Genomic DNA, 144,179 nt, shown 5'->3' with positions numbered 1-144,179 from the left:
TGATCTTGACCTCCCCTACAACATCCTTCTTGGTCGCCCATGGATCCACTCCATTCAAGACGTTCCCTCCACTTACCATCAATGCCTGAAATTTCCCTACAATGGAAGAGAGATTACCATCAAGGGTGATCCCCAACCTTTCCAATATTGCAAACTACTAGAAGGGAAATATTCATATCATTTCCCACTCAATAGACCCACCCCACCTCCTCCATCTGACCCATCCAATTTCGCCTCCACCTCATCCCAATCCAAACCCAAGGTCAAGATTATAGACAATGGATATGGAGAATATAAGTTAGAGGATGTCCTATATGTGGGCAAACTCCCACTATCTCCCAAGTCATTCAGAAAACCAAAGAAAATTAAGAAGGATAAAAAACCCACTATCAAATGTAAGGATACCACCTTCAAACAGTTTGGCCCACTCGATGAAGAGAACCTTGAGACCAATGTTACTTCCTAGTTGTATCAGGAAGAGGATGAAGAACCAACAGATATCCCCAAATAGATGTACCCTAAGGCATCTACTATGGTGGATAAGATGGGATATAAAGGGCATGGCCTTGGACCAAAAGAAAAAGGAAGAAAAACACCTATCTCTCCCATCACATATAAATACAATAGGGGCTTGGGTTACTCTCCAGTGCCTAAGATCACTATAGCTAGTGCCCCTTCAGGCCCTCTTATGGATGTTGAAGACTCTGGCGAAGAGGAGCTCCACGAAATGCCTTTTGAATACCTCGACAACATCTTTGACACCCACATCAATACTATCACACTCATCACTCCCCCCACATCATCTGAGATCCAACTTGTCTACCCTAAACTTATTGATTGGGACCAATGAGGAACACCCCCTTTGGACAACTGTGCCAATGACGATGCTCTAATGGACCTACTCACTATGCAAGACCTTGAAGATCACACCAAGGTTCATGGGATTCAGCTACATGGGGATGCATACTTTGGTAGTCAAGTCAACTCCCTTAGTCGCAAAAAAGAAGATAAAAAGAAAAATCAGGAGTCCCTAGGTGAAAATATTTCTAAGGCACCTTTAGACATGGAAAAAGTGAAAAAAAAAATGGCATATCCTCAAGTGAAAACCTAGATCAGGTGCTTGAGGATGAGGGATTTGACCTCCCTACCATGCTTCCCCTGCAAGAAGGCAAATTATCTCTTCTTATTGATAAAATAGATACACTCAACATGGGCACCAAAGAGGCACCAAGGAATGTGCTTATTGCTAAGTCTCTGACAGATGAGGAAAAACAAAATTTCACAAACTTTCTCAAGGAAACACAAATTAATTTTGTCTGGTCATATGGTGACATGCCAAGCCTTGATCCAAATTTAGTAGTACACAATCTTGCGGTCCACCCGAATACTAAACTAGTGAAGTAAAAACTAGGCAAGATGCATCCGCACATTGCCCTTTTAGTGAAAGTAGAATTATAGAAAATTTTGGGCGTTGGCTTTATAAGACCTATTGACTATCCCGAATGGGTGTGTAACATTGTACCTATTGGAAAGCCCACAGGGGGCATCCAAATTTGTATGGACTTTAGGGACTTCAAAAAAGCATGCCCTAAAGATGAATTCTTGTACCTAATATAGATATGATCATGGACCTAACAACAAAGCATGAGTAGCTCTCCCTCATGGATGGATTTTTCGGCTACAACCAGATCAGGATTATAGAGGAAGACCAACACAAGACTGTATTCACAACACCATGGGGTACATTCTGTTACCAAGTCATGCCCTTTAGACTGAAGAATGCAAAAGCAACCTACCAAAGAGCAATGAGTATAATATTTCATGATCTGCTACATAAAATAATAGAAGATTATGTTGATGACCTCCTTGGAAAATATAAGACAAGAGATCGACATATCCCAATCCTAAAGAAAATCTGTGAAAGACTAGAAAAGTACAAGCGATGCTTAAACCCTAAGAAATACGTCTTCGATGTCACATCTGGAAAACTCCTTGGCTTCATAGTTTCCCGTATAGGCATAGAAGAAGATCTTGCCAAGGTGAAAGCTATTATGGAAATGCCTCCCCTGAAGAGTCTCAAACAATTACGCAATCTCCAAGGCAAGCTTTAGTATATTAGAAGGTTTATTGCATAACTTGCTGACAAGTGCCACCAATTTGTGCACCTCCTCAGAAAGGATACAAAATTCAAATGGGATTCTTTGTGTCAAAGGCTTTTGAAAAATTAAAATAATACCTAGCTTCACCACCTATTCTCATGCCTCCCATTTTGGGACAACCACTTCTCATGTACATATCAGCAACCACAATGGCATTGGGGGAATTATTGGCACAAACAGATGATCAGGGTAAAGAACACGCAATCTACTACATCAACCAAAATTTAGTGGGGTACAAACTTAACTACACCCCCATAGAAAGGGAATGCCTCACACTTGTCTTCAACACACAAAAGTTGCGCCACTACATACTCAACAATAAGACAAAATTGATTGCAAATATTGAACCCTTGAGGTATCTTCTATCAAAAGCTTCTCTCACAGGAAGAACGACAAAATGGGTCTTGCTTTTAAGTGAGTTTGACATCGAGTATGTAGATAGAAAAGCAATCAAGGGACAAGTAATCACACATCATTTGGTCGATGCTCCACTACAAGGGGATCATCCCCTCATCATTGAATTCCCTGATGATTCCATAATGACTGTCACCACATCATCCAAATGGTAGTTATACTTTGATGGATCTTGCACGCAGAATGGATTAGGGGCAGGCATTATACTAGTCACACCTCAAGGAGATTGTATTTTGAAGTCATACAAAATAGCCTTTTCATGCACCAACAATATAACAAAATATGAAGCACTAATCACTGGACTCCGCTTGGTTATTCAATGGAATATACTAGAAATGCATGTTTATGGTGATTCCCAACTTGTCATAAAGCAATTCAATGATGACTACTAGGCAAAAGATGACAAACTTCTTCCTTATCATAGTGTGGTTTAGGATCTCAAGTAGCACTTCATGGTCATCCAATTTGAGCAGATCTCGTGTACAAACAACAAAGCTACAGATGTTATGGCTACAATTGGATCCCTCCTGCAAATGCTAACAAATAGTCAGAGATGTAATTTTTTGGTTGAGTAGCTCCTTATCCTAGCATATGATCTCCCTGAGTTTGAAATGGTATGAGTACTCGTTGGTCCCGAATTCCCTTGGTATCAGGAGACCTTCACCTACCTAAAGGACAACATCATCCCTCCCCACCTAACCAAAACCCAACAACAGACCTTTATCCGTCGTTGCACCCATTACACCATCCTTGGAGACACCCTATTCTGAAGGTATTTTGAAGGATCCCTCCTAAGGTGTCTAGACAAATAGGAGGTTGAATGGGCATTGCATGAAGTGCACGAGGGTATCTATGGGACACACTCAAGCAATCTCACATTGGCTAAAAATATCTTGCGCACATGATACTATTAGCCAACCATGAAAGAAGACATATATCATTATGTGAAGAAATGTATCCCTTGATAGAAACATGACGATAAGATTCATACACCATCTCAAGATCTGCAGCCATTCATTACACCTTGGCCCTTCTCTCAGTGGGGGCTTGATAGCATTGGGAAAATCCACCCCGCTTCATCCATTAATGATCACACATTCATAATAACTGCCAGCGAATACTTCACCAAGTGGGTGGAGGTCATACCCCTCACCTTCACCACTGGGAAGAAAATTTCCAAGTTTATCCTAAATTACCTCATTTGTCGATATGAGAATCCTAAAGAAATCATCATAGATAATGATAGACCTTTCAAAAATCAGGATGTTAAGGAATTATGCCAGAGATTCTCCATCCAATACTACTTTTCCACTCCATATTACCCACAAGGTAACGATTAAGCTAAGGCTTTGAATAAAAACCTCATTAAAATCCTCAAAAAGATAGTCAATGAAGTTGGTTGTGATTGGCACTTGCAAGTCCATCCCGCCCTCTGGGCCTACTGTACAAGTATCTGCACACCCATAGGAGACACCTCATACTCCCTAGTCTTCGGTTCTGAAGTCGTCCTTCCCCTTGAGATCAAGATCCCATCACTTAGGGTATCACTGCAAAATATTCTCCCTGAGGAAGAATACAAGGTCGCCATGCTACAAGAGCTTGAACTACTGAGTGAAAGGCATCTCAAGGCCTTAAATCACCTCTGAGTATATCAAAACTGCCTATGGTTGAGCGATAATAAGAAGGTTCAAACCTGGGAATTTGATGTTGGTGATCTTGTGCTTATGGAGAACTAGGAAAACCTACAGGACCATGAAAAGAAAGGCAAGTTTGAGCCTAATTGGCTTGGACCATATGTGATCATAAAAAAATATGGATTAGGTGCCTATCAGTTGGCCATTCCTGAAGGTGAACCCTTGGATGATCCTATGAATATTACGCACCTAAAAAGATTCTATGCCTAGTCCTCGGAGATTGTTAGTCTCTCAAAAATAAAAAAAATCAAGAAAAATACAAAAAAATGAAAAAATGGAAAAAGAAAAGAAAAATCAATTCGTCCATCAATGAAACCACTTTGTGGTGCTATGGGAAAGTACCTCGGTGAAAACTTGGTTTTAGGTGTCAAGGTAAATAAGCTAGATCCATCATCTACTCGGATAAACACACTGGCCACTTTTATAGTATTCACGAGAAAATTCCATTCTATACCATACCCTTCCCCCCCCACCCACCCACTTGATATCCATATTCCATAAATCAAGTAATCTAGCATGCAGTTCCCCAATCTTCTCAAATGATAAGGATTGTACAACTTTACTTACCAAATAAGGGCATTTGTGCATGATGACTCCTCGTCTTGATCACCCACATCACAAATCCCTGTTGAACATAAAGTACCACTGAGAGGGGGTGAATCAGTGGTTTCTAAAAAAAAATCTCTTTTAAAGAAACCTTAGAACACTAGTTGTTATCCTAATCACTAAAGAATCAAACTAGTAAATCAAATGAGAAAATCAAAGAAGACAAACAAACAGATGCAACCCACAACACCAAATGTACGAGGAAAACCCAATATGGGAAAAACCTTGGTGGGAAATGCTACTGGAGACTACTGCTCCAATCCAGCCTCACAAGTGAAATACTGAATTACAAAGATTTAGGGCACCAACCCCTTTCAGATTTAGGGCACCAACCCAAGGAGCACCAATCCCTGTACCAAGCTCCAACTTGGTGATGTATATTGAAATACAATTTTGATACAATTATAGCTTCTTGTTACAAATGGGTTTTGCAACTCTTGATCAAATATCTTACTATTGGTTGACAATCTTCTCTTCTTTACTGAATCTCATACTACCAATTATGAGATTACTCTCTCTAATTCTTGGCCTCTCTTCTCTCTCTCTCTCTCACAGGCTCACAACCAAATGTGTCACACTGGGATGCCTTCTTGATCAATTACACCTCACCAGTTTGCTCAACTGTTAGACCTGCTATAGTTATACCGGTACTCTATCATTGTGTTAGGATTCCCAAAGATACTAAGAGGGGGGTGAATCAGTATCTAATCGGTTAATGGATTTTCTAAACTTATTAAATGAATTGCATGCCAAAACAGTGTACCGGTAAACCAGAAATAATGCAGTAAAAAAGACCAGTAAACACAACATAGAAAGCACATCATAACATAATATTTTTAACGAGGAAACCCGGTGTGGGAAAAACCTCGGTGGGATTTGTGACCCACAATATTCGCTCATTGGCCAATAAGTGAATATTACTTACAAATGTGGTGCCTGCACATGCAAGAAGGCTCACTACTCAAATACAAAAAGGGAAGTCTCACTGACTTACAAAAATAGATTATGTAAATCCAATATCATGTACTACTTCAGTTCAGCATCTGCTATGCCAGGTTCAGTACCAGTTTAAGCTCATACAACTTCTATAAACCTTATTCCAAAATCTGCCTTAATATTCGCATCTATCTATTACATTCCATCTATGCTTTTTCAAATGATTTACAAGATCTCATACTTATATGAGTCCTATTACAATTCGCCTTGTCGTCTTTACAAAAATATTTTATAATTAAATACAAAATATAGTAAACAAAATCCTGTCGGTTGGGGTGTCGGTAAACATCTTTGTCGGTGCTTGTGTCTGTGTCGTTGCCAGTGCCATAGGATTGTAAGGTTTCCATCAATGACAATACCTTCAATCACCTACAATTTCTCATTGGAGTGTGCATTTTCCAACACACTGTCGATTAAACCCTCTCACCAGTCTGTCGGCTCACTCACTCTAAAAATTTCTTAGACTAAATTCAAAGGAAGATGATCTTTTTCTGCACTCAAACTCACTTGTCTCTTCTTCTTCACATTAAGCATCCCTCTTTTCTATTTCAAGCTCATCTATTTATCATCGTGGATTCCCGCCAAGAACACATTCAATCATTGTCGTGTTAGGTTTTACCTTCTCCAACTCGATTTGAATCTGATTTTTTTGATCTACTTTTCAAGGACATGATCTTCGTGACAACGATCAATACCATCAAAGCTTCGCATTCCAATGTACCATGCTTTTTTTTCTTTTCTTTGTCATTCACCATTAATGGCTTTGTTGTTTCCTTCACCAAATAGGTACAAAGATCAAATCTTCTTGCAAGATCAGTTCATTTGCTTTGCCAGCTTGCCTTCCTTGAGCCGCAATCCTTTGTCATTCTTTTGTGACTTGTGGGTTCCTCATTAAAGCTGGCCTACTTGCAGGTTTGTTACGTTGATGCACACTCCACCGACCTATGCAATCCCTCCACCTGGCATCCAGCTATCATGCTTGTCAACATGCACCTCTACTTGGATTCCTATGTCGGTTTGACATTATTTGTCGACCAAGGTAGACTACTGGTTTAGTTCACCTTACCGATATGACCATCAAACATCCTCACTGTTCTGTCCACCGGTTGTTGTTCCTTCATAACAAACAAACAACCTTCCTCCCATTTTGTGCCTTATTGGTAAGCCTTCTTTACCAATAGATGACACAAGTCATATGTACCGCTAACCTTCCTTCTGTCTTCTCACTCTCATGTATTTCAATCATACCGGTCACCACTTCTTACTTACCGATGACCTTGCCAAACCGGTTGACATCAATGACAACTTAATGCCAATAATGCCAACAATCCCCCCATTCCCCCCAACTTTCTTGCTTGCAATCAGTTGTCTCCTTCATTCTTCAACCCACACCACCGCATAAACCTTCGAACCCCACCAGTGGATTGTATCTTCATTAGGAAAATTGATCCATTGACCTTGCTTCCAACCTTGCAAATCCCCCGGTGTCCGGAGATGATGAGTCTTTGTTTAAAATATGAATATAGACCACCCCATCCCACTGATCTTTTATCCCATTATAGTGATCTTTCTCCTAATACATTGAGCTTTCCTATCAATCTGAGCTTACCTAGAATTACACATAATCCAAACACCCATACATAATGTCTTAACCAAATCCAAGCAGAGATCGTCTTGACTAGTGTCTCTCTCAGTTAGCATAATCTATTGCCTCCCATTGATCTATTCCATCATTTTTCCCATCAGGATACATCCCTCCCATGACTGAAAATCCTATCCAGATCCATGTTCTACTCTTGGCAAGAGATTTTTGTTAGCCAAATGAGTCGTTTGCTTGAATGATATTTTCTCTTTGATTTTATTTTTTGTTTTAGGACTATACCTATTCATGGCTGCCTTGATCTTTCTATATATTGGTATGTCTAAGTTGGTATACATTGGGGCATAGTTTTTGTTGTATGATGTGTTTTATGGTTTCTCATTTTTTATCCAACAAGTATTGCATTCACTTTGACTATGTTGATATAGTTGTTTGGCCCATAAAGGATTTGAATGCACAAGGATACCATTCAACTCATATACCTCATATATTCAGTCATAGTGACATGTACACTTTCTTACATTGAGGTAACTTATTGTTTGCAAGTCTAGTCTATGCATCAGATATTCATTACATTCTGGTTCTTATAATTAGTGATGTCGATAATCCTTTGCAAAATCAAACCTAGGATTACTCTCTACATATTGCATGGCAAATATCTCATCATCTTAATTCATAATCAATCCATTAAACCTATCATGTCCTCTTTCATTCCATCTCCCTGTTTCCCCCTAAAGGATTCAATTTATTTACCTTCCCCATTCCTCTCCTCTTCCCTTTCATCATATTGTCCCGTCCATTTCTACTGTACACCCATGTTCTTGGAACCCGCATGTCCTTTCGAGGGGGCATACCACTGCTTCCTCATCATCCTTCCTCAACCCACCAATGACTGGGGCATCATCCTACTAGTCCTTATCCTTTTCTATCCACTATGTTTTATTCTTCTTTGACATAACATCACTTCATGATGCTATATCAAAGAGGGGCAAAATGTAGACACATAAAATTAATTAAATTAATATTTAATTAATTATACCTTTATCCCTTGATTAATTTAATTAATCATGTCAGCCTATTATTCCCCTAAATTAATTTAATTACATTTAATTAATTTTCCCTTCCACATATATAATTAATTTATTAATTAATTATACATGTCTCTTCTATCCTAAAGTTGATTTATTTAAAAAAAAATCAAGCTCACCTTTAAGGAATATTCCAAATTTATTCTTAATCTCAATTAGCTAAATTAATTTGTAATTAATTAAGCTAATTCTATGATTCCTACAAACCTATCTTTTAATCCCCCATTAAACTAATTGAACCAAGGCCTAACCCCTGTTAGTATTTATTCAAATTAAAAATACTACACATCTACCCAAAACCCACACGTGATGCCCTCTTGAAAGACTTGCATGCACAAGTCACTTCAACATCTCCACATCACCTTTGACAAAGGGGTTCTCACACGTGTCAGGATGCTCTTCCCCATAGAGCCACCCTACACTTTCCTTTTTTAGCCCATAATTTATAAGCTCTCTTCCACTAGCCCTTACACCCTTCCACAAGTGTTTCTACTTGTCAACCTCTTGGACTTACCAAGATTTCCTCACACATGTGCGAGCACATCTTCCCCTTTTCCCTATGACAGTTGTTCTTCCCAAGATGTACTCACACATATGTGAGCACACAATGCTCTCTCTTTCAATCTAAGCCCTTGATCAACTTTCGATCTTGATCATCGGTTTCCAAGCCTCAAACTCTATAAATTGAGCCCTTATCTCTTATCAAATCATCCACTCTTTATGCATCCTCATGCTAGCCTTTTATCCACTTATCATATCACAATCATAATGCCCATTTTGGTCCATCATATCGACATCCATTAATCCATATTATTATGCTAGTTGAGAGCATTCCACATTCACTTCATCTCTCTCCCACTCTCCATTAGTCAACTTTGGAGCTAGAAAAGTCCATGGAGACGAGGAGGACAAGAAATATCTACGAGAAATGGGAGCTTCATGAGTATATTTCATTTATGTTTTTTTGTTTTCATGATGCTCTTGTTTAATCTTTCTTGATATCTCATTTTAAATGGTTTGATTTTATTGAATATTAATCATGCACTAACTATTTTATTATGAGACATTATATATGTTCATTTTATTATGCATTTCATGGGGATGAGTATATGAATGTATGAATTAAAGTTTTATTTAATTATTTATTTATTTTATCTTTTTAATTTCAAAAGACCAATGGAGTTTATATAGAAAAAGTGTTGTTTTTTAGGTAGTCTATTTTTCATGATTTTTTCTCTAAAAAAAACCCTACATGTGAAAGTTGAATTATTGATTGTGGGGGAGTGGATGGATGGATTTTTGTGGGTAGAGGCTCAAAATATTTATGTTGGTGAACTCTAGAAGTTGTCTAATTTTCATGGTCTATTTTGATGTGTTTGCTTTCCTTTTTAATTTTGAAGATTTCTTTCATTTGAAGGTATGTTTCTTAATTTTCTCCATTATTTCTCAATTTGAGAGTTTTATTCTTGTTGGAAATGACTTGTAGATAAATTTAAAACATTTCTATCATTCAAATTCATTCTATTGGTTGTGCATTTAAATTTATTGTTTAAATTTTGAAAGCTATGGTTGATGTGGGGAAAGTCTGCCCAGTTTTTTATGGATGGATGAAATTTGAATTTTATTGCATTTTGGAGTGTTGTGTAATTATAGATCATTGGGTTTCTTTTTGTTTTTTTGATTGGTTGAAATTGAATTTTGAAGATTTTTGGAGGTCCATCAATGGTGGATGGTCTTCATGTATGGTTTTCATCCAAAATATGATTTGAGTAAAATCTGGAATTTGTGGTTTTCAATATGATTTTATTTTGTGGAGTTATGATATTATATGACTAAATTTTATTATTGGATCGATTCAGATCCATTCTCTTGCTATTATGGCCAATTGAGTATATTATGAATTGTATGTGAATATGGCAATGCAAATATGATAATTCGATGTGCGTTGAGAATTATTGAGCTCAATTGATGGAAGTAATTGTCTTGCAAATTGGTATATATATTTTTTGGTATAATGTTTTAGATTTCTTTGAGCCTTGGTTTGGTAGTAGAGTCAATGATGGGTGTTGATCCCAACATGCATCCAACCCAAAGTGGTATGTAGGCAATCATATTGGGGGTTTTCTTAATTAAGTGATAACATAATTAAAACTTGACATGGGTTAAATATTAATTAAGATAATTGGTGTTGGCAATTTGGAGAAATTGATTATGTGTTGCATTGATGTCAACACTAGCTTTTTTGGTTGTCTACCGGGTTCTGGTAGAGTGGTTGGTTTGTGATGTTGATCTAGAGACTATCTCCAGTATTCTCTGATATATTCAGATTGGTGGAATTGGTTTGGTTAGTTATTCATGTCATTCAGATGCATGTCACATTCAGTTGGTTCAGGATTTGGTGATCCAGAATCTATCATATGTTCTAGTAAGCCTTTTGGTTACTGTTGATCGGTGGTGTTGCATTTAGCACCAAACCTAATGCTATTTTGTTAGGTTATGGACTAGTTTCTATAAAATGTTGGTGGATGCTCCCGATACATTACTGATTGGATTTATTGTTTGGTTAATGTTGTTTCAGTCTTAGGCCGACATGGATTATCATTGGTTTGCGGGTTTATGTAATGGATTTATTGTATTATCTTTTAGGTGGCCGACCTAATTGTTTAGGTCCCGGGTTGGTATAAATATGATGTAAGATCTCTTTGTAGATTGTGGCATGTGATCGTGGGTTATGGAATTATTTGTGTGCGAATAAAGTTGTAATCATATGCAGAGGTTTTGGTCGATCATAGGTGATCGAATTGGGTTTGTGTAAGAGGTTTAAGACCTCTGACATTGAGCTTAACTGGAACTATACTCAGGCATAGGAGATGCTATTCTTTCAATTCATTGTTATTTTTGGATTGTAGTCCGAAGATTTCTGTAGTCAGTGAGGCTCCTTTGTAATGAGCAGTGCACTCTAGGCTGTTGGCCTACTTGCATGTGCATGCCCCTTATTGTAATCACATACTTACTACAAAAGTACCATCTGACTATGGGTAGGCTTCCCACCATGGTTTTTCCCTTTATCGGGTTTTCCACGTACAAATCTTGGTGTTATGTGTTGTGGATGCATGGTATTTGGTTTATTAGTTATGTTTGTGCTTAATTGATATATCTTCTATTTTAGTATTTGTTTTATGCATTCCAGTAAAAGGTTGTGTGCTTAAAGTTTCATAATCTATTAACAACTGATTCACCCCCCCTCTCAGTTGTTCACTGGTTATCCTAAAAATTGGTATCAGTGCTTGGTTCTCTCTGCAAAAGATTAACCACTTGAGGAAGATCCTATGGCGAGTAATCATTCAACTTCAATTTCTTACCAAAAGGACAACCCTAGGCTTGAAGGAACAAACTACAGAGTATGGAAGCTTCATATGGAGACTCATCTGAGATATCTTAGCAATGAGATTTGGGAGATCACTGAGAAAGGCTATACCCCTTATGTGTTGGCAATTGACACCATTGGATTAATTTTGTTGTCATTGATGGCAACAAGATCAGATAGAAGGCAACAAGACTTGATGGAAGTCACAAACCGGCACTAGGAGGCATATACTGGTAGATACCGACATTGGAAGCATTCGGGGCTACACCGGCACCGGCACCGACATCGACACCCGGCATCAGTACTTCAAGGAAGTCAACATCAAGAAAGATTTATTTTTGTAAATCATTTTGTAATTATTGTCGAGGATGACATTGAATATTCTTCATAAATGCATTGTAAGCCAACATAAAGCATATCATATGTAATAGGTATATAAGTCAGTCTGCTAGGTCAATTTTAATAATAAAGAAAAATATAGGATGCGAATGAGAGAATGATGTAATAAGTGAATAAGTATAGAAGAACTGTGATGCAAATTATATGTATGGAGATCATTTTTGTATGTGAACATTGTATCATGAAATGATCTATAGATAGCTAGGAAAGCATTCTTGGAGGAGAAGTAATATAGGTAATAGTTCAAGGTTGTGAACCGGTATAGAGCAGAACCAAAACCGAAACTCTATCTGGCATAGCAGATGCACTCTTGAGTTCATTTTCAATAATTTACTTTGGCAGAAAGCTTATAGTTAGTGAGACTCTTTAGCCTGCAAGTGTAGGCCCCTATATTATGTAATATCCTTTCATATGGCCAATGAACTGATATTGTGGGTCACAAATCCCACCGTGGTTTTTCATCATTGAGGTTTTCCACGTAAAAATTCTATGTGTTATGGTGTTCATTTATGTGGATGGTTCATTTTCTTCTTGTTATATGCTTATTTATTTACCGGTACATACATGCATGGTTTAGAAAATTAAATATTGTTGATTCCAACAGAACACTTATTCACCCCCCCCCCCCCCCCCCCTCTTAGTGTTCTTAGATCCCAACAATTGGTATCAGAGCTTGGTACCTCAAAAGAAGTTTAACAACTTGAGGAAGATCCTGAAACCAGAATCTTTGAACATGACCATGGAAAAGCAACTTGAGATGGCTCTTGAGGACTATTATGCTGAAAGAATGAAGAACTTGAAATTGCAAGAAGAGCTAAATTCTGCAAATGAATTCATTTCTATTCTACGAGAAAGGTTGTCATCTACTAAAGCCAAAATAAAAGAATGTATGCAACAACCGGATGATGAGGAGAAGAATGCTCTTAAGGAACAATGTCAGAAACTAAGTCAAGCAAATATGCTCATGAAAAATGAAATGCAAGATCTAACCATGAGGTTATAAAAAGATATTGAGGACAGAAAGAAGAAGGAAGATAGTCTTACTTTATCTTTGAAGAACAATTTTGATGAATGTGGAAGATTGACTCATGAGAATAATCTGTTGAGAACTGATTTGGCACACTCCCAGAATAATGAAGAAGAACTTGAAAGGCAAATAACTACTCTGAGAGATGATCTGACTACTGCAAGCGAATATAAAGAAAAGTTTAGGATCAGTGCTGCACAATTGGACGACTTACTAAAAACACAAAGATAGATTGATGATTCTAGAGGACTTGGATTTGTACAAGGTGAAAAATCCGGTACTGCTAATGGAGACCGTCAACTGGTATGTAGAACTCATCAGAATAGAGGAAACTGGTAAGGCAATCTAATGCTTATAAATTCAATGGTAGATATTTTGTTTGCAATAAATTTGGGCATATGGCTAAACAATGTAGAAATAAGGCAAATCAAAACTACAATTTTGTTCCCGGTCAATGCACAAACTGCAAGAAATATGGTCATAAATCAGAAGACTATAGAATGAATGTTAAATGTCATGCATGTGGAAAGTTTGGATATTTTGCTAATCATTGTAGGTCAAGAAATAATAATAATACTGGATATGTCAAAGCAATTCAGAAGAACAATGTTACATGTTATGCATGCAACAAAATAGGTAATATTGCTAAGTATTGCAAAAGCAAGACTCATCCAGCTAATAATGATAAAGACAATGAGAAAGGGAAGTAGAAGGTAGATGAAATACAACAAGATCATACCAAGAGATGGGTTAGAAAGTCTGAAGAACAAAATAGAGATGGATCTATACCAGTATATCCACTGGTAGAATAGGGTAATCCTCCACCGATAGGAAATTCCACTAGTAACTAAGGCATAAGCCTTAGGGGTTGGCAAAGTCACTACTAAATTTAGCATACTACCTCGGAAGAGATCTAAGGAGATCTGGAAAGAAATCTGGAGAACTGTGTTCATCATCGATGAAGGCTACCCCGACACTTAACTGTGAAAGCGACATTCGTAGGGTTGTTGGTGAAGCATTAATGACAAAAAAATAGGATTTTATTTTCTTATAAAAGAAGCTAAGTGAATTCATTTTCACTCACTGAGCATTCAAGCAATCAGAGCAAAGTAAAGGCGAACTAAGAGCGAGCAAAACATTGAGAAAGGATTTCGCGTAGTTATCTGAAGCACTCAAAAATTTCGTCAGCATTCACTCAGGTATTTTCTGAAATGGAATCTGGATCATCTGCTCCTACTTTTATTGCAAATCCGACAATCGTCGAAGTTAAGGATAGGTTAAGGCCAGTCTTTAAGGAGGTTCCAGAAATTGCCAAAAAGGAAGACTCTGTGGGAGCATTTTCTAGGGTTCTTGAAGGAGTAATGTATGTTGAAGATGTGAGGGCATACATTCACTGCACTCTTAAGGATTTGGGTACCGAAGACATTAAAAGAATGTATCAATCAGTGATACTGGGAGACACGGGAAATATTAAACTAGAATTCAAGGCAATTGAGGATTTAGGATTAACCGGTATTCTGTACATACCAAAATTCAAGGATGAGATGATCAGATACGTTCTGAGCAGGGTTCACAACAAATTCATTTGGTTAGACAACCCTTGCATGATCACAAAGGAAGCTATTCAAGTTGTCACCGTGTTACCCAGGGTTGGACAAGAACCTGGTAAGAAAATTTTCAACACAAAGGTTGAAAAAATCACTGGTGCTACATCCGATAGTAGATCAATGAGGGTAAGCACAATAACTGACTCAGACATAAAATTTGCAAGCCTTTTTTTAGGATATAAGGTAACTCAATCAAATCGCTTAAATTCTGTTGCAATTTCATGCATTCATGCCGCATATCAAATATTAAAAAATAATGTGAAGTATGACTTATGTGAATGGATGAGGAGTGAGTTAATGTTAAACCTCAAGAAGATCAAAGGAACCAAGAAAGGCACATTCAGATATGGAAACTTAATTGTATGTTTAATAATTTATTTCTTGAATGAGCTACTCGATTTAGGAAAGAAGTAATAAGCTCATGACATACCGATAGGTATGCAAATCAAAATGGCTATCACCAGTCTTGGTACCAACAGGGATGAGAAGCTCTAGGGTTACTTCAAGAAATTTGAGGAGAACATGAGGAAAAGGGAAATAATCTCTAAAGAACATTGTGGAGAAGTATTCCACTGACATATTTTTCATGGTGAAAACTGATGAAACACTCATAGAAGCAGTTGAACCTAGGCAAATCTGGATAACTGAGCTTGGATATGAGGTAGATGATAGTATTTTTGAGCTTTATGTAAAAATGTTGTTAGATTCCCCATTAGATGATAAGATAGGACACTTTGGTACTGTATACACATAAAAATGGCAATGAGCAATTTTATTTAATAATTAGTCTTCTATTAAATAGTTAATTTGAAAAGATTAATTTATTTAATTCATTTTCGTGTCTTTCTATTAATTAATATTTTATTACTTAATTCATTTATTCTATTCCTCTCAAATTATTAAATATCTAATATTTAATTATTCCTTTTAACCAAGTTAATTAAATATCTAATATTTAATTATCTCCTTCAATCAATTAAATATCTAATATTTAATAGTTATTCTCCTATCCTATAGTCTCAAATATTAAATAATTTCTTAAATTATTTAATATTTCTTATCCAACTCACCCTCCATCTCCACTTCATCTTCCCTTTGCCAACTCATCCATCATGTGGCTAAGGAAATTAATATTCCTTAAAATATTAATTCATCATTTATCTTCAACTTCCAAATTTAATGAAAATTGTGTACGTACACACATTTCATAACCATTTCCTATATTCTCTCCAACACCCCCTACATGTTAGGAAGGACTTGAGTCCACTTGTCCTATCATGCCTAAATCTTCTCCAACCATCCCTAGATTCCCTCAGTTAGCAACCCAGTCAAGGTGAGATGAGTGACACTTGTCTTCTCCTTCCCCCTTTCTCTCAACCTTCACCTTTTCTCACAACCATTTGAATCAGCTTGAATCTGCAAATCTGATCAAGACCATGGATTTGAGCCACATCATCTAATCCTCTCAAGGTCTATAAAATCAAGAGCTTCATTTGAGAGAGAGTTGGTCTTCAAATCAATCATATGCATCCATGAGTTTTTTAAGCAAATAGCAAATAGCAAATAACAAATAATATCATATAGCATAATCATGTAGTATTGCATATCATAGTATCAGTTAACTACAAGTTATCAATCCATTCTTCATATGCCATCTTGGAATCTATCAGTGCATTGTCTGAGAGCGCACCATCTGCAACCAGGAACAGTGGAGTTAGGACACAATGAGACATAAGCCATGAAGGTAATATTAGTATTTTTATTTTATATGTACTTCATGTAGTTTCATTGGTTGAGTTTGGATTTCCTGTAGTATTTCCATTTGTATTTTGTGAAACTAATTTATTGCAGGTAACATTCTGAGGATGAAATTCAAGTCGACACATTTTGGCGCCCACCGTGGGGCTCATAGACCTCGCATATACCTTTAAAAATCTCGCAAAAAGTTAAATTAATGCATTTGTAATGCAGATTCACGCATGTGTGGATTCTGGTAGCACTTTTGTTCCATAGGTTAGCGCATTTTCCTTCTAGGTTAGCGCCTTTGCACTATAGGTTAACGCATGAGCATTTTAGGTTAGCGCTTTTGTTTTAAAGTTTGCACATTTGTGTCCTAGGTTAGCATATTTGTCAAAAAAATCACACTTTTGTATCCACAGAGCAAGGCTTTTGTAGTCTAGGTTAGCGCTTTTGAGCAAACAAATAGCGCATGTGTTAGATTAGCGCTTCTATTTACAAACTGACAAAAATTTCTTGCAGGTGCGAATGTCCAAGAAATCAGATTTTTCAAACTACTAACATGCATGTGCGGGATGGTGTTTAAGGCAAATTTTATGCATTTCCTCATCTAATTAATTAAAAGTCTTTATTTGGGAAGTAATATATCATATCTTGTTCATCTAGTTTAACTAAGAGGATGAATTGATAGCATGCAACTTGCATTTTTAGTATACACATCTAAATAGTTGCACATAGACTTTTAAAAGGGCTAAAATGAACACCATGCTTGTTGGAGCAACATCTCTAAATAGGACTTAGCCAACAATTGCTTTGAAAAGGTTAAAAAGAACACTTGTATTCCATGTCTTGAAAGTGGTAGGTATATGCTCTCCCCTTAATTGGGTGATCAAAAAGCCAAACCCACTCTTTTAAGTTTTCTTTACTTTCAAGCAATTAAATCCTTTAGAGGGCCTGCCTTCCCGAGCTGCCTTTGAGGGGGCCAGTGAGAGGGGAATGACCTAAAGTGGAAATGGGCTAATACCGAGTCCTTCCCATCCACTATAAGTAAATCGTGTTTGTGACGAAAGTCCCAAACAACATGTGTTGATAAGTTCATACCGACACTATGTTTCCCCATAAACCCTATGGACCGTAACCTCTATAGGCTGGGAACCTTTTGTATTTACAGAGCTGAAAGTGCCGCATGTATGACCACATGACTGGAAGCCTTTACTAAAAACCACTTGTACTAGTTGCCAAAATCCTTCTAGTTGTTGGTGCAGGAGGTCGGACCTTTGAAGCGACTCACATACATACGATTCCTAGTAGAGATATAAAGTTTGCCATGGGGAGTTTTCATGGAAACTGGTTCTTGGCTGCCCCGAAGAAGTGAGTGTTGAGGGTGGAGCCAGTGGGGTCAAGCATCTAAATATCCGCTTTGAATAGCGTAGCCTCGGGGGAAACCCCACGTGAGATTCAACAACTATTGTCTCAGCCTACCATAGGGATTGTACTTGCTTGTGCATTTTGTTTATTAAACATTGTGTCTTCTATGTCTGTAACATATTCCAAATGGTCAAAATTTGAAGAAAATTATCATCTACAAGAGAGAAAAAATCCAACAAATTACTGAAAAAGTGTGATCAAAAGGGTAATACAAAAAGCTGGCAAAAACTTGAAACACCAGATCAAAATCAAACTGTCAAAACATCAATATCAAAATAATTCTTGAAGTAAGTTTGTCTCTATACCATCACATATTGTCAAAACTAGCTCAAACAACTAGGTCACTAATCCTACAGGTTATTCCCAAAAAGTTCTATAAACATCAACATTCAACAAGGTATTGATTCAAACATCTTAAGTGCAAAAATCAACATCCTTATCAAGTTTCTCATCAGGATAATCAAATCCTCTATCACGAAGCTTGATCAATCTATACTAGGATCCTAATCTTGGATATATCTTTCCTATTTTGAACCTAGAATATATCAAAACCAGAATCATACCAACATTGGAATCAAACAAACTTGTGAATTGCCAAATGCTTATATGACTTTTAAGTATCACCTTAAGAAAAGAAAACACAGTTATAAAGCTACTCAGAAAAGGATAAGATTCTTGTATATCAATCGCAAGATCTTATTAAAACATAGGATATTCCTACACCATTTTCATCACTACCTACGTGGTTGCGGTACAGAATTTGACGGTGAAATTTTGCAAAGACGTGCTTTTCAACAAAGAGACGCTTTATCCCAATGAACAAACAATAGTGGTAAAATCAACAAGGCATATCTTCCTAAACCAATAATCACCTATTGATTTTGTCCTTTGGAACTTTCAACAACTTTGAAATAATCACATGCCAGTTTGGACTAGAGCCCAACACGAACAACTTAGAAAACAACAACAAATGGAGGAAGAAGATACTCCTATATTCCACACTTTTGGACTTACCATTGTTGACGAAGAAGCAGTCAATAGAACCATTAGAGACCTTGAGCAAGATTTTAAATTTGATAGGCTAATGGAAAAATTGTTAGCGAAACAAAAAGAAAAATATCTCTTGATGTTGGCAAAATCTGGAGCTAAACTACCACAAGACTTTAACATAGAAATCTTGAAACAAGATGTGGAGGCAAGTAACACCCAAAACACAGATGATCCAAATAGCGAGGACATGAACAAATAAAGTCATGAAGAAACAAGGAAAGAAAAGGATGACACAAGAAAAGAGCGTAGTGATAAAAGAACTCACGAAGAAACAAGGAGAAACTATGTGGATAATCCATTGTCAAATCTTACTCAACAAATACAAACTCTACAACAACAGATGCAAGACATGCAAAATGGGACAAGCTCCAAGAAGTAGTCACTAGAAGATATAGGCCCATATCCATTCAATAAAAATCTGAATATGATACCATTTTCGCAACATTGCGAGATTCCTAAATATGACAAATACGATGGAAAATCTGATCCTCAAGATAACATTAGGGAGTTTTGTACTATGAGCATGGAATTTGCTCATGATGAAACTTACCTTATGCGTCTTTTTCCTAGGAGTTTAAAATGGACAATCAATGGAGTGGTTTTCAAGATTACCATCCAAAATCAAATCCTTTGAAGAACTTGTGAATAGGTTTATTTCACAATACTCCTACAATATAAGGAATGAAATAACAATGTTGGATCTCAGCAATGTTAAACAAAAAGATGGTGAATTCTTTATGATTTTCTTACAACGATGGAAACACATGTTTAATAGGTATCCCCGAGATGTACCTGATCAAGAAAAAATGGACATATTCATTGATAATCTTATCAGTTAAATGAGTTATCGACTAAGGATGCAATGTCCTCCCTCTTTTGCCAAAATGATAGAGAATGGTCTGAAAATAGAGAACGCAATGGTAAAGAAAGGAGAACTAAAACTTTACAATAATTCATACAACAACAAAAACAACAATGACAAACCCAAGTTCTGGTCAAAGAATAGGAATGTCAGCAATGAAGGGAATGACGACAATAGTACTACAAAACAATAAAACAACAACCAATTTTTAATCTATCAAGTCAAATCCCAAGCAATAACAATCTAGAAAACAATAAAGCCAAGTCCTTTTTCTCCAATCCTCGGAGGAAATTCACAAACATTGGAGAATGTTTGGAATCAGCCCTAAAAAATTTGCTTGCCAACAAATTGATTGTTTTACCAGAAGCAAGAAGTTATGAACCACCAGTCAAGCCCAATTGGTGGAATGACAATCATTTTTACAATTATCATCAGAATAAAGGACACCTAATAAATGATTGTCAGAGATTGAAACACCTTATCCAAGATCTAATCGATAATGGAACCATCATAGTGGATAGCCATAAGACAAATAAATCACACTTGGCTTTCAAAACTCTACTTTTGAATTATGACAAAGGTGAATCATCCCAATTAAAAGATGACAAAGGAAAAGCCAAAGTGAATTACTCTTATACATACAATGATGTGGTAAATGTAATCATTGTTAATGAAAATCCATCTTCATAACCAATCAATGTTATCATGAGAAGCAAAGCAAAGGTGACCTTTCCAGGTATAGCAAAAGATTCAACATCCACATCACAATAATACACTTTAGTAGAGAAATTACAAAGAATACCCGCTCAAATATCAATTCTGGAACTTCTCAAGGTTTCACCTATGCATAAGGAAATTTTGGAGAAAGCCTTAGTGGAAACAACGGTTTCAAAAGATTTGGATGTAGATTAGTTCCAAAACATGGTAGGACACCTTATAGCTCCTCATTGCTTATCATTTTCTGAAAATGATGACGCATCCTTACAACATCCTCACAATGCTCCCTTACATGTTGAACTCTCTGTTAATAAAACTTGTGTCAAACGTGCGTTCATAGATGGAGGAGCTGGCTTAAACATTTGTGCATTAAGTTTGATAAAAGCTTTGGGATATTCAGATAATGCAGTAGACCCAAAAAAGAAAATTACCATCAAGGCTTATGATGAAGCAGAACTCAAGGAATTGTTGTGCTACCAATAAGGATAGGACATATGGAAAGGGATACATTGTGTCAAGTTTTAGATTTGAACCTCTCTTACAACATTCTTCTAAGAAGACCATGGATTCACAAGATGCAAGCAATTCCTTCTACATATCATCAATGTGTGAAATTTCCTCATGAAGGAAAAGAGATCACTATAATTGCATATTCCAGCCAATATTGTAATAATTTGAAGCCAACACAAGATACAAGAGTTCCACATAACAAAGAATCAGTATATCCTGCCAAAGAAATTCAAGAAAAGTTATGGGAAACATTTGAAGAAAAACTCAAGTTAAATGATGAAGGAAAGGGAAAATACTCTTTGCATAATTTTCCACTTTCCCCTAAGTCATATGGTAAGCCTACAGATATTCAATCAAACTCAGCAGAAAGATCAAAACATATGTTTAAAGGAACATTTGTTAGTACTGGAACTCTTGAAGAAGAAAATAAAGTCAAAGACATTCTTGGTTGGTTGTACAAGGATGAAGACAAAACTATAGCAACAGCAGCAAAAGTCAATATTCCCATAAAACAATATGACAAAGGATATGAAATCATACAAAAGATGGGATATGAAGGAAAAGGACCAATTGGTAAGCAACATCAAGGTATTTCAGAACCTATTTGTCTGCACTCAAAATCCACAGAAGATAATATCTAAAGTCTAATCAAAAGCAACATAATCATCAACAACAAAAGTGGAGAAAGAAACCAGTTTCTAGAGAAGAAAATTGGCAAGAAAAACTACATCAAGCGGTCGAAACAGTAACCAATAAACAAAAAGAGAAAGAAGAACATGAAAAGAAAGAAGAGGAGATTACCATTGAAGGTGAAGAAAAATCTTGTCAAACAAAGGCAAAAGCTGAACAAGATATTCCACAAGCAGTAAAAATAGAGATGACAGAAATCAGAGAACTTTTTGCACCATACGACATTCCAGTATGGTATAGTGGAATAATCTTAGGTCAGGATTCAAAGATAGATTCCAATGAATATGAATGGGGTCTAGATGCCTTATCCACTACATCAAGTAAGGAACACAATGAATATCAAACAGCTATCATGAAAGAAGACTTTTCTATTGCAGAACAAAAGATGAAGTTAGAAAGAAGACAAGAAAAACTCAGAATTCAGAGAAAAGAGGTGTATGCAAAAAGGAAAGGAAATGAAAAAGACAAAGAAGTAATGCCACAAGAAGTACAAACAAGGATAGATCAAGCATCTGAAAATACAATATTTTCATCAAAAGAAGAACAAGATGTATCCAGATGTGATAGAACCCTAGAAGAACTAAGAGATAGTCAAGTTGGATTGACTATTAGTCCAGAATAAGTTGAGTTTGAAAGGAGACAAAATCTATTAAAAGAATCCTCTTTATCATGTGCACAAATATGTTGTAAGGCCTTCCCCAAACCAAGCTTTGATTAACTTAGTTGACCATGTTTGACCCTATTAATAAATGCCTTATAATTTAACAGAATGGATTGTGTTAGATAGATAGATTGGTGAGAAAAGTAATTGAACCAAGTTATAGAGTTATTGCACCTTGTGGTGTACATTTTGATGTGTTATGAATTTGAAATCCTAAAAGATCCATTGATTGGATAATCTTGATTTAACGTATGTCAGCTATGTCTAGATGTAGAACTTATATGATTCTGTGATTGGATAACATTGATGAATGTTGATGCTTCATTTATATGCTTTATGATATAGAACACTACCTGATTTTTGAATAGGATGAATTTGCAGGACTTTACTATGATGATAGAAATATGATGTATGTTTTATGTGTGGATCAAAATTATGAGAATTAGGATGAATTGCTTATGTGAAATAGCTTGGATATAAGATGTATTAAATTGTTCAGATGTAAATTGTATGCAAGTGATGATGTGTATTATTATTCTTTTGATTTATATTATATGAGGTTACTTGAAGCTACTAATGTGTAAATTGAGATGCACAGGAAGTTATCCATGTGACCATGGAAATATTATAGAGAACCAAACCTAGACCTATGTATGTTCGTAAAGCCAGGGTTTGTCTATTTGGAGAGACAACACCCCGTTTGTGTTGTATTTTATTCGTAATAGTAAATGATGCATGTGTGCTAAGTGTTATTTAATACAAGAGACAATATTTCATGTGCAATTTTGTAAAAGTGTTTTCTTTGTGTCACTTGACACGTGTTGATTCATGTTTGAATTTTTAAATTTGTCTCTTGGTGGGAATTGTTTAGCTATAGCTTTTTTAATTAATGTAATGAGGTTCCATAAATGCCTTGGCTAAAGGACCTTTGGGATAGTCAACATAGGTTTGACCCGAAAATAAACTTCAGAGGGGTTAAAAAAGGGTTAAATGGACATCTAGGGGTAGTTTAATAGGGTTTCCTAAAGCCCATAAGGTATACCTAAGGGTTAGGGGTAATTTTAGGCAAGTTTCTACTCCCATGTGACCTTTTAGACACCCTAAAAATTGACTTTTCTAAGTTGTGCGAAAATTGAAATTAGAAGATTTGAACCCAGTTGTAAACCTTCCTTTTCAAACGAGAGTTCCCTTTCCCATTTTACCTTACCTTCCTTTTTAGTTTTTAGAAACTTGTGAGAACTCTCACAATGGGCTTCTTAAGCAAGAATTAGAAAATTTGTGGGTAATCACCCACTCTCCATTTTTGGAGACAAAAGAATTTTGAAAAGAATAAGCTAGATTGTTGAATAGAGAATTTTGCTAAGGGTAGAAAGAGAAGAACCGTGGAATTGGGCTGCTCATCCTCAACAAAACTAACCTACCTTTGGGCAGATTAAGGTTGGTTGTATTCTTCTTATAATGGATTTCTTATTGCATGTGTTGAAAGTAATGTTTGTGTAAAAGATTTGTTTCTGTGCATGTTCTCTTGGAAATTTATTTGATATTTGTTTTTTTACATTGTGTGTTTGGGAGTAATCAAGATCTCCTACTCTTGGGACAGAGGAGGATCTTGTGGGTGGTAGAAGTGACATCCCTCGAGTGAGAGACTCTCGTTATGAGAGCGATCACAAGGGAATTTATGTGACCCTTGTTGCATGGCTTGTTTATGCATTGGGGGTCATAAGGAGGGAAATAAGGCATGAATGCCTTGGGGGGCATAAGGAATAAGGGGTTGATTATGTTATACTTGATGTATTTGGTTTGCCATGAGGTGGCTATATGTTTTGGTTTGCCATGAGGTGGCTATTTGTTTTACCATACTTGCAGTTTCCTCAGGGTACTTGGTCCACTACCACCCTTGAAAAGACATCACCAATGTGTGGTGCAGTGTAGCCCAGGTTTGGGAGTGTGTTTTGAGTTTGTGTGTATTCTGTCTTCTGTGTTTGCATGTTTGTTACCTGTCTAGGGCTTGGTTCTCTAAGCTCGGGGGTGGCTACCAGTTAGCCTAGGCTGAGAGGTGAGCACTCCATGGTCATAGCTTTGATTTAAAATGCAGGTTGTTGAAAGAAAAGAATAGGACAAGTGGAAGGTTGTAGAAGATATTTGTTGTAGTAAACTATTTGTGAATGTAATTATTATTTGAAAAAGTCCTCATTTATTAGAAATGAGAGACCCATTGTAAAGAGATAATAGTGTCTTTGAGATAAGTTTTTTTAAAAGAAAAAAAAATTGTAATATTTTAGTATGCTATTTATTGCAGAAAAGAAATGAGTATTCCTAAATTAGTTTTCTCCAAAGTTCAAAAGAAAATTTTATATTTGATATGTGTATGAAAATTTGAATAGCAAGAAATTTATTTCATTATTATGCATTTAAAATAAAATGAAACAGGAAAGGAATAAATTAGAATTGCATGCATATTGTAGGCTGAAAATAAAACATATAGTTCGGTTCTCTGTTAATGCAAATTAGAACAATATAGTTCTGGAAATGGTCTTTCCTTTTGTTACAAAAAACAATATCTAAGATAGATGGTTTATCTAGTCTATGTAAATTTAACTTTTTACAGTTGCTGTATGAAATTAACTAAAATCAGTTAGTTAACTTATGCATAAGATAAATCTAAGGTTAACTTAGTACATCTATGTCTTATCTATAAAGTATACAAATCTGTCGATTAAATAGATGTTGTAGATTTTTGCAAAGTCTGTCAATTTATTTATTTCAGAAAATGAAAATCACAATCTATTATAGTTTTTATTTAAACAAAATCTAGATTTATTTAGTCGCTGGTAAAACTATTAAATCTAGTCATTTATATAGTTGAAGAATGAAATAAAACACCTACAGTTGACAGTTTATAAGAATTAATAAAATTACTATTCTCTTGTTGTAAATGAATCAGAAATTTATTTATCCATCTATTTTATCTTTGCATCTAGAACATTTACGAAAGGAAATAAATCAACAAGAAAAGAAATTAATATTTCAGTATTCTGTTCGAATACTTACCTAGGAAAATACTAGGATTTATTCATTTCATAATTTCTGTCATAAAAATAATATATATATATATATATATATATATATATATATATATATATATATTTATATAAAATACATTTATTTAAATAATCACGAAAATAAATGTATGTATACCTGCATGCATATAAAAATGCACACACACACACACACACACACACACACACACACACACACACACACACATATATAAACATATAAAAAAAAAACAACAAAAAAAAAGGGGTTTCGGCATGCAAGGGCCGAACCCACTGTGTGTATGCATAATGGGTCGGCGGCGGCTCGACCGCCACTGTGACTCCACACAGTGGTGGCATGGAGGCCGCCACTGTGGGAAGCCACAGTGGAGGTCGAGGCCTCCCACTGCGGGTAACCGCGGTGGAAAGGGCTCGGACCGCCACTGTGGGGGTACACAGTGGCATCCGGGCATGAGCCCCCCGAAAACCCCCGCCTCTGCCACTTGCTGCTCACCGCCGCCCCCTTGAAGCACTGCCTCCCTCCGCCATTAGCCATGGCCGCCACCCATTTGGCCCTACACAGTTCCGAAAACATTCAAAGAGAAAAGAAGAAACCCTAGCCCAGTTAGGGCTAGGGTAAAATGTGGTTATAAATGAAAATAGATAAAAATAAAATAAAATAAGGTGAGCTTTATTTTAAAATTAAAAAAAAGGGGGGTTAGGGTTTGCATGGGCAATACCCTAGGGAATGTAATATATATATATATATATATATATATATATATATATATATATATATATATATATATATATATATATATATATATATATATATATATATATATATATATATATATATATATATATATATATATGTATATATTTATATAGGTGGAGATGTGTAGAAGTTTAATATTAACGAGGTTAATATTTATTTTTATTTTTTTTTGTTTCAAATTTTAAAAATATTGAGGTGTCATAAATTAAATATTAACGAGGTTAATATTTATTTTTAAACTTAATAATATTGAGATAATATGAATTAAATTTTATTGCAGTTAATATTCAATGGGGAATCTAAATAGGTTGAGATATTTATGATTTGAACTCTATGGATTATTATTGAACTTTAATTAAATAAAGGGAAAATATTCATTTCAAATATAATCGACCCCTTAGTTGCTTTAGCTCAATCTTATATTTAATTATCGTTAAGAAAAATAAAGACACTTATAAATCTAGGTGTCGACACTAATTTAAATGCTTCAAAAAAAAATAAAGACTTTTGGGAGTTAAAGGTATCCTTGTCTATCAAGTTAGATTTTTGGATCCAGAATTATCTATTGGGCTAATTTTGAGGAGTAAAATAGTATTTAATTATTTTAGTATTCCGCATTTTTATTTAACTAATAATTTGCTTACTTGAGTTAGGAGTTAAGATTAACTCTAAACATAGTAAGACAAAACATGTAATAATATTTTATATTTGTCAAGTTAATGTTTTAAGATGTGATTAAAAAAAAAAAAATTACCCCGTTCTTGTCCTAAATTTTGGGCATGACATATGTCAACTTCTAAATGCAAATGAGGTCAATCAAGAAGGAATTTGTAGTGTTAAATATGTGTGTGTGGACACAATCCATTCATTTAAGGGACAAACGTTAGTTGAAGAACCACTTGAGTGTGAACTACACAATGCTAATATTAATTTTGTTAAGACTAATTCAGAGACGCTTGGGAAATACAATTCTCAAAAACATTTAATCTATGATAGTACCTATTCTATGCCAAGCTATGATCATTATGTCATGAACATTAAAACACCTAATGATGACAGTGATTATGATTTACCCCTTCTTCATCTTGAATTAATTAATTGGGATAATTTAGACAACCCCGAACTGAATGTCTTTTCCAATGATCATGACTTAGCCGTGTACCTTAATGCTGTTGAACCCATCCCAACTAAGATATCTTCCATTGCAGAATCAAGTGATGTTTCTCATAGTCAGGAGAATGCCAAACTTTCGAGTCGCAAAAGTGAAATAAAACAAGGAAAGAGACCTGTTGTTGAAAACCATTTCATGGCAACATTAGATCAATCAAAAGAGAAAACAAAGGACGTATCTGATGGTGAAAACCTCCTTGAGGCGCCACAAGATGGAAATTTTGAGATTCTTCCTGCATATTTTCAAGAGAGATCTGCTATTCTAATAGAACCAACAAAAGTAGTAAACATTGATACATCAAAGGATCCTAAAATACTTCATTTTGCTGCCTCATTATCAGAAAAAGAGAGGAAAGAATACATGGAATTCTTTAAGCAAAGACAAATAAATTTTGCTTGGTCTTATGCCGATATGCCAGGACTTAATCCTGATCTTATCATGCATCATCTTAATGTGGATTTAAAAGCAAAACCTGTTAAGCAGAAGCTAAGAAAGATGCATCCGCACATTGCTCTTCTTGTAAAAACCGAGCTGAAGAAACTATTAGAAGTGGGTTTCATAAGACTAGTTGCTTATCCAGAATGGGTTTCAAGTATTGTCCTAGTATCAAAGCCAGATAAGAGCATAAGGGTTTGTACAGATTTCAGAGATCTAAATAAAGCATGTCCAAAAGATGATTTCCTACTACCAAACATTGATATCATAGAGGACTTATCAGCAGGGCATGAGATGTTTTCATTAATGGATGACTTCTCAGGATATAATCAAATAAGAAGTGCACCTGAAGATCAAGAGAAGACAGCTTTCACCTGTGCATGGGGAACATATTGCTAGAATGTCATGTCATTTGGGTTTAAGAATGTAGGAGCGACTTATCAAAGCGCTATGATGACCATTTTCCATGATATCATGCATACATTTATGGAAGATTATGTTGATGACATACTTGCAAAATCTCACACAAGAAAAGAACATTTGAACATTTTAAGCAAGATTTTTGACAGGCTGGAAAGGTATCAATTGAGATTAAATCCAAAGAAATGTGCATTTGGGGTAACCTTTGGAAAGCTCCTTGGGTACATTATATCAGCTTGTGGCATTGAAGTAGATCCTAAAAAAGTCAAAGCTATCATGGAGATGGAGTCACCCAAGAACATAAGTCAATTGCGATCTTTACAAGGAAGGTTGCAATCAATCAGGAGATTTGTTTCTTAGTTGGCCGATAGATGTCTTCCATTAACTTATCTTCTACATAAAAATGTTCCATTCAAATGGGATCTAAAATGTGAAGAAGCTTTCTTGCAAATAAAAGAATATCTTATGAGTCCTCCAGTATTGATATCACCAACCAAAGGGAAACCATTGTTACTCTATATCTCCGCAACAAGTGTATCATTAGGCGCTCTCCTAGCTCAACATGATGATGAAGGAAAAGAAAGAGCAATTTACTATATCAATAGAACGCTTGTTGGCTATGAAATAAATTATTCCTCAATTGAAAAGATATGTCTAGCAGTTGTATTTGCAACTCAGAAGCTGCGACATTATATGTTGATTCATTCTGTGAAACTAATAGCAAAGATAGATCCCCTCAAATATTTGTTGAGCAAGTCAACATTGACAGGGAGACTCGCCAAATGGGTTATGATACTGAGTGAATTTGACATAGAATGTGTTGACCGGAAAGCTATCAAGGGACAAGTCATCGCTGATCAATTGGTTGATGCACCTTTACAAAATGACATGCCTTTGAACATTGAATTTCCTAATGCAGATATCCTTACAGTAAGTACAAACTTTTGGGAATTGTACTTTGATGGTTCTTATACCCAATATGGATCAGGCATAGGAATCTTTTTCATCACACCTCAAGGACACACAATTTTGAAATCATATAGACTGTGATTCCCATGCACCAATAACACTGCAGAGTATGAAGAATTATCTATAGGGCTTAAAATGGCCATTGAGTGGAACATCAAAGAACTCCATGTCTATGGTGATTCACAACTTATCATTAATCAATTAAATGATGAATATCAAACAAAGGATGATAATCTTATGCCATACAAACAGCTAGTGGAGGAATTTAAAGGACACTTTAAAGAAATCACATTCACCCAGATTCCCAGAAATGAGAATAAAGCAACATATGCAATGGCTACAATAGCATCTCTCTTACAAAATAAGGAGAATCAACAATGTTACTAATTTCTCATGGAAGATATCTTAACCCCTACCATCCAATCGTAGCATACCTATCGAATTTGCCATATATCAAGAACCAGTCAATCCTTATACGGTCAAACCTACCAATATTTGAAATATCATATCCTTCCTCTTAAATTATCTTGTAATCAGTGATGAAATTTTATTCGTCAATCCTCTCGCTATACTTTAATTTTTGATATCCTATATAGGCATGGTCTAGATGGTACTTTGTTGAGATGTCTTGAAAAAGATGAATCTGAGAGAGTTCTTAACGAGATTCATGTGGGTATTTGTGGTACACACTCAAGTGGTTTAACATTGGCTAAGAAACTTCTTTGTATGGGTTACTTTTGGCCTACTATGGAAAGAGATTCATTCACCTATGCTAGAAAATGTAAACAATGTCATATCCATGGAAATCTCATTCATGCGCCAACACAAGAGTTATATCCTATGACAGGATCATGGCCATTTTCACAGTGGAGCCTTGATTTGGTAGGAAAGATCAATCCCTCATCTTCTAGTGGACATAAGTTCATTATGATTGCTACTAAATATTTTACTAAGTGGATTGAAGTAGTGCCTCTAACAACAGTGACAGGAAAATAAATATCATCATTCATTTTGAATTACATAATCTATCACTATGGAGTTCTTATGACCATTATCATTGATAATGGAAGACCATTCAAAAATCAAGATGTGAAAGAGCTATGTGAACAGTTTCATATCCAACATAATTTCTCTACTCCATATTATCCACAAGGTAATGGTCAAGCTGAGGCATCAAACAAAACTATCTTGAAAATCTTGAAGAAAACAGTCGATGAAGCTGGAAAAGACTGGCACATTCAGCTAAATCCTGCTCTTTGGGCATACCGAACTAGCGTCTGCACTCCAACAGGGGCAACTCCATATTGTTTGGTCTATGGATCAGAAGCTATACTACCTATAGAAGTAGAGATACCTTCTCTATGAGTATCCTTGCATGGTCTTATACCAGAAGAAGAACAACGAGTCTCTCGACTCCAGGAACTAGAACTAATTCAGGAACGTCACCAAAATGCAATAGAACATTTGAAAGTATACCAACTGTTAGTGAACAAATTTTTCCTCCTGAAATACCTTCACAAATGACTCCTAGATGACCAAAAGTTGGAAAACAAACTGAAACTAATAGTTGAGTCACTTGCAATGGAGATGTGCAAGTGCTCTTTGAATTTTGATGAGAAGGTACAACTCCCTTCGTTTGGTTTGCAAGGAATTAAATATGAGTTATGTCTTTCACTAGAAGACACAAAGGCACTTTAACATCCACCCATCACCATGGTGTGAACGCAATTTTTTGGATTTAAAACTAAAAGAAAAGATTAAATAGACAATGCAAAGCCCATCTATTCGATCTTCTAACTAAAAGATAACAAAGGGAAGATTTTAAATATAATTTTCAAGTAGGTGCATGAATGAAATTCAAAGCTTTCATCATCACCATTCACACAAACAAATTGCACAGGATTGTATAAAAAGAGGACTGAAACAACACAAAGATTGGCTCAATCAGAAGGAAAAATATCTTAAATTCAACGCTTCACATATATTCCCTCCTTTTCTTTCAACACAAAATAAACAGATCAAAGTCCATGTTACCCCTCTACACCCAAAATAATGTCTGAAAATATTAATACTCTCTTCCTTTGCGCTGTTACAATTCAGAAAACAAAAAATTATTGCCCTCTCCTGTAGCACATAGACTAGAGGAAAAAGAACCCCTCTTTTCCTCTTTCTTTGCATATTTATCTTTTCTTTTTCTCTCAATGAGACACTTTCGGTTCCAAAAACTGAATCCTGGTATATCATATGATGACAGCAAGATATAATAATTGTCTTCATTCTTTCATCTCTTTCATATTCGATATGTATTTTTTAAACACTTTCTTGGCTTCAATGTAATCTTTATCATAATTTTTTGATCTGAAAACATTATAACTTAAAATATATAAGTTTTATGAATTAATTATGGGCTCCATCATTGCAAATATAAGTCATGCCTTGCTAATATTTAAAGACAAGAAAATCCATTGTTGTTGGTCACCTTGGACAAACTCGCACTTAGTCAACCATATCTTTTGAAGGAGATGTAATTCAGTTAAGCACTCTGGTGGAACCATGCACAACTTGCCTTTGCACAACATATCCAAAAATGGGAAAAATCCAACAGTGGAACAAAAAGATATGCCCCTCGAGACATGACGGTTTTTCTGTCACAAAAATCAAAAAATGTTCTTTGTTCTAGACTTGTATTTTGTTAAGTGTAACTTGCAGACCAGATTGAATTTCCACAATTCCTTTGGTGAGAACTTATAAAAATAGGCTTCATAAAACATATCTGAAATCCAGCATGATCCAATGATTGAAGTGAGAGATATACCCCCTGCATAGAGACTGATTTTGCTATCTCAGAAAATTTGTATTTACAGGCTGCATTGAAAATTATAAACATTCTTCATGCTAACTCTTTAACAATCCTCTAGGAAAAATAATCAATTGTTGCCTGAGTAAATGGTGAATCAATATTCCTCTTCCAAAATTTTGTTGGTTGACCAAATTTGTCCACTGATTGCTTTGCCTTTCCATTTTGTTGCGCATTGAACCTTTGAACTTCATTGAACATGTTGAACATCCCTGAACTATTTGAACTAAGTTCAAACAGTTCACAGTCTGGAGAAAGAGTATATGAAATATCACTTGTGACCATGAAATAGAGCTACTGCAAAACACATAAGTGAACGTTAGCCCGAAAATGTCTTAGACATAACTTAGAACCTGCGGTACCTAAATGAACACTACGAACTCTGTTCAAGATGGTTTAAGGGGTTCATGAGGTTCAACAAACTATTGAAACTTAATGCTAAGGATCTAGAAATGATTTACAAGCAGATTAGGGATTGAACCAACAAATTTTAAACAAGACAAGGACTCAACTAAAAATTTTGCAATGCAACTCACTCTTGTTATGAGGGATGAATGACAAGGTAACACCAATAAAGAATGGAAAGAAGCTATAACCATAGAGTCAAGCCACGTATTTTCCAGATTGGGGATATAGTTCTAAGGGAGAATCCAAGAAATCAACAAGACCGAGAAAAGAAGGGAAATTTTGAACTGAATTGCCTAGGACCTTTTGTCATAGTAGCAACATATGGATCAGGAGCATACAAGTTATCTACCCCTGAAGGTGATTGGTTTGATGAACCTATCAATTCTATCCATCTCAAGAAATTCTATGCTTGAGATATAAAGTCCTGAAAAAATCAATAAAAAGCATATAAAGTCCTGAAAAAATCAATAAAAAGCATATAAAATCCAAAACAAAAATGCAATAAATTTAGATGGTGAAAACCTGGTAAACAGGTGCTATCTAAGAAGTAGGTTCCTCCATCTATAAGATCGCTTTGCGCACCTATCTACTCCATCCTATCGCATCTATCACTTTCATCTATCTTAGTTTATTCATTCCATCTTTCGCATCCATTGCTCTGAACCATTTAGCAAGTAATATGCAGCTTACCAACAGTTATCAATCTTTGACATACTTGTCGTAGTCACTATCTTAGATTTTATCAAAATCAATCAATCTGCATTTGTATCCATCCATGGTTTGGATCTTGATCAATTCATACATACATATTAAATTTTTGTTTCCACTAGGGGAAAAATCCTAATTCATTTTTGCAAAGGTGATCTTTTGAATCTTTGAAAATCCAAAACATTCAAAATATTTAGAAAAACCAAAAACACCTAGGATTTTGAAACAGATAACGAGCAAAAAAAGCAATGACAATCAAGGCATTTTATCAATAACTGAATCGTGAAAATTAGGAAAACGAAGAATCGATCAGCAAGTAATATAGGATTATTAAAAGATCATTCATCAAGATGATTATATCAGTTAATGACCATAAGAACATGTGAATGACATGCAAGATTCAGTGTTTATATCTTGATTTTATTGCCAATCATGTACTCTATGCAACTCAAGGATGTCCATGACTAGAGAAGCTATGATGAGGCATGATTATTTTCTTTTATTGTTGTCTGTGGTTTATCTCTTACTATAGTATGAACTTGTCTCAGGATATGATCGACAAAAGATCAAGGAGGACGTTCCAAGTCATGCATGAAAGGAGATAATCCTTGTCTATTTTGCAAGCAATACTCAAGTCAACTTGATCCATTATATCAAGTTGCTTGTATTAACTTGTTATATCAAAACCCATGTAAGAAATACTCAAGTCATCTTGAATCATTATGTCAAGTTGCTTGTATTTTCTTACAACATTTTAAAGCTCAATGATGAAATCAAAGCACTATTACAAGATAGCATATGAAGAATGACAGTACAATTTTTAGTTAGATCATTTCATTAGCTCATTATTCATTTGCATTATAAGAATTCATTCTCTGATGCATTATAAGCATTTCATTTCATTAACAGATCAACGGTCATAAATAAAGATTGAGTATACTTGGACAAACAAAAATAATTTGCATTTAATCATTATAGGTGCATTCATTTTAGAATCATTTTAAAACATTATCCATTTCATTTAGTTGCATTTCAAAAATTGCATTAGTTTGCATTCAAATAAGTGCATTGCATTAATCATGTAGTGTATCATCATTATAGTTTGCATTATCATTCCATTAACGATCATTTAGTTGTATTTTTGCACTTAGATTCATAATCATTATAAACATTACATATATAAAAATACAAAAACATTTCATATAGATCATTTGCATCATCATCAAAAACAAATCAATCATTCATTTGCATTCCATATAGATCATTGCATTTGCATCATTTAAGATAGTGATCATAATCATTGCATCCATATCACCATCAAATAGAACAACATGCATAAAGAAACATCATCCATAAAATCAAAGCATATAAAGCATCATCATCAAATAGAGTAACATGCATATAAATCATCATCATCATCATCATAAAACCATAAAAGTCCAAGAATACAATGATATCAGATAAACAATACAAATGCCTCATCAAATAAAAATCAAGTCACGATTGTCCTATACCACTACCACCTGACTCTATCTGTCTCTGTGGTTGTGGGTGAGAAGATCATCTAGATGCCTGTCTCCCATGATCACCACTCCTTTGAGGAGGTCCCATGACCCCACCACTGCTAGTATCCATCAACACGGTGGTATGATAACTACCTGCTCTCTGGCTCTCTGTAACTTCCTCCTCATATCATTGTAGCTAGTAGGAAGTCTCCTTCCCAGCCTGAAATAATGCTCTAATAGTGTCAGTTGAGAGAGTACCTGATCCAACCTGCAGAATGTGATCAAGAAGGCCCTAAGTATCTTGTTGTCTCCTAACAGCTCTATCCCCTTCAGTCATAAGAGTCTGCACCTATGCTCAAAGCTAATCAATCTGTGCTCTCAGACTGTCAATGGTATACTGCCCTGGCACATCATGCTCTGGTGCCTCCTATTTTGGCATATCATGCACTAGTGCATCCTGCTCTGCTAAATCCTGTTGTGGTGCATGAACCCCAATCCCCTCACCACCAACTTGTCCAACTACTAGAATCTTGGTCTGAGTAACTCTCTAAACCCATCATCTAATCAAGGAAACATGATCCTCAGGATCCTCATCATCTCCACCATGCGCTACAATAACCCTAGGATCTGGCTGAATCTGACCAAAATCAATACCTCTACCGCAACCCCCATCCAGTCCACTCACCCTACCTCTTGTCAATGGAAACCCTCTCGGTGATCTCATACCCGCCCTTCCATGATCCCTCCCAATCCATCCAACATCTCTCCCACCCATAGGACGTGCTCTCTCAATCCTGCCAGCTAGTCCAAATGGTCCTCCACGAACTCTTATTCAACCTCCCCTCCGTCCAGGTCTCCTACCACCACCACTTCCATCCCCACCCTCATCTCCACCTCCCCCAGCCTCATGAGCAGCTCTGAGCTCTCGTCTCTGTCTCCATTTCCTAAAAACTAGATCATCTGAATCATCATCCTCATCTCCTGAGCTAGGAGGAGGATCTGTTGGATCAATAATGCAAGGAAATGGATGAGCTAATATGTACTGAGCATGATTTGCAGTAACCCTAGGATTAAGAATGTGCAATCTCATATCATAAGCCACTCTTGGAGTAGCAACAAACTCTGCATGAGCAATCTCAAATGACAAAGAAGGTCCCCAATCTCGCCTATCTGTATACCGTCGAGCATATATCGTCACACCAGTAGGCATAGGCTGGATGATACCAAACTGTCTCAAAATGCAACCAATCAACTCTCGCTCAACAATGTAAGGAGTCCGACCAATGAGATATCTACTCTACATGACCAATGGTAAGGTTTGTGCATCATCCATCCATGGATCATAATCAACATATGGTCTCCAAGTAATGCTATCCAATGAATCAAGCACCCAACGCCAATACTCCATCTTACCTAGCTTATGCTGAGTAAGAATACTTGCATAAAAATATACATATGGTTGCCTCTCTCCATGAACTCTATGATGGATAGGCCGCGTAATAGAAATGTGCTCCCAATACTAGATCTGCAATAAAGTGCATCCTGTAGACAAACTTGCACTCTCATCATACACTACATGATGAAGATCATGATATAAATGTGCCAGCATACAAACACCCCAAGCATATCGAGTATGATGTTGCATCATACTCAGGAGAATCTCACCCCATCCAATGGAAAAACTTTGTGATCTCCTATCAGGACATATAAATCCTCCAATCAGACCAACAAGAATAACGAGAAGAGCCTTGTAATACATCACCATATCTACCCATCGGATCTCTCCTCTACCAATGCTCTCATCAGCAAAAATGACTCTACAAGCCTCTGTCCCAACCCGATCCTGAAAATCATACTGCACTAGCTTGCCAATCACTAGGATGTGCAGAATCCTATAGACATCCTCAAGAGTCACAATAATCTCACCCGTAGGCAGATGGAAAGTGTTATGCTCGTTGTGCCATCTCTCGGCTAACACTGTCAATAATCCTCTATTATGCGTAATCTCAGGCATAAACAACAAATGGCATAAACCACATGCATCTATGTGTCTAATCTCTACCTGGGTCAACTCTGGAACTAAATGACGCACTACCGGTAATTTCTCCTGACACTGGAGAACATCAAGTTTCTCCTATTTTATCAAGAGAAATCAATCAATCATTAAATCATTATCTATCTATCAAATCAAACTGAAGCAATCTATGCTATCTATCTATCAAATCAAATTGAAGCAACTTACGCTATCAAATCATTTTAAAACTTATCAATCATGGTTTTCTATCAATCACTGAGTTCATTCAAAACTCTGCTAAGCTCTTACATCAGAAACTAAATCGGTTTCTTAGAGCTACTCAATCAATCTGTCAATCAATCAAGCCAATCAATCAATCAACCCAATCAAGTTAATCAAAGCAATCCTATCAATCAATCTATCAATCACGCAATCACTCAAACAAGTCCCTATTTCATCATCAATGCATATTAAACATGTTAAATCTAATCATCAAAGTGATTTTTAGCCTTTGCACTTATCAAAAACATCAAATTTGAGCAAAAACGCTATCCTATTGAGCATTTGCGCTAAACTACAACAAATGCACTAAATCTAAAGGCATTTGCACTAAACTAGTGCATATGCGCTATCCTTTTGAACAAATGCGCTAACAAATGAAGCATATGTGCAAACCCATGCAAAAGTGCTATATTAATAAGCATTGGCACTAACTAACGAAACATTTGCGTTATCTTATTCATAAGCGTTAACATCCTTAACATATGCGCTAACAAAAAGAGCATATGCGCTAACAAAAAGAGCATATGCGCTAATCTATGCATTTGTGCTAATCCTAACTGCATATGCGCTAAAACAAATTACAAAAGCGCTAACCTAACATCGAAAAAATCGCAAAAAAATTGAATATTCAAAAATGCGCCTAAAAACATGAAAAGTTGCACGAAAACTTGAAAACAAAGCTTGGGATAAGATACATATCGGATACCCATACTCGGCAGGTTGCTGATATCGTTGCACACGCTCCAAACGATGGTTCTCCATGGGAATCACCATTTCGCCACCTCAGCAAGAATATTTTTTCCACAAACTGACAAGGATAACAATAAAGTTAAAATTAGCCTTGGTTAATTTTATATTTACTATTTGAAGAGTAATTAATTCAATGGGGCAATTTAATTTGTTTTTTCCAAATGAATTTAATTGACTAAATTTTTTATCAATTATCATGAGATTAATCGTTCAAACAAGAATTTTGGACAATTTCACGATCAATCTCCTGAAGGGGCACACAATCAGGATTTTCAATCTCTATCAGGTGCATTATCAAGACTTGATTTAATCTTTGAAACAATGTTGTCTTGACATCATTTCAAAGAGGGGCAAAATGTATACACATAAAAATGGCTATGAGCAATTAAATAAATATTTTATATTTATTTAATAATTATTCTTCTATTAAATAGTTAATTTGAAAAGATTAATTTATTTAATTCATTTTCGTGTTTTTCTATTAATTAATATTTTATTAATTAATTCATTTATTCTATTCCTCTAAAATAATTAAATATCTAATATTTAATTATCTCCTTCAATCAATTAAATATCTAATATTTAATAGTTATTCTCCTATCCTATAGTCTCAAATATTAAATAATTTCCTAAATTATTTAATCTTTCTTATCCAACTCACCCTCCATCTCCACTTCATCTTCCCTTTGCCAACTCATCCATCATGTGGCTAAGGAAATTAATATTTCTTAAATATTAATTCATCATTTATCTTCAACTTCCAAATTTAATGAAAATTGTGTACGTACACACATTTCATAACCATTTCCTATATTCTCTCCAACAACCCCTACATCTTAGAAAGGACTTGAGTCCACTTGTCCTATCATGCCTAAATCTGCTCCAACCATCCTATTATGCCTAGCATATCTATTTCTCCATTTGGTTTCCTTGAGTCAAAATATCGACCCCCTTTTTTCATTTCTTTCTTCCCTTTTTGGTGTCGACCTCGGAACTCCGGAATCCCGGAGTCCCGAGGTCCCTTTTGGGTTTTACCTCGGAACTCCGAAATCCCGGAGTCCCGAGGTTCTTTGTTTTTCCGACCTCAAAACTCCGGAATCCCGGAGTCCCGAGGTGGTTTTTTTTGTTTTCCTCTCTGTCGACCTTGGAACCCCGGAACCCGGAGTCCCGGGGTCGTGTTTATGGTTTTCGTACAGAAGGGTTTTGGGAGGCTATATATAGGAGATAATGAACTTTTTGAGTTCATTTGTACATTCAGAGTTTCTCCTCCCTAGCTCCAAGTCGTGAACCTCCAGACTCCCGAGCTCTCTTTCTTAGGGTCCATTCGATTTTTGATTAACCAGGTTGGTGAATTAGTTTTCTCTCCTTGTATTTTTGTAGATTGAGTGTCTTTTCGCGTTTTTGTTCCTTTTTGTTCTTTTATGTTTGTTGTTTTTGGGTGTGCCCTAGCTTTCCACCCCAGATCCCCGGAGTTCTGGGTTCCGCTTTTCTTTCCACCCCAGAACTCCAAATCCTTGGAGTTCCAGGTTTCATTTTGCTTTCCACCCCGGAACCCCGGATCCCCGAAGTTTCGGGTCTCATTTAGCTTTCCACCTCGGAACCCCGGATCCCCAGAGTTTCGAGTTCCGCTTTGCTTTCCACATCCCTGGAGTTCCGAGTTCCACTTTGCTTTCCACCTCGGAACCCTGGATCCCTGGAGTTTTGAGTTCTACTTTTCATTCCACCCCGGATCCCCGAAGTTCCGGGTTTTGCCTTTCATCCCACCCCGGATCCCTAGAGTTCCAGATCGTACTAAATCTAGGGCCCGAAACCCCAGAGTTCCGAGCGCTTTTTCTTTGTGCTTACCTCGGGACCCTGAAATCCTAAAGTGGATCAAGATTTATGTTTAATATTGAGGAATAAAATTTGTGTTTTTCCTGCAGGTTAGAGTGGTTAGATGGACTCATCTGCCAATAAGAGAGGTAAAGAAATTGATAGACTTCCAGCCACCATGAAGTACCAATATCAAGGACAGGTCCATGTTTCGAAGCTCGACGATCAAATTAAATGGGTCACGGACACCGAAGTGGGACACATAGAGATTGGGGATATTGCAACCCAATTGGATAAAACTAACCTAGATGCTCTCCACTGAAGGATAAAGAGGTCAGGTCTTATGGAAGCTACTGTATTCCCACAGTCGCTTCAAGTGCCAGAGTTTATAATGACCATCACTCCATTCTACAATCCAAGGACCAGAAAGTGTATGGATGCACATGGAAAGACTGTTATTGACTTGTCACCGGATATGCTAGGGTTCGTCTTTGGAATCCCAACTAGGGAAGAGGCATTCTTATTAACAGAAGAAGAGGCCTTGAAAGCGTGGAACGAGAAGGTGTCAGCCAACAAATGACATATGAATACCAACTGGTTGGAAGAGGAGAGGAAAACAGGGCTCAAAGCTACAGAGGTCCTGAGGGCAGACTTCAAAGAGCCTCAAAGGGACTTGATTATCATGCTCAGTAGAGCCTTCGGCAAGCCTGACTGCAAGCATTTCCACCCTTGGATGTTCCAATTTATGAGTACCATATTGGTAGGAAAGCAATACTTTGATTGGCCGCAAATCTTTTTTGATAATATTTGTAAGCAGATGAAGGAGGTGCAGCATACCTAGAAGTTCTTTTTCACATCCTATGTCATTTGGGTAGCTACCAGAGTCGGAAAGTTTCTAGGCCTTCAGGTAGAAGGGCAGTTAGGAGAGAAGGAGGGATAGAAGAAGATATTGGAATATTATTCCCAACTCACTCTAAAAAATGCAAAGACACACTTCAAGTGGGTTAATGATGCCTTCATCTTCCCTATAATCATTAAGTTGACTGGAGATGTAGGATATCAGATAAGCCCAGAAACCATGGCTATTATCCAGGAGTGGGCATGTTGGTTCATCCAAAACCCACGTTCCACTTACATCAGAGTTAGTGGATTCATAGGGAATCCAATGCTACTACCTCGTTATTGCAACGATAGGGTAATCCTGTTGGAGTATGTGAGACAACTTCTTGGTCTCTAGTCACTGTTGTCTTCTAGACACAAAACAGGTATTGACTTCTCAGTGTCCATTGGGTACTTTGCCTGTTCTAAAATACAGGTGGCAAAATTGCCCGAGCAAGAGCTTTAAGATTTGAACCTGAAAGAATATAGTCATACTAGGGAATTTTATGATCCCTACGGGAAACTTAAGCAAGTTAAGCCTAAGGCATATGAGGGGCATAGGCCTAGCTTGGAAGACTTTTGGGCCAATTTGAAGGATAGTTTTGAAGTCAAAGAGAAGAATTATAACAGTTTGTCCATGTCGTAGGTTAGAGACTTTGGTATCAAGACTAACCTCCCTAAAGACCTGAGGGATGATGGAGAGTTACTCGATCCAATTTATAAAGAATCAGGAATAGACAAGAGGCCCCTCTCCCCAATAAAATGGTCTACAAATGAAGATACGAATATGGAGAAGGTCTCCTAGGTGGTCATCAATAGGAATAAGTAATGGTTAAGCCAGAGGGTCAGACCCAGTGCATCAAAAACAAAGCAAAAGGAATCCACCTCAGAGGTGCCGCAGTCAAGAGGCCATAAAGAGTATGCCCAAAAAACAAGGTCGACTTCAAGATAGAATACCTCCATTGACCCAGGTGAGGAAGACAAGCCTCAAGAAAGCACTAAGGACTTGCTAAAGAAACTCCAAGAAAAGATGAAGGAGTCTGAACTACTGAAGAAGGTCGCAGACCTAGGAGTGACCGATGGGCTAGGCGTCGTTCCACTTGCTAGAATTCTCCCACCAAGGACTGCTATAGGCCACACTGAAGGAAAAGCTAATCAAGAATGGGAAGAGAACCTAGAGTCTACCAAGGAGGTACCTGTTCAGCCACCTTCCACAGGTACAACAAGTGCTTCGAGCATCGCTGCTCCTGCACCACCATTTGTTGATTTATCTACACGGAAGCCCAGAGTGTAAGGTTTTACACCCACTACTGAGAAAGTGAAAATTAGAAATGTTGAGTCTGACTCTAACTAGGAGGAAGAGAATCTTGACCAACACCAGCCTCTACGTAGTGAGCAAGAAGGAGGTGAAGCAGAGGATATCCTAAATAAAAGGTTGATTCTAACTCCTCAAGACCAAGAATACTTACTTAAGGATATAGAAGTCAGGCAAGCAGAGATGGAGCTAGGGAATGAAGAAATGGCATTCAATGAGGAAGTTAGTGGTAAGCTAGGAGAGTTACACAAACAACAAGCTCTCCAAGCTAACTTAGCCCGCCAAATTTCATCATTTGAGGTTCCTGGCCAAACGGCAGCTGAAGCAGAGGAGCAGGTAGAGGAGGAGGCAGAGGTGCATGTTATAACTACTGAGATTGTATCACATCAAGGTGATAAAGCTAAAGATATACCAGAATGGTTAGAGTTTACCTTTGAAAAGAAAAAGAGAAAAGCAGAGCTTCCCAAGGTTACTCTACAACAAGCAATCATTGAGGAACCACCAAAGATTAAGAAGTTGAAGACAGTTCACCACTTGTCAAAAACTAGTTCCGGTGAAGTGATTGCAGATGTGGCAATTCCATCGCAAGCCGAGGGACAAGCTTCTCCCAAATACCAAGTATCACAAGTAAACCTAGGTAAGCAGACCAAGTGGGGAGAGTTAGATACCTTGGAACTAGCCACAAGCATTGTCAGAGGGCGCATGGAAAAGGAGCATAGTTCAAATGTAGAACTTAAAGTGCAGCTTGCGCAGTATAAACATCTCTTGGTAGAAATGTGCAAACCTTTGGACTCTTGTAGGATAGATGACCTACCTTCAACCTCATCCTTGCTAGAAGGAGATGTAAAGGCACTATTGGAGGTGAGACGAGTAGCTGTGGTCGCTAAATCATGGACTCAAATGAATGCAACCAAAATTAGGTTGTTTCTATAGGACACAATGGAAATATACCATAAAGCGGTACAGGCAGGTGGAGCTTTGGCAACCTGTTCCACACAATGGGAGGGGAAGGAGAACACCTTTAAAAAACAGCTCCAAATTTTGAAAAGGATACTATGGTTAGGAGAAGAGCTGATAATACGAGAAGACCTCTTAGGAGGGGATAGTTGTGAGAACCTACAATCCTACATATACATTTTGGAGTTGAAAGTAGAGATGTATCAGCATTATGTCAAGGAGATGACTAATATTCGGGACCCTCTTCTTAGAGAGATTTTGTCATATGAATATTTTGTAACAAATATACTAGGGCCTTTTGGCCTCGGAATAGCTGATACTGGAATAATGGACCAGCAGCAAGTTTTCAATCAATGGGATGCATATGAGGCACAAAACTTAGGACCTGTTGCCCAGTTTGATGCTGCCCTTATGGACAGATACACACAACTAATTACTCAGTGTCAGGAGGTGGCGGATACGGTAAAGGAGTTAGAGGAACAAGGAGTACATGCAGAGAAGACTTTCAAGAAGTATAAATTTAGAATTAAGCATGTAGCCAATCCGCAAGTCCAAGCAGTTGCATTTATAATTGAAAATTATAAGGCATTTACCAAGAAATAAAAAAAGCTAGGTACACAATTGCTAAAGATAGCAAAGCTTTTTTTTATTTTAAAACTGCTCCTCCTACTCAAGTCCCAATTTTGAAGGAAATCCTGCATGGTTACGAAAATGTGGCTCACCTAGCATGGTCTTCATAGTGCTCATGCAACGTCTGTTTCGTAGTTGTTAAGTGGAGTGTCCAGGCAGAAACTTGCAAGTTAACTGTGACTCCTAATTTTAGTTCTTAATTTAGGATAGAGTTATTTCCTAAATAATAGGGTGAAAAACTTCTATAAATTGAGAAGTTGAATTCATTTGTAGGGGTCCCCAAGTTGATGATTGGTGGCCCACTTAGAGATTTTAGAGATTTTTTGCAGATTGTTAAGAAGTTTGATTATTTTTTTTTGCTATACATTCATGGAGATTAATATGAAAAGCAACTTGTAAATTGCCTGATTTACATCTATATTCTACCAAATTGTTCTGTGTAATCAATAACGTCTAATATTTTGAGTTAGCAATGTGGTAAATCTTTTTGTCTACTATGATATGAACCATATTGCACACGTCAGTGGTGTATGGGAATTACTGTGATAGGCCATATTGTTGATGATTCTATGTCCACAGATTTGTGAAATTGATGATTTTGCAGGTTTTATGGAAGTCCGTTGTTGAATGCTAACTTGGATAATATCTAATAATTGCTCAAATTGCAGGGAACTAATTGAATAGTGTATTAAGTTGTCATTGTATTGATCTTTATTATTATTTTCTTGTTTCCCTTATGCTTCGCATTTTATTTCCCCAGAGAGTCTTAAATCATAAATTACAAAAAAAAGGAAGTGCACTTGTTCATAAACCAGCGAGATTTAGTTCTAACCAGCAGGCCCCTTTACAGGTATAACCACATCAGCCATTGAGTTATCCATCACGATCGAGACCCGACTACAGAGACCTTGGGGTAGTGAGTTCTTCTGAACCCGTTACTTTTTAGGAGAGGTGGTGAGTGTCTGCATAAACTACCTGACTATTGGTGTGTGTGTCTGTAAAGCGGAAAAATCGAACCCTAGTCATTCTCCCCTCCCCAACTCCAAGGAGAGAGAAGGGAGAGTCACTAGGGTTGATGGTTTTCACTTGGGAAAGACTTTACATTCAAAAGAGGGGTTGAAACCCACAAGATCCAATCCCACACAATGCAAGATTGGATTCTAAATGAGTTTCAAGGGTTAAGACATCAAGGATACCCTCTTTTGTAAAGAAATGTAGATAGAAAGATTAAGCTAGGAATGCATGTAAAGTGGGAAATATTCGCTTATAAACAGAGATAGGGTTATGATATGAAGCTGCGGACCTGGAATTAGCAGTAAAATGTCGAGACGGTGTTGTTCTGCAAATTTGAGCGAAAGTTGACAGGACGATGGCGCCCGGCGTGCACACGGTCCTCCGAAAAATCCGCGAAACGAAGGTGGATCTGTTCGTCTCTGCACAAGGATTCCAGATCTTCAATTACAGCTGCGTACCTGCAACCTACACACAAAAAAGACAGGATGATTGGAGGGTTAGGGATGAGGGGTTTGCCCTTAGGTCAAACCCCAGTTTTGGAATTAACCAAGAAATGAGAATGTTGTAAATGTAAATGTTTGTAATGTAAACAAGTACTGATACCTTGTTGTAAGAATGTTTGTATTCTTACATGTGAAGGTGTAATGTATGTAGTATGTAATGTGTTGTAAGTGATCTCCTCTTCAATGGTTGAATCCTTGTCTTGAATGCAACACCTAGCCTTGAATGGAGACTTAGAATGCTCAATTGCTTGAAGGAATGCTTGAATATTGCTTTCGCGCCTTGCTCACATATATCTTCCTCCCTTTTTGAGAGAGGAAATGTAGTTTATATACTTGCCAATTAGGGTTAAAAGACTGATTTTCTCGACCTTAGGCCGACCAGGAAATGTTATTTTCCAATTTGCAAACATAAAGACCCGAGACCCAAAAGAGACCGGGCCCAAAAATAGGGCCAGGGACCAGGGCGCTGGGCGCCATGGTCCTGGGGGACCAGGGCATTGGGCGCCCTAGTCCTGAAGGACTAAGGCGTTGGGCGCCATGGTCCTGGGGGACCAGGGTGCTAGGCGCCCTAGTCCTGAAGGACCAGGGCGCTGGGCACCATGGTCCCACCTCCAGGGACAGCAGGGTGCAAGGAGGATCAGGCCAGGGTGCTGAGAAATGCAGTTTTTGGTGTCATGAACAAGTTTCGGGGTCTCCATTCAGGTTCCGTGTTGCATCGCCATTGTGAAGACCCAAATGCAGTTGAAATTGCAAGTATCACAATTTTAGGATGCTACAGTGTCAAAACGCACGTCAACAAAAACTGGCGCTAGAAGGAGGGCCATAGACTAAACCCCTCATAGGCGAACCACATTTGGTATTTCCAGGTAATTGAGGTACTAAGTTGGATCGTATATCATCTTTTTCTCCTGAGAGATTCCATCGAGTCCTAAGGAGTGGTTCTTCACCATCTGACTTAGTTGAGTTAGGACCTGCCACTAGGAGTAAGAAGAACAAAGCTAAGAAACAACCCTCAACATCCTCACCAGTATAGTCATCCATACCCCACATAAGAGACCAACTGATCCCCAGTCCTTAGCCTATCGCTGCACCTTTTGTAACTCAATGTTCACCATTATTACCTTCGATGGCTTACTTCAACCAAGACACTACACCACTAGGAACCATACCAGGGGGTATACATGACCTACCTAGAAACTTTGACAAATTTTGCAGCAAATTTTACTATCTAGGCGGACGAATAGCTGATGAACATATTGAAGCATTCAAAGATGCGGTTGTTCGTAATCATATTGAACACCAAGATGTAGTATGTAGACTCTTCCCATATTCACTTGGGGAGAATGAATAAAATCGGTACTTAACCCTACTTGCAAACTCCATCATAGGTTGGGATCTTTTTGAGAAGGCCTTCATTGATCAATTTCGAGTGTATGTAGACCTCAGGTCATTATACCATCAGTTTGCTTCTCTTAAGAAATTTCTAAATGAGCCATTAACGACTTTTAATACTAACTTCCAAAGGGCATTCAAGAGGTTGCAAGCCCCTTACCAGGTAGCACCTAACGTAGCCATCGACTCATATCTGAGAGTTATTGACCTTTGGACTGCTATGTTCATTAAAAAGAGTGTTCCTCAAGATCAAAGGGATACTTTAGCAAAATTCTTCAGATTAGCAATTAGCATGAACCGGGAGTTGAATCAAACCCCAGGAGGAATCGGATATAATTTACCCATAGTGGTGAATCAAGGAAATTACAATCAACTCCCAAGTGTACCCTTGTCTCTACCTATAGGTGCCCCAACAACGAACCCCGTGCCAACTTATGCACCCCAACCACAGGCAAGTCAATAGTTCATAGCTCAAGCATCGACTTGGCAAAATGGTACCAATACCATTCCCACTCAAACACAATACGTTGGTCAGCCGCAAGCTGGAAATCAACAATTTGCCAATAAGCATTCAACAAACCAACTTCCAACTACGGCACCTGAGAATGAAGGATCCCATATATCTGCTGAAGTAGAGGCCTTGAAGAAAATGATCTCGTAGGTTACTTCAGACTTGAGCCAGCTAAAGATGAATCCACCAGGAGGGTATAATCAATCTCAATCATATAATAATCAGCAAAACTACAATAACCAGAATGAAAATCAAAGGTACAATAATAAACTTTATAATAGGCAATGGAATACAAGTCTGAATAATGGTGGGGTGAACCATGACCACCCGGATGCACGGGATAACCCAAACCACACACAAAGTGTTAACCTTGCTGATATGAATCTACTAACAAATTGGTGCAGGTTGCATGACACGGCTTCCCATTCTGAGGTTAATTGTGCATAGTTCGAGAAAATCATAAGAATTGTTCAAGCTGACTCTCAGCCCAAAGATTGTTCCAATGATGAACCGGATAAGGATAATACTGCCATGCTGGTTGATACTTTCCTGTGTAAAGAGTTTCAAGCTGAAGTTGATGGTGACCCATGCGTATACGATGCTCAGGCCTTTCAGACCAGGAACAACTATAATCTTAGAAGTCAAGGCAAGACTTCGTTAACAGAACCACCTCCCTCGACGGGTGGGTTTGTACCTCCAGATGCTAATGCGAGCAACAATCCTCGTCCACCTCAAGATTTCCAAGGAACATGCCCTAAACAAGTTCAGGGGCAAGATTATGTTCTGAAAGGATCATTTGATGTTACTAAAGAGATGGAAAGGACTGCCACTACTATGTCCTTAATGGAAGTATTGAGATATTGCCCCAAACAGAAGAAGGCTCTCCTTAGGAAGTTGGAGATGTTAGAATCACAGAGTAATGAGTGTAGACACCTAAAATTGTCATGTCTAATTAAATAAATATTTCATTTATTTAATTACTTTAAGCCTAATTCTTCTATTAATTAAATAAATCTTTATTTATTTAATTAATTCATTTATCCTCTTCTAGCCTTATTTCTCATTTAAATAAATACATTTATTTATTTAAATTATCCTTTTCCTAAATTAAATAAATATCTTATTTGTTTAATTATCCCACTTCTTCTATTAATTATATAAATCTTTATTTATTTAATTAATTCATTAACCTTTTCTACCCATGACACATGTCATTCATCTCTTAATTCCTACACTACCTACCCCTTTCATTATTTTATTATTTCTTTTACCTACCCTCTAATCATAGTTGACCTCCTTTTACACCTCTCAATCTTATCCCTCCATTTCTTATAGTGTCTTCTATATAAGGAGATGCTTCCTTCATTATCAAACCCTAATTAATCATTCTAATCAATCATTCTAATCAAGCATCCTAATCATTCATGCTAATCATCTTTTATGCAATTGACTACACTACGATCCTACTTGCAACCACATTCTGTTCTTTGTTGAGCTCTTGTGCACATAAAATCTGAGAGCAAATATATCAAGCAAGATCAATGGAGATAGGAAGAATGGAGATCAAAACCCTATTGGACATGTGATGGTATAATCTTTGTGATTTCATTTGATTTGCATTGTCTTAGGTAATCTTCATATGTTATGGTGGATCTTTGTTGATTGTTGGGCTAGGGTTTTGTGGTTGAATTCATTTAGCCTTTCAATATTGTTATTATTATCATCCATTTTCACCATATACATTTTGGCACGCCCGGTGGGACTCTTGTCCCTTTTACATTAACATCTTTGTTGCAGATTTTGTATTTTGAAGTTGCAGATTTGACGTCTTCGACAATATTTTTGACATTTTCGCATCTGCGTACTTTCGGATCGCGTTTTTTATTTTCTAGCGTGTCTGCGACATCTGGATCCGTGTCTGTGTTTTGGCATTATTTTATTTTGCAGGTTTTAGGAAAACATGTTTGTGTTGTAAAGTCGCATCTACGCTAGTTTTGGTCGCGTCTGTGTCCAGAAGACGCTTCTATGGTCTATAGCTGCATCTGTGTCTCACAGAACCGCGTCTGTGTTATCCAGTCGCGTCTGTGTTAAGGGTAACCGCGTCTGTGTTTATCAGTTTCAAAAATTTTGATTTTCATTGATTCAATTTTTTGGATTTCGCATCTAGGGTTTCAAATCTGGTTTATTTCGAGCTAACATTTTCAGATCTAGCTAACGAAATTGGTGCAGCTTGTCTTGAAGGCTAAATCGTTTGGTTGAATGCCCCTATTTTTCATAAAGTCTTTTGGGTTTAAAATTTACCTAACTTGTGTGCTTGCAGGAAGGGGTGATTATTTGAAACAATCCAAACTACTAACAAATCTTTGTTGCAGGTCCTTGGCAAGGGTTTTGGATTTTTATTGTGTGTCTTGTTTTCATAGACTAGCAAACACTTCCATTGGTGCACTAAAATTGAATCATTGTCTTTTGTGTCTTGAGCAATAGGCTCTTTTTGTTTAATCTTTAGAGGGCCTGTCTTCCCGTGTGGTCATTAGGACTACTAGTGAGAAGAGAACGACCCAAGTGGTAGCGAGGAAAACCCACCTCATCCAAACCACTATAAAAAAAAGTATTCATGGTGAAAACTATGAATAACGTGTGCTGATTAGTTCATACCGACACTATGTCTCCCCATAAACCCGTTTGATCAAATTTATTTGATCAGTTGTAGGGCGTAACCCCTACCAGCTGGGAGCCTTCTATATTTACAGAGCTGAAAGTGCCGCATGTATGGCCACACGAGCGGATGCCCTTACTAGCACCATTTTGTTTTAGAGGCCCAAATCCTTCTAGTTGTTGGGGCAGGAGGTCGGACCTCTGGTAGCGGCCCACACACATACGGTTCTTAGTAGAGATACAAAGTTTGCCACAGGGAGTTTTCGTGGGGACTGATGCTTGGCTGACCCGAGAAGTGAGTGCCGAGGGTGGAGCCAGTGAGGTCAAGCATCTAAGTATCCGCTCTGAATAGTGTAGCCTCAGGGGTAAAACCCCATGTGGGATCAACAACTATTGTCTTGGCCAGCCATAAGAATTGTGCTTGACTTATGTTAAACATTCAAAACATTCAAGACCAAATAGCAAAACATTGTGTCTTTTGTGTCTTCAAGTGTATGCAAAACATTTTTTTACATCAAACAACATTGGAGTCATTTTTGAGTCTAGACACTTGCAAACATTGGGTCTTCATCAACACTGTGTCCTCTTGTCATGAAAATCAGTCAAACAGTCAGATTTGGTCACAACAAAACAACTTCACAGATTGGAAAAATTGCCCAAAATTTGCAGAAACGCGTTTGTATCGGGCATAATAGCGTCTGTGTTGTCTAACCGCATCTGTGTTCCAACAATCAACATTACATTTGGCAAACAAAAAATCTCAGAAGCGCGTCTGCGTTAAACAGAGCCGCATCTGTGTCGGGAAACCGCGTCTATGTCGAGAAACTGCGTCTGTGAAGTATACAGGCACGTTTGTGTCCAGAATTGAAAAACTGTTACAGTCCAGCAAACAAACACAATCAGTTTCGGATTTCTTGAGCTTCCTAGGTCATTTCTCCAGGGTTTCATTTAGCATTCAACCTGTCTTTGGGTCTCACAAAGTCCATCATTGCTTTACATCTCACTTTACATTCACATTTGTCTAAACTTGAGTCAAAAGGTCACTTGCTTGTCCTCATCATACTTTGTCAACACACTACATACAACAACACTTTGCTAAGTGGTCCCTCATCAAGGTTTCTTACCTTTGGGTCTCATTTGGTCTTACTTAGAGTCAAGGTCAACTTACCTCATCATCCTCTCTTTGGAAGTCACACCTACTCTACTACATACATACTTGGTCTTACACTTTGGACATTGCAAGTACACTTCAGATTCATTTACATTTCATCCAACTCTTGGTCTTCCATACTCTTTCCACTTTTCATCTAGTCTCACACATCTTGGTCAATACCTAGTTCATGGTTGAAACCCATCTTCAAAAATCTAGGAGAGAAACTAAAGAGGCTCAAGAGTCCGCAAACATGAGTTCTTATGAGTATGACAATGAGATCTTTTTCAATTCTGATCACACTACATTACCTGACATGGATGCCTATAGAAACATTCCAAATGTTGAGAACATGAACACTATAAACAACAATGCTACACACAATGACAATATGGACAACTTTTCTGTACATTTAGCAGATGTGGAAGAATCCATTATGAATCCCCATTTGAATCGATTGGTTGAGGAAATAATGAGGAGGGATAAACAATACTTTTTACAAATGATGGCACAAAGTGGAGCCAAGATACCTCATGATTTTGACATGTCTCAAATAATGGAAAATCAACCTTTGCAACAACCTCACTCCAACATGGATCAAAGGAGACCTAATAGTGGAGGAAATAGAGGACCATATATGGTACCTGAATCACCATCAGCTTTGCTTCAAAAACCAGAGGTCCCACATACACATGGTCAAACATATGATACTCACCTTCGCAGACCATTATGGAAGTCTTATGGAGAAAAATATGCTCAATCACATATCAATGCTAAGGATCAACCACCAAAGAAATGGGATATTCCAAGGCATGCTCAAAATTTGGACACAAGGAAACCTCGCGTCAAATTTGGGGGCAACACATTAGAACATGACATACCTGTAGAATATGGTATACATGCACAAAATAGATATGGTGTTCCTCAACATGAATCTATACCAAGTGGTCCACATATACAGCATCACTATAGACCTCCTCCATATGAACATGTGTATGATCAATATCATCCATATATGCAACATGCACCCCCCCCCAATGGGTATCTCAAGCATGGGGTATGGTCCAAGAAGTCGATCTCCACCTAAGAGCAGTTTGGAACAACAAATCAAGGACTTACAAAAGAAAATGGAGGACATAAATACACCAAAGCCACCATACACAATGAGAGACATATGTCCTTATCCATTTGACAAGAGCATTCCAATGCCTCCTTTTCCTACACACTTTGTGATGCCTAAATTTGATAAGTATAGAGGAAAAGGGGATCCTAAGGCACACATAAGACAATTTTTCACAGCTTGCATTGAGGTAGCAGCAGAAGAGACATATTTGATGAGATTATTCCCACAAAGTTTAGGTGATCAAGCTATGGAATGGTTCTCCCAACTTCCACCTGGTATTAAGTCATGGGGTGATCTAGCAGAGGCATTTATTCAACATTTCTCCTACAGCATAGAGACAGACATATCAGTCACTACTTTGTGCAACACTAAGCAAAAAGAGGGAGAATCTTTTGCATCACTTTTACAAAGATGGAGAAATCTAGCCAGCAGATGCTCTTGTGAAATTCCACAAAAACAAATGGTAGAGATGTTCACCCAAAATGTCAACAAAGACATTGGCTATGATCTAAGGAAAGCTTGTTTGTCCACCTTCAAGGACATTATTGAAAAAGGCTTAGCGACAAAAAAGGTCCTAATTGAACAAGGATTCATCAAGATATTCAAGGAAAACAAAGATGACTTTAAAGGAAAAGACAAGCCAAGATTTTGGAATAAAAACAAGAACACAGTCAATGATGGTGTTGTTGATGCCAACACAGTACGACCCAAATTCATCTTTTCAGGATCATGTTCTACAAACAATCAAGTGAATACTCAAACAACTTCCAGATCACGAAGGAAGTACACTCCATTGGGAGAACCACTTGAGTCAGTTTTCAAGAAGCTTGTGGCAAACAAGGTAATCACTATTCCAGATTTTCCTCCATATGAACCAAAGGTTAAACCAAATTGGTGGAACGATGATGAGTATTGTGAATTTCATAAGAGCAAGGGTCATAAGACAGGAAATTGTCATCGACTGAAGAACATCATACAAGATCTCATTGATAGAGGTGACATTGAGATTGAGGGACATTCCTCCAATCAAGAACATGAGATGTTTAAGGAACCATTCCCAAAACATGACAAAGGAAAAGCTAAAGCCACAGAGGATCAAACCAACTATACCAGAGCATCTTACAACTATGATTCAACTATCAATCACATCTCGATGGACAATCACGTCTCTACCATTATCATCAAGGACAAAGCGTCTGAGAATTCTACCCAGAGACCCAAGATTGTCCTAAAAGGTGTTGGATCTTCTTCTGAACCTACCTCTGAATGTAATGTTACAACTCGTCAAGGTAAAATCACTTTGCAAGGTGCTCCAACTAAAAACACCACTTCTTCATCAACCAAACCTGAGTATGATCTTGTAGAACAGCTAGGGAAGACACCCCTGCTAATTTCAATTCTTGAGCTCCTACGCATATCTCCCGCACATAAAGCCATTCTTGATAAAATCTTGAGAGATACTATTGTTCCTACTGATCTGAACGTGGACCAGTTTCAAGCCATGGTGGGATACCTTTCCATTCCACACTCCCTTACATTCACAGAAGCCGATGATGCCTCCATAAGTCAGCCACATAATGCACCATTACACATTGAAGCCTTCATACACAAAAATAGAACCAAATGAGTCCTGATAGATGGAGGAGCAGGTCTAAACAATTGTACATTGAGCACAATTAAACAATTGGGATATTCTGATAAAGCTGTGAATTCTACAAACAAAATCACCATCAAGGCATATGACGATGAAGAGCGTTCATCCAAGGGCACAGTCTCCTTACCTCTCAGAGTTGGGCCAGTTACAAAGGATGTGGTTTTTCGAGTACTTGATCTGGATCTCACATACAACATATTGCTAGGACGTCCTTGGATTCATGAAATGAGGGCAGTCTCGTCTACATATCACCAATGCATTAAGTTTCCTCACAATGGAGTTGAAATAACAGTTAATGTTGACCCAAATCCATTCATATATTGCAACAATCTGCGACCTAGATCAGAAATAACAATTCCAGCTAATCGAGAAGCTGTTCCATCTTCAGCATATGTGGATCCAGAATCATTGAAAGCTTCTACATCTAAACAAACAGAGCTCAAAGAAAAATTCAAGGTTAAAGACCTAAGATGTGGTGAGTATATATTTCATGTTGACCAGCTCCCACTATCTCCTAAGACATTCAGTCAACAAGAACAACCTACAAACAATTTTCAATGCCAAAGAATTGAGTGTGAACCACCTAGTGTTGTGGCTACTAAGTCCGAATGCAAATCTCCTCTAGTGGTGCAAGCATCTCTTGATATCAATAGTCCTAAGAGTGGTTCCTATGAAGAATCTATTAAGCATATTGCCAAACATCTTGAGAACTCACATAGCTTTACCGTTTCATCCACTTATTCCATTTCCACTACACTTCCAGACTTGGATCAACAAGAATTACAAAAGCCCTTACTAATTGGGGATCAAAAATCAAGCTTTGAAAAGAAAAATCTAAATGTCAAAACTAAAGAAAATTCCTTTAGTCCAAATCAAAATCAAAAGCTATTAGACTCTACAAAAATCAAGGTCAAGGATAAAAATCCAATGAAAGAAAAAGAGAAAGAGTTGATCTCCCCTAATATCAAAATAATTGGGGGCAAAAATTCTACAATTTCAAGTCCAAAATATTACTTGTTGATCCTAAGTCTCCATCATGCTATCCTACTTTCACTTCTTTTCACAATCATAAGCCTTCATAACTCATCCACTTGTTCCACACATCCTTTCCCTTTTGGCGATACATCAGGGACCTTTAATGGAGCTTCCTCGAAGGACTTTGTTATCAGGGATGCCCAAACATCTTTAGGTGACATGCATATGGGCAAACGTAGTCTACACACTAGTAATTCTATCTCAGTTCCTTTATCAAGGAAGACAGTCACTCGAGCTACACATCATTTAGTCAAGGAACAATGCAGTTACAATCACAAAGTCAAGCCTCACACATTTGAGGTAGGTGACTTAGTTCTCAGAGAAAATCCTAAAAATCAACAAGACAGAGAGAAGAAGGGCAAGTTTGAACCAAATTGGCTTGGTCCCTACATTATTACAGCAGCATATGGATCTGGTGCATATCAGCTTTCAACTACAGAAGGTGAACCTTTGGAGGATCCTATCAATAGCATACACCTTCGCAGGTTCTACACATAGCTCTTCAGAATATCCTAATTCAAAAATATTAAAAAAATCAAAAAAATTCAAAAATATAAAAAAAAAGTTATAAAACAAACAAAAAAATAGTTACTTGGTGAAAACCTGACAAACAGGCGCCTTGTGACACAAAAAACATTGAAAAATCAAAAAAAGTAAAGAGAAATAATTTCGTCCAACGATGAAAACCACTTCGGTGGCGCCCTGGGCAAGTACCATGGTGAAAACTGGGTCACCAGCGCCATGCGTAGAGACATTGCTCCTCCCTCCTTCAGGATTCACTTTCATCCTTTCACTTTGCACACACTCACGACCAATTTGTCCATAATAAACTTACCCATTCCCATCATGGCTTGTTATTGATCTACCCAAGATTGGTTAGCCATTCATAATAAAACCTCCCTTTCCATCTATAATAAATCAGATCCTATCTGTGGCTAAGGCAAATCCTACGTCTAGTGATGGGTGTGGAACTGAGAACATCACATGTTTCGAGGAGTACAGTTTCTTCCAGCTTTCTTCAGTCTATACGCGCACAATCCACAATAAAGCAACATTTGCATCATAGATCCGCAACAAAGTTTCATCTTCTCTGCAATAAAGTATCAGTTTCATGGATTCAGTCAGTTTTAGATGAGACACAACAGCAACAATGGGCTTCAACAAATCAAATCTTTCAACAGACTCAGACAACATATGGTTCAGTGCTATTTATCCTTTTTGTGAAAGTAAACATTGTGACCACAACCAAATAAGACTTATACAAGTGACAAGAGACACTAAACTTGAGGACTACAGTGGATGTTGGTGTCGAGTCTTGGTTTTCTTTTGATTTCATCTTTTTTGGTGACATGTCTTTTATCTTTTCCGGGATGTCTCTGACTAGAGATTCTATCTCCAGGATGTCTTTGACTAGAAAGGCGAGGATGGGGTATCGTCACCTATTTTCTTTTGCTGTTTGTGGATTGTCTCTTAGTAATGCTATGACTTGTCCAAGGATATGAGGACACTGTGAGTCTAGTGTGAACTGGGGCATTCCTTGTTTGTGACTGTCTTATCTCCATGCAAATAGGTACAATGACTTTCTGGGTCGAACATATGCCTCGATTGTCATAACCTATCTTACCATAATAAAGCTCAATGATGATAACGCACAAGAAGCTCTTTCACTTTCATATCTTCAATCTTCCATCCCCCTTCTTGATTGACTTCCATCATCCTTCTCGAGTCCGTGTAGCTTGCTATCACATGATTGAGTATAATGACACACCAAAAACATTTGCATGTCATGTAGTTACACCTGCATTACCACATATTAAGCATTTCATACATACATATATATATCACATCCTGCACACAACACCTGTTAGCACAATTTACATTTGCATTATCATATTCATCTGCATTTCATACATTTACATTTGCATTGGCATAACATATAAAACATAAAAGAACAAAAATATTGCATTGCATCATATACATATTTGCATCCATATCATAAGCATACATCATGAAACATCTCATCACATAGGTACACATGCATATAGCTGCCACAAAGATGAATCATCTCATATATATATATATATATAAAAGTGTCATGATACAATGATGTCAAAATCATATGGCTACAAAAAAAACCACCCGCAGGTGTCTACAATACAAAAATGGTACAAAACTGATACAAAGGGAGCCCTCTAAGGCTATGATGAACTCCCTCCCTCAGAGTCGGCTGCCCTCGATGGAGTCTGAGCCCTAGAAGGACCCACCCCAAGATCATCCCTCTTGGCCCCTATGTCCTCTGCAGCCACCCCTCGTGTCGGCTATCAGCTCAAGTCACAACCTCTGAGTAGATGGGAATCTCTCCCGTGACTCCAACATCGGCAAATACTCCTGCAGTCAAGCAAATCAATCATGTCAGTCATCGTGGCATTCCCTGTTCATCACAAAATGCTACTTGTTATCTAAATGCATATTGCTATATACCCTAGTGACACTCACTGTTCATCACAAAGTGTTGCTATTTATCCTAGTGGTACTCCCTGTTCATCATAAAGTACTACGTGTGTGACACTCCCTGTTCATCACAAAGTGTTACTCACATTTGCACTCCCTGTTCATCACAAAGTGCTGCTCATATTTCAGGACTCCCTGTTCATCACAAAGTACTCTATCTTGGTACTCACTGTTCATCACAAAGTGCCTTGATCTATCCTAGTCTTCCTAGAGGACCTGCTTGAGTGTATCTCATCTTTCTTATCGAGAGATTGTCTGTAATCTTTTCAGACATTTTCATCCAATCTCTTGAGGGGGCATATCATTCCCATCTTGGGGCAACTCTGTATCAGTTCATCTTATCTTCTTTGAAACAACGCGACAAGCCGCATTGTCTCAAAGAGGGGCAAACTGTAGACACCTAAAATTGTCATGTCTAATTAAATAAATATTATATTTATTTAATTACTTTAAGCCTAATTCTTCTATTAATTAAATAAATCTTTATTTATTTAATTAATTCATCTATCCTCTTCTAGCCTTATTTCTCATTTAAATAAATACATTTATTTATTTAAATTATCCTTTTCCTAAATTAAATAAATATCTTATTTATTTAATTATCCCACTTCTTCTATTAATTATATAAATCTTTATTTATTTAATTAATTCATTAACCTTTTCTACCCATGACACATGTCATTCATCTCTTAATTCCTACACTACCTACCCCTTTCATTATTTTATTATTTCTTTTACCTACCCTCTAATCATAGCCAACTTCCTTTTACACCTCTCAATCTTATCCCTCCATTTCTTATAGTGTCTTCTATATAAGAAGATGCTTCCTTCATTATCAAACCCTAATCAATCATTCTAATCAATCATTCTAATCAAGAATCCTAATCATTCATGCTAATCATCTTTTATGCAATTGACTACACTACGATCCTACTTGCAACCACATTCCGTTCTTTGTTGAGCTCTTGTGCACATAAAATCTGAGAGCAAATATATCAAGCAAGATCAATGGAGATAGGAAGAATGGAGATCCAAACCCTATTGGACATGTGATGGTATAATCTTTGTGATTTCATTTGATTTGCATTGTCTTAGGTAATCTTCATATGTTATGGTGGATCTTTGTTGATTGTTGGGCTAGGGTTTTGTGGTTGAATTCATTTAGCCTTTCAATATTGTTATTATTGTTATCCATTTTCACCATATACAATGAGGTTAAGATGGTAGATTTTAATGAAGTTAACGCTAACGTTAGTAATGATGCAATAGAAAATCCACCATTTTTACTAAGTTTGAAGATATGTGGGAAAAATTTACATAACTATTTGGTGGACTCAGGAGCTTCAAGAAATGTGATGCCTTACTCTATATGCCAACAACTTGGACTTCAACCAGTATGTACAAATAGTAAGGTAGTACAATTAGACAAAACAAAGGTTAATGTCAATGGAGAATTGAAAGATGTATATATCCAGTTAGGTGCTGATCCTCGAATATCTCGCTATATTGGCATTCAAGTGGTGGATATTCCAGAAGTATATGGGATGCTTCTCAATAGAGATTGGTCCAAGACATTGGGAGGATATTTCTCAACTTGTTTTACGTATTTATGGCTTCCTTGGAAAGGGGTGAGCAACTAGATCTGAATTGATAGTGAGCTTAAATTGAAGAAATTGGTCACAAATTATGGTGCTCTTAATGAAGTGGCATTTGCTGAGGTAGGCCTAGGGGTTTATAGAGTCAATGAGATTCTTACTTTCTCTGCACCAACCCTGCTTCAACCATCTCAAACTGACAAGACTGCATATAAAGGGTGGGTGAAAGAGTTTGTTACAGCAGTACAACAAGGAATGTGCTTATTAGGAAATACTATGAAGATACAAGAGTTGTTGCTACCGAAGTGGTGTCGGATACACCATGAGGAACACTCAGAAGTTTCATGTATCCCATGTCAGAATGAGATCACAAAGTTGATGAATCTAGTTTCGTTCGAAGAAGATGATCATACCAACAATATGGGGGAAGTTCAAGGTGTCAAATTAGAGTCTCAGACAATCAAGCCCGTAGACAAGATTACCTTACCTAAAGAATGCAACCACAAAGTTCTTGTGGTTAAGGTTGTTAAAAATGAAGAGGGAGATGTTCCTCTGGAGCTTAAGAAGGAAGAAACACAATCCAAATTTCAACCTCAATCTGAACAGGAGGTTGTTTTGAATACAATTGAAGTGCTTATACAACCAGGGATTGAACAAACTCAATTGTTGCAAAGTCTTGAGCTTGAGAAGCAACAATTCTCTTTGAGATCTAGCCTCAGCATTGACCCAAAGGTAAAAAATATGAAGAAACCAAGAGATGAAATATGTTTTTTAAAGTTTGATGGGTCAAGATCCAAACAAGGCAATGAATCAGGCGTAGAGTTAACCAACCCAAAAGGGAAAACCCTTTTAGCTTCTTACCAACTTCAATTCCCTTGTACTAATAATGTAATGGAGTACAAAGCTTTAACTAGAGGATTACTTTTCGCTCATAAGAAAGGAGCAAAGTGTTTAAAGATGCAAGGAGATTCAAAGTTGGTGGTTAAACAAGTGCGAAGCCAATACGCGTGCCATGACAAGAGGTTAGCGGCATATCGGAATAGAGTGTGGGATCTAATTGAATATTTCAAGGCTTTTGACATTCAACTGGTACCTAGGAAAGTAAATGGAATACCCGATGCACTGGCTGTAGTTGCTAGTACATTAGAACCAGTAAGCCAATCCCCTTTAAAGAAGTTTTCAGTTGAATTAATCTCTACACCTATGGTGCCTGATAATATCAAAAATTTCCAAGTTTTCCTGGATGATGCCCATATCTTAGCTTTTCTCGCCAATTCGAGGGCTTTTGAAGATCAAATTATTGATGAGGAAGATAAATCGGATGATTTCAATAACGAAGGTAACATGGATATTTTGGATTTGACAACCAATTTTATTCCTAAAGGAATGGTCACCTTGGAGAGACTTTTCAATTCAGACCCAAGAGTAAAAGAGAGATTAACAACTGACTCGAATGCTGGAAAATACGAGCCTCATAATATTGGTCCTGAAGGACAAGAGAAAATTGTTTATATTGGGAAGATTTGCACTCAAGGCGAAAGAGAAAAGCTGATACAGATCTTGAAAGAATTCATCAATGTAATAGCATGGGGCTATGAATATTTAAAGACATTTGATACAACAATTATCACCCATGTGATTCCCCTAAAACCTAACATAAAACTATTCAGGCAAAAACAACATCCGATCAATGCACTAATAGAACCCTTGATCTTCAAGGAAGTGCAAAAGTTACTTTCCGCTAAGATAATTTTTCCAGTACAACATTCTAATTGGGTCGCTAATTTGGTACAAGTGCGGAAAAATAATGGAGAAATACGGCTTTGCGTGGATTTTCGCAATCTCAACAAAGCCTCTGAGAAAGATAATTACCCACTCCCTTCTTTGGATGAAGTATTACAAATTGTGAATGGTTCACAAATGATGTCATTTTTAAACAGTTATTCAGGATATAACCAGGTGTTAGTTAATTATGAAGATCGTATGAAGACGACATTTATAACAAAGTGGGGAACATATGCGTATAAAAGAATACCATTTGGATTGATTAATGTTGGGGCAACCTTCCAATGAGCGATGGATACAGCATTCAAAGAACTGATTGGAAAATGTATTGTTATTTATATGGATGATTTGACGATATTTTCTAAGATCAGAGAAGATCACCTAGACCACCTCATAAAAGTGTTAGAGAGGTGTAGGAGATATGGGATTTCCCTTAATCCCAAGAAATGTGTGTTTGGAGTGGTTGAAGGAAAGTTACTTGGCCACGTAATTTCTGAGAGGGGCGTCTCTATAGACCCAGATCAGGTAGAAGCATTATTAAAAATACAAATGCTCGATAGTAAAAAAGAGATGAGATATTTCTTCGGAAAGATCAATTTTGTGAGAAAAATTATTACTGGGTTTGCAGAAATAGTCAAGCCTTTGAATGAAATGATGAAGAAGGATGCTAAGGTCAAGTGGACAAATGAAGCAAAAGAGGTTTTTGCCCAGATCAAGAAATCCATTGCTAAAGCCCCTGTACTAACTAGCCCAGATTACACACTGTCGTTTTACATATATTCTTTTGCTTCGCTACACTCAGGAGCAGTTGTTTTGACGTAGAGGCAAGCAGGAGACGAGAAGCATATTGCGTTTATGAGTTCTCCTTTCAAAAGCGTTGAGGTTAGATATTCTGCTCTTGAAAAATAGGCCTTTGCATTAGTAAGAGCGGTCAAGAAGTTTAGACATTACATCCTGAGGAGTAAAATCTATGCAATCATTCCTAACCAAGTAGTAAAGTCACTACTCATGCAGTCTGAACTTGGAGAACGATGAGGGAAATGGATGGCAATATTACAAGAATTTGACTTAGAGATGCATCCAATGAAATTAGTCTGAGGCCAAGGATTATCTCAGGCCATGGTGACCGACATCCCTCAAATCCAGTGCCAACAATATACATTGAAGTCATTTACTCAGGACCCTTGGTACACAGATTTGGTATTTGTATTATTGAATAATAAGTGTCCTGAGGGATTGACAACTATGCAAAGACGAGCATTAAGGCTCAAGAGTGCTAATTATATGATCAAGGATTCGGCACTCTACAAAAAAATTATAAGGGTATTTACCTTCGGTGCCTTGATCATCAAGAAGCTCATAATATGATTGAGGAATTTCACGGGAAATATGGTACAGGTCATGGGTCAGTTGATGCCACTGCACATCAAATTTTGAAGGCTGGATATTATTAGCCTAGTATATTTAAGGATACTCATGAACATGTCTGACATTGCCATATGTGTCAAACTGTAGCCTCCAGAGAAAGAAACCCTTCTATGCCTCTCCAACTAGTATTTGAGGTAAGACCTTTTTGCTCAATGGGCCCTGGATTTTGTAGGAATTATTAACCCTAATTCATCTGCAGGACATAAGTTTATTCTTATAGCAATAGATTATTGTACTCGGTGGATGGAAGCCATAGCCTACCGCAATGCTACTGCTGAGGTAGTCTTGAAATTCATTGAAGAGCATATCGTCACCAGGTTTGGTATGTCGTTCGCTCTGGTATGTGATAATGGTCCTGCTTTTACTTCTGCACAGTTGATGCAATGGTAATACCAATATAAAGTGATATTGAAATTTTCATCCAACTATTACCTGCAAGGTAATGGGGTAGTTGAATCCACAAACAAGAACATCCTAGATGTCATCAAGAAGCTACTCGAGAAAAACCCCAGGGATTGGCATAATCAACTAAGATATGCCTTGTGGGCTGATCAAACAAGAATAAAAGCCGCCCTAGGAACTTCTCCATACTACCTTGTCTATGGCTAGACCCCTATTTTCCCAATTAACTTGCAAATACTGGTCCTCCAATTAATGAAAGAAGTTGACATTGAGGATCAGGTAGAGGTTCGCCTTTTAAACTTGTTAAGACTTGATGAAAAAAGAATTAATACGCTAAAACACTTTGCCAACCACCAAGTCGTTGTTAAGTGATGGTTTGATAAAAGAGCTAAGGTGAAAGCTTTTTGGATCTCTGACCTAGTCTTGTTATGGGACAAGGCCAAGGAAAAGAAAGGTGATCATCATAAGCTTGAAAGGTTGTGGTTAGGTCCTTACCAAATAGCTGAAATTCTAGGCAAGAACACTTTTAGGTTGAGCTCATTGACTGGAGAACTGGTACCATTGCTCGTTAATGGTCAGTTCCTCAAGCACTACTTTGATTAAATCCTTAATAAAGCTTAACCTGTTGTATATAGTAGTTAGTTGTTTTTCTTTTTGGTTGTTCTTCGTCGGGCCTTGTTGTGTGTTTTCCCTTTTTGTTTTTGTTTTCCTTGCTTGTTTGTTCTTTTGTTTGTTGAGTCAGGGTATATGTTTTGTTCTTGAAGATTCTGAAGGGAAGTAGGTATCCTTTGTATAACATCTTGCCAAATTCTGAGAGATTTTGACTCTCTGCTATTTATATTTTCATTGTCATTTGGTTGGGTTCGAAACCTTTGTCTATACTTGTTCAAAGTGGTATATAATCGTTTGAATATGATACAAGTTTTTGACTTTCAATTTGGAAAAGGCTAGCTTGATAAACTCAGCACTAACGTCACATTAAGACACATCAAAAAGGTTTTGTGAGATAACAGATAAACTGGGTATCAAGTGAAAAATCCAAAGTCAAGGTGTTTCATGTTATCCACCGTGGCTTCCAGCCCAGTCATCAAACTTCAATGTTTGGAAGTTGCTTGAGAGATTATTAAAGAAAGAATTCATTCTCTATATCCTATAAATCTCTATCAAAAAAAAAAAAAAGAAAAAAAATGAGATAAATGATCTTCTTAAGCAACTCAAAGGGGTGTTTCAAGTAATCTCCACTGGGGCTATAGACGCCTGGCTAGCAGTGGAGCACTGCTTGACGGAGGCCAGAGGTATCTTTGTTGGGGCTATAGATGTCTGGCTGGCAGTAGAGATATGCCCAAGATAACCTTGCACGAAACACGATTAAAGACTTCACCTATGTAACTTGCACCTAGTTTATTCTGCCTATCTAAATTATTGAAATGATGGAGTAATAAATCATACGCACACACTTAAGAGTTGATCATGTCTATTTATCATCTTGGTTTTTTGTTCAAATCACCTATTCATCTTAAAATTCTTATACATCCTTTTGAGTGATAATAGCCTTACGTATCGAGTTAACCAGAGATTCTAAAATTCTAAATTGCCTATAGTCATTTTTCCTAGATAGTCGCCATTTGTTATGCCTAGCATATCTGTTTCCCCATTTGGTTTCCTTGAGTCAAAATATGGACCCCCTTTTTTTGTTTCTTTCTTCCCTTTTTGGTGTCAACCTCGGAACTCCGGAATCCCGGAGTCCCAAGGTCCCTTTTGGGTTTTACCTCGGAACTTCGGAATCTCGGAGCCCCAAGGTTCTTTGTTGTTTCGACCTCAAAACTCCAGAATCCTGGAGTCCCGAGGTCTTAGGTCTTTTGGCCTCAGAACTCCAGAGTCCCGAAGTCTTGAGGTGGTTTGTTTTGTTTTCCTCTCTGTCGACCCCAGAACCCCGGAGTCCCAGGGTCGTGTTTATGGTTTTTGTACGGAAGGGTTTTGGGAGGCTATACATAGGAGATAATGAACTTTTTGAGTTCATTTGTGCATTCAGAGTTTCTCCTCCCTAGCTCCAAGTCGTAAACCTCCGAACTCCTGAGCTCTCTTTCTTAGCGCCCATTCGATTTTTGATTCACCGAGTTGGTGAATTAGTTTTCTCTCCTTGTGTTTTTGTAGATTGAGTGTCTTTTCACATTTTTGTTCCTTTTTGTTCTTTTATGTTTGTTGTTTTTGGGCGTGCCCTAGCTTTCCACCCTGGAACCCTAGATCCCCGAAGTTCCGAGTTCCACTTTGCTTTCCACTCTAGATCCCCAAAGTTCTGAGTTTCATTTTGCTTTCCACCCCGGATCCCCGGAGTTCCGGGTCTCATTTAGCTTTCCACCCCGGATCCTCGGAGTTCTGGGTTCCGCATTGCTTTCCACCCCGGAACCACGAATCCCCAGAGTTCGGGGTTCCGCTTTGCTTTCCATCCCAGAAACCCGGATCCCCGGAGTTCTGGGTTTTGCTTTTCATTCCACCCTGGATCCCTAGAGTTCCAGGTTTTGCCTTTCATTCCACCCCGGATCCCCGGAGTTCCAGATCATCCCAAATCTGGGGCCCAGAACCCCGAAACCCTGGGGTTCCGAGCCCTTTTTCTTTGTGCTTACCCTAGGACCCTGAAGTCCCAAAGTGGATCAAGATTTATTTTTAATATTGAGGACTAAAATTTGTGTTTTGCTTGCAGGTTACAGTGGTTAGATGGACTCATCCGCCAACAAGAGAGGTAAAGAAATTGATAGACTTCCAGCCACCATGAAGTACCAATATCAAGGACAGGTCCATGTTTTGAAGCTCAACGATCAAATTAAATGGGTCACGGACACCAAAGTGGGACACATAGAGATTGGGGATATTGCAACCCAATTGGATAAACCTAACCTAGATGCTCTCCACCGAAGGATAAAAAGGTCAAGTCTTGTGGAAGCTAATGTATTACCATAGTCACTTCAAGCACCAAAGTTTATAATGACCATCACTAAATTCTACAATCCATGGACCAGAAAGTGCATGGATGCACATGGAAAGACTATTATTGACTTGTCACCGGATATGCTAGGGTTTGTCTTCGGAATCCCAACTAGGGAAGAGGCATTCTTATTAATGGAAGAAGAGGCCTTGAAAGCATGGAACGAGAAGGTTTCAACCAACAAACAACATACGAATACCAACTAGTTGGAAGAGGAGAGGAAAATAGGGCTCAAAGCTATAGAGGTCCTGAGGGCAGACTTCAAAGAGCCTCAAAGGGACTTGATTATTATGCTCAGCAGGGCCTTCGGCAAGCCTGACTACAAGCATTTCCACCCTTGGATGTTCCAATTTATGAGTACCATATTGGTAGGAAAGAAATACTTTGATTGGCCGCAAATCCTTTCTGATAACATTTGTAAGCAGATGAAGGAGGTGCAGCATACGCAAAAGTTCTTTTTCATGTCCTATGTCATTTGGGTAGCTACCAGAGCCGGAAAGTTTCCATGCCTATAGGTAGAAGGGCAGTTAGGAGAGAAGGAGGGATAGAAGAAGATGGGAATATTATTCCCAACTCACTCTAACAAATGCAAAGACACACTTCAAGAGGGTTAATGATGCCTTCATCTTCCCTATAATCATTAAGTTGACTGGAGATGCAGGATATCGAATAAGCCCAGAAGCCATGGCTATTATCTAGGAGTGGGCATGTTGGTTCATCCAAAACCCACATTCCACTTACATCAGAGTTAGTGGATTCACACGGAATCCAATGTTGTTGCCTCGTTATTGCAACGATAGGGTAATCCTGCTGGAGTATGTGAGACAACTTCTTGGTCTCCAGTCACTGTTGTCTTCTAAAAACAAAACAAGTATTGACTTCTCAGTGTCCGTTGGGAACTTCGCCTATTCTAAAATACAGGAGGCAAAATTGGCCAAGAAAGAGCTTCAGGATTTGAACCTGATAGAATATAGTCATACTAGGGAATTTTTATGATCCCTACGGGAAACTTAAGCAAGTTAAGCCTAAGGCATATGAGGGGCATAGGCCTAGCTTGGAAGACTTTTGGGCCAATTTGAAGGACAGTTTTGAAGTCAGAGAGAAGAATTATAATAGTTTGTCCATGTCGTAGGTTAGAGACTTTGGTATCGAGACTAACCTCCCTAAAGACCTGAGGGATGATGGAGAGTTACTCGATCCAATTTATAAAGAATCAGGAATAGACAAGAGGCCCCTCTCCCCAATAAAATGGTCTACAAATGAAGATACGAATATGGAGAAGGTCTCCTAGGTGGTCATCAATAGGAATAAGCAATGGTTAAGCCAGAGGGTCAAACCCAGTGCATCAAAAACAAAGCAAAAGGAATCCACCTTAGGGATGCCGCAGTCAAGAGGCCATAAAGAGTATGGCTAAAAAACAAGGTCGACTTCAAGACAGAATACCTCCACTGATCGAGGTGAGGAAGAAAAGCCTCAAGAAAGCACTGAGGACTTGCTGAAGAAACTCCAAGAAAAGATGAAGGAGTCTAAACTACTAAAGAAGGTCGCAGACCTAGGAGTGACCGATGGGCTAGGCATCATTCCACTTGCTAGAGTTCTCCCACCAAGGACTGCTATAGGCAACACTGAAGGAAAAGATACTCAAGAACAGGAAGAGAACTTAGAGGCTACCAAGGAGGTACCTATTCAGCCACCTTCTAGAGGTACAACAAGTGCTTCGAGCATCGATACTCCAACACCACCATTTGTTGATTTATCCACACGGTAGCCCGAAGTGCAAGGTTTTACACCCACTACTAAGAAAGTGAAAATTAGAAATGTTGAGTCTGACTCTGACCAGGAGGAAGAGGATCTCAACCAACAATAGCCTCTAGGTAGTGAGCAAGAAGGAGGTGAAGCAGAGGATATCCTGAATGAAAGGTTGATTCTAACTCCTCAAGACCAAGAAGACTTGCTTAAGGATATAGAAGTCAGGCAAGCAGAGATGGAGCTAGGGAATGAATAAATGGCATTCAATGAGGAAGTTATTGGTAAGCTAGGAGATTTATACAAACAACAAGCTCTCCAAGCTAACTTAGCCCACCAAATTTCATCATTCGAGGTTCCTTGCCAAACGGGAGCTGAAGCAGAGGAGCAGGTAGAGGAGCAGGCAGAGGTGCATGTTATAACTGTTGAGATTGTATCACATCAAGGTGATAAAGGTCAAGATATACCAGAATGGTTAGAGTTTACCTTTGAAAAGAAAAAGAGAAAAGCAGAGCTTCCCAAGGTTACTCTACAACAAGCAATCATTGAGGAACCACCAAAGATTAAGAAGTTGAAGACGGTTCACCACTTGTCAAAAACTAGTTCCGGTGAAGTGATTGCAGATGTGGCAATTCCATCGCAAGCCGAGGGACAAGCTTCTCCCAAATACCAAGTATCACAAGTAAACCTAGGTAAGCAGACCAAGTGGGGAGAGTTAGATACCTTGGAACTAGCCACAAGCATTGTCAGAGGACGCATGGAAAAGGAGCATAGTTCAAATGTAGAACTTAAAGTGCAGCTTGCGCAGTATAAACATCTCTTGGTAGAAATGTGCAAACCTTTGGACTCTTGTAGGATAGATGACCTACCTTCAACCTCATCCTTGCTAGAAGGAGATGTAAAGGCACTATTGGAGGTGAGACGAGTAGCTGTGGTCGCTAAATCGTGGACTCAAATGAATGCAACCAAAATTAGGTTGTTTCTATAGGACACAATGGAAATATACCATAAAGCGGTACAGGCAGGTGGAGCTTTGGCAACCTGTTCCACACAATGGGAGCGGAAGGAGAACACCTTTAATAAATAGCTCTGAATTTTAAAAAGGATACTATGATTAGGAGAAGAGCTGATAATACGAGAAGACCTCTTAGGAGGGGATAGTTGTGAGAACCTACAATCCTACATATACATTTTGGAGTTGAAAGTAAAGATGTATCAGCAGTATGTCAGGGAGATGACTAATATTTGGGACCCTCTTCTTAGAGAGATTTTGTCATATGAAGATTTTGTAATGAATATACTAGGGCCTTTTGGCCTCAGAGTAGCTGATACTGGAATAATGGACCAGCAGCAAGTTTTGAATCAATGGGATGCATATGAGGCACAAAACTTAGGACCTGCTGCCCAATTCGATGCTGCCCTTATGGACAGATACACACAACTAATTACTCAGTGTCAAGAGGTGGTAGATATGGTAAAGGAGTTAGAGGAACAAGGAGTACATGCAGAGGAGACTTTGAAGAAGTATAAATTTAGAATTAAGCATGTAGCCAATCCACCAGTCCAAGCAGTTGCATGTATAATTGTTAAACTGCTCCTCCTACTCAAGTCCCAATTTTGAACGAAATCCTGCATGGTTACGAAAATGTGGCTCACCCAGCATGGTCTTCGTAGTTCTCATGCAGCGTCCATTTCGTAATTGTTAAGTGGAGTGTCTAGGCAGAAACTTGCAAGTTAACTGTGACTCCTAATTTTAGTCCTTAATTTAGGATAGAGTTATTTCCTAAATAATAGGGTGAAAAACTTCTATAAATTGAGAAGTTGAATTCATTTGTAGGCGTCCCCAAATTGATGATTGGTGGCCCACTTAGAGATTTTAGAGATTTTTTGCAAATTGTTAAGAAGTTTGAGTTTTTTTTTTTTTGCTATATATTCATGGAGATTAATATGAAAAGCAACTTGTAAATTGGCTGATTTACATCTATATTCTACCAAATTGTTCTGTGTAATTGGTAACATCTAATATTTTGAGTTAGCAACATGGTAAATCTTTTTGCCTATTATGATATGAACCATATTGCGCATGTGAGTGGTGTATTGGAATTACTGTGATAGGCCATATTGTTGATGATTCTATTTCAATAGATTTGTGAAATTGATGATTTTGCAGGTTTTATGGAAGTCCGTTGTTGAATGCTAACTTGGATAATATCTGATAATTGCTCAAATTGCAGGGAACTAATTGAATAGTGTATTAACTTTTCATTGTATTGATCTTTATTATTATTTTCTTGTTTCCCTTACGCTTCGCATTTTATTTCCCCAGAGAGTCTTAAATCATAAATTACAAAAAAAAAGGAAGTGCAATTGTTCGTAAACCAGCAAGATTTAGTTCTAACCAGCAGGCCCCTTTATAGGTATAACCACATCAGCCATTGAGTTATCCATCACCGTTGAGACCTGACTACAGAGACCTTGGGGTAGTGAGTTCTTCCGAACCCGTTACTTTTCAGGACAGGTGGTGAGTGTTTGCATAAACTACCTGACTATTGGTGGGTGTGTCAAAATGCACATCAACACATCCCTAGATTCCCTTAGTCAGCAACCCAATCAAGGTGAGATGAGTGACACTTGTCTTCTCCTTCCCCCTTTCTCTCAACCTTCACCTTTGCTCACAGCCATTCGAATCTGCAGATCTGATTAGGACCATTGGTTTGAGCCACATCATCTAATCCTCTCAAGATCTATAAAATCAAGAGCTTCGTCTGAGAGAGAGTTAGTCTTCAAATCAATCATATGCATCTGTGAGTTTTTTAAGCAAATAGCAAATATTAAATAGCAAATAATATCATATAGCATAATTATGTAGTATTGCATATCATAGTATCAGTCAACTACAAGTTATCAGTCCATTATTCATATGCCATCTTAGAAGCTATCAATGCATTGTCTGACAGCACACCATCTACAACCAGGAACAATTGAGTTAGGACACAATGAGACATAAGTCATGAAGGTAATATTAGTATTTATAATTCATATGTACTTCATGTAGTTTCATTGGTTGAGTTTGGGTTTCCTGTAGTATTTCCATTTGTATTTTGTGAAACTAATTTATTGCAGGTTACATTATGAGGATGAAATTCAAGTCGACACAGGCATAGTAGGAGAAAAGGCTCTTGAAGTGAAAACAGGTTTCAATAGAAAAAGGAGAGAGAAGAAAATTGAGAAGATGTCTGCATATGTACAAGATGTGTGGCATAAGATAGACACTCAGCTAGGTTCCAAATCTAAACAGGGAGTCAAACTGATAGAGGTTTCTACTGAAGAAGTGAAGAAGCCACAAGTTCACATTTCCCCAATCACTTCTAACTCTGACCCTAAGGACAATGAGCCTCTATCTTTCAGAAGGGTGCAAAGGAAGGACATGGTAAAACCGCCGATAGAGAAACAAAAGGTAGAACCAAGGAGGAGGCTTGTTAGAAAGGCACCTCAGCCTACTGCACCTCCACCACTGATAAGGAAGCCTATGCAAAAGAGGAAACCAGTCACACTGACAACAACAAGCAAAAAATAGAAGGGTGATGATATTGGATCTGGTAAGACAACAATGACCTATGCTAAAGTTATTGATGAAGTGACAAAAGATGGGATATTAAAGAATATATCAAAATATTATGAAATTTTTGAAGAGAGAAAAATGAGTTAGAGGAAGCTATTTTATTTTATATAGATATCTATAAGAAGGCATTAGTTGAAATTTTGAAAGAGATACCTTTATCTCTTTACAATTAACTTGAAGCTAGGAGACTTGATGCTATCAAGAGGGATAAGGAAATCAAGGAAGTTGCACTTTTGGAACAATGTGGCAAAATAAATAATGAAGAGATGAAAAGATATATAGAAACTGCTAATAGAACAATTTTTAGTAGTAAAAACCGATATATAAGTCTTATGATGGGTAGAGTGAATGAGGTGGTAAATGAGACAAGTAAGGGGTAGACAAAATTCTTTCAAAAAAAACCCAGACTTTCTCACATCTCAGGAAGAATTTTCAAAGGCAACATCCCCTACAATTCTTGACAAATCAAAAGGAAAGGGTATTTTAGGTATTTCTACTCCAATTTTGACACAATCACAACCGACTGTAACTAATAACCACAACCGACAGTCACAGAGAGTGTACAAGACACTAGAAACATTGTCAGTAATAATCCATCAATAGTAACCGATACTGCACCAAGTGGCGAAGCCACTGGTGCAAAAGAGGTTGAGATGGACAAGGTTAAAACAACTGAGTCCATATCAGCAGGCAAAACAGATTCACCGGAAAATGTCCTGACAATTGACACTTCTGAGGTTGAGAAGAAATCATTCTCTGAGTTAAGTCCAATAGAACTAATGATGATGGCCACTCAGAAATTATTAAAGGAAGGAACTATAGACAAAGGGTTAATTTATCAATCGGTCTTTGTATTACAAAAAATAATGCCTAACTGTCAGATAGAGGATGGAGCAAGCCCTTTCGGTAAGCTCAAAGCTTTAACAAAACACATATCAAATAACTATCAATCCTTGAGACAGATTGCCGACCGACAGGATTTGGACAGTTTCTCTGCTACAAAAAGAGCAGCTTTTGATCAGCTGATAGAAACTGGGAAGAAGAAGATAGAGGATAAACTTATCTCTATTGAGGTTTGTTTGAAACAATGCACCAATATTTACCGATTATGTTGTAATATGGGAAGTCTAAAAACCAATGTAGATGACAGACTGAAAGAATTATATGACAAAATGGCTACTATTGCCAATTCTTTTGATGGGCTAACTACACTAACTACATCTGTTGATGGACAAATTTTGTCCTTGGAGAACCAATTTTTTGCTTTCGAGAAAGAAAAAGATAAAATATCTAGGAGAGCAATAAATTTAAAAGGACTGGTGAGTCCAAGACTTGACTCTTTGGGTGTTCACAAAAGAGAATGCATGGACATGCTAGCCAAGCCCACACCAGTAGATACCCAGGAGAAGGAATCACTTGCCCACTTCCTCAATGGACTTGCATCGATATCAAACACTTTCAAATCAGGTTGGGAAACATATCTTCAGTTACTACAAAAGGCATACCTAAAATATCTGAAGAGGACTAAGCTCAAATGACTATAACCGTATTCTTTCATTTTTTTAATTCTTTCACTAGTAGGGAATCCATTTTTCACATGAGTGTTGCCATCAATGCCAAAGGGGGAGATTGTTGGCAATTGACACTCATTGGATTCATTTTGTTGTCATTGATGGCAACAAGATCAGATAGAAGGAAACAAGACTTGATGGAAGTCACAAACTAGCACTAGGAGGCATATACCAGCATTGGAAGCATTTAGGGCTACACCAACACTGACACCGGCACCGGAACCCAACATCAGTACTTCAAGGAAGACAACATCAAGACAGATTTATTTTTATAAATCATTTTGTAATTATTGTCGAGGCTGACATTGAATATTCTTTGTAAATGCATTGTAAGCTGACATAAGGCATATCATATGTAATAGGTATATAAGTCAGTCTGCTAGGTCAATTTTAATAATAAAGAAAAATATAGGATGCAAATGAGAGAATGATGTAATACGTGAATAAGTATAGAAGAATTGATGCGAATTATATGTATGGAGATCATTTTTGTATGCGAACATTGTATCATGCAATGATCTATAGATAGCTAGGAAAGCATTCCTGGAGGAGAAGTAATACCGGTAATAGTTCAAGGTTGTGAATTGGTAAAGAGCAGATCTAGAACCGAAACTCTATCTGGCCTGGCAGATGCACTCTTGAGTTCATTTTTCAGTAATTTACTTTGGCAGAAAGCTTGTAGTCAGTGAGACTCTGTAGTGATGAGCAGTATGCTCTAGGCAGTATGCCTTCCTGCAAGTGCATGCCCTTGTATTATGTAATATCCTTTCATATGGCCAATGAACTGATATTGTGGGTCACAAATCCCACTATGGTTTTCCACATACAAATTATGTGTGTTATGGTGTTCATTTATGTGGATGGTTCATTTGCTTCTTGTTATATGTTTATTTGTTTACCGGTACATACATGCATGGTTTAGAAAGTTAAATATTGTTGATTCTGGCATAACACTGATTCACCCCCACCCCCCCCCCCCTCTCAGTCTTCTCAGATCCCAACATTATGATACAACATCCGACAATCCTCCTCTGATAAACTTGGATAAGAATAGTGAAAATGACTGTAGAGCTAGAGAAACCCTTTTAAGCACCCTTTCAGATCAACATGTAATGGGATTAACAAACAAATCATCTGCAAAAGCTATATGGGATAAGTTGGAGACTCTGAATGAAGGCGACCCTACTGTTAAAATTGCTAAACTTTATGGTTATCAAGTGAGCTATGAGATCCTGAGAATGGAGGAATATGAAATAGTTACTACTTTTATGGAAAGAGTCGATGGAATTGTCTTGGGAATTCAATGTTGTGGTGGAACTTTGAGTGAAGATGAGATTGTTTTTAAAGTATTGAGAGATTTTCCATCAGCTTACAAGATGAAGGCTATTGCAATTAATGAGTTGAGAACAATGTCTAACACTTCTGTTAATAGGGATACTTTGGTTGGAAAGCTATCTTCTTTTGGTCTTGAATAATTTGGTCCTCAAGGAGCTGTAAAGACAGATTCTACATTCAAGGCATCTACATCATCAACCAACAAGAGTGATTAGAAAGCATTATATTGATGAATACTAAGAGGGGGAGTGAATTAGTATGCCAAAAATCTCTGTACTTAAACACTTACATGGTCTGAAGATAAACCGGTAAAACAGTCTAACAGACAAACCGGTTATCACACATGCAAACCAAAATGCGAATAAAGAATTCACCCACAAAAGCAATACAACCATAACACAAGATATTTGACATGGAAACCCAACTGGGAAAAACCACGGTGAGATGGAACTCACAAGTCACTATTTGCAGAATAGAAACCAGACTGGTTAAGGTCTTACAATGTTCTTCACCAGAACAGATCCTGTTAGGAATCTCAATCTCTGTTAGGAGATAAGTCTGATTAAAGACTACCTTGTTAGAGGATTTTAGATTCACAGAAGTGAACCACCTTGTTAGAGGATTTTACAAAGGCTTTTGGGCCTACCCGGTTAAGGGCTACAGACTTGTCAAAGATGTGAGTAATCAACAAGTGTTTGATCTATCTAATAGCACAAACTGCTTGGTTAGATCCAGTATAGCCCACTATTAATGTGTTTCAGCATTACTTCAGTCTTCTTTATCTCTCTCTATTACAACTTGATCTTCTCAGATAAGATCGCTCTTACAACCACTCAACAACCACCTTAAACCCTTTTAGCAACAACAACTACAACAACTCAAAACCCTATACATGATGTCCTTTTAAAGGAATATGATTTCATGTCAGTCCAATAGGATTACATTACAATTTCCTAGGTTCAATGAATCTAGACATACTCAGTAACATGACACAAAAAGCACCGTTAGTGTGTCAGCACCATCAATCAATCGGTGGGTTGGTAACTCATCATAGATTATTACCAGTTCATACAAAATACCAGTTGTCGGTTTGACAAAAATGAAGACTGGTAAGAATGTGTTATGCCACTTTGCTCCCTTGTACCGGTTGAGATCTACGAACTGCTTGGGGTCGACATGTTGCTTCAGACCGGGAAACACATTCTACAAAATTACCAATAGTCTAAAGACTAGAATACAACATACCGGTTGGAACAAATACCGGTTGAGCTCTAGCTCATACATATAAAGGGGATCTCAATACAAGTGTGTGTCCATCAATGACAATCACAACATAAACATCAAAAATGCCAACAATCTCCCCCTTTGGCATTGATGGCAACACTTAGGAAAATAAAATTTTGACATCTAAGTGTTTTACAACAAAAACATGCCATTAACAAAATTGCTCCCCCTAAGCATATACACTATCCCTTAATCGACACAATGTATAGCAATTTTGCATACAAAGCATAAACATCGAGATATCAAAGCATATAGCATATATCAAAACATATATCAAAATTTTAAAATCAGATACTTCTCCCTATTTGTCTTCAAAATAGATAGAGTACTTCTCCCCCTTTGCCAACAATGACAAAGTACCGCTGAACAGCCCTATTTCTACTTGATATATATAAAAAGTTTATGACAACAATGAATAATACTTGTCAAAAACCGATTTGTAGTCCTTCAAAAATTGTTTCATGGATAGAGACCAAGACTCAAGTAGGGAGGTGGCCACTTCTTTTTCTGTTTGCATCTGGTATACCTATTCCTCCATGGCATCAACTGTGCTCAGCTCCTGCGTAACTGTCAAGGCATCCAGGTTCAAATAACACTTTTGAAGAATTTGTAGATGTGGAAGTAAAACTAGTTGTAGCTCCTACAAATCTCTAGATTGTGTACTAATCTCTTGCTCCATTTTGGCTGACTGGATCTGGAACCGGTGAATGGTTTGCCCATATGTTGCAAAGGAATCATAAGGTGGCTTAAATGTGCTCAAGTAGGACTGTAAGTCCGTTTGAAGCTTTTGCTTCTGAGCTAGCACATCATCGTAGAACAGATGAGGTTGATAGATTTTTCTTAGTAGAAAGTTTCCCTCATCCAAAGCATTCCTTATATCCTTTTGGTCTTTCAACAATTCAGACCGGAGCTCATTCAACTTTTTCACCAGAGCAATGTTAAGAGCCTTTTGATGCTCTTTCTTGACATTTGCCTCAGCTGCTTCTTCCAGGCTCAACACCTGATCATCTACTACGGTACATAGTAGTTTGAGCTGTGCTAGTGATGATTCAATGTTAGGAAGATTGGTACTGGGGATTAAACCGGTAAGGGTGTCTACAGCTGCCTGAATTATGTCCTGCTCCTTTTTCCTATGAATGATCTCAAGGCGCTCTTGAGCAACCTTGATGCTTTGCATAAGCTCTGACTCACTTGCAGACTGGAGATCAATAGGACTGGAGATATCAGCTGGTTTGGCTTGACTCATGGTTGCCTTCAGAGTCTCCATCTGTGTGCTCTCCATTGCTTTCGCTGCCTTGTCTGCTTCTTCCTTCTTCCTTTTCTCTACTTCTTTCTTCTGTTCTTGTTCCTTGTCTTCTTCTTCTTTCTTTTTCCTCTCTGTTTCCTTCCTCTTCTCCTCTTCTTTCTCTTTCTCTTCCTTCTTCTTCTTTTCTTCCTCTTCCTTCTTTTTCTTCTCTTCCTCTTCCTTCTTCTTCTTTTCTTCCTCTTCCTTCTTCTTCTTTTCTTCCTCTTCTTTCTTCTTCTTTTCTTCCTTGTCCTCTTCTTCTTTCTTCTTCCTTTCATCTTCTTGCTTCTTCTTTTCTTCATCTTTTCGTTTCTCCTCTTCCTCTTTTCTCTTCTCTTCCTCTTTTCTCTTTTTCTCATCTTCATCCCTCTTCTTCTTCTCTTCCTATTCCTTAGCCGCTTCCTATGTGTCCTTAGCTTGCTCACTGCCCTGTTTGGCTTGTTGCCCCTGTTCTGTTCCCTCAGAAGGTATGTCCTGAGTGACATCTTCTACATCCAGAGCATCGACATCAATAGTGTCAATTGGTTCTTCAACTGGGTTTCCTTCTTCATCAAAAACTTCATCCAGTTTGGATATGACCGGTTCTTTTTCTGCTTGCTGGTTGATCAGTCATGCTTTGTGAGCTTGAATAGCATGATTCATATACTGATGAGTGTCTTTTTCAAAATCATCAACTCTTCCTTCCAACAGCTAGAGTCTTCTTCTCCTTGTGAAGAAGAGTCCTTTATTTTGGTCCAACACATCAAATAATTCTAAATTTGAGAGGTTGGGAAAGTAGTGTGCAAAGACTTTCTCCCTAATCTCCTGATCTTTTTCAATGGCAATGTGCCATTTATTATCTAATGCTTTAAATAAAGAATCCGGTGTTTGAGATTGAATCTCTGATTGCGACCGGTCATTTTTACACAAATAAATAATGATTTTCTGTAATACTTCTTCCTTCTCCTCATCACTAAAATCATCATAATAATCTACTAAATCATGAAGTAATTTTCTCCTAATATTCTTAATTGTCCTTTGAAAATGTGTCAAAGGTTTGTATGAGGAGATATCAATATTTATCGGTGCGGATGTTGCCGGTTCATTCTTCTTCATTTTCTTTGTCTGTCTGGCCTTCTTTGGCTTTTCATCAAACTCGGTCTCTTCAGAGTCTGGTTCATTTGTCTTAGTCTTCCTTTTTCTTTCAAAGACTTTTGTCGATGTCACCTCTGGTTTCTTCTTTGTAGGTGATCACTTGGTTACTCTTGGTGTTGCAGTGGTAGCCGGTGCTGATGCTGCAGGCACTACCTTGGCTTTCTTTGCTGCCAGTTCTTTTCCTTTCTTAACAGATGGTTCTTCAGCCGGTGTAATCCTCTCCAAGTAGGTTCCAGTCCTTTTAGCCTTTGGATCAAGAGGTGAGGCAATAAGGGTTGAGGCATACCCTTCCAACATATCATGCATAACCTCATAGCCCATTGGCTCCACTTCCTCCATTCTAGGCTCAACAGCCTCCATTAAGCATTTGTCCACCTGAATGGTGAAACAGATGTCATCTTCATATTTCTTAACGATATCACCTAAGATCTTTACCCTTTGACTCATCTTTCTTCTGAACTCATCAAAATATTTGTTCAGTACTTCAGGGTAACCGGTTCCAATGGCTTGTATGCTTTCCTTGATCTACTTGGTTACTGGTTGGTCAAGAGACCACTGGACATCTCCTACTCCAGGAAAGTAGCCTTGGAAATAGAAGAACAACCCTACCAGTAGTTTTCCAAACTTAAACCTCAGTGCATTGTCCTGTTTGATCACCTTTAGATTCAACAAGAGTTTCCTCTGCATACCGGTGCATAGGTCAAATGATGCATCCTCTTTAATCATCCGGTAAGCGGCATTTACTACTATAGCAGATACAGAATTAATCCTACTGGCTGAGAATGTTCTATAGCCTATCACCATGCAGGCATATTTCACCAGATCATCCTTGATAGGATTAACTGTCATACCCCGTGAGTCACTTGTTGAACCAGTGAGCTTGGCCATTTCGGTTTTTCTTACTGTTCTTAAGGCTGGCACTTCCCCTATGTTACAAAAATCGATGACTGCATGAATTGCTTGAGGTGTGATATCATGCATCCTCTCCAGGTACATCTTGTCACCATGGACTCTGCTCAAAATGATCCTGATATGATCCTTCGTAAAATCTTCCAGAAAGTATACTGCATTATGGAGTTTCTTCTTCTCTAGGATACCAAACTCTAGTTTGATCTTCTTGTCCTTGCCGCAAAATAAACCTAACTGGGTGTGAATAGCTAAAGACCCTAGGTCTTCTATTTTGCAATCAATATAATCTGAAATTCCTTCTTCAACTATGACTCCTGTCGAAACTTGTGATAAGGCATTATATTTGGACTTCCTCTGAATAAAATTTTCTGACTCAATGGATGTACTAGAACTGGTATGAGATGTGGAAGCCATTGTTGAGTATTTCAAGAACACAAAAAATACCTTTACAATGCAAATTTAGGGCTTCTTGATTCTGCTTCACTCCACTCTCCGTCGGTTGCCAAATCACCGCTTTGTGTTCTCCACGACCGCTTGCAAACTAGATTTGAATCTCCTTCAAGATTTATCAATTTCTTGAAATCTTAGCTCAAATCGCCTTTTCTTTGCTCTGCACTTGAAAACTTTTCTTCGCTCAAAAACAGATAGTGAGAAATGATTTGAAATATGCTTTTATACATGTCTCTCACCTACCACCATTAATGCTCCTTTATTAGGGCGTAAACCCTAATTTGCCTCTTTTACCATTTTTGGTCTTCTGCCAAGCAATAGGTATCACATACCAGTTAAGGTCTTTTACCGGTGTAACCGGGGGTTCATAATCATTTTGTCATTTTCTCCCCCTAAGCCTCTTTGGAGCTTAGTTTGTCAGTTCTGATATTTCCACACTAGGTGCAAAAATCGGTTCCTCTTCCAACATTATTGGTTTCTTCCTCCAGGTTTTGTTCATGTCTGCTTGAACTTTTTCAACATCAACTTCTCCTTTCTGAGTGACCAATATATCATTAGATATACTCTTTTTGCTTCTGCAGAATCTTGCAATGTGACCCGGTTTGTTGCAGTGATAGAAAACCAATCCAGGTGCTCTTCAAGGTCCATTGTTCATATTTCCATTCTTCCTTCTGCATGTAGCAGCAGTGTGACCATGTCCATGACAAATCCAATAGTTTTCTCTCCATCCAGTTGTCGATTGATAACCACTGTTGCCTAACTGATAATTGTAGGCATTGAACCGGTTAGGGTTCCGATTTACAAAAGATTTCGGACCAGCTCCTTGGGTCCTCTAAGGATATCTCCGGTATTGTTCATGACAGACCTACATTTAGATGCTCTATGCCCAAACTTGTTGCATGCATAACAATGACCATTGAACTTATTGGATCTAGGTACATTGTTGATAAGATATGAAAAATTATTGTAGGCTTTGCTCCTACATACATTAGCAGTGTGTCCTTCTTTAAGATAGTTAAAGCAAATAGGTTTGAATTTTTGCTTACCTTTTCCTTTGAGTGTCGGTTGCTTCTTTGATGCTTTAGCATTTGTTCCTGAGGATTCTCCTTCCTCGTGTCTAGAGAAACCAAGACCACTGGTGTTCTTTACCAGTCTAGATGTCTCAAGCTTTTGCTCTAGCTTGACAGTACTTTGCTAAACTTAGCAAGTATTTCCTTTGACTCAGAGAGTTCTTTGGAAATAGCAGTATTTGTCTCCATTAGGCTTGCATTTTCAGAGATGGCTATGTTTAGTTCTCCTTGCATGTCTTCCTTTTCCATCTTGCTCTCATGAAGGTGAGCAGTCAGTGCACTAATCTCTTGTTTCAATTTGGAGATTTCATGATCTCTATCCTTTACTCGATCTTCAGCTTTCCTCTGATTCTCAAGCTCTTGACTAAACCGGATAGTTAGTCCTTCCAACTCCTTTCTCAGATTGGAGTTTGAATCATTCAGCTTATTTACTTCTGCAATCATGGCTTCCATATTTTCTTCATCTTCAGAACTACTTTCAGATAGCTCCATCAGCTTCTCTATATGTTCTCTCCTTTTTGCTTGAGATGCCTTGTATTTGACCATAAGATCATCATAGGCTTGCTCAGACTGAGTGAGTCATTGAGTAAGTTCCCTCAAGGTGTATTCCCCCATATCTCTTTCCAAGTGGTTAAACTTATAGAAAGGTAGGCTCTGATACCAATTGATGAATACTAAGAGGGGGGGTGAATTAGTATGCCAAAAATATCTGTACTTAAACACTTACACAGTCTGAAGATAAACCAGTAAAACAATCTAATAGATAGACTGGTTATCACACATGCAAACCAAAATGCGAATAAAGAATTCACCCACAAAAGCAATACAACCATAACACAAGATATTTGACGTGGAAACCCAACTGGGAAAAACCATGGTGAGATGGAACTCACAAGTCACTATCTACAGAATAGAAACCAGACTGGTTAAGGTTAGACCGGTTAAGGTCTTACAATGTTCTTCACCAGAACAGATCCTGTTAGGAATCTCAATCTCTGTTAGGAGATAAGTCCGATTAAAGACTACCTTGTTAGAGGATTTTAGATTCACAAAAGTGAACCACCTTGTTAGAGGATTTTACAAAGGCTCTTGGGCCTACCCGGTTAAGGGCTACAGACTTGTCAAAGATGTGAGTAATCAACAAGTGTTTGATCTATCTAATATCACAAACTGCTTGGTTCGATCCAGTACATCTCACTGTTAATGCGTTTCAGCATTACTTCAGTCTTCTTTATCTCTCTCGGTTACAACTTGATCTTCTTAGATAAGATCGCTCTTACAACCACTCAACAACCACCTTAAACCCTAGCCACAACATAAACCCTTTCAGCAACAACAACTACAACAACTCAAAACCCTAGACATGATGTCCTTTTAAAGGAATCTGATTTCATGTCAGTCCAATAGGATTACATTACAATTTCTTAGGTTCAATGAATCTAGACATACTCAATAACATGACACAAAAAGCACTGTCAGTGTGTCAGCACCATCAATCAATCAGTGGGTTGGTAACTCATCACAGAGTATTACCGGTTCATACAAAATACCGGTTGCCGGTTTGACAAAAATGAAGAGTGGCAAGAATGTGTTATGCCACTTTGCTCCTTTGTACCGATTGAGATCTATGAACCGCTTGGGGTCAACATGCCGCTTCAGATCGGGAAACACATTTTGCAAAATCACCAATAGTCTAAAGACTAGAATACAACATACCGGTTGGAACAAATACCGGTTGAGCTCTAGCTCGTGCATATAAAGGGGATCTCAATACAAGTGTGTGTCCATCAATGACAATCACAACATAAACATAAAAAATGCCAACATATATGTGAAGGAACCAGATGATATGAGGAAACAAGATGAAGAGCTTGAGGAACTTGAAGCCTTATTTTCTAGAAGGGTACCTAAAGGTCTGACAGGAAGTAAGTATGAAGGAAAATCACCTTTCGAATGTTTTGCATGTAATAAGATAAGTCATTTTGTATCTAGATGTCCTGAGAGGAATTCAAGATTTGAAGAGAAAGCTAGAAGATCTTTTAAGCCTAACCATGAATATCAGATCAAGCATAAGTACAAGAGGAACAAAGACAAATCATGCTAGTATGCTAATGAGGAAGGTGTAACTGATATTTTGATGATGAACCGGTTAAAGATTCAGCTAGTGGATCCGGCAATGGAAGGAAATGAGTATTCTTATCTATCAAGGAAGATGCTCTTGAACCTATAATTCAAAATGAAGAGAAGGCCCTTGCTTCTAAAGTTGAAGACAAGGATGAATGGGTGATAGATAGTGGTTGTTCACATCATATGACTTGAGATAAAAAGAAGTTTCTATCTTTGAAAGAATTTGATGGTGGTCTAGTCAGATTTGGAGATGACAAAGAATGCATGATCAGAGGAAGATGAACTATATCATTGGATGGTAACCATAACACTGATAATATTTATTATGTATAAGGTTTAAGGCATAATATTTTGAGTGTAGGATAGTTGGTGGATAAGGGATTTCAATTACAGTTTAAGGATGGAAAATGCAAAATCATCAACAGATCTGGATTGGAGATTGCAATCGGTACTCAAACTAGAGGTGACATCTTTCATTTGAACTCTGGTGAGAAGACAGGTTTGATTACACATATTGATGAGATTTGGCTATGCCATAAGAGTTTTTGTCATGTAAATTTTGATTGCATTGTATAGATCAATTCAACTAAGGAAGTTAGAGATATACCTTAGATTGTGAAGCCATGTATTTCGGTATGTAAGGAATGTCAAATGAGAAAGCAAGTCAGAACATATTTTAAAAGTATACAAGATAAATCTAATGATATTCTTGATCTTTTCATACTAATTTATGTCTTCCTACTAGAATAAGAAGTTTTCAGGGTGATAGATATTTCCTACTAATCATTGATGAATTCTAGAATGATGTGGGTTACTTTTCTAAGGGATAAATCTGAATCCTTTGAAAATTTCAAGATCTTTAAAGCTATGGTTGAGACAAAGACAAGGTTGATCAAATCAAATGATTAAGATCCGATCGGGGTGGTGAATTCACATCCAGTGAATTTAATAGTTGTTGTGAGAAATATGGGATAAGGAGATAGTTGTCTGCACCCCGGACACCTCAGTAGAATGGTGTTGTGGAAAGAAACAACATAACTATCCTAGACACAGCTAGATCTATGATGGTGGAAGCTAATTTTCCTCATATCTATTGGAGAGAAGGTGTGAGCACGACTTTATACACATTCAACAGAGTTGATATCAAAGGAGACATTGGTAAGACATCTTATGAGTTATGGTTTGGTCATACACCTATAGTTAAGTACTTCATAATCTTTGGTAATAAATGCTATATCAAAAGAGATTATTCCATTGAAAATTTTGATCCTAGATGTGATGAAGGAATATTTCTTGGTTATTCAAATGAAAGCAAAGTATATAGATGTTATAATAAAATATTGCAAAAAATTGTGGAGAGCGCTAATGTCAAGGTGGATGATAAGTACAGAGGTTAAATCAAAACTTATGAGAGAGAACCGAAAGTGGAAATGATCATAACTGAACCGGTAACACTGGTACCAAAACAAAATGTTGAGCTAGTTACTCTAGCAATATCATAAAATTCAATAGTAACTGAAGATTAGATCAGAGAAATAGAAAGGCAGAACACTCCTAGGTATGTAAGGTTGAATCATTCGGAAGATCAGATCATTGGAGACAAGAGAAAAGGAGTGATGACAAGGAGAAGGTTGGCAACTGAAGAGGTATGCTTAAGTTCTCAAATTGAACTGGAATCAATAGATGAAGCATGTAAGGATGAATGTTGGATGAAAGCTATGGAAGAGGAATTGGATCAGATAGAAAAGAGCAACAAATGGACTTTAGTTCCCCGATCTGAAAATAAGAATATTATTGGAACTAAATGGGTTTTTAGAAACAAATTGAATGAAGATGGTCAATTTGTGAGGAACAAGGCTAGATTAGTTTGTAAAGGATATTCTCAGAAGGAAGGTATTGATTATGATGAAACTTTTTCTCTGGTAGCTAGGATTGAAGCTGTGAGATTATTTCTTGCTTATTTTGCCCATAAGAAATACAAGGTTTATCAGATGGATGTTAAGTGTGCATTTCTAAATGGAGATCTTGAAGAGGAAGTCTACATTGAGAAGTCTGATGGATTTTCTCTTTTAGATGATAATAACATGGTTTGTAGATTGAGGAAAGATTTACATGGATTGAAGCAAGCCCCTAGAGCTTGGTATACTAGATTGGACAAATATCTTTTGAAGTTTGGTTTCACTAAAGGTAATCCTGATAGTAACTTATATTATAAGATCACTAATGATGACATATGGATTGTTGAGGTCTTTGTGGATGATATCATTTTTGGAGGTGAGGAAAAGTTATATATGGAATTCTTTGATAATACAAAGAATGAATTTGAAATGTCTATGATTGGAGAAATGATATTTTTCTTAGGTTTGCAGATTACTCAGACTAATAAAGGCATTTTTATCTATCAAACTAAGTATGCTAGAGAGTTGTTGAAGAAATTTGGTATGGAAAATTCTAAACCAGTTGGTACTCCTATGGTTACAAGTGAGAAACTGACAAAGAAAGATGTATCAACTCTGGTAAATACTACAAGGTATAAATCTATGATTGGAGGTCTATTATATTTGACTTGGACTAGACTAGATATAATGAATTTAGTTTGTATTGTATCAAGATATCAAAGTGATCCTAGAGAGAATCATGAGAATGTAGTGAAAAGGATTTTCAGATATTTACAAGGAGAAACTAAATATGGTTTGTGGTATCCTAAAGATGATGACTTTACACTATTTACATATACAAATGCATATTGGGCTAGAGATATAGATGACCAGAAAAGAACATCCGGTGGAGCTTTCTTTCTTAGAAATAAACTTGTTTTGTGGATCAGCAAGAAACAATCATGTACTTCTTTATCTACTGCTGAAGCTAAGTATGTCGTTGCTGCTACTAGCTATGCACAATTTCTATGGATGAAGCAAATGTTGAAAGACATAAAGGTAGATTGTGATGAACCAATAGTTATTCAATGTGATAACTCTGCTACTATTGACATATCAAAGAATCTAGTATTTCATTCTAAGACAAAGAACATATCAATCAAGTATAACATTTTGAAGGAAATTGTGGAAGCAAATGAAGTCAGATTGGTTTATGTGAACACTAAAGAGAAGATTGCAGATACCTTCACTAAACCTTTACCCAGGAATCATTTGAGTACTTTAGAGATAGATTAGGGGTCTCTGCCCCTTTGATAAAGACTTAAGTGACGCTAATTGGCATTAGTCTGGTATGCATTATCAGAACTATTATTCATTCTAGATTGATGAGTTGCTGCTAATACTCAGGGGGAGTAGTCAACTGTGTGGTTTAGAGTATCTATGGTCTTTTTCTTTGATGTTTATGTCAGATTTCGGGCATTGATGTCAAAGGGGGAGAGATATGCATGTGAAAAATAGAGCTTAACAAAGATATGTTCAGTCAAAGGTGCAGTTTGGTCTATGGTTTTGTTATTTGGTTTAGAACTTCATTGATATATAATTTGTTGGATGTCTTCCATTGGGGGAGACTTGTTTGGCATTTCTTGGCACTTGGATGTTTTTCACATCTAGTGTTGTCATCAATGCCAAAGAGGGAGATTGTTGGCAATTTGGAGGAATTGATTATGTGTTGCATTGATGTTTCTCATTAATGTCAACACTAGCTTGTTTGGTTGTCTACCAGGTTCCGATAGAGTGGTTGGTTTGTGATGTTTATCTAGAGACTATCTCCAGTATTCTCCAATATATTCAGATTGGTGGTATTGGTTTAGTTCGGTTATTCATGTCATTCAGATGTATGTCACATTCAATTGGTTCTAGATTTGGTGAACTGGAAGATATCATATGTTCTAGTAAGCCTTTTGGTTATCGTTGATTGGTGGTGTTGCATTTAGCACCAGACCTAATGCTATTCTATTAGATTATGGATAAGTTTTTGTAATGTGTTGGTGGATTCTCTTGATGCATTACCAGTTGGATTTATTGTTTGGTTATTGTGGTTTCGGTCTTAGGCCGACTTGGATTATCATTGGTTTGCAGTTTTATGCAATGGATTTATTGTATTATCTTTTAGGTGGCTGACCTAGTTGTTTAGGTCCTGGGTTGGTATACATATGATGTAAGATCTCTTTGTAGATCATGGCATGTGATCATGGGTTATGGAATTATCTGTGTGTGAATAAAGTTGTAATCATATGCATTTGTTTTTGTCGATCGTAGGTGATCGAATTGGGTTTTTGTAAGAGGTTTAAGACCTCTGACACTGAGCTTAATCGAAACTATACTCAGGCATAGGAGATGCTATTCTTGTAGTTCATTCTTATTTCTGGATTGTAGTCCGAAGATTTCTGTAGTCAGCAAGGCTCCTTTGAAATGAGAAGTGTGCTCTAGGTTGTTGGCCTTCTTGCATGTGTAGGCCCCTTATTGTAATCACATACTTACTATAGAAGTATCATCTAACTGTGGGTAGGCTTCCCACCGTGGTTTTTCTCTTTATTGTTTTCCACGTACAAATCTTGGTGTTATGTGTTGTAGATGAATGGTATTTGGTTTATGATTTATGTTTGTGCTTGATTGATATATCTTCTATTTTAGTATTTAGTTTATGCATTCTGGTAAAAGGTTTTTTGTGCTTAAAGGTTTCATAATCTATTAACAACTGATTCACCCCCCCTCTCAGTTGCTCACCGGTTATCCTAACAATTGGCTTCCCAAGCATGCCTTGAGAACTAGTACAAGGCTAAGGATGACTTGGCAAGTCATGATTGCAAATGGAGTGTTGGGACTTGCATGATCATCATTCTCCTCTGTATGAGGTGATGATCAATTTTGCATGAGCCATCTCTTTGATATACGCAATGACACTCCCCTCTCTTGTTGTCTATGTACCTGGCTCTATAGATATGAGTAGCACCCAGAAGATGATATACCTTCCATGTTGATAGTGCTCTTTTATGGATTTATGTAGACTTCTCATATGTTGGCGTTTGGCCTTATTGCCTCTTGATGATTGGTTGATGAGAGGATTGTTTCTTGATTCTTTGATATTAGTCTTCCTTGTTAAGAGTATTATTATTGGTTCATGTGATTGATTACTTGAGGTTATGGCTTTACCATCTTTTACCTTTATGTGGCATTACATTCTTATTTGTTCATGTGATCACGTTGAGTGTATGCTCCATGTTTTCTCTTGTGTGAGCCTATTACTCCTTGCATGTGTGTATGATTGTTTGGGTCATGTGACTATCTTTATGAGCATAGCTGGGTGGACCTATGGGTTCCACATGGTCAAGTGGCATTGCCAACCATCATTGGGGACTAGAGCACTTGGATCGTGAGTGCCCTGAAGATGTTCTTCCTCCTTCCAGAACACTTCTTCTTGTCTCCTTATTTCTTCATTTCTTGCAAGGTTGTAATCTATATAATTTCATATGAGCATTGTACTTATTCATGAATTGTGTATTACAAGAATTCCAAGAGGAGTTGAATGTAATTTGTAACTTAATGTAATTTAATTGATGTATCTTAATGTGGACCAGTGTTGCAATCGACTGCAAACATGATGTTGTATGTATATTACTCAAGCTATATGATTTGGTTATCATTGGAATACTTCCATTACTCAATTAAAATTCACATATACGAGTCTCTCTTGGTACCAGAAGTTGATTTAGTCACCTCCTAGTTGGTCTTTGGTTTCTTGGTCAGTTTTTGGATGTGTGGTTTAGGTAGAGACGTCAGGGAATCCTTAGAGGCAACTTAAGATAATTGAATGGAGTTCAAGAGTTTAATATTCTTCATATACATGTTATGCATGATGACACTTAAATTACTTCAAAAATAAATATTTTCATGCAATCATTGTATATATTGCTCATATCCTCTAGGGTTACTTGGCGCATTACAAGATTGATGGATGAAGTGGATTTAAAAATGAATTGAAAGGTTTCTCTTAAATACGGTTCTCAAGGTATTTTTTAAATTAGGTCAACCTCCAATGGTCATATTGAAGTATCGGGATCGATAAGTTTGTCTCTTTGGGAAGCCATCTTTTTCTTTTGCACGCGTGTGTAGACCATACAAGGGTAACCTCAAGGTGACAAGAATAGAAGAATGTGGGAATGAGATGGATGTGGAAATGTTAAAGAGGGATGAAGGAATATGAGATCTTTATTTTGGACTTAGTATTTTGATTTAACAATGGAAATTTTTTATCTTTAGAGTAGGATTGGATGAAATTGGATTCGATTGGATAAAACCTTAGTCCTTTGATTAGGATTGGTCTAGATTAGATTGAATGAAACCTTATTCCTTTGATTAGGATTAGGTGTAGGGATCAATTATTTGGTTAAGAAACAAGGTAAAGACCAAGCTAGGTTAAATCTAGATCATTTGATCGTGATTGGATTAGGATCAAGTCTTTTCCAACTTAAGATTGATGCATTCCTAAGCAAGATTAGATATGGATAAAGGTTTAGAGCAACCCAAATGATCAAGACCGATTAGATAAAATACTTAAGAGATAATTTCTCAAGAAATATGCCAATTGAGATTCTCAAAGGATAAAAGATCTAGATTAAATTTTGCCCTTGGTTTAGGGATCAATGATGTGATTTGGAAAGTTTGGACAATAAGATTGATTTTGGTTGATGTAATAAGTCCACAAGGATCAAGAAAAGTTGATTTTGGAAGAATGGTATGAAGATGGATTGATGGAAGAATATGCAGGTGACCAAGATGGCAAATATTTTAATAGGATATTTTTGGTTGTGAAATGATAGATGGTTAGATGTTGTGATTCCCATTCAATGATTGTAACAAGGTTTCTCTTTGTGCAAAGGCTTGTGATCTCAAAGGTTCGAGCTCAAATTAACTTGTAAAATCATTGAGGTAATCTTGTAAACGATGTATGAATACTCGATGTTTCAATAAGATCATACGATTTTTGTACACAAAGCTTCTCCTTTTTTTGGAATTCCTTTTGACTAGACTTCTTTTTAAATCCATGGTAAATGGATTTCTTCACGTGTTTTAGTGACTTTTGAATATGGTGTTACAGATGGAGATGGTGTTCTACAGGTAGAGACATTGAAACAGGGATACACACATTGAAAGGCATTTTTTGAACAAAATTTGATGGGTTTGGTTAACTTGGAATTTTTCTTGGCAAGAGATGTCAAGGAATAATACACATTAGCCAATTTAATGATTAAGCAAGTGTGAGATAAGGAAGGGCCTAGATTAGCCCATATTTAACATAACTAGTCTCAACAATTGAAAACATGTACAACCTAAGCTGGAAAATGGATACTACTAACTAAGGCCCTTCGCTATAAATAGTAATACCTCATAAAAAGTGGATATGTTGAGATCTGGCGACATTGGCTCCCCCACCATGATATAGGCACACCAGATCTCATTTCTCAAAGGTTTAGAAACCTTATTGATCGAAGAATTTAATACCCTAAGATGAAGGGTACATGAATGGTGCAGGAGCACCCTTCCAAGCTCTTCCTCCTTCTTTTTTTTTTTGGTGTTATGCTTCTTTTGAAGCCATTGTATATGTAATAAGAGCCATGAGCTCATTTGTTCTTGACCAGGTCCTAGTTTTAGGTCCTTAGTGTTTTTGTTGTGATTTCTTGTGCAAGAGGGGTTGAGTGTGCCTTGGATGTGTGTTAGGCCTTATTGGCATGTTGTTGTCCTTAGGATAGCCCGAAATAGGCCTAGGAGTCATGAAAAGCAACAATGGCAAAGTTGCTCAAAAGATGCAAAAGTTGCATGATAACTTTTAAAAGTTGTCAAGCAACTTTTCCACCCAAAAGGTCAAAGACCCTTATTGGGCATGGAGAGCCCTAATTTTGGCACACTGACCAAGGACTGGGTAGTATAAGATCTTTCAAACCCTAAAATATGGTGTGGGTTAATCATTGTTGTACGGCCCAAGTAAGGAAAGCTTGACTGTGACTTCTTTGTTGGTTACCAGTCAGTTTGAATGAAGCAACCGAGCAAGTTAATGGTTTGATCTAAAGACTAAACTATGTGGAAAGCTTTGTGTAGTGTTTTATCTTACATTTTTGGGCAATTAGATAATGTGTGTGGTGCAGGTTTAAGTCCTTTTGTAAATAGTTTGTAAAATACACTATCACTACCCAGTTTTGGGACAGTTTTGTACTAATGGGTTAGCATTCCATTCTCCATCGTGGAGCCACCATGAAACCATGGGGAATGCAAGTGAAGACCTTGTACTATAATGAAATGCAAGCAGGGCCTTTGAAGATGCAGGGAAGCCAACCATTTAGCCACTCCTAGGCAAGACTGGACAGTGTCCGGTTAGGAATGGTTGTTGGTGCAGAGGTCCGAGAGAGCAAGGTTGGTCAGAGGAGAGTGCACCCTTTGGAGGAGGTGTAGAGGAGTGTGTGAAGCACCAGTAGTGTGAAGGAGGAGCCTCCACCAATCCATACAAGGTGGCTAAAACACAAAACATACACTGTGACCCAAGCAGACCATAAAAACCCTCACAAAACCCTTAAAAACCCCAAAATTCATCCAAGGCACTGTACGGCCACTTGGAGGCCCAAAACCAGAGAAATCCTTGGGCCCTTGCCAAATGAATGGTAGTCCATTTTGGGAGTTTGGGTAGTTTGTGCATCCTTTGTAAGAGAGAGCCCTAAAAGTTCGGATTGGAAGCCTAATAGGGGCTCTTCCTTGTAGCCCTATTTTGTAGGAAATGAGCAAAATGGTGGAATCGGTAGGAGGGATGAAGGTTGCAACTTCTTGGGGGCACATGGATGGATGTAAAACATGGTTTAAGACCTATCCTAACCTTGCTAGGACCTAGGAAGCAGTAGGACAAGCCAAGCCCTTATTAGCCATAGTAAGGGGTTTTGAGTCTCATGAGTAGGTGAGACCTTAGGAGCAGCATTGCAACTCATTGGTGGGTGGATTGGGCAAGGTCAAGGGATTCCTCAAGAAGGGGATGTCCTAGAGACCCTAGGGTGTGTAGAGAACACCAGGTGATCCAAGGGAAGGATCCAAGAGCATAGACTAGGCTAGTCTATCCCAGACCCCATCCCATCATATTGGTATCAGAGCGGGTTAAAGATTTGTTGGACTATGTATGTCTCTATATACTGGTGAATCAGTTGGGGAAAGCACAATGGTCACTAATGCAGAGCTTTCTAGGGAGGTAGAAGAGAAGAAGGAGAAGAATAGACTCCTTGAGGAAGCTATGAGCGAGATAAGGGATAAACTGCAAGAAGTGGTGGATCAGAGGACACAAGGACCTTGGGGTGAAAACACCAAAGGTAAAGGCAAGAAAACCATTGACATAGATGAAATTATACCTGAACCAGATCCCTTATTTAATGAAGAACCTTTTGTGAAGGCTATTAAGGCTTTGAACACCAAAGCTTTTGAAGGATTGCCACATTTCAGTGGAAGGATGGACATTGACACTGTCATGGAATGGATTGAGGGCATGGAAAACCACTTTGAGTGTGAGGGAGTGATAGAGGCTCAAAAGGTTAAGGTTGCCAAATCAAGATTAAGGGGAGCAGCTTTGACATGGTGGAAGTACCTGCAAGAAGAGAGAGTTAGCATGGGGAAACTACCTATTGCCAATTGGAAGGCCATGGTGAGTAAGATCAAGGAGAACTACTTACCAGAGGATTACGAAGTTCAACTTCATAAGAAGAGGCAAGGTTTGAAGCAAAAAGATCTTGATGTGACCTCCTACACCGAAGAATTTCAAAAACTTTGTCTTAGATCCAAAGTCCAAGAAGATGAATCTATTAAGGTGGCTAGGTATCTAAGCGGCCTAAAGTGGAACATTCAAGAGGAGATAAGCCTATGGACTCCTACTACTGTTCAAAAATGTCATCAGGTTGCTATCAAGGTGGAAGAGAGGAACAAAAGGAAAGGAGACTCCAATAACAGGGGTAAAGGCAGAGGTAGAGAACAAATGAATCACCGAGATGGTTACCAAAGCAAGGCAAATGAGCAGAGGAACCAAGGAGAAGCCAAGTTGACTGAACATGGCAGTGAAACCAATCTTAGAGGGGGCCATTCTAGAGGAAGAGGTGCACAAGGTGGTCCAAGTAGGGGTAGAGGTACCAGCAGAGGTAACTCCTACTTTGCAACTATGAAGTGTTACAACTGTGGACAATTGGGACACCTGGCATATAGATGCCCTGACAAGCCTACATCATCAAATAGTGGAAAGAGGGTTGCTTATGCACATGAAGACTCTTCAAGCAGTAAGACACCTGAGGTGGATCATATTGAATTAGAGATTGCAGAAAATCTGATGTTCAATAGGGTCTTGATAAGACAGTCAGTCAAGAATGAACCTAAGCATAGGAGAGCATTATTTAGGGTGAGATGCAAGATCCTTGGTAAATTTTGCAAGGTGATAGTTGATTAAGGGTCAACTGATAACATAATATCAGAGGAGGCAACCAAGAAGTTGAAACTCACAAGGATACCCCACACTAACCCATACAAGGTGACATGGTTGAATCATGAGCAGAGTGTGCTAGTCAATGAACAGGCTTGGGCAGAGTTTTCTATTGGAGGATACAAGGATAAGATCCTTTGTGATGTGTTACCCATGGATGCCTATCACCTATTTCTAGGTAGACCCTGGCAATTTGATAGGAAAGTGATCTATGATGGAGAGGAGAACTCCATTTCCTTCAAGAAGGACAGCAAGACCTTTAAGATTCAGTCTTTAACAGAGAATGAAGAGGGAACTTCAAGAACACCTAGTGTCTTATTGGCTACTGGTAAAGAGTTCTTACACTTGCTACATGAGGAGGAGATAGTGAAGTGTGCCATCTTTGTGAAGCCAAAAGAGGAGGAAGACAAGTTGCAGGCAGAGGTACCCAAGGAGGTGAAGCAAATGTTGCAAGAGTATAAGGACATAGTGAGTGATGGAGTACCTGCAACACTCCCACCAAGAAGGTCTATAAGTCATCAAATAGACTTTGTTCCTAGAGCATCCCTACATAACAAAGTTGCATATAAGCTCACACCTGATCAAAACAAGGAGGTAGCAAGGCAAGTGCAGGAGTTATTGGAACAAGGACTGATTAAGAAGAGCATCAGCCCATGTGCAGTCCCGGTAGTGCTAGCATCAAAGAAGGGAGGCAAGTGGAGACTTTGCACTGACTCAAGGGCAATAAATAGGATCACCATAAGGTATAGGTTTCCTATTCCTAGAATAGAGGATTTGATGGACTGTTTAGGAGGTGCTATGTATTTTACCAAGTTGGACCTTAAAAGTGGTTATCACCAGATTAGAATCAAGGAGGGAGATGAGTGGAAGACTACTTTCAAGACCACATAAGGGTTGTATGAATGGCTTGTGATGCCATTTGGACTCACCAATGCCCCAAGAACCTTCATGAGGTTGATGAATGAGGTGTTAAAAGACTTCACAGGCAGGTTTGTGGTGGTATACCTAGATGACATTCTCATCTATAGCAGAACCAAAGAGGAGCACCTTGAGCATTTGAGGTTAGTCTTAGAGAGGTTGCATGAGGAGAAATTATCCATCAACCTAGAGAAGTGTGACTTCTTGAAGAAAGAACTAGTCTACTTAGGATTTGTGGTGTCTAAAGGAACCTTGAAGATGGATCCAAGCAAAGTGGAGGCAATCTTGAATTGGCCTGCACCTAGAACAGGGACTGAAGTTAGGAGTTTCCATGGATTAGCTCAATTCTATAGTTTGTGAGGAACTTCAGTGGCATATGTGCACCAGTCCTTGACACCATAAAAGGAGGCCTTAAAACTAAGTTTAAATGGACTGAGCAGGCTGACAAAGCATTTCAATTGTTGAAGCAAGAAGTAGCCACAAAACCTATCCTTCTCCTACCTACTTTTGATAAGCTATTCACATTGGAGTGTGGTGCAAGTGGAATTGCAGTAGGGGGTGTATTGAGTGAAGAGGGAAGACCTATAGCATTTTTCAGTGAGAAGCTTAATGAAGCAAAGAAGAAGTACTCAGCCTATGACCTAGAGTTGTATGCATTGGTGCAGTCTCTAAAGAAATGGAGGCATTACCTACTTCCAAAGGAATTTGTGGTGTTCACAGACAACCAGGCGTTGAGTTACATTAACACTCAAGAGAAGCTTAGCAATAGGCATTTGAAATGGATGGAATACCTCCAATCCTTCACCTTCACCATCAAGAATAAGAAGGGGCAACTCAACAAGGTGGCAGATGCATTAAGCAAGAAGTTGTTGATAGTTCAAGAACTACAGTTACAGAGCATGGGAATAGAAGGTTTCAAGGACCTCTATGAAGGAGATGAAGACTTCTCATCAGCTTACAAGGTTTGCAAGGAGTTTGAGAACCATTTCCATGGTGAGTATGTAGATTATACTCTCCAAAATGGTCTCTTGTTCAAAGGTAATCAGTTGTGTGTGCCAAGAGGATCCATGAGGGAAAACCTCATCCAAGAGAAACACAATGGCAGTTTAAGTGGACACTTCGGAGTCAACAAAACCTTGGACTTAGTACAGAGGTACTACCATTGGCCCAAGTTGCCAAGAGATGTGAAGAGGTATGCGGAGCAATGTGGTGTGTGCCAAAGAGCAAAAGGAGGATCAAGCAATGTTGGTCTCTATCAACCATTATTGGTCCCTAATAGGCCTTGGGAATGCATAAGCATGGACTTTGTAGTAGGACTTCCCAAGAGAAAGACAGTTATGGACAGCATCTATGTGGTAGTAGATAGATTTTCCAAGATGAGCCATTTCATTCCATGTAAGACTACACATGATGCCAGCTATGTTGCACATCTCTTCTTTAAGGACATTGTTAGGATTCATGGACTCCCTTTAAGCATTGTTTCAGACAGAGATAGCAAGTTTATAGGCCATTTTTGGCAAACATTATGGAGGAGACTTGGAACGAACCTCTCATTTATCTCAGCTTACCATCCACAAACTGATGGTCAAACTGAAGTCATCAATAGGGTGTTAGGCAACTTGTTGAGGTGTTTAACTAAGGAATATGGACAAACATGGGACCTAATCATTCCTTAAGTAGAGTATGCATATAACGACAGTGTAAATAGGACCACTAGAAGAAGTCCTTTTGAGGTTGTCTATGGTAGACTTCCAAGAGGAGTGTGTGAACTCGGGGAACTTAGTTCCATGGAGATGAAGAGTGGGCAAGTAGAGGACTTCACTCAAACCATAAAGGAAGTTCAAGAGCAAGTCAAGAAAGCCATCCTTGAATCCACTCAAAAACTGAAGGCCAAAATGGATGAGAAAAGGAGAGAGGTTCAGTTCAAGGTGGGTGACTATGTGATTGTCCATTTGAGCAAAGCTAGGATGCAAAGTGGTAAGCCTACCAAACTGCAAATGAAGAGGGTAGGACCTTGTAGAATTCTGGAAAAATATGGTGAGAATGCCTATAAGGTTGAACTTCCTTCAAGCTTAGCCATTTCACCAGTCTTTCATGTAGCTGACCTGATCATGTACAAGGGTGAAATAGTAGGGCAAAAGGAGAACCAAGCCAAGGTGTTGCAGGACCTAGATGTTAATGTCTTACCATAGGTGGAGAAGCCTATAGCAGAGGAGATCTTGGAATCTAGAGTAAAGAAGTCCACCAGACACCAGGTCTACATGGAACACTTGGTGAAGTGGGTAGGTCAGCCTAAGTCTGAAGCTACCTGGGTTGAAGAGAGCAAGTTCAAGACACTTGGCATAGACTCGGCTCTCATCTCTTCTTCTATTTATTAGTTGTGTGTAGAGGGGGAGTATGGTGCAGTAGCACCCTTCCAAGATCTTCCTCCTTCTTTGTTTTGTTGGTCTTATGCTTCTTTTGAAGCCATTGTATATGTAATAAGAGCCATGAGCTCATTTGTTCTTGACCAGGTCCTAGTTTTAGGTCCTTAGTGTTTTTGTTGTGATTTATTGTGCAGGAGAGGTTGAGTGTGCCTTGGATGTGTGTTAGGCCTTATTGGCATGTTGTTGTCCTTAGGATAGCTCGAAATAGGCCTAGGAGTCATGAAAAGCAACAATGGCAAAGTTGCTCAAAAGATGCAAAAGTTGCATGACAACTTTTCCACCCAAAAGGTCAAAGACCCTTATTGAGTGTGGAGAGGCCTAATTTTGGCACACTGACCAAGGTCTGGGTAGTATAAGATGTTTCAAACCCTAAAATATGGTGTGGGTTAATCATTGTTGTACGGCCCAAGTAAGGAAAGCTTGACTGTGACTTCTTTGTTGGTTACCAGTCAGTTTGAATGAAGCAATCGAGAAAGCTAATGGTTTGATCTGAAGACTAAACTATGTGGAAATCTTTGTGTAGTGTTTTATCTTTCATTTTTGGGTAATTAGATAGTGTGTGTGGTGCAGGTTTAAGTCCTTTTGTAAATAGTTTGTAAAATACACTATCACTGCCTAGTTTTGGGACAGTTTTGTACTAATGGGTTAGCATTCCATTCTCCATCATGGAGCCACCATGAAACCATGGGGAATGGAAGTGAATACCTTATACTATAATGCAATGCAAGAAGGGCCTTTGAAGATGCAGGGAAGCCAACCATTTAGCCACTCCTAGGCGAGACTAGATAGTGTCCGGTTAGGAATGGTTGTTGGTGCAGAGGTCCGAGAGAGCAAGGTTGGTCAGAGGAGAGTGCACCCTTTGGAGGAGGTGTAGAGGAGTGTGTGAAGCACTAGTGGTGTGAAGGAGGAGCCTCCACAAATCCAGACAAGGTGGCTAAAACACAAAACATACACTGTGACCCAGATAGACCATAAAAATCCTCACAAAACCCTTGAAAACCCCAAAATTTGCCCAAGGCATTGTACAGCCACTTGGAGGCCCAAAACCAAAGAAATCCTTGAGCCCTTGTCAAATTAATGGTATTTCATTTTGGGAGTTTGGGTAGTTTGTGCATCATTTGCAAGAGAGAACCCTAAAAGTCCGGATTGGAGGCCTAATAGGGGTTCTTCCTTGTAGCCCTATTTTGTAGGAAATGAGCAAAATGGTGGAATCGGTAGGAGGGATGAAGGTTGCAACTTCTTGGGGGCACATGGATGGATGTAAAACATGGTTTAAGTCCTGTCCTAACCTTGCTAGGACCTAGGAAGCAGTAGAACAAGCCAAGCCCTTATTAGCCATAGTAAGGGGTTTTGAGTCTCATGAGTAGGTGAGACCTTAGGAGCAGCATTGCAACTCATTGGTGGGTGGATTGGGCAAGGTCAGGGGATTTCTCAAGCAAGGAAAGTCCTAGAGACCCTAGGGTGTGCAGAGAACACTAGGTGATCCAAGGGAAGGATCCAAGAGCATAGACTAGGCTAGTCTATCCCAGACCCCATCCCATCAATGAAGGGCTAACTTCGGGATACAATTTGTGTTCCCTAAATTAGTATGGGTTTTTGGATTTCTACAACAATGGTTTCTACTAAAGCTTCAAGAAACACAATCACATAAAGATTCACAAAGCAAGCTACTAAAATCTATGACAACTCTTATCGAAAGATCCAAATTCATATTTCACTCTAGTCATATGGATTGTTTGGACAAGTTTTCACATACTATCCTTTTGTATAGTGACTCAAAAAATACTTTGATTTGTTCCCTCTCATAGGTGTAATGTACCTAGAGGTAGGCTCACTAAGAAAATATCATGGTTTCCCTTGCACCCATAAAAGGGGATAGGATGTACCTCCACAATATTTTGGGATTTAATCTAACAACAAAAAGGTAGGTCTGACTTTTTGATCGCCCAAGTTTGCACAAGGGGATAGCATATATCTACTAGCTTGAAAACATAACAAACAAGCCTAACAACTAATCAAATGAAAATTCACCTAAACATCCAGTAAGTGATAAAGATGTCTTTGGCAAGTGAACTTGAAAGACCACATGTTAGTAGTTTAGCAAATTTGTTTTTGATGGTCATGAGCAAGTTGCACAAGTGTTAGTGTCAGCAATGTCTACATGCAAAGACATTGTTTTATAATTAGAGTTGTTGTTTTAATTGCACAAATGTTGAAGAAAAAGTGTAGATGTCGAGGTGTAGACAAAAAAGTAGAGGTAAAGACACCATTTCAGGCCCCCACAGAAAATAATCAGCTAAAAATAAAACAATTAAAACCCTACAAAAATAGTCAAACAATCAATTGAAAGACGTCATTTTGCAGGCAGAGACATTGATTCAGAGGTGAAGACGCTTTACAGTCATAGATGTCATCCTGTTAATTTATGTGTCAACTCAGATAAACTTCCAAATTTTGTTAGAAATTCAAGGACGTGAATCCCACCAGGCGTGCCAAAATTAAGGATATGAAAGGTAATATGCAAATTAAACATGTAAAATATTAAACTAAATGCAAAACATAATGTTGGCATTTTTGTTGTTTATGTTGTGATTTTCATTGATGGACACACACTTGTATTGAGATCCCCTTTATATGTATGAGCTTGTGCTCAACCGGTATTTGTTCCAACTGGTATGTTGTATACTAGTCTTTAGACTAGTGGTGATTTTGCAAAATGTGTTTCCCGGTCTGAAGCGGCATGTCGACCCCAAGCGGTTCGTAGATCACAAGCGGTATGAGGGAGCAAAGTGGCACAACACATTCTTACCAGTCTTCATTTTTGTCAAACCGGCAACCGGTATTTTGTATGAACCGGTAATACTCTATGATGAGTTACCAACCGGCATTTTGTGATGAGTTACCAATCCACCGATTGTTTGATGGTGCCGACACATTGACGGTGCTTCTTGTGTCATGTTATTGAGTATGTCTATATTCATTGAACCTAGGAAATTGTAATGTAATCTTATTGGACCGACATGAAATCAGATTCCTTTAAAAGGACATCATGTCTAGGGTTTTAAGTTGTTGCTGAAAGGGTTAATGTCAAGCTAGGGTTTAAGGTGGAAGTTGAGAACGATCTTATCTGAGAAGATCAAGTTGTAACTGTGAGAGAGAGAGAGAGAAGACTGAAGTAATGCTAGAATGCATTAGCTATGAGCAATATTAGATCTAACCAAGCAGTTTGTGCTATTAGATAGATCAAACACTTGTTGATTACTCACATCTTTGACAAGTCTGTAGCCCGTAATCGGGTAGGCCTCAAAGCCTTTGTAAAATCCTCTAACAAGGTGGTTCACACATGTGAATCTAAAATCCTCTAACAAGGTAGTCTTTAATCGGACTTATCTCCTAACAGAGATTGAGATTCCTAACATGATCTGTTCTGGTGAAGAACATTGTAAGACCTTAACCGATCTGACCTTAACCGGTCTGGTTTCTATTCTGCAGATAGTGACTTGTGAGTTCCATCTCACCGTGGTTTTTCCCAATTGGGTTTCCACGTCAAATATCTTGTGTTATGGTTGTATTGCTTTTGTGGGTGAATGCCTTATTCGCATTTTGGTTTGCATGTGTGGTAACCGGTTTGACTATTAGACTGCTTTACCGGTTTATCTTTAGACTGTGTAAGTGTTTTAGTGCAGAGATTTTTGGCATACTAATTCACCCCCCCCTCTTAGTATTCATCACATAACATATTACCTTCATGCCTCCTAGATTGAGCTAGAAATGGATGCACCCTTGTCCATTTGATTTTCTCATGTAAGATTGAATGTGGATGCTCTCCAATAACACAACAATAGTTTGGATTGAATGTAAGGGATAGTAATGTTGAAAGGGATAATGGATTTGTGGAGGAAATTTGGCATAATGGTTTTATGAGGGATGGATTTAGTGATCAAATCAACAACATATGGATGCAAATAAGAATGGATAAATGAACAACATAAAGATATAAAATGAAGTGATGATTTCTGAAGGGGGGAGACTCCAATTTAAAGATTTTTGAATTTGAAATTAAATATTGAGATTGAGAGTTGATGAAGGGATATGATTGAGTGTGAGAGGATGAGGTGGCTTGCAATTATATAGCCTTATGATACGTTTCACAAGGTGAATATTCTTGGGAAGAACACTTGTCATGGGGAAGAGGGAAAGGTGTACTCACACATCTTGGGAAGAACATGAGGACGACAAATAGAAAAACTTTTAGCAAAGTATAAGAGATATAGGATAGAGGAGGATGACATGTGGATAAAAAGGGAAAGTGTAGGTTGACTCTTATGGGGAAGAGCATTCTCACACATGTGAGCACCCTAAGGAAAAGGTGAGGTGGAGATGGAAATGACTTGTGCATGTTAGTGCATTTAATAGGGGGAGCCACATGTGGAGTCACATGTGGACTTGGGAGATATGGAGGAATTTTAAGTTGTCGAAAATGGTTAATGAAGATTAGGCCTTGTTTAATTAGCTTTATGAAGAGGATTAATGGGAGGATTTGTAAGAATCAAAATATTAGCTAATTAATTGTAAAGTAATTAACTAATTAGGATTAGCAGAAATATTGAAGAATTTGGCTAAGGTTGGGAATTAAATCAAATTTTAGAGGATTGAGGGATTATATAGTCAATTGTTAAATTAATTATATAGTTGGGAAGGTAAAATTAATTAAACATAATTTAAATAATTTCAAGAAGAACAAAGGGCTAATATAATTAATAAAATTAATTATGTGAAAAGAAATAATTAATTAAATGTTAATTTAATTAATTTTAAGTGTCTACATTTTGCCCCTCTTTTACGTGGTGACAATAAGTTAGCGATGGGAAAAAGGAGCAGATGCCCCAGCAAAGGAAATGAAGAATCACATATAGGATGTGAATAAGGGATGCCCCCTAGAGGATTTGGTCAAAAAATTTGAGTTTCGAGGGAAAATTCTCGAAAGGAAGGAAAATAGGGGAAATAGAGAAAGGAGAGTGAAATGAAGAATATGGTGAAGGAATGGACCAAGAAGCAAGAAAATGGAGCAGACTCATGAGTTGGAGGTTGGAGGAAAGGCATAAATAGGCCATGAGGGGCCCATAGGAAGGTCATTTGAGAACTCTCAATTAACAAGTGAAAGAGACCTTACAGCGAAAACAACCAAAACAATGTTGATCATTCTGCAACACCTATAGTGAGGAAAGCACACCAGGCAGTTCTAGTTACCACCCGAGTTTGGACCAATGATATGTAATGCCTCCCATATTTTTGGTTTAGTAGGTATGTGTCATTAATGCTAGTTTAAAGAGTACAAAAATAATCAAGGTGTAGATGCCAATCACTAGTTCAGTGTCTACACCCATCCCACGGCATCTCCACAAGGAGCACTACATATGCATAGATGGGCATCATCTATAGGGATGGGGGACACATGTGTAGAGACTAGATTGATGAATCAACATCTGCATGGGGGTCTAAAAGGGGGTATGGCATGAAATGGTGTTTGTGCTTGTAAAACAATGCATGTGCTACAATTTCATTGTCTCTACCTAGGAAAATGGTGTCTCTACTTAGGAGGCTCAAATGGGGAGTTAGGCTAAGGGATAAGAGTAAATAGGAAAGAAAGGGGATTCCTAACCATCTCAAGAGGGAAAAATGGATAGGAAATGTCTAACTTTCATGGTTTGATGGATGCAAGAGACTTTAGCACCCCTTGATTCATGTGAGCATTGGCCACCAACTATGCAACTACGAGAAAGGTTATAGAATTTGGAGTGGATGGCTCTGGTGATGCTCAGATTGGATTATGTGAATGAGTGGTTGTGTGTGCAAGTGCACAATACGATGATGACTGCACTGCTAGAGAGGTGCCAAAGTGACACTTGTTCCTTTCACTTTCCCACCAAAGAGGTATCCATCACACTGGAGGATGTCTGGAGCATATTGTGCCTTCCTACTAGGGGTATCATCCCATAGTACAAGTTAGAGGATAGGAAGCATTACCTACGACTGACTTGTTAGATAGATGTTCTCCCTATGGACTGCACAAAGATGTAGTTAGAGGTGGCTATGCAGAGGCAACAAAGGATACCCCAATTTGTGCTACATCTAGTAGGTCTTATTAGTAGGTGATTGATGTCCGACCTTAGTGGACACAAATTTTCTATTGGATGGTCATGGTGCTTATATAGGATGATGATCGTAGGGACACAATATGCATGGGGATATGCTATGCACGGGTAGTTGTATGATGATATACACATGTGTGTATATCATAGGTACAAGAGCCTAGGGACAGGGGTTACTTTGTTACATATCTAAGTGTTTGAGCATATTTCTATCTATTGGTCACTAGGAGTGAGGGAGTGATGCCCACAATATCCCTATATTGGTAGGTATGGTGGAATTTTCCACTATGTGTTGATGGGAGCTTTGGATTTCTAGAGGCGATGCATCGATGAGATGCTAGAGTTCACATGGAGGCCATGTAGGACTTGCAAGGTGCGGGAGAAGGAATCCTTCTACTTATCATTCCCATAGACATAGTGTTGGTTTATGGGGAGGAAAATACATGTTATTGATTAATATCTACCCCACCAAGTGATGTGATAATTCAATATCCATAAGGATATCATAGGGGAGAAGTAGACACATATGTGCATTAACCGAGACAAGGACCTATGGGAGGTCATAGATCCCGAGAATGCATGCAGAAGGTACACTGCGATGACTCTAGTTCCATGGGATCCACAGGTAAATATTACAAATCTCAGGATGACAGGTGCATACAATGCATGGTGAGACCAACATAGGCCAGTGAGACTGAGCATCTACAAAGTTTTGGAGGATGATGAGGTGGCACTGCTAGTTGATGAGGTGATGGGGGGAGATGGAGAGGAGGGAAGAGATAGAGACATCCTGATGGCTAAGGCATCGATAGTAGGAAAGGGCAAGGGATAGAGGACATGATGGGTTTCGAGGTGGAGGGGACAAGCGCAACGAGGTCAAGGGTAGGCACAGGTGCAACCACAAGCACCAACATAGGCATAGGTCACATGAGATATGTATGGCCAAATAGTGGTAGAAAGAGACCATCTATGCCTAGAGCGAGATATAGAGTAGGCTTAGGCCATGATCCTATAGGCAGATGTGGGTAGGGAGAGGACTTGGTTCAATGCTCTTCAGGATGAGAGGGATAGAATCCAGATGGCCTATGATACAGCCATAGCCAATCATGATTCTTATAAGACAAAGAGAGAGATTGTACATGAGGCCCTATAGGCAGCTAGAGGAGGAGAGATGGTGTCAGAGCTAGATGGTGTGAGAGAGAAACTAGCCTAAGCCTAGGTGAATGTTACCCAACTACGAGGGGAGAGAGATCTAGCACAACAAGCCCTAGTTGATGGGACTCTGGCAGATAGTCACAAAGGCCATGGATGTGTGTAGGGCAGTAGAGAGAGCTTTATAGGAGGCTTATTATTACAAGAGCATGTGTGAGGGAGCATTGCAAGAAGATCAATGGTCTCCTTCCTATGATGAGAGGACACAATCTCACAAGATGAGATCAAAGGCATCTAGGGGGAGTGTCACTATGAGAGCATGATGAGAACCACTAGTAGGACCGAGTGGAGGATAAGGAGGACAAGCACCAAGTGGGGGTTGCAACAATAGCTAGCAGGGTATTGACATTGAGAGGGGGGTGAATCAATGTTTTATAATTTTCAAACTTGATAATATAATTCTTAAACCACTAGATGCATGAGAAAGTAATCAAAGTGTAGAAACATAAAAAAATTAACCACACAACCATAACACCAAGAATTTTACGTAGATACCCGGAAAGGGAAAAACCATGATGGGATTGAGTACCCACAATATTATTATACTATGGCCAGTAGTAGAACAATATTACAAAAGGGGAATGCACTTTCATTCAAACACACTTCCTAGAGCTCAGTGCTCATTTATAAAGGGGCTACAACCCAAAGGAAGGATCACTGCCTTACAGGCTATTATTAAATGATTACAATGTTAAATTAATTGAAGTATAGCATCTAACTATGTCAAAATATAGTTCTGGTTAGGCTCATATTGTCTTATGCAACTAATTTGATTTTTCACTTTGTTCTTCTTCTCTGTCACATACCAGAGCAATAAAATCTTCACCAAAATTACAAATTCACTCACATAGACTTCCCTCACTTATCACATACATCAAAATGATTAAACAAATCAATCTTATATATACACATTAATAAAAATAATTATTTACTAAGTTAGCTTCAAAAATCCACACAACACGCAACATGAAAAGTGTTCCACCAAGTCGGCTCAATCCGATCACAATTACAAATGCGGACCAAAAAAGATGATAAAATGCTTCCCATATCAACCCAATCACCTCAAACATGAAATTGATCACTGAAATTCAACACCGGATATCAGGATAATGAAATAATTTGTCTTGATCCTTGAACCAACTGCCTTGATCACCGCAACCAAAAATACTTCACTGAAATTAAGATGTGCACCATGATCTTATGCTTTACTGGTTACTGAGTTCCACCTTCTAGAATTATGCCTTATGAATAAGATGACTTCTGATAAACTAATTGTATGAACACCGAATATGATCTGCAAGCTGATTTGCCATCAATGACAACCCCTAAACATCTATCATGCACCAATCATCATCAGAACAGTGTCTCTTGCCAATAATCTCCCCCTTTGGTATTGATGGCAACACTGTGAAAAATGAAATGTACACTCAGGACTACAAAACTTCAAAATTCCAAACTCACAAAGAATATACAAGCTCCCCCTAAGAATTTACACCTTTTTTCACTTTACTCTCTCCCCCTTTGACAACAATGTCAAAGATAGGAATCCCTCAAAACTAATAAATAGAGTATATGTACAGCTGCTCACAAAAATTTGTATATGTCTGCAAAAATTGTTCTAAGGGATAGTAAATAATTATCCCATGCCTTCTTTAAGATTTCCAAAATGCTTATCATCGCGCTGAAAAGGCAAGCATGCATTTCTACTCCCCATCTATCTACTAGAACAAGCTTATCCAGAGCATCCTTAGAATCCTGCATGCTACTCATCAATGAATCTATCTGGGTAGTAATAAGACTTCTCACTTCGGACACTTTACCCAAAACTCTTTTCTTTTCTTGATTTAAACCTTTGATCTTATTCAATATACTCAAAACTTGGGGTTCCAAATTGCTAACTGATGTTGATTGTGGTGTGTATGACTATGATATGCTTGCTAGTTGACCTTCACATTCCCTTATTTTCTTGTCAATATCTAGAGTGAATTTGGGCAAAATCAGACATGACATGTATATATTACAACCTTTATCAATTTCATCCTAAATACTTTTTGGTGTAGGAACCAAACTGACTCTATCATCTTCAATCATCTTCAAAATTTGTTTTAAGTTCATTGCATTGAATTGATTCAAAACTTTAATATTTGCTTTCTTTTCTAGAGACTCAAAATGAGAACTATTGATCACTAAGAATACTTTTAGGAATACAGCCTTATGGGAAACTCAGTGATGGGGGACCTGCATGTTCCACCGACTAACCTCCAGGATTTTAGAAGCCAACTCTTTGTTTGTTTGGGGAGGTAAAGGGAAAGAAGGAAACATAAAAGTAAAACCTATTTTAAGGAGATATGCGGCAATGGATTCTAGTACATTAAGGAGCACATAGAACTTCACATACATGTAATTTTGAGGCCCATTCAATAATCTACATGCCCAAGCCCATAATCAATATATATACAAAATTATTTTTAACATAAAGCAATACACACCACGCATCCACCAGATAACAAGTGTAAAAACATAGTTGAATCGAAAGAGTATTAGGCATATACTTCTAAAGTTATATCACAATTTCACAAATGCACAGTAAACTATCAAATGCACATTGAATAAAAAAAATCAAAAAGGCTGCAGGCACAGTTTGACTATCTTATCTTCAGTAAAATACAACCAGCAAATTAAAAGCTAAATTCCTATAGAATGTCATTCTATCTTTCAAATAAGTTTTGAACCCCTTAACAGGTGAAAAATTGCCACTCTTATAGGCTTGGAAAACAACAACCCACGAGATGGGAAAAATTGAAAAGCATCGCTGACAGCTCCTCTATATCTGAAGACATGCAAAAACTGCAAATGGAAACTGTCCTTGGCTTCTAGTGAAACCACATTTGTTGTTTTATTACCCAGATCAAAGATCTCCTGGTGATTCATCTGTAACTCAAAACATGAATAATTTTGATCTACCACCATGGAAGACATGCAACGACAGGAGGGGAGAGGCTTGGGCTCTATGAATTGCTAACCTAGGACCTCCCGGGGAACTGCCACACAACATGACACAATCCCTACAAATTGCAGGTGTCGCCCACTCAGGACAAAATCGAGCGCCATAAAAAATAAAGTGCCACGCATTGAAAGCACGTGTCTTAACCATCAAGGAAAAGGAATGGGGATAAGGAACGAGCATCATGCCAACACATGGCAGGCATGGGCCAACCTCTTCAAAAATACGATGTGCACAAAATAAAGTACACAACTTTTTGACAACTTTTGGGAAAATCCTGCCTACAGGGTGCCGATACCCAAAATTTTTGTTTACAAACCAGATTGAATCAATCACAAGTAAGGAAAATCTAGTCAAGAACTTGCTACAAAGGGACCCAATCATTCTCTAAGAGTTGCTCCTAGGATTCAAGGATTTGATAATTGTGATCAAGACCAATAATCGTATGGAAAGGGAGATTGCCCAAATCATCATTAACTAATCCGAACAGAGTACAAAGCTGAGCCAAAGGATGCAACAACTCTTCAACTTCTTCGGTAGCAAGGGGAACACTTAAGTTTTTGAGAAAAGTATACTCTTATTATCGTTGCTTAATCAGACTCACGAGTTGTTCAATCTTCAAAATTGAACCATCAGGAAGGAAAGAGGAGGGTAAGCTGAGACTTGTAAAGTGTTCAAAACACTCCTTGATATTTAACACCGAGGATTCGAGCAATCTTTAGGCAAACACGACTAATGAAACTATTAGCCTTTCTAATGAGGTGCTTATGATTAGTCACCTCTTTGGCTGTCAATTCTTCCTTGAAAGTGGTATATAACCACTTGATCAGTTTATCGGTATCAGGTACCTTGGGCACAATAGACTATGTGGCTTCATTAATAATAACACTTTCCTCAACACATAGAGATTGCGCATCAGCTAGGAACTTCGGGGCTGGCTGCAAAATAGGGAGAAGTGCTTAACTTTTCCCCAATGCAAGACATATAACTCCTGTATGAAAGGGATGAAATTTGTTGGAGCAACAAGTGAAACATCGATGAGCTTTGATAAGAGATCAATTTAATCTTCTTTTGCTTGGATCTTTACAAATAATTCTTTTACTTGGATCTTTACAAATAATTCTTTTACTTTCTGCCCAAACATATATGCTTCGTGCTCTAATGCTATGACCCTAGTGCCTTTGTCTCACAACTTGTCTTGTGCTCGGGTCAGTTCCATGCACTCATTCTCCAGAGTGTGTTGTAAATCTTGTAGCTCATTTTCTAATTGGGTTTGTCATGCTTGCTATTCTTGCACTATTTTCTCCTTTTCTTCTTTCTCCTCGAAGAGGAGTGCCTGTGTTTGGTTCAAATCCCAGAAAAGTCTCTCCTTATCCTTGCTTGCATCTTGCAACTAGATCTGAATTTGAGTTACATCTAGGGAATCCACCTGGAGTTGTAGGAACTCTTGCTCTATATCATGGAGCCTCTTTTTAAATTCATTACTTTATTTCAGCTCAGCCTGCAGCTGAGCAGTCACAATGTTGAGAGCACTTTGTAGCTTTTCCTTTTCACCCCTCTCCTTTTGGGCATCATCTTGAAGGCGTGATATATTAGAATTCTTGGCTTTCTCCTCTATCTTATAACAGTCGAGCATTGCTTTAAGGAAATCAAAAGACACCACTTTCTACGTCTCCTCCAGCATCTCTACTTTATCTTGTGTAGGAACCTGCTTCAAATCTATACCGATGGCATGCAATGAATAGTTTGTAGGCTGCATCTCTCCCTACGACATGAAGACATTAGGGAGCATAGCCATGAACATCATGTTATGGATTTCTTCATTGAAATGTGCCTGGATAGTGGGTTGCACAAGCTTCCGATTATCCTTCTTTTTCCACTTTACAGTTTTCTGAACTCAAACCAATTTAGAGTTGTTCACCTGCTACAAGAAATCTAAGGGAGATGGAATCACCTTCCCCACAAAGGGAGTGCTAGGAGGGAGAGAAAAGGGTACTGAGACTATAGGATCTCTCAGTTGTAATTGTATTGGTTGGGAAAGAGTAGCAAGCAAAAAGGGAGGAATACCAAACATAGTGCCAAAAAGAGGGGACAAACAAATCGACACTTGAAAATGTAGGAGGCGGGAGAGTTGAAAATCCTAACATCCACGCGACTGAAAATGTGGGAGTGGAATAAAAAGGGGTTTCCATGGATTGGGAAACATTCAGAACATTACTCAAGGTCGAGGAATCATGGAGGGATATTGCGAGAAGTATAGAAGGTGCAGGGGATGACGAGGGTCAAGGCATTGCTATAGAAACTACAACTTGGGCAGGGGAAAATACCACAACAACTAAGACTATAGAAAAGGAAGCAACAGGAGCAACTAAAGATTGAGAGGAGAGAAAAGGAGGAGTAAAACGTACCTGAGTCAAAGATGTTGTTGTTATCAATGAGACCTGGGCTGCAACCGGTACTTGCATTTGGGCTCCCTCCGAAACTTTCGCTATTGTTTGCTTCTTCCTCAGAGGAGAAGATCTTGAGCGCGTCTCACTAGTCTTGTTAGTTGACAACTGGGAAAAAGGCTTCCTAGTGAGCTCAACAGTAGCGAATGATACAACTGCTTGACTTGTTGAATCTGACTCGATCTACTTTCCTTTGTTGGTATGCTAATGGGTATCTTGTGATGAGGTTGAATCCTAAGGGTCAGAATCACTTGAAGGAGAGTCTTCGATAGACTCTACATCCTCATTATGTTTATCCTACTCCTCCTCAAAATTTTCATCCAATGGGTATTTTCCTACTCTCGAACAGGTTTGTTGAATCTCCTGTCGGTATGTCCAAACAGCTAATCTCTTCCTCTACGACCATTTATCATCGTCCATCTTCTTCTACACAAAGGCAAGAATTAGTTTAGCAAGATTTTCTCTTGTATTTGGGTCGTAAAAATTTAACCATGGTGGTTTCTCTTTGACCGGGATGGCATTCAAGTCCACATACAACCGAGAATCATCTCTCAAAGGGTTAATCTAGGCTTTCTAGGATTCACATTGCTCATGTTGGTGCAGGAGCACCAAGCAAAAAAATTCAAATTTGAAGACCTTTGAGACCAAGGAGGAGTGTCCAACATCAAACAAATTCAATAAAATCAATTATGAGATCCTAAAGCCAATAATGACTTTTGAAACTAAAAAAATGCAAAAAGTTGTCAAATTGTCCTGAAAGTTGTAAAATGTTGTCAAATGTTGGATATTGTGTCAAAACACCCAAAAATGGATTTAGGAGGGTTTAATTTCATTTTAAATGCAATAAGGGATGAAAATTATTTTGTTTTTAATGTTTTTGTCAAAGTTGTAATGCATTTTCCAAAGTGCAAATTCAAAATTTCAAAAAGGCAACTGTTAGGAAGAATTAGGAGGGAAAAGCAAGTTTTAATTATTTTAGTGTTAATTAAACTTTGTAACCAACCATATGGTGTTTGAACAAACTTGGAGAGGCTATTTAAAGCCATAGACATGCTTTGTAAGGTAGATTGAATGCTTGGAGTGTACGGACTATTTTGGAAAACCAATAAAAACTCAATTTGGAAGCATTTTTTTCTGATTTTTATGCTTGAGTGAGGGTTTTATTTGGTATAATTCATATGATACATTTTTAGTGAATTTATTTCAACATTGAATACCTCTATTAATGATTTGAAGTCACTACTAGATTATAAAAATGGTTTATTGCTGACTGTCCCAGAATTTTGTCAATTTTTCCTTAACAGTTTTGACAAATTTTAATATTATGGTCATTCCATGAATGATATGACTCTAATTCTCATGGAGTGGCTATAAAATGACATGTATTATATTTCCTAACATCTAAATGTGCAGATAACAGGGTTTAAGAGAGGTGGTCACCATTGTTTGCTTGGAAAGCCTAGTGAAGAAGCTAGGTAGGGTGAGGGTTGGAGAGATCTACCCATTGGAGGGGTATATTTTATGATTTTTATAGTTGTATGTTGGCTATATAAAGGTTAAAAAATAGCCAATCAATTCTAGAAGTATGTGGAAGGGTGAGATTAGAGAAACCCTTGATTTTAGGGCTTTTTGATGAAAATTTGGTGCTTTGGGGGTTAGAGCCCTCACAAACTGAAATTGATTGTGGATTAATTCATTATTTATCATTTACCAAGACTTTTTTGAGGTTAGAAGTACCCAGCAGTAATATTTCTTGTAGTTGCTTTGTTAATCCACCATTCTAGTTGCTTGAAAACGAAGGACGGTCTAAAAACAACAGATATGTTCCAAAACAACTTGCTAAAGGCTCTGAGTATGTTATATAAAAACCAAAAGGGTATCCAAATGTCCATTTTATTTGTCTAGTGTTTTGGAATTTTTTGGAGTTATCATTAAATTTCTCTCTCTGTTGCACTAGTTGGGATTCTAGGCCTAGAAGGAGCAAATTTGGAGTTTGAGCCATTTAGGGTGTTTGTAGAATTAAGGAGACCTATCATTTCCTACCTTGTATTTCCCTTATATTTTACAAAGTCATATATACCTGTTTGGGCATTGTCTTATACCACCATACCTCTGCCTAGTCTGCATCACATGTGCTATGTGATTCTTTCTTCATGATAAATAGTCATCCAAGTCATAGCTCCATGGGTTATTAATGACCACAAGACCCAATTGCACCAACTTTTAAGTGAGCACAACCTTCACAAGGAGTCTCTTTACCAGAACAATAGGACCTATCATCTTACGGTCTTGAGTGATGGTGACATCATGCATGCCTGAGCCTATAGAATTTTCAATCACAACCAACTGCCTAAAAATCTCTAAGGCCAGTGTGCAATCAGTTACATAAGTGGGGAGGTAGAAAGGCTCATCTGTAAAACCATGTACTCTAACAAAAAAGAAATCCCTTCCTAAAAACCAGTCACAGCGGGGACTACATGCAGTCATCTAGCCGATTTGTTCATGTGTGAAGCAGGATAAATAACTAGGGGCCTCCTTTGCCAAATCTTGCATGGTGGGGGTAAGGAAATGTTTGGAAAAAGAGTATGCATCATGCATGGTCAATAGTATGGGAGTCCATGTAGTCACATGCTTTCTTCTATTGTGCTCATCAAAAACTGATAACTCCATGAATTGACTGAAAAAATCCTTGTTTTGATGTAGGAACATATGGACCATAAAAGAAGTGTACTTGGATCTATAATGTGTTTGGAAATTTTTTAATTGCTCCACCGTTCCTTCTACAAGGTCTTCTATGAAGTTGTACAAGAAAGCTTCTTTCTTCTTCTGGAGTTCAAAAAGCACACCCATTTGGAAAGTATGGCCATTCTGATCATTATCAAGGACACGAACGTAAGCCAACATCGAGGTGACCTCTTTCAAGTCATCTTGCTTCAAATCACTGAACAATAATGGGAATTTGGGAAGTTGAGAAAGTCCCTTTGCATCCATTGCATTCGAGTAGAAACTCGAAGCATCTTTCCTTCTATGCCAATAACCTTCTAACGCATCCCTAGAGAAAATCTTTGTCTAATTGGAAAGTAGAGGGATGCACAACATGTCCCGAATATCTTCTACACTTATATCAACTCTCAATGAAGTGCTCTGAATAGCAGGGGGATCCAAAACAAAACATCATGAGTATGCTTCTATAAATTTTGGGCAATGGGGAACCATCTGGACGACATACTATGGAAGACGACAATTCCAGGTCTTGATTGTTGTGTGCTTCCAATCCCCTTTGTGATTGAGAATCCTAGCATAGGCGGCTTCTTGCAAACCCTTGGGTTGCTTATGTATTTCAGGATCAAGAACCTCTTCAAATGAGTCTGAAACTAGAGCAAGATTCTTGGCCATAGTCTTCATCTTTGGGAAAGTTTTTGGATAATCAGGTTTTGGTGACATGGGGTGAGAAGCATCTGAGTAATCCCCAAAAACATCGACCCAAGACTCGAGCTACAAGGAACCTAATGGTTCAACTCGAACATCCATCTCTATGAGCCAAATTATTTTGCCTTCTATTTTTCAAAAATTCTCTGGCACTGGGACATCACTCTTTTGGAGAGAAAAGTGTTACATGCTATTTTAAAAACTTTTATTCTATAAAATGCTTCATTCCTTGATTTTAGTGCTTAAACATAATGTTATTAATGCACTTTTCCTGATACATGTGCCACTTGTGCTTAATAGATGGAATTAATTTTGTAGAATGTTGTATTAACTGCCACCTTGAGTGTAATGAGAAAGCACTCTCCAACTTGCATCGCCATTCCAACATTCAGATAGTTATCTCATGTTGGTAAATTGGAGGAATTGATTGTGTTGCATTGATCTTTTGTCATTTATGGCAACACTAACTATTTTGGTTGTTTACCAGTTTTCGGTAGGTTCCGATAGAGTGGCTGGATTATGATATTGATCCGGTATGCTCCGATATGCTTTGGTTTGTGGAATTGGTTTGGATCTATCATTCATGCAATTCAGATGTTTATCACGATCAGTTAGTTCAAGATTTGAGGACTCATGAGCTATCATTTGTTCTAGTAAGCCTTTTTGTCACTGGTAAGGGTTCTACCAGCAGAGCTTCGTTGAAGATCTTTTGATGCATGTGATAAGTGGTGTTGGTGTAGATTCTAGATGGCTTTCAAGATATTGGTGGTTATCTTGTTTGTGTTCCTGTTGATCGGTGGTATTGGATTTGGGTCCAAACCTAATGTTATCTTATTCAGCTAGGTTGGACTGATTTATGTAATGTGTTGGTTGATGATCTTGATGCATTTATGGTTGGATCTATTGATTGGATTATGTTGTTTTGGTCTTAGGCCAACTTGGTTGATCATTGGATTATGGGTTTATGTTATGAATTTATTGTATTATCTTTTGGGTGGCCGACCTAATTATTTAGGTCACGGGTTGGTATAAATATGATGTAAGATCTCTTTGTAGATCGTGGGTTTTTGGGATATAGGTTTATCTATGTGCAAATAATGTTGTAATCATATGCAAAGGATTTGGTCGATCATAGGTGATCGAATTGGGTTTGTGTAAGAGGTTTTAGACCTCCAGTATTGAGCACCTTTTGTGATGAGTGATGGTATGATGAAAGAATAAGGATCCAATTAACTACTGAGAGGGGGGGTGAATTGATAAAAAATTGATATAAACTTTCACCAATCTCAGAATCAACCTCTCAAAGCAAACTAAACTAACAAGTTAAACCATTGAACTACAAATACAATAATACTGTCAAGATAAATTGGTTGGCTGTTATAACAGATTAATAGTAAACAACTTGAAACTCACAAACATCCAAATACTATACTAACATAAGTAAAACCTCATTTCAGATTGTTGTCGGTTAACATAACATATCAAAGTGGATTAAGTAGTTAAGCAATTCAACCATAGTAAACATAACCAAAAAAAAATTCACCACTTGACACAATATTTTTGACGTCGAAACCCAAATGGAAAAAACCACGGTGGGGATGAATACCCACAAGTATTATGAACTCTTCTGAAGTTTGCCCTATTAGGAGCCAAGCCTGTTAAAGCTTTACAAAAAGTCATGTTAAGAATATATCCTGTTAGGGACCACGTGGTGAAGGGATTGACTATAATTCCCTATTAGAAGCAATACCCTGAGAGGAGTAACCTCGGTAGAGGATTTGGAATACAAGCTAATGGACCACTTGGTTAGAGGATTCAAATAACACTAAGCTTGTTAGAGCTTACCCGATTAGGGGATTTTATTGTTGTAATTGTTAGAAAACAATAGTGGTTTGCTGATCTATTTGAATAGCACTACACTTGCTTGTTCAAATCCTTTTCATGCTCCTATCTGCCTTTACACAAACTATAGATAAATCATCTGGTTCAGCAACCACACTCAACTACAACTTTGTCAACTCTGAAATAAAACAACTCATTGACCTTATAAACAAATCAATAGGTCAGTAACACAACAAAAATCTAATTCTCTCATAGAGATTACAAACAAATTGGTTCAAGTATGACCATTGGATTACATAATAATCTTTGCACATCATTAAGATAGCCTCGACCACTCCTTGATCACCGCTTCATCGAACTCAGTAACTCATCACATAGTTTGCATTACATGCAATATACTTCCACATTCCCAAGATAAAAGTCATTATCTCAACACACCAAAAACACTTTGAAACTCTTCTCATATAATATGCATACATGTCATAATCATTATCACTCATCATCAGATCATAAACCAATACAACCAATTCACCAAACTTAATTAGTTAGGGTTTACCGGCTCAACTCTCAATTGCTTAGCAATACCGGTTCACTCCAAAAACTCACCTATCGGTTACAATTCCCTTCACTAGCTCTTCCTACTAGTTACAAAAAAACATTATTACAATATCATTACCAGTTAATTGACATCAATGACAACATAACATTTCATGAATGCAATCTTCATGCAAATTCCAACAATATCCCCCTTTGGCATTGATGGCAATACAAATATCAATACCCTTGATTGCTATGATTGTGAATAGGAAACCTGGTTTACATTTTACCATGTAGTCTTCTTGTCTTCAGCAAGTAGCTGACTATAGACCTTCTCTCTATCAATCATACAATTCTTCTTCCCATAATCACATAGTTCTTCTCCCCCTTTGACATCAATGCCAAAGGGAAAGTAAAACATGCAATGTCAAACTTCACTGCTAAGCATCAACAACCTACAACTTGATGCTCCCCTTGTGGAATAACTCCACTCTACACCAATCTCGTTGTAAAACTATGCAAGTAGCTCCGGGACTGATGTACTCTACATCATGCTCAATTGACCTCATGAAGGGGTACAACCCCTAACTGAATTCTAAGATACTCAAAAGTAGTCTTAGGCAGAGTTTTAGTAAATATATCTGCAAGGTGCTCTTTGGTAGATGATTGTATGATGAAATAATAAGTATCTGGTCAATTACTGAGAGGGGGAGGTGAATCAGTTGATAGAAAAACTGATACAAGCTTCACCAATCTCAAATATCAATCTCTCAAAGTAAACTTAGAACTATCAATGAAATACCACTGTCAAGATAAAAACTCATAAGATAAATCGGTTGATCGTTACAACAATTTAACAGTAAACAACTTCAAACTCATAAACATCCAAATACATTTTCATATGTCAACAGACTTCATTTCTCAATGCTTCTGGTTATCATAACTTATCAAAGTAGTTAATCAAATCAACTATACGATCATAACCACAAAAACATTCACCACTTGACACAAATATTTTTGACGTAGAAACCCAAATGGGAAAAACCTTGGTGAGATGAGACTCACAAGATAACTATCTGAACTCTTCTGAAGTTTGCCCTGTTAGGAGCCTAGCCTATTAAAGCTTTAGAAAAAGTCTTGTTAAGAACTGGTCCTGTTAGGAACCACCCAGTTAAGGGATGGACTACAATTCCTTGTTAGAAGCAATACTCTATAAGGAGTAACCTCGGTAGAGGATATGAAAATCCAAGCTAATGGATCACCTTGTTTGAGGATTTGAAAAGTCGCCAAGCTTGTTAGAGCTTACCCGGTTAGGGTATTTCAATTCTGCTGTAATTGTTAGAAAACAATAGGAATTTGCTGATCTATTTGAATAGAACTAAACTTGCTTGATCAAATCCTTTTCATGCTCCTATATGTCTTTACTCAAACTGTAGATACATCATTTAGTTCAGCAACCACACACTCAACTGATCTTTGCCAACTCTAAAACTAAACAACTTCATTGACCTTATAAACAAATCAATTAGGTTGGTAACACAACAAAAATCAATCCTCATAGAGATTACAAACAAATCAGTTCAAGTATGACCATTGGATTACATAGCAATCTCTACAAATCAATCAAGAAAACCTTGATCGCTCCTTGATCACCACTTCATCGATCTTAGTAACTTATCACGCGCTTTGCATTATATGCAATATACTTGCTCATTCCCTAGACAAAAACCGATACAACAACTCGCCAAAATCACTTGAAATTGTCTTCATACAATAGTCATACGTGTCATAATCATTGCCACTCATCATCAGATCATAAACCAATATAACCAATTCACCAAACTTAATCGGTTAGGGTTTATCAAAAACAACAGGTAGGGTTTACCAGTTAAACTCTCCAATATATAGCAATACCGGTTCACTCCACAAATTCTTCCTACCGGTTACAAACATCAAAATAATAATATCAACAATATCATTACCAGTTAATTGACATTGATGATAACATAACATATCATTAATGCAATATTCATGCAAATGTCAACACCAATAACTCCACTCTACACCAATCCTGCTCTAAAATTTTGCAAGTAGCTCTGAGACTGATGTACTCTACATCATGCTCAATTGACCTCATGAAGAGGTACAACCACTAACTGACTTCTAAGATACTCAAAAGTAGTCTTAGGAAGAGGTTTAGTAAAGATATCTACAAGCTACTCCTTGGTAGAAACATGCTCCAATATTACATCTTTACTCTGCACTTTTTCCCTCAAGAAATGATACTTCAATTCAATATGCTTGGTTTGTGCATGCAAAAAAGGGTTCTTGGAAATATTTATGGAACTGGTATTGTCACATAAGATCTTTACGGGTTCTGAAAATTTCATCTTGAAACCTTCCAAAATGTGCCTCATCTAGATAGCCTGGGTACAATTCATATAAGCTGCAACATACTCAACTTCAGCAGTAGACTGTGATATACAACTCTACTTCTTGCTACTCCATGAAACAAGTCTTCCTCCAAGAAAGAATGCTCCACCAGTTGTGCTTTTCCTATCATCAACATTACCTGCCCAGTCTGCATCTGTATACATCTTCAAGTGAAAGTTACCTGTATATGGATACCATAATCCATAGTCGATAGTGCCTTTCAGATATCCAAATATCATCTTGGTTTCTATCAAATGTGTTTCCTTTGGATTCTTCTGAAATCTAGCAACTAGACCAACTTCATGAGCTATATTCGGTCTTCTGTAACAACATAGTACAATTTTCCAATCATTGACCTATACTCTTTTTCATCAACAGATTTGGCTTCATCTTCCTTAAACAATTTACAACCTATAACCATTGCTGTCCCAACTAGTTTACATTCACTCATACCAAATATCTTTAATACCTCTTTCACATACTTAGACTATGTGATGAAAATACCACTCTTCATTTTTTGAATTTTAAAGCCTATGAAAATTTTTATCTCTCCTAATAGACACATTTCAAACTCACTTTTCATTTCATTTGCAAAGTAATTGCTCATGTCATCATTTCCTACAAATATGATATCATCTACAAACACTTCCCTAACCAGTATCTTATCTCCTTCAAATTTGAGATATATATTGATGTCTTCACTGGTTCTTTGAAAACCTATCTTCATCAGGTGTGAATGAAGCCTTTCATACTATGCTCTCGATGCTTGCTTTAATCCTTATGATGCCTTGTGTAATTTGCATACCATGTCTTTTTCATCAATCAAAGCATAACCATCTGGTTGCTCAATGTATACTTCTTCTTCCAGTATTCCATTCAAAAATCCTGACTTTACATCCAACTGTTATACTTTGAATCCCTTATGTGTTGCAAATGTAAGTAAAGTCCTGACACCTCCAATCTAGAAACCGGTGCAAAAGTCTCACCATAATCTTCTCCTTCTTCCTGTGCATAACCTTTGCAAATCAATCTAGCTTAATTTTGGACTACTATACCATCTTCATTTAGTTTGTTTCTGAATACCCACTTAGTACCTATCACATTTTTATTCACCAGTTTTAGTATTAGGGTCCTGTAAAGCGGAAAATCGCGGTCGAACCCTAGTTGGTCTCCCCTCTTCCAACTCCGAGGAGAGAGAAGGGAGGTTCGCTAGGATTCGATGGGTTTTCACTTAGGGGGAAGACTTTACATTCAAAAGAGGGGTTGAAACTCATAAGATCCAATCCCACACAAGGTAAGATTGGATGCTAGATGAATTTCAAGGGTTTGGAAAGCAAAGCTACCCTCTTTTGTAAAGAATGTTGATTAAGGAAATTAAGCTAAGGATGCATAGAAAGTCATAAAGATTCACTTATAAACTGAGTTTAGGTTATAGGATGAAGCTGCAGACCTGGAATTAGCAGTAAAATGTCGATACGGCGCTGTCCTGCAAATTTGAGCAAAAGTTGTCGGGACGATGGCACCCGGCGCCATCGTCCTCCGAAAAATCCGCGAAACGAAGGGGGATCTGTTCGTCTCTGCACAAGGATTCCAGATCTTCAATCTCAGCCGTGTACCTGCAACCTACACATAGAAAAGTGAAGACGATTGGGGGGTTAGGGATTAGGGGTTTGCCTTTAGGTCAAACCCCGGTTTTGGAATTAACCAAGAAATGAGCAAGAGCTGTAAATGTAAATGACTGTAAAACAAGTACTAATACCTTGTTCTAAGGATGTTTGTATCCTTATGTGCGAAGGTTTAGATGTTGTATGTTGTATGTTGTAGCATGTAATAAGTGATCTCCTCTTCAATGGTTGAATCCTTGACTTGAATGCAACACTTAGCCTTGAATGGAGACTTGAAATGATCAATTGCTTGAATGCTTGAATGCTTGAGTATAGTTTCCACGCCTTTTCCATAATATCGAATGAAAGAGGAAAATGTCATTTATATACTTGTTAATTAGGGCTGATAGACTGATTTTCCTGACCTTAGGCCGACCAGGGAAGTATATTTCCAAATTGCGATCAAAAAGACCCAATATCACTTAGGAAACCGGGCCCAAAATAGGACCTAGGGACCAGGGCACTGGGCGCCATGGTCCTGGAGGACCAGGGCGCTAGGCGCTCTGGTCCCACCTCCCGGGACATCAGGGTGCAAGGAGGTTCAGGCCAGGGTGCTTGAAAAATGCAGTTTTCAGTGTCGTGAGCGAGTTTTGGGGTCTCCATTCAGGTTGCGTGTTGCGTCGCCATCGTGAAGACCGAAATGCAGTCGAAATTGCAAGTGTCGCAATTTTAGGACGCTACATTTAGCCCCCACTTTAGCGGGAGTATGTATGCTCATACTTCCGGTAAAGTACAAGGAAACAACATTGAAAAACTTTCACCACGTCAAGGAGGTAAGATACACTGAGCCCCCAATGGACTAAGGATCTTACGACTTCGATTGACAAAGTAAAAGGGAAGATCACGAGGAAGAACCATGACTATCAGTAGTAAGGTTCCCTCACTATGAGTCATGCAAAAGAAATACCAAAAATCTTCAAGACAAAGCTAAGTTTGCCAAGAAATTTTCAAGTATCTTTGAAAGGATAGACAGGGTGTATGCCCCCCTACGTTAAAGCGATCACACATGCCTCAACGGGGGTGATTGTTTTAACGTAGTGATACACATAAGAAATGAGAAAGGAAAGGAGCACGTTATCGCAACGATTTAGCCCCCAAGTGTGAGATAAACCCAAGGATAATAGACACAAAACACAAAGCACGAGGTGACTTCGCTTTCCTCGGGGTCAGTATGCTGTATGATAAGTCATGTATATATCATATGGATGTATGCATAATTGTTCTTCATTCCCCAATCAAGGAAGGTCACCTAGAAGAAGGGAACACATGTGTCTTTTGAGTCAACATGAGAGAGATCAAGAGATCTCAATGCTTTGCATCGTCCTCAAGTAGACAACACTAAGGACGACAAATAGAAGAATGAAAATAACATATAGAAGAAGTAACAAAAGAGAGGGGGAGAGAGTCTGCTATGCTAATGTAACTAGTCTAGCATGTCATCTACCCCCCGATCTTGCTGATCAATGTTTCGGGAAGGCAGGGAACACGCTAGAGGAGGAACATCCAACACAGCAGATGGAGCTATCACAAGATCCAAACAAGGGCTATGTTCATGTTCCAAGCCACGTTGTTCTTGTCTAGGAGCTAGGATAAGTGCTTTAGAAAATTCATTAGATAAATGGTTATCAACATCAACAAGTTCATATTCACTATCAGAAGCAAGAGGAGTAACATTTTCATCATGCATAACATTTTCATCTATATCATCATCAAGATTTATAAAAATAGGATCTTTAACTCGCACAGGATCAAGACCATCATGCATCTTATGTTTAGGAGATTTAGGCTCAATATCCGGCTGAGGAGAAAATGGAATAATGCTTGTTGAAGGTGTTTTTGGAGATTGTAAAGTTTGAGAAGCAGCTGCTTGAGCCCTAAGATGACGCTTTCGTCGACGTTCCCGTGCAGAACGATTTCGTCTAGTCTTAGTAGGAAGTGTAGAAGATAGAGGAGGAGGAATGTTCTCATCCTTATCACTTGGATGTTTAGGTTGTGGTCTCTTAGGCTGGATAATAGGAGAAGAAGAAGGTCTCTTCTCTCTATAAAAGGAAGGAGGAGGAACTGCTCCATATAAAGGAGGAATTTTTGGTTTAGGGAGAAGACCAAGTCCATCATGATGAGGAGGTATAGGTCTACTCTTAGGAAGTTTATTAGGTATAGACATAGTCACATTCATAGGGATGGGTTGGGAATCTTCTTGGGGAAAGACATTAGTTTTGTCTTTCAAAGGAAGAATTTCCTTCTCAAGAATGATAGGAATGTCAAGTTTAGGTGCTCTAGGTTCACTTAGAGATAGGATCATATCTGTTTTCCACTTTTGATAAGATTTGAAAAGATGATCACTTCGCGGAGGAAGAGATTGGAATTGTTTAGGCCAAAAGTAATCAAGAGGAACGCTAGAAGTTCTTTCAGCTGGTTTAAAGAGACTATGATTGACAGTAACAACTTCACCATTATGGGGAAATTTCAAACACTTATGAATAGGAGAAGCAATAGCTTTCATGGAAGATAGCCAAGGATAGCCAAGCTTCACACGAAATTGTTCGGAAGATGGAATAATAGCAAAGTTCACATCAAGGGATTTGTTATGGACCTCAATAGGCAATGTAATAGAACCAATTGCAGGAGAAGAAAATGCATCAAATAATTTCACAATCACATCTGTTTTGTCATAGATCACTTGATTCAATTGCAAAGTAAAAAGAAATTCTTCAGTAATAACATTAACCATGCACAAAGGATCAATAAGCACTCCACGGCAAAGCATATTCTTGACTTTTGCAACTATGTATAAAGGACCATCAGGTGCCCTAATGGTTTCACTAGAATCAAATGTGATGGAAGATTCTTTAGGGATTTCTTGCTGCTCTACAAAGTTAATCACATTCGGAGTCATAGACACAAGACCATCAGATGAGAAAGAGGAATCATTAGCCTCAATCACATTAGAAGTATGAGAAGTATGAGAAGGTAATGGATCAGTAAAAATCTGAAGATTTTGGTTAGGAGGAGCTACAGATGTGTTGCCTTTATCATTCACTCCAGAAACAGAAATAGTATTATTATCAATCAAATCTTGAATTTTACCCTTTAGAGAAAAACATTTTTCAGTATCATGCCCAGGCTGACGATGAAAGTGACAAAAAGCTTTGTGATCAAAATAAGGTGAAGTAATCTTTGCAGGATCAATTTGTCTTATAGGAGGAAGAGTAAGCACATTTTGTTCCAATAACTTATTCATAATACTATGCAATGATTCATTCAAAGGAGTATATTTTCTTTCTTTCTTGAAAAATTTTGAAATAGGAGGCACACCTGATGCTGCATTCACATTGTTGTTGATGATGTTTTCATTGAATTTGATAGAATCTCTGTTCGGTTTAAACTTCCCAAATGGTTGTTGACTGCTATCACCCTTATCACTCGGAGCCATAGGATGTGATTGTTCCATTTGACTCACAGTCAGTTGATAATTGTGAAGAGTGGCGCACAACTGTTGGAAAGAAGTAAACTCAGAAAACAGGAGTTTGTCTCAAATATCTTTTTGCAAATTAGAAATAAAGATTCTTTGAATATCGTTATCAGGCACTGGAAAAGAAATTTGAGCATACAAATGCTTATATCTACCAATGAAATCAGTCGCTTTTTCTTTAACACCTTGTTTACAATGCATCAAATCAATCAAAGTAACTTTAGGACTTATATTGTTTTGAAATTGTTGAATGAAAGCATTTGCAAGTTGTTCAAAAGAATTAATAGAATAAGAAGGCAATGAGCAATACCATTGTAGGGCTTTGTCTCTTAATGTTCTGGTGAATAGTTTTGCAAGCAACCTTGGGTCGTAAGCAAAATCAGTACAAATTGTTTGAAAAGTCTTAACATGTGTTAGAGGATCTCCTTTACCATTATAAAGCTCCAGATGCGGGATTTCAACATGTTTAGGAGGAATAGCTCGAACAATGTCAAGAGAAAGTGGGCTCGCCACATCAAATGTGGGCACACTAAACTTAGATTGATTCATAGAGGCAATTTGTTGCTGTAAAGAAGAGATAGTTTGTGCAAGATTATTAATGGTAGCTTCAGTCGAAGAGTTCATATTAGGTGTGTTAGATTGAGATGGAGGTGTGATGTTATTGAAAGATGGTAAAGAGTAAGGTGGTGGGACCCTATGATAGTCAACCATAGGGGATGATTGGATAGGAGGAACACTACAAGGAGGAATGGAATGGTTAAATGAATTGCCCCCTTGCGTCATGTTCATTTGTGAAGATGTAATAGGAACACTTATTGAAGGAATGAATGAAGGAATAGGGTTAATTGAAGAAGGAGGATTGCCCCCATGACTGGTAATCACAGGAGGAATGTCTTGTATAGAGGTAGCCATGATGTTTGATGTAAAGGTAGGTAAACTAGCAATAGAAGTGGTCAAAGGAATAGAATGATTGACTTGTGTAGGAGGTTGTGTATAACCTAAAGATTCAGCACAACTCTTCATAGGCATCACGTTCGAATTCACAATGTGTGAAATACCACGCAAAATATCAATTCCATTCTTATCACTTTGAAGCATGTGTTTTAGACCCTCAATTAAAGGAAGAGCTTGACTATCGGGATACTCATGAGACATCCATTGGTGAAAATCGTCAAATTGGTTATCCAATTTGGAAAGTTGTTCAACGGAAACTTCATGGAGAGCTTCTTCATCATTCAGAGGATTAGAGGAATTACCCATGTCCTCGTTAAAAAGACTACTCAAATTAGGTTCCATCTCCTCAGTAGTTAAACCTCAGAAAGACTTAATTCTACGGCTTCGTCTAACGGGAATAGTGTAAGTAGGGCTTATTGTTGTAAAACTCATGCACTAGAGAGAGAGAGAAGATTTTGATTTTAGAGGTAGCAATTTTCAGTAAAAACAGCCAATCTTCCAGATTTAAGCTGTTAAATGCAATCACGACAGTCTCCCGAAATTTCGGAAAAAATGTCCGGGACCGTGGCGCTCGGAGTGCAACACGGTCCTTGCAACTTTTTTCGAAATTTGCAGGGATGAAAGGTATGATGATTTTAGAGCTAATCTGAAAAAATTGAGGGATTTCACGATCTGTAGATAGGCCAAATTAAAGTTGCAAATTCAAAATTGAACCCTATCAAGATTGTCGAAAAATGCAAAATTTGAATTTTGAAAAAGAGAGGGAGACTGAAATTTTGAATTTTATGATTTTAGAGGGAATGTCAAGAGCAATGCAAATTTTGAAATTTAAAAATTGATTCAATTTCACGCAAAATTCAATTTTGAAAACGGAAATCAAAGTTGTTGTAATTAGGCACTTAATTTCAAAAGTCACAAAATGCAAATATTTGAATAAAGCACTGAAATTTCGAATGAATGCAAATACAATTTTCAGATCTAAGACAGTAAGAACACAATTTTGACACAAAATTTCAGTTTCGATAATTTTTGAATGATTAGGAGCCTTAAACCAAGCAATCACAAGACCAACTTTGACTGTAATTTTGAAAGTGTTATAATTGACAAAATCAGCCAAAATTCTGGATTTTAGCAGGAAAATACAGCAAGATCTCGCTCCCGAAATTTTGGAAAAAATGTCGGGGACGATGGCGCTCGGAGTGCAACACAGTCCTCGCAACTTTTTTCCAAATTTTCAGGGATGAAAGATATTGTGATTTTATTGCAGAATCCAAAGTTACAGCTGATTTGGAGATGTTTTGATCGGTCAAATTGTCAGACAAAGGTTGAATCAAGAGGGTTTCAAAAATTAGGGTTTTGACTTTTAACCACTTAATTTTCAGAATTAAAGCACAAATATGAATTGATAATTTGTAATAGAAGGACAGATCTGAAACAAGCATTAACATTTAGACATTTCGCAAGTTTAATTACTAAAAAGAAATTTTAGGGTTTTAATGCAATCACCTCTAAAACTTTGCAAAAGATCAAACATGGAAATGTAATCAATTTTTTCAGATCTAAGCATGAAAAATCAGAAAGGATGTTCACGTCGGGTTCACCAAAATGTAAAGCAAAAAATCGCGGTCGAACCCTAGTTGGTCTCCCCTCTTCCAACTCCGAGGAGAGAGAAGGGAGGTTCGCTAGGATTCGATGGGTTTTCACTTAGGGGGAAGACTTTACATTCAAAAGAGGGGTTGAAACTCATAAGATCCAATCCCACACAAGGTAAGATTGGATGCTAGATGAATTTCAAGGGTTTGGAAAGCAAAGCTACCCTCTTTTGTAAAGAATGTTGATTAAGGAAATTAAGCTAAGGATGCATAGAAAGTCATAAAGATTCACTTATAAACTGAGTTTAGGTTATAGGATGAAGCTGCAGACCTGGAATTAGTAGTAAAATGTCGATACGGCGCTGTCCTACAAATTTGAGCAAAAGTTGTCGGGACGATGGCGCCCGGCGCCATCGTCCTCCAAAAAATCCGCGAAACGAAGGGGGATCTGTTCGTCTCTGCACAAGGATTCCAGATCTTCAATCTCAGCCGCGTACCTGCAACCTACACACAAAAAAGCGAAGATGATTGGGGGGTTAGGGATTAGGGGTTTGCCTTTAGGTCAAACCCCGGTTTTGGAATTAACCAAGAAATGAGCAAGAGCTGTAAATGTAAATGACTGTAAAACAAGTACTAATACCTTGTTCTAAGGATGTTTGTATCCTTATGTGCGAAGGTTTAGATGTTGTATGTTGTATGTTGTAGCATGTAATAAGTGATCTCCTCTTCAATGGTTGAATCCTTGACTTGAATGCAACACTTAGCCTTGAATGGAGACTTGAAATGATCAATTGCTTGAATGCTTGAATGCTTGAGTATAGTTTCCACGCCTTTTCCATCATATCGAATGAAAGAGGAAAATGTCATTTATATACTTGTCAATTAGGGCTGATAGACTGATTTTCCCGACCTTAGGCTGACCAGGGAAGTATATTTCCAAATTGCAATCAAAAAGACCCGATATCACTTAGGAAACCGGGCCCAAAATAGGACCCAGCGACCAGGGCGCTGGGCGCCATGGTCCTAGAGGACCAGGGCGCTGGGCACCCTGGTCCTGAGGGACCAGGGTGCTGGGCACTCTGGTCCCACCTCCCGGGACATCAGGGTGCAAGGAGGTTCAGGCCAGGGTGCTTGAAAAATGCAGTTTTCAATGTCGTGAGCGAGTTTTGGGGTCTCCATTCAGGTTGCGTGTTGCGTCACCATCGTGAAGACCGAAATGCAGTCGAAATTGCAAGTGTCGCAATTTTAGGACGCTACAGGTCCATGTATTGTTTTTCTCAATTTGATCAATCTCCTCCTCCATAGCTTTAATCCAATGATCATCTACAAATGCTTCCTTAGCAGTTCTAGGCTCAATAGTGGAGATCATGCAAGAATTTTCTCTAATTCTTCTTCTGGTTAACACTCCAACATCCTTATCGCCAATAATCTAGTCAGGGTTGTGATTGAGTCTCACATACCTCAGAATAACATGATCATTATCTTCAAGTTCTTCTTCATTATCATCATCTTCTTCTAAATCCACCTGTTCCAGTTGAACTGGTACAACAACATTCTCTTTACCAGTTTCAGGTTTCACCAGTTCTAGTTCCAAAAATAGAATACAAGGATCTTCATCATTTTTCTCCACACTAGTTTCCCCTGAGACTTCAGGATACTCATCCACTTGAACATCAACACTCTTAATGATTCTCTATGTCCGGTTGTTATAACATTTGTAGGCCTTACTCTTGGTGGAGTAACCAAGAAATATACCTTAATCACTTTTAGCCTCAAACTTACTAACATAGTCACCCCTCTTAATAAAACATTTACTACCAAATATCTTAAAATAACTGACATTAGGTGATCTACCATACCAGTATTCATAAGGAGTCTTATCTTTACCTCTTTTTACCAAAATCCGGTTTATAGTATAAACAGTTGTGCTGATAGCTTCTCTACAGAAATTTTTTGCTACACCTCCTTGTATCAACATCGTTCTAGCAGCTTCAACAACTGATCAATTGTTCCTCTCTACAATACCATTCTATTGTGGTGTCCTCGGTGAACAAAGTTGTCGTTTGATACCATTTTCTTCACAATATCTAGTGAATTCCTTAGAAGTAAATTCACCACCTTGATCAGTCCTCAGACACTTTATCTTCTTACCACTCTCCTCTTTATCTAAGGCTCTAAATGCCTTGAACTTACTAAATGCTTCTGTTTTATCCTTCAAGATTGTGACCCACATCATTCTTGAGCAATCATCAGTGAAGATCATAAAATATATGTCACCTTGAATACTTTTAGTCCTTATTGGTCCATAGAGGTCTGTATGAACCAAATCTAATAGATGTTCCGCTGAAAAATATTTTCCCTTAACAGTTGAGGATGTCTTCTTTCCCAACTGGCATTCCTTACGTAGAGCATTAATCGGTTTGTCCAGCTAAAGCAAACCTCTCATTGTCTTGGACTTACTGACTTTAACAATGTTATCAAAATTTAAATGATAAAATCTCCTATGCCAAAGCCAGCTATCATCTACTTTAGCAATTAAACAGTTGTTGACTTTAGGATTCAGGTGAAACAGGTTACCTTTAGTCTGCTTACCAGTTGAAATCAGTTCACCTTTTCTCCCATAGATTTTGCACATACCATTCTTAAACTCCAATGGGTATCCTCTATCATTGAGTTGAGAAACACTCAAAAGATTGTGCTTTAGTCCTTCAACCCAGTAGACATCATCTGCACTGCTCTTCCCATTAAGAGAAACAGTTCTCTTACCTTTTACCATGCAGGGTGAGTCATTACCAAATCTCACAACTCTGCCATCAAATTCCTTCAAAGAAAGAAATTTTCTCTGGTCACCAGTCATGTGATGTGAAAAACCACTATCAATGATCCAATATCAGAATTATCCATGTGAGAAACTAATGCCTTCTGATCAAATGTCTCTTCTTTAATGGCTACAAAAACAATGTCTTCATTAGCATCACCCTCACATTCCTCATTGGTGATATCACCATCAACTGCAATAAGACAATCTCTTTTGCCTTTTCCCTTGTACTTCTTGAACTTTTCTCGCTTGTTCTCATTATCACCATTGGGATAGTTAGCTCCAATGTGTCCAATATTATTGTATGCAAAACATTTCAAAGGTAATTTACCTCTGTACTTACTGGTACCTTTGGGCAACCACTTGGCCAACAATGCTTCAAGCTCAACCAAACTGTCTTCATCATCAACTTCTCTGCTGGATCTAGATTCATAATTGTGACTGACATTTCTACTTTTCCTCATAGATGGGTTAGAAACTAAATCTCTAAATATATATTCATATTTCTGAACACTACCATCATATCCATTTAATTTAAAAGCAGTAAGCTTACCGATGATGGAGTCAAGGGTTACCTTAGTTTTGTCAATTGACTTTAGCTCCTGAATGGTTGCAACTCGAATAGCGTAGACCAGTAGAAGGGTCCTCAACACCTTTCTAACCACTATAGCATCATCCACTTTACCACCTACACTCTTGATCTCACCAACTATCTCTTTTATCCTCTAACCATACTGTTGGATTTTCTCACCTTTAGCCATCCGCATGTCATCAAACTTTCCTCTTAGACTCTCTTCTTTGGAAATCTTCACATGTTCATCACCGCTATAAATCTCTTCAAGTTTCTTCCATACCTCATATGCAGTCTCCAAACCATGGACATCAACATATTTTGCATCAGACAAAGAAATGATAATAGCCTCTAGTGCTTGATTGTTTTCTTGTTTCTCTTTCTTCTGATCATCAGTCATAATCCCACTAGGTGCAACATATTGAGTACCAACATGTTCCCAGTATTGACTTCCTAGACTCTTAATATAAATTTTCATTCTATCACCCCATATCCTATAGTTCTCTCTATTAAACTTCAGACCTTCCTTCTTCATCATATTTTATAAGATCTTTACCTCAAGTTGTTAGGCTTAGACCTTAGAGGACCTAAGAAGCTCTAATACCAATTGATGGTATGATGAAAGAATAAGGATCTCATTAACTACTGAGAGGGGGGGTGAATCAGTAGATATAAAGCTAATATAATCTTTCACCAATCTCATAATCAACCTCTCAAAGAAAACTCTAAACTGACAAGTTAAACCACTGAACTACAAATGCAATAATATTGTCAAGATAAACCGGTTGACTGTTATAACAGATTAACAGTAAAACAACTTGAAACTCACAAACATCCAAATACTTTACTGACATAAGTAAAACCTCATTTCTAATTTTTGTTGGTTAACATAGCATATCAAAGTGGATTAAGCAGTTAAGCAATTCAACCATAGTAAACATAAACACAAAAACATTCACCACTTGAGACAATATTTTTTATGTGGAAACCCAAATGGGAAAAACCACGGTGGGGATGAATACCCACAAGTATTCCAAACTCTTCTGAAGTTCACCCTGTTAGGAGCCAAGCCTGTTAAAGCTTTACAAAAAGTCTTGTTAAGAACAGATCCTGTTAGGGACCACCTGGTTAAGGGATTGACTTTAATGCCCTATTAGAAGCAATTCCCTATGAGGAGTAACCTCGGTAGAGGATTTGAAATACAAGCTAATGGACCACCTGGTTAGACGATTTGAATAACACTGAGCTTGTTAGAGCTTACCTGGTTAGGGGATTTTACTGTTGTAATTGTTAAAAAATAATAGGGGTTTTTTGATATGTTTGAATAACACTACACTTGCTTGTTCAGATCATTTTCATGCTCCTATTTGCCTTCACACAAACTGCAGATACATCATCTAGTTTGGCAACCACACTCAACTACAACTTTGCGAACTCTGAAATAAAACAACTCATCGACCTCATAAACAAATCAATAGGTCAGTAACACAACAAAAACATAATTCTCTCATAGAGATTACAAAAAAATCAGTTCAAGTATGACCGTCGGATTACATAATAATCTCTGCACATCATTCAAGATAGCCTCAACCGCTCCTTGATCACCGCTTTATTGAACTCAGTAACTCATCACGCAGTTTGCATTACATACAATATACTTGCTCATTCCCAAGATAAAAACCATTATCTCAATGCGCCAAAAATACTTTGAAACTCTTCTCATACAATATGCATACATGTCATAATCATTACCACTCATCATCAAATCATAAACCAATACAACCAATTCACCAAACTTAATCTGTTAGGGTTTATCAAATCAACAGTGAGGGTTCACCAGTTCAACTCTCCATTACTTAGCAATACCGGTTCACTCCAAAAACTCACCTACCAGTTACAGTTCCCTTCACTAGCTCTTCCTAACTGTTACAAAACAACATTATAACAATATCATTATCAGTTAATTGACATCAATGACAACATAAGATTTCATTAATGCAATCTTCATGCAAATGCCAACAATGAGCAGTGTGCTCTAGGTTGTTGACCTTCCTACATGTGCAATCCCCTCTTTATGTAGTCACATATTTACTACACAAGTATTATCTGACTTTGGATAGGCTTCCCACCGTGGTTTTTCCCTTTACAAGGTTTTCCACGTATAAATCTTGGTGTTATCTTTTGTGGATGGTTGGTAAATGTTTTGTGGATTATATTTGTGCTTAACTGTTATATCTGCTATTTCGATATTTGGTTTATGTATTCCAGTAATAAGGTTTTAATTCTTAAAGTTCTATAATCTCTTAACAACTGATTCACCCCCCTTTTCTATTGTTCACGGGTTATCTGAGTTGTCTAACAATCTCAGAATCTGTAGCCCTTTCTTTATTGCAATTAAAAAGGCAAGTGATGTTGATATAGGCCAAAAGCTAGTGATGATCTACCTCGATCTTGAAAAGTACATATGACGGGATGTGTGTCGCATTCTCATACCTTGCACAGTCTCCTAAAACCTGCACAACCTGATTATGATCTGGCTTCCTATTTTTCACTTGCTGTGAAATGAATCCATGCAAGTTTTCAACTTGTTCTCATTAACTCAACCTTGGCTTTCCCTTTATGGGCTAGAGCTTCGTCATGTCTATAAATATGACCATGATGCATAATTAGCAATCTTAGCATTTGATTTAGTCTGCTACATATTAGGAGCATTGATACTCCAATCAAGCTAGTTTGCACTGGGACACAGGTGGCATTTCTAGGCAACATTTCTGATCGCCATTTGCAAAGCTTATCTTGCTCTAAGAATCCAATAGTCATAGCGGCCATCAAATGGGTATTAGGAGAGGACTTTGTAGGCTCTACAAGTAGGTATAGGGTGAATACTGATATCACCTCTCACTTCATTGCCTCTCTGCTGAAAATTGCATTGCCCAAACACTTTACTATCCAGCTAATTAAAGTACTTTTCCATAGGAAGTACTTGGATGGATTCAAAAAAGTAGTTGAGTACACGGAACATTATATGGGCATTCCATTGGCAATGAGCTTGAGGCGGTTCCTTGACCATGGTGACGTGGTTCCATGGCTTCCATTTGTCTCCAGATTCAAGACTATGACCTTGATGCAATATTGCGATCGGGTGTGGTGAGCTACTAACTTCTTGCTACGACTACATCTCTTGGTTGACTCCAATGGGATCACTTGGTACTTTGATTTACATGACTACATTTTCCCAAGGATTCTAATTCTAGAGGAACCTCCTGTTCTTTAGGTAGCCATGAATTGATGTAGAGATCCCGGTGCCGGTATAGGATAGGTTCCCCTATTCCAAGAACACACCAAGGAACCCAGGAATCACACAACACTCCAGGGGTTAAGGAACATCAATTGACAAGTCCCACATCCCTTTCTCTAAACAAAAGACTACTGGTACAAGGTCTCTTTCATTTACCAGTACAAAGTCTCTATGGTCAGCCATGGTTTGCTCCTTTCTCTAATGCAACAATGGCTAATTAAGGTTTGATTTGAAGTCCCCTAGGTCAAGGAGCCTCATTCAACCACTAAGTTCAAGTTCCCTCTACCGGTTTGGATAACTTCTACAACAAGGTATACAACACCGAGTAGCCCTATCAGACCGGTTTACTATACTTAACTCTTTGTTTCTCCAAAATACCAGACAAAAAATCCTACATTTGGATACCCTTTTGGGAGTTACAAAACATATCCTAAGGGTTCTTATCGGTAGGGAACACAAGAATCCAAACTCTATTTGGTTAGGAGAGGGGTATAGCCCAATTAGGTCTATTTTACAAAAGAGTGCATATAAACAGACCTTAACTCACCAAAATAACTCAAGGGATACTCTTAAACCATTGCAAATACACCAATTCCTAAGTCTTAGGCCATGATCAGACCCTTTAACCCCTACTATGAGACCTATTTGTTTACACTTACCGCTGACCACATGGAGTTGCCCACCTTAATGCATCAAACCCTCACCTCCAACTGGTCCTAACCTAAAAAAGGCCTTTAAAATCATAAAATATATTTTCCATACTTTCATCCCCTTCAAATCCATGCACCACCAATGAAGGATCAGCAAGGTAAGGCCATTTCATTGCAAAACCCTAGACAAAACTGTCAAGTCTAGACTACTTCCATAAATTTGTCAATTTCTTCCTTGACTTAGCGAATTAGGACCTCAGACTTGATGCATTTGAAAGGTGATTGGCCACTCTAACATATCCCACTAGTTTCCTAATTCACAAATGATTGTACAGTACGGTATACCATGTAGAATAACAGAATTGCAGGAAATTCTCAGAAATATATTACTTCAATGATGCCAAAGTTTACAAATTCATTCTCCCTTCATTCTCCCCTCATTCTCTCCTCTCAATTATGATTGGGGATGAGATTTAATACCTTCCTTAATGGTTATCAACCACCTTTTGAACTGAGGTGACCATTGGAAAGAAGTTTCTATTTGCAACCAAAAGTTGTCATTAAAAGTTGTCAACAAAGTTGTCAAGTTTGAACAACTTTTGACATATATTAAATACAACTACCTAGAGGTTCTTCAACATGTCCTAAACCTTCCTAAGACATCTCCAACACATAAACACCTAGAAACATACTTAGCCAAATACCCCTAGGCCCATATGCCCATGGTGTTTTATGAATTTGCCAAATCCATGCCATTGGGTAACAAGGTGGGGTTTTATTAGAAACAAATCAAACATCAAACAAACAAGACTACCCTATTACATAGATTGAAAGGTCACATTCTCATGTGTGTCCTTTAGCCTTTATTTCACTTATTATCTTAGTCATGAGGTGCTCCTGCAGCATACTCCTGGGGTGAATGAATCTCAAGTCCACTTGAGATGAGGTCATGTAATGTAGTGCCATGGTTCTTGATCTGATCTTCATCCAACCAAATGGCTACAGAATCTAGTTTTCCTTTCCATTTGACCAAGTATTGTTTGTACTCATTGTTCCTAGTCTTCTTTATGATATTGGTGTCCAACACTTTTTCAAGTTTAGGTGGCCCATGTTTGGGAAAATATATATCTACTGCTTCTTCTAAGATCTGTTATGAGTTACCTACATTAGAGTCACCTTTAAAAGGAGTTAAATCACAAACATTAAAAATAGGGGATATGCCAAGGTCTGATGGTAATTGAATTTCATAAGCATTGGTGCCAAACTTCTTCAAGATTTGACATGGTCCTACTTTCCTTTGCATGAGCTTAATGTGTTTGCCCTTGGGTAACCTTTCCTTCTTCAAATTTGCCCAAACCAAATCTCCAACTTGAAACTATACCTCTCTCCTTTTCTGATCTACATGTTCTTTGTATTTTTATGATGACTTTTGAAGTTGTATTTTGACCTGCTCATGAAATTCTTGTATGGCTTCAGCAAATCTCTCACCATCTGCACTTATGGGATCCGTATGGGGTATTTTTCTCAACTCCAATACCCCTCTTGGATGCAACCCATACACAATATGAAATGGTGACTTCCCGGTGCTTCTATTTACAACGTCATTGTAGGCAAGCTTAGCCTGAGGTAAGATTGAATCTCACTTTTTACCATGATGCCTTGTAAGACATCTCAACAAATTCCCTAATCATCGGTTTACTACTTTTGTCTTCCCATCCGTTTGTGGATGATAGGCTAATGAGAAAGACAGATTGGTGCCAACTTTCCTCCACAGAGTTCTCCAAAAATGGCCAACAAATTTGACATCCCGGTCAGACACTATGTTCAATGGAAGTCCATGAATCCTTGCTACTTCTCTAAAAAACAAATCTGCTATATAAGATGCATCACTAGTGGACTTACATGGCAAGAAATGTGTCGTTTTACTAAACCTATCCACTATCACAAATACACTGTCAAACCCTTGTTGGGTCCTAGGTAAACCCATTAAAAATTTCATTAACACGCTCTCCCATGGTCTTGAGGGAATGGGTAAGGGTTGATAGAAACTAGCATTGGTACTTCTTCCTTTTGCCTTTTGGCAAATGGTGCATGTATCTACAAATTTTCTTACATCAACCTATAATTTGGGCCAAAAGTAGTGCCTTCTTACCAATTCAAGTGTCATGTCCAAACCAAAATGACCTGCTATAGCTCCACTGTGCTTTTCATTGATGATGTTAGTCCTCATTGAGCGCTTTGGTATGCACAATTGCCCACCTTTGAAAAGAAGTCCATCTTGGATCAAAAATAAAAAAACTCCACATGATACCTTTCACCAAATTTTGTGCATGCCTTATAAATATCCTTAAAGTCCTCATCTGCAGCATACATGTTTTTCATTGCATCAATCCCAATGCTTTTGAATTGGATTTCAGATATGGTTAGCACTCTCCTACTTAGTGTATCAGCCACTTTGTTGGCTACTTCCTTCTTGTGTTTTATGGAAAAGGTAAAGGCTTGTAGGGATTCTACCCACTTCATATGCCTATGGCTTAAATTTTCTTGATTGTTAATGAAACTCAAGGCTTGGTTGTCGGTATAGACCACAAATTCCTTTGGTAGCAGATAGTGTCTCCATTTTTTCAATGCCTAAACTAGTGCATATATTTCTAGGTCATAAGAAGAATATTTTCTCTTTGGCTCATTGAGTTTTTCACTAAAGAATGCTATAGGTCTGCCTTCTCGACTTATGACTGCTCCTATGGCCACATGACTAGCATCACATTCAATCTGAAACACTTTGTTAAAATTAGGTAAAGCAAGTACCAATTGTTGAGCTACCTTTTTCTTGAGAGTCTCAAATGCCTCATTTGCCTCCTTTGTCCAAGAAAACCTGCACTTTTGACCACCTTTTATGGTTTCCAACATTGGAGCACATATCTAACTGAAACATTTTATGAACTTTCTATAAAATGTGGCTAATCCATGAAAACTTCTAACTTCACCAATAGTCTTAGGAGTAGGCCAAGAAAGAATTGTATTTACCTTATCCTGATCCATCTTCAAGTGACCCTTGAAGATCACAAATCCTAGGTAGATGAGCTCTTCCTGCATGAACAAACACTTCTTCATATTGATCATCAGTTCCTCTTCACTCATCCTTTTCAAAACCATGTCTAGATGCCTCAAGTGTTCTTCCTTTGTCCTGCTAAACACTAGGATGTCATCTAAATACACTATTACAAATTTCCCTATGAATTCTTTCAAAACTTAATTCATGAGCCTCATGAATGTACTTGGGGCATTAGACAAACCAAATAGCATAACCTTCCATTCATACAACCCTTCATTCATTTTGAAGGTTGTTTTCCACTCATCACCAGGCCTAATTCTAATTTGGTGGTATCCACTCTTTAAATCAATTTTAGAAAAATATTTTGCACCCCCCAAACAATCAAGCAAATCCTCTATCCTAGGCATTGTAAATCTATACCTTATGGTGATCTTGTTGAGAGCTCTTGAGTCAGTACAAAGCCTCCATGTTCCATCCTTTTTGGGTGCCAAAACTATCGGTACTGCACATTGGCTAAGACTCTTTCCAATCAGATCAGAGTCTAGCAACTCTTGAACTTGCCTTTCCATTTCCTCATTCTGTTGTGGTGTGAGTTTGTATGCAACCTTGTTAGGTAATGTAGCCCTTGGGATCAAGTCAATACAGTGACTGATCTCTCTCATTGGCGGCAAACTCCTTGGCACTCCATCGGCAACTATTCCTTGGTATTTGCCAATGATCTCCTTCACTTCCAGACTGAGATCCTTGTCCTTTCCTTCTGCTCTATCATCTACAACAGGTTTCCCCTTTGAGTTTGGTATTGGAAGCAATGCAAAGCATATTCCTTCTTCCATCTTTATCTCCTTGAGGAATGGTTTTCCCTCCATCATCATCACTTTGGAGTCAATTTCCTTCTGCTCTTCATTGTTTTCAGTTAGGGGTAGTAGCTCTATGACCTTGCCATTGTTTGTGATGGAATAGGTATTCCTAAAGCCATCATGGTGTTCTTTGAGGTCATACTACCATGGTATTCCAAACAAGAGGTGATAAGCATCCATGTTAACAACATCAAATAAAATCTTATCTTTATATGCTCCTATCTGGAATTCTACCCATGACTTCTCTTCTACAAGAGTTTGTTGCCCTTTTGTGAGCCAAGACACCTTATAGGGGTATGGATGGGGTATCCTCCTCAATTTCAACTTCTCTATCATTTCTATTGACATAAAATTCTCTATAGACCCTGAGTGAACCAGAACTTTACATACCTTTCCTCATGATTGGCAAGTGGTGTAGAAGATAGACTTCCTCTGAGGTGGCTCCATAGGTGTTGGTACCTTCAAGAGGGTTCTTCTCAACATTAGTGCCTCTCCAGTCTCTGGATAACCATATGAATCAAGTTTACTACTACCTTGGTAATTTGATTCTTGGGTTAGATTGGCTCTCCTTTCTCCTTAGGAACTATACCCCATCTTCTCTGGGCATCTGCTGGAAATGTGTCCCTCTTGGTTGCAGTTAAAACATTTTATTGGTCCTGCTCCTCTTCCTGATGATCTTCTTTTAAATTTTCCTTTGTTGTTGCTATCATTTCTTGAGGAGTCTTGACTACTCTCTCCTTGAAATTCAAAATTTGATCCTCTTCCTCTAAAATTGCTCCTTTTTCTTGGTTGCTTACCCCTTCCTCTACTACTCTGCTCTTGTCTTCTTTTGAGTTTCTCCTCTACCTTTAACGATAATTGATAGCATTTATGAACAATGTCAGGGCACACGAGGTTAAATTCTTCTTGTATGTTCCACCTTAGGCTGTTTAGATACCTTGCCACTCTTTCACTTTCATCTTCAACCTTCTTAGACTTTATACTAAATTTCTAAAATTCTTCAGTATAGGCACACACATCCATCTCTTTTTGTCTGAGATTCTGCCTTCTCTTGTGTAATTGGACTTCATATTCCTTTGGTACATATACTCCCTTGATCTTTGTAATCATCTTCTTCCAAGAGGTGATCATTCCTCTTCCCTCTTTCACTCTTTCTCCTTGCACAAAATTCCACCATGACAGGGTTGCTCCCTGTATTTTTGACTTGGCAACCTTCATCTTTTGGTTGTTAGCAATGTCTTCACATTCAAAAAATTTGTTCAAGGTCTCTATCTAGTCCATCACTCCATCGACATCCATCTTCCCACTGAAAATAGGAAGGTTTGATTTCTGGTCCATGGTTCTCCTCTCCACAGACTTCAAGGCATTGACCAGGTACCTATGCTCTACAAGAACTTCCTCTTCTTCCTACCCTTGTGGGTTCTCCTCTTCTCCCACTTCCTCTAAGCCATCAGGTCCTCTCTCCATCCTGCCTTCCAAGTTCTCAATCAATCTTCTAATTCGATCATTTTCTTCTCTATTCTCTTGCACCATCTTGGCAAGTTCCACATTTGTCATCTTTGGGAAGCATTCTTCTATCCTCACCCTCTGATTCTTCTGCTAACATGTACTGTTCTTCTTCCCAAAAGGATTCCTCCTTCGCTCTGATACCAAAACTGATGCAGAGATCCTAGTGTCAGTATAGGATAGGTTCCCCTATTCCAAGAACACACCAAGGAACCCAACAATCACACAACACTCCAGGGGTTAAGGAACATCAACCGTGGTGTCACTTTACCACTAAGAGAGATAGCCCAAAAATAGGAAAGAAGGTAGATATACAACAAAGGATTAGAGAATGGAATGTAGAAGAGAAAAGGCATTGGAGATTTAGGAGTATTAAGACCACATATAAAATATTGGTTGTGATCATCTCAGATTTAGCGTCGAAATTAAGAGAATATACAATAGATAAAGAACTAAAGAATAGAGAATATAAATATAGAGTAGTAAGTAGAGAAGAGAGATCTCATGAGATAGAATAGCGCAGATGAGAAAAGCATTGGAATTTGGATGTATTGCAGACAGTTTTGGGAGAAGTTATCAGTGATCATAATAGACTTGGATCGTATTCCAGAGGTGGGCTCTATTCTAGCATGTTTTGTTGTAGAGATCTAAAAAATAAAAGAATGTTCTATTTTAGAAATATCATAGTTTGAATTGCTATGGAAAATACCTCCTATTTATCAATGTTCTATTTTGTTCAGATTTATACAATATTCAAATGAAGGAATTAGAATCATGATATGAAACCATTTTAAATTGCTTTAAAATAAGTTCATGTAAATAAAAATGAAATAATGAAATATTTTCTTAAGGTTTGTTAATAAACATAGTGTAACTCATAGAAATTGGATCACAAAATCCTCTAGAAACAGAGCAAGGGAATAGAGAGAGTTTGTGCTTTATAAACTTTGAATTTGAACCACAAAGAAGATGGAATATTGGGATAATGAATTATTAGATATTGAAGCTTATTTTGATTTTGTGAAGAAAAGAGTTGCACTCTCAAATTTGATCCTTGCATTATAAGTTAAGATGATTTTTGGGTATCTCATTTGAAAAGCCATATAGGTATGCATATTATGAATTTTCATCATGTTAAATGTTGTTATGGAAAATTAGTAAAATCAGTTAGTTGAATTCATAAACCATGAATAATCACATATTAGTATCAAACTAAATATGTTATTCGAGGAAAGAGGTAGACAAACCAAAACACATGGAAAGAAAGAGAACTTAGACGATATAAACATGGAAATTCGAAACCATAAGAAATGGAATACAATTTAATGATTAGGCTATTGAAATGTTTTGATAATTGAGTAAAATAATGTGTACTCATTTTTTGTTCAATTTTTATGTAAAGATACATACATGTGTTACACCTTCTTATATTTAATTCTTGTCTTTAAATTACTTGAAAGATAGAAGCGAAAGATTGTTTTCTTTTCAGATATATATTTGTTTATCCATGAAAGATTGCTTCCTGACAGATAGGATTGGTTGTAACGAAAGAATGTCTTCTTTAACATTATATTTTTATCATGCGAGAAATAAGAAGCTAGAATTGAAAAATGAAAGATTGTCTTTTGTATATATTTATTTTAGATTCGTATGAACAAAGCTAGATAGGCTTGTGTTTGTGGAAAGGTACCTTCCACGACGCGTGCCAAATGTGGGTTATAGAGAGAGAGTTTGCTTTTTCCAAACTATATTTTATTTCTATGCATGGTATTAGACTCGGCTGAGTAATTGAATAACCATTGAAATAGATGGGTTCATTTATCCACTCTACCATATTCTTGATTGAACTTGCTTATTTCTTTATTGAATTAGAAAATAAAAAATGCAAGTTTCATTCTAGGCACGCACTAGATTCCATCTTGTCTATCAAATTCTTTGTGCTAAGCAATTTGTGTTGGGTCGGGTATTCTTGATTGACCAAGAATTTCGGGGAAGTGTAAACTTCAAGGTTGGATTGAAAAAGAACCTGAATCTTGTTCTTGTCTTCATTCTAAAGATTGCATTGAAGATAGCTTGGATTGCAGATCAAAGGATGCATTTCATCCTTTACTTCGTATTCTTTTGTTATTGAACTTGAGGCATTTTGAAAAGCCTAAGTATTCTATGATTGAGATACTACTTTATCGATTTATTGAATGAAGAATATTTATCTTTTATAGAAATTTCGTGTTTATTATAATATAAATGGAATGATTAAATGAAGCTATGGAAGGAAAAGTGGAATGAAATACACTTATTAAGTAATTATGAGTTTATTTAAGAATAAAGAGTATTTTATTTTATTATTAAAGTTAGAACGATTTACATTGTTACATTTTGGTATCAGAGCACTAGGTTTGAAACACTAGGGCCTATGACCATTACGCTAAAGAAACATTCCTTGATACAGGAATTGTTAAATTGCAATAGGTTCTAGAACTACTAGAGCTAGATCAAGTAACAAGAATGAAAGACTTGACCAAATTCTTGATCTTTTGAATTAGTAGAATGCTAGGAGGGATGGAATTGAGCAAGAAGATCGAAGAATGGTGAGGTTCAAACAACCTCGTACAGGAAGAACAACCTAGGAATGAATTTCCTAGAGTTGAGGAACAACCTGATCATTGAGTAAGGATTGAAGGGGACCTAGCTAAATATTTGAAAAGGACAGTCCCACCTAAGTTTGATGGGAAGACCATTGGTGATGGTGTTGAAGCTTAGGTAATTGAGATGGAGAAGTATTTTGAACTTCATAACATTACAAATGAAACTAAAGCAGTATGGGCTACTTATCAGAGCCTGATTTATAACTCTAGAGCCTATGAGTCGGCTTCATGAATGAAATAATGTGCTTAAAAAACTTGGTATTGGATATCTAATGCATAATACTTGCAAATTAAGAAGGAGCACAAAGCTTTTACAAGATGAATTCATGACAAAAACCTAGAAGCAGGAGGGTGGTTGACTAAGGAAGAAATATTTCCCTCCTACTATGGAATTAATTCATGACATTCAAGATGAGAATGATAAGGTTGAGAAAGGCAGTTGTCTACTTTTAGGATGAAAGAAGAAAGGAATCAACTCCTAAACCAAGAAAGAAGAAATAGCTAATCAACCTGAGTAGGGTAATGGAAATCTCACCTACCCCATTCCCTTGGGAGACAAGAATAGCTGGACTACTCTATTCATGAGATAGAAGACGAAAAATGATATCTATATGAGAATCTCCTTATTAAGTCAACTGTATTTAATTCAGATGAGTCATACCCCATTAACTCCATGAGAAGAGATATAAATTTGGGTGATATCATTTATGAACAATCGATAAATAAATTCACTTTCTGTGAAATCAACATGATGTTCGGATAGGGGGAGAAAGAGTATCTCGTAGAATTAGCATACTTAATGGACACATTCATTGGATGATAGTTTATTCAGTAAGAGTTGAGCACTTATATAGTAAATTTGTCGTTGAGAATTTATTGATATAAAAATGATGGTTGTCATTAGATCCTAGACACTTGGGATGCTTGATATATTAGACTAGCAATTATTCTAACTTGTCTCTTGTGAAAGATATTATTCTATGTCTATAGTGTACAAGGTAGGTACTATATGGATAGGAATTATGGATTATATGGTGAAATCTTCTTAGGACTTCTGTATTCTAGTTTGTTTCCTCGTAGTCAATCGTGAAATTGTTGGTACTATACTCTCTAGCGCATTTTGGAAAAGATACCCCAAGGTGTTGTAACACCCCCTCAAATGTGACAACTTCTAGTCACTCAGTGCATTGATATGTATTCAGTTTGATGCTTTATTTGGTTTATTGATGAATTATTTGATCATTGATTTTTGGATTAGCTTTGACTTCTTAACTTGATTATATTTCTTTTTCTTTTTCTAAGTGGATGAGTCACCAATTTTTTTTTATTTTGTGGCCCTTGGTCACACTTGACTTAATGTTTCATTATGCACATTTTATAATTTACTGTTGAAATTGATCACTTGTTCTCTTAACCTTTATGGTGGTTGATCTAATGTTTAAAATTTTCATTGTCTTTCGGTTTCATATTGCATTCCTTCCGTATCATGTTCATAGAAAACCCCTGATAGTATGTCCAAGATAGTAAAAAGCGGCAAGTGTACCAAACATAGGTGTTGTGTCAGTTAGGGCAATAATACTATGTATATATGTGTAATTTTTAGTTTGAGTAAATTCAATGTGTGGAATAAGAGAATAGGCCTTGTAAAGGTATATATATATATATATATATATATATATATATATATATATATATATATATATATATATATATATATATATATATATATATATATATATATATATATATATATATATATACATATACATATTTAGTATATAGACAAATTCGAATTAGTTCGTCAATTTTATGTGATCTTACTTACTTGGTTTTACCTTCAAGATCATGTGACCATGTAAGATGTCTTCTGTTAAAAGTTGGTTTTGAAGTCCTGAACATCCAAGAATATATGGTATTTGGCATAAAGACACATTCGAGATAATTAAGTATAAGGTTGCATTAGTAGTTGTATAACATATGTTATGACGTTAAGAATTTTTTGTCATCATGGCTACCTTGTTTTTGTCGATTAAAAGTATACCTAGTAGTTTGGAAATCTTAGTCGGTTGATAGAAGTCAGAGGAATGAAGCAGATTTAGTTGGTTGGAATTTTTGGAAATAAAAAGGAAGTCGAATGATGAGTTCTCATAGATCAAGGAAATATTTATCTATCGTGATTACTATACAGTCAAACTTGAGATAGCAATAGTTTCGGTATCACTTGGAAGAAAAACGTTATCTAAGGGTTAAGCAAGTTTTGGAAGTAGATATTATGGATCATAGATTTGATAGATTTGAGATAAGGACTTGAGGGTAATTAAGAACGTCAATGAAGGATGTACTCTATTAGAGGCGGAAACTTGAAGAAGTTAATATTGCACCTTATTTAGAACATTTGGAAATATCTAGTTAATCTAGAGGTTAATGATAAAGATGTGACGAAACTAAGAACTTTGGAAAAGGTAGTTGAGTATGTGGCACAATGTTTAGCGAGTGAAATTTGAGCATGATCGTATAATAGGACTTTTGTATCAAACCTAGGTATAGGTGGCAAGAAATCAATATGAAATTTATTCAATAATTGCTTTTGAGTAAGAACAAGCATGATAGCATAGTTGGTTCTAGTCAACAAATTGACAAAGATTGCACATTTCATACTTGGATATATTTAAAGATGAATCATTTAATCTTGTGAAGAATTTTATTCATTCAACTTATCAATTTAATGGTTTTCAAAAACAAAAATATCAAATAGGAATGTCTGGATGATATTTTGGTTTTGGACAATATTGAATACATCTTTGGGAACTAGATTGAATTTTAGTCGGCGACATCTTTAGATAGATAACCAAACAGAAAAGAGTTAATTAGGTAGTCGAGAATTCTTTTGATGTATTGCATCAATTAGAAATATGAGTGGGGGAAGTATTTGCCTTTGGATTGAGTTGGCATACAACAAAATATTTTCATGCATTTTTAAGGAATGATACCCATTAAGGCGCTCTATGAGATAAATGACAAACATTTTTCAGTTGGGATACAATAAAGATAGGAACATCATTGGTTCAAATATGCTTAAGGAAATGGATGAGCAAATGAAATTGATCAAAGATATATTGAAAGAGATAGTCGACGAACAAGAAAAGCTATGATAATATAAACAAGACTTTCAAATATTTGTTACTGAAGATGAAATTCTTTTGAGGGAGAAGCCTCATAAGAGCTTTGTTTTATCGAGGAAATCATCAAAGTTGGTACCAAGATATGTGGGACATTTTGATGTGCTGAAGGTTATGAATCCAGTTGCTTATGGGTATAGGATCCAGGAACGGTGCTAGTGCAGCACATCCAAATTCTTGATCAGTGTAGCGTTAAGCTACATAGCAGAGATTTCACTCAGTATTAGGTCTAGTGAGACCGATATTCTGATGATAGTGCTACTTGGAAGGATACTGAGATGATTGACTATCATATTCCTCTTTTGTTTTCTTAGAGTAATATTTGCTTGATGCATGAAATACTTTAATACTCTGATTTTGATTTACATGTAAATTTGGATAGTATAGATGGTACTATTTCTATTATATTTGATATGAGATCACAATTTATGGTCAATGCTTATGATGTTGAGAAAGTATGTTCTTATTGATAGAATAATAAGACATCGAAATGATGGCTCTTTTAAGAGGGGAAGGATGTCACGAACCCTATTTATCCATAATATTTAATTAGGAAAAATAAAGTTTATTTTTTGCAAATGAAATGAAATTGAAATGGAAATGAAACTTTTTAGAGGAATTATATGATAATGTGAAAGAAATTCAAATGCAAAGAAATGATTTATATTATTTTTTGTAAGTGTGATTAAATGATCGGTAATATTTTTATTATTGGGGATTTTCATTGCTAATGTGCAATTGAGTGCAAGTGAATGCAGGAACAGGTGAACGCAGATGAAGGCAAGAACAGGGTTCAGGTAGAGTTGTCTTAGCTCATGGACTTCGCTAGAATAAATGGAATCTCACACACCACTTTAGAATACTTATGCGTGCATTTGATATATAATTGGAGTTTGTGATAGAATTAGACTTAAATTACATTACTGATTGTGAAATATTATGCTTTATTGTTAAAAGAGATGTAATCTGTTAATGATTTAAAATAGAATATTGACCCTATGTTTATATGTTATTTTTATGCAGATATGTGTGAATAGGTGAAACAATATATTAATTAGTTAATTTACTAGTATATATATATTTATTAATTATACGTTTATATATTTATATGAGTTTGAATAATTATTCGATCATATACATGTATATGTGTATGTAATTATGATATATAAAAACATATTGATTATTTTTGCTTTGTGAAGTTTCATTTGATTATATACATATATGTATGTATTTACTATATATGTAAATATATTGTTGAAATTAAATAATTATT

Source organism: Cryptomeria japonica, chromosome 8 (genome assembly GCF_030272615.1).
Source record: "Cryptomeria japonica chromosome 8, Sugi_1.0, whole genome shotgun sequence".
Classification (NCBI taxonomy): domain Eukaryota; kingdom Viridiplantae; phylum Streptophyta; class Pinopsida; order Cupressales; family Cupressaceae; genus Cryptomeria; species Cryptomeria japonica.
Note: the sequence above shows the minus strand (reverse complement) of the source record.